Here is a 144,179-nt window from a genome sequence, read left to right as displayed (position 1 = left end):
AAACCACATTTATAAAAAACACTTTGCGTAATTACGCTCGATTCGTGAACCTTTGGCTCAATTGTTCGAAGGGCGAAAACGCGGGGCGTGGTACAACCTATTGAAGGGGAAAAATTCTCGATCTGTTAATGGTTTGATGGCTCGAAAGCATTGTGCGTATCGTTACGGAGTTGCGGGCACGCCCACGAGGGTTGCTATGGCCTCGAAAAACAAAATTGAAGCCTTGAGATTGAAGGAGCAATCCCGACTCACGGAGCTCGGCCAATGTGAACAACAATCACTTTGCCTACTCACAGCATAAACGTGAACATGATAACTATCGAAAAGTCGAAATTTGAAAGAGGCAAAAATTTAGCGATTGCAGAAAGATGGAGAGGGGCATGTCTCCAACTTTGTTGCGCCGGTGAGGAATTGCAACTACTCGCAACCGAGACCACGAGCCATCGGTGCTGGTCGGGAGAAACTACGAAGAAATGGACTTGTACTTTCTAGTCCTTTGGTTAGCAAGGAGTTCCTAAGTGATTGGGGCCCTTAGTGAACTGTTTTGTAAATGGCAAGTTTTAAATTAGGCTTGAATCATGCCCAAACTTTGTTTGCTTTGCTTCATCTTTTGGAAGCTTATGAATGCATTTACGATTTCTCTGTTTCTTTATTTATTATTTTACTTTATTTATCAAATACGCATTTGTACGATTGTGACATAAAACGAACAAATGAATCGAAGTACCTCGAGGCAACAAAGAAATTGAAGACAAGATTCCATTTGGAAGAAACGTCTTAATAGGTGATGGCTGCTTTGAAAATAGCTATCAGTCAAAAATCAAAAGACGACATAAGGTTAGACAACTGGTTGCAACCTTTTCCTTTAATAATCGTCATTCACAATGACACCGATTCATTGGTGGTGGAATCATGGCGGCCCGCAAGGTTCGGTTGCATTACATGAAAAGATCCAAAAATCCTTATTGCTGAAATAATTACGCATGGCCGATTCCCTCAAGGCGGGATTATGACTATCGATAAACCCAGTGGATGCGATTCAGGTAAGCCAGCAAACCTTTAACCATTTATACAACGAGAACTACGCCGAGCACAATGATTCCCTCGGTGGATACGTAGGCAATCGTAGAGGTTCGGTCCTTTTGTTAGAAAATTTCAAACCATTTGGGTACCTACGAACTACGTTAGAAGGCACAGTTCCTTTGAGGATGCGTAGGCAACCTATATAAGGTTCGGTCACGCCCTGGCTTATAAGTTTAGTACACCATACCGAGGACAAAGAGGGACATATTTTGAAAAGATTAGACAAGAACGAGTTGAACATCGGCAAGTTAAGGCTCTTGAACAAAAATTAGTATGAACGAATGACTTTTCAATTGTATTAAATACAGAAAAGTACAGCGAGAAATATTTTTACAACTTACGTACGTATATTTACATATATATCTTTCCTTACATACATCCGTTGCATATATATATTTTACAACTTATATATACATATAGTTACATTCCTTATACATATCTTACATACTTGCCTTTAGATAAATATGCTGATTGTTTCACTATGATATAAATACGAAACGAACGGAGATCACAAGATCCAAACAAAGCAAGACGAATGGAGTGCAGTAACGTCCCAGCTTCGAGTCGACACGAATCAACTTCCTCCCAAACTAAGAATTTTTTCTTTGAGTGCGAACCTAAAATCGCGATTAACGGAGTCAAGTCCATCAATCATGGTAAGAAGCCTGCGTGCCAAAAGCCAAACGGCTTTACTTCAACTTCGTCTCTACTTTCATTCTTTATTACAATGACTTCGCGTTTTATTAACGAGTATACTGTTTTTGTGGGTTCTTGAGATTGAAGAAATTGAATCGGGGATTAGCGCCATTTTGTTTGGCTTATCACGATACGTACGACATCATCGATGACGGCTATGTTATCACTTTCCTACTGTTTTACGGAATCTACTACATTCTTGTCATTAACTTTACCCTACTTTAACCACTTTACCCTAAACTTTCAAAGATAAACATCGGGGTCCTCGAAAGACAACGGGAGGAATCAACATGAAGTCTCGAAGACAGCAGGAGGGATCGTCGTTAGTAACAAAACAACGGGCGTCGTTCAGCTGCAGCCTCGCATGCGTAAACGACCGGCTACACTATAACTATCTACTGCTTTGTCATTCACTTTACCTACTTTAACCACACTTTACTGAATTTTGCGAGATAAACATTAAGTCTCAAAGAAAGGCAACCGGAGAGATCATCGTCGATCTCCAAGAAAACCGACGGGGGCATACGTTCGGCTACACGGCCTCGCAGATAACGATAAGTCTCCGAAGACAACGGAGGATCATCCGCCATCAAATGCCAGAGACAGCAGGGGCATCGTTTCGGCTACACGACCTCACATGCATAAGCAGGACGGTGCCATTGTGACCTTCTCTCTGCTTTATCATTCACTTTGCCAACTTTAACAACTTTCGCTTGAATTTTACGGGAATTATCATGAGGCTCAGAAACATTTGGAGATATCATCGAGTCTGGGAAGACGATGGGAAGCCTGTTATCATTGAAGTCTTCAAATACAAGCGGAGATATTCGGCATAAACATCGATGCGTTCGTTCGAGTCCACGAAGACAACCCGGAAGACGACATTTGGCCACACTGCCTCATTATAAGCCACACGGCTTCATCCTCATTCTCACACTCGTATTTACTATTATGTTACCTCTTTATAATTTTATACTTTCCACTTTATTACTAACTGACGTGAATTTCGCCTTGTGACGAGAAAGGGTGCAATTTACAGACATAAGCACAACGTGGAACTTTATCTACGCGATGAATCCGAGGCAAACTTGTCAAGAGGAATATCAAACTCACAAAACAGGGTGTTTCGGATCTGCTCTCGAACTCAACTCCGCCTATGTCCACAAACACGTCCGCACGGAGTTAATTTTTTTCTTTCATATCCCCACTAAAACTCTATCTCAATCAACTCTTTCCAAAATCTTACATTCCTTTCACACGTCGGCGTCTCCGTAACTCAACACTCGGGCATTTTTTTAGAGAATTTACATCGTGTATGATAGTCACCTTATGGGTGTGTTGTGCACCACATTTATAATTAGGAGGCTATAAACATATGTTCCATTCTCAAACATTCTTGTCATCCGTCTACAACTCCCGCACAGTTATAAATCCACAAAAACTCTCGAACTACACATGGCCTGATTCTCGTACAGCCCGAGATATGTAGGCGACTCAAAACTGAGGTTCGGTCATAATTTTCCAAAATTCCTTCTGTCCTCATAATATTTTTCACCAATTCTCCTAACCCATATTTTCTCGAGTTATTCCGAGTCCATACTTGTTGGTCGAACAAAATTTGTCACTGCGTCAACTTCTTCGCTCGAAGACTCTTACATCATCTCCGTCGAAGAGGGTATCCGTTGGACACCCAATTTTGTCCCTCCCTTTATTTAATTTTATTCACTCGTGCTTCTAAATTTTGATTTGTGTTAAATAGCTATTTTCACTATTTTTTTTATTGCTACTACTATTAATATCGCTACTTTTATTTTCAACATTTTTCGAGCATTATTTAAAATGGTTCGTCATCATTTTATTTTCGGGTTTAGACTCGTCAAATCAATTACAAGAAAACACTTTGCTAAATCCTTATTTTTCTACATATTAACTATTAATTATCTTGACAATATATATATTGTACTAGTTATTAAAATTAGAAGCCCAAGAATAATTAAATAGAGGAGAAAGGATCAACAATTTTCACCTCATAAACAATTGCTCGAGTATATCAATATTGGACTCATTTTGAAGCTCGTATTTTAAAACGACGTGTTATTATTTTTATTTCATCAAAATATTATTTTACGAGGGTAAATTATTAATAATAACTATCTACCCCCAAAAGAAAAAAAAGAAAAAAAAACTTTGCAGTATAACGTATTCCTCTTTCTTCATCTCACCACGCCACACATTTCTTTTTCCCTTTTTTAATGGGATCCACATATTTCTTCCTTTTTTGACTACATCTCCCAAAATTCACTCACGCTCCCTTCCACTTCTCCCTGTCCCCCACTATGTCCTCTCCACTCCCTCTCGCGCTCTGTCTCCCCCCAATTTTCGTGACGCAATTTTAACATTTCTACGACCAAATCTCTTCTCTCTCTCCTCATTACTTTTCCACCTCACCAACGTTCAAAACAAGATTTTTTTTCAACTTTGAAATCCCGCGTAAAATCACAAATTCTAGTTTTCTACTCTTATAAATACATCTTTAACTCTTCAGCCAAAGGGAGGCAAGAAACGATGGAAAACTCTCATTTAAGCTATTTTCTACTCTTTCTCAAAGAAAACTTTAGCATTTGATACCTCTCAACCTCTGTCCATTTCTATTTTGTCAAAGGAGAGTAGATCAAGAGACCTCAAGCCTCGGTTCAACTGCGCCCATAAGAGGTAAAATATGATCCTTTCTATTTCATCTCTTCTAAAAACAATGATGTGTTTAGAAGTCGCGTAGTAGATACTTCTTACTATATATGATATGTTCGAATCAGGTTTTTAGATAGGTGTAATTTCCTTATGTCAACAAATGACTATGTAGATTCTTGAGCTATATCTAAATACAATTATATTTCTTATATGTTGTGGCTATAGAACCTATTATGTTTTATGCAAGTTGAATGAATATCTTTGTAGTAGATGTGCTATGCTATTTGGGGTCGTGTAAAAAACTATGTTTAGTATCTAATCGCCTATAAATTTTGTTCTTAGATTTTTGATAATGTCCGATGAAATGCCCGTATGAAAACATTTTACTTTATCTCGTTTTGATAGACACGAAAAAATAAGTTATACTTTTGATGTCTTGTTGTGAATTAGTCCATATTTTATCATAATGTTAGATTAGATTCTATACCATAACCGGTCGGTTTCTTTTTTCAATTTTAATGATAGTACACTTTAGTAACATCGGAACCCAGTATGAATATATTAATTTTGAATGTTTGTTCGATTTCGTATTTGCTTTTGTGCATATACTTTTGTTGGAATGCATAATGTTCTAGTAAACCTTCATATGATTGTAAATGTAATTAATCTTACACTTTATTCTTTTGTTAGAAATGGGTGAATGATTTCGTTTTTCTTCCTTTGTGACCATCTCGCGCACGAGTCAGGGACTCGTCACCTTCCGTATTCGATATTGGGGTGAAGCCAACAAAATTCTCCTATTGGGTTACCTATACTGCAGAAAAAATACAAATGGATTAGAAGCCCAACAGCCATGCCACAACAGTTCAAAATGGGCTGAGCCCATTTAGTTTATTACTTCTTTTATTTTATTTTGTGCATTTAATTTGTATTGCATGACTAACTCTTATTTTGTTTCATTTTCTTAAGTTAGACAAACCTTAGATGAATCAGTAATTTTAATTTAGCAAATGGGTAGGAAGAACTAATAATTAATTTCATAAATTTCATCTTTCTTCTTTTTATATTAAAGTTATTTATTATAATACTCCTAATATTTATTTTTCTTAGAATAATTGATTTTTAAAATAACATGGCTACACATCTTGGGTTAAAGAATCATGATCCACTTTACTATCTTAGAAATTTAGAAAATGTCATTAATACGCAAATCTTTAAGTCTTTAATTAATAGTGAATAAGTTATTGTAGGTTGGAGTTAATTCAAATTCACAAAAATATTCATCTTACTAAGTGATTAGTTAGAGAAAGCCTATTTATAAAATTATTTTGCGTTAGCCACCTATCCATCCCACACACCTAGCTATATATATATATATATATAATATAACCATTAAAATCAATTAACACCTAGTTATTAAGTTGTTTTAAATATTTGTAAAACCTTGCGTCACTTCACACCTTTTTCAATTTATTTATAACTAAACTCTTTTATACAAATCATTATTTTTACAAGTCTTAATTTTATAACAATATTACATCATTACACTTTACTTTAAAATTTTGCAATATATTTATAAGTTATTTTCCCAAAACATTTAAAATGTCATATTTACACTTAGCCTAATTAATTATAAGTCTAGGTCGGATTAACCATTATTAATGGAACTTAGAGGATGCCTAATACCTTCCTACAGGTTAGATGAACCCTTACCTAGATCTTTTGGTTTCGCAGATTTTAAACATAAATCAACTTTAGATAATAACTTTAATTACCTTAGGTGCCCTAATTCACCATAAATAATTAGGTGGCGACTCTTAACTTTAATTAACCCCGGAATTACCCGGATGTTGTAAACTATTTTGACCCTGGTTAAAATAGGGTATGACACGTGGTCTTTGCCTTTCCACCCTTCGGGCGCCATTCTTCTCCAAGAGCGCCCTAGGTTACGAGAAGCCCTAAGAAGGGCAATCACCCACTCAAAGATAGCAGCTTCGAGCATGGGCTCAATTGGGTTCGGTGAAGGGTTTCACGCTTCAAGAAAATCGATAGGCGAAGGGCGATGCAGTTGAACCGTGCGTACCATCACAAACCGATTCAGCCACCCTCGATCATAATCGTCTTCAAAACACGAGGCTTGGCTTCCCTAGGAATCAGGCGAACAATTCCCCTCGGATCACCCGAGGTACATATAAATAAACAAGTGATTGAGGGTAAAAATCACTCCGGCGCGTTGGCCAACTTCTCAATACAAAACACGAGCCTCCAAATTTGCGGGCGATGCGCTCGATACATACCCGATATCGACGGCGAAGTCCTCGATTATTCTATGAGCGGGAGGACGAACCCTATGACAAAGGGATACGTGTACAACAATGAATAGCCGGGAACATGATGAGTTATTTTCCCTCCCCCGGGAGAAGGTCGACGTCCCTATGCCTAATGGCAATCTTCCCTAACCATGGTAATGGCGCTATCGTCGATAAGAGATTCGAAATCCTCCACCGGATCAAGATGGTGAAGAACTTTACGGTCATTCATGTAACTAAAGCGGCGGGACAATGCCTAGACAATAGATTCTAACTCACTATCGGGACCTTCGGTTCCGATGGCATGAATGAAGGCGGTCTTCGCACAGTGCAGCAACGGTACGTAAGCCATGATCGTGGAAGGTTCTCCTTAACAATACGTATCTTTACCTTTGGAATACGAAGATTGAAAATCGAGGAGTATTGTGGGATTGATGCGGGAATATCAGTAGGTTTAGTGGAGGAACAAAGTGAGATTTGGAGAAGTGAGGATGCATGGGAAAGAAAGAAGGCATGGGCTTTACATAGGAGGAGATTTAAGAGATCTTGTAGCATATCAAGAGTTCTGATTCAAGGAGGATTCCCCAAAAAGATTTGGCGGTAACCGGGTAATGTGCCCGTGCGTCGGGCGGTGAGATTTGACTTAAAGGTTCCATTCCCGCCGTCAACAATCGGCACCACGGGGAAATGGGGGGACTATTTGTATACGGGTAAAGCAGGGACACGAAAGCACGCTCGGTTTCCCGTTGTCGAGGTTATGCTCGGGTGCAACACGACCACCCTCGCGGGAACGAGGTCTCGAGCTCGGGCCGGCACGAGGCGATAAAGGAAGGATGATTGTTGCGCCATTAACGAAAACCGAAATATCGCCCTCGCCGGATATTTCGGGATCGATCCGTATTTACCATTGTCATCCAGTTACTTGCTTTATTTAGAATTGTACTAGGTTTGAAACTCCCCTACTATATAAGGGGAGGTCTTCATTCATGAAGGGGTTGACAATAAGAAGGAGAGAAGAATTCATATCAACAATCATAAGAATTTATTGAATCGGTTCCATACGTTCTTGAGTTTTATTTTATTTGTGTCTCTTGGTAGCTCATAACGAAAGGATATCGACCTCGGTTTCCTAGCCCGAGGTCATACGTATCCAACACTTGGTTAGATTTGATTCTTTGTCCATTTCATCATATATCACATTATTTAAATCCTTAATTGAATTTAGCCGCATATCTTTGGCACCTCATATAAATCTAACTGTTCTACGTTTTAAGGTTAAACAAAGTTAACTCTGTTGCGCACAACCTAGCTAAACATGTAAGGAAAATGTGCTTAAACTCATTAGCTAGGGAAGAAATTGTATTTCGGAATACTCCTCCCGTTTTTATTTCCTTTACTTTACGCAAAGACACCACTGGAATGGGTTCCTCGAGATCTATTCCAACATGTAATAATTTTTAATTTCCCGCTTTTATTTTAATGCAAAGTTATTTTAAAAAAAAAAAAAAATAGACCTTCATGCAAATCTATTTCCTTGTACCAGACACGATTTGCTAACGAAGCTTATATAGTTCAATAATAACATGAAGACACAGTACTTAGTTGAAAATTTTCCGTGCAAGTTGTGGTTGGAATCAACTCTATATATTCGAAATTTGAAATTGTTTTAAGGAATATATAACTTTGTGAATGGGTCAAAATAATTGCTTAGAGGGATAAAATTAATTAATACGACATCAGTTAGATTAAAATATTAATCTCTAATTATATAAGTCTGGTTCTTATCCTTTAATGTTTCCTGCTGTTCAAATCATAGTGGTACTCGTTTATCCTTACAGCATCACTATTTTTTGGTTTTTTACTTTGATTTTTAAGGGAACAATCTTTAAGAATATTGAATGTTAGTATCCCACATAGGTGGATGATGGTGACTTTGCATTATCTGGTCTTGGAATTTTTTCAGAGCTAACTTTTGAAATTGAGTTAGATTTAATATTCATTTTCTTATCATGATATCAATGTCAGATTCATCTTAATTGGAGTAATTTTTTGCTTACCCGATATTGGTATACCATACCCCTTTCGTCCCATATTACTTGTCCACTTTTTCTTTTACACGTCTTTTAAGAACTCATAAATAAAAATATAAGTTTACTAAATTACCCTTATCTCTCTCCAATTAGTTACACTCTAATCAATATTGGTTACTTTAAAAATAATTAATGTTTAAGGGCAAAGTAGGAGAAACTTAATTAAAAATATCTTGATTTTATAAATGGACAAATAATTTAGGACGGATATTTATAGTAATGTGGAACTAATATTGGAGGGAGGGAGTATTAATTATATTGTCCATGCTATAATTGTCAAACATAGCATACGGGGGTAAAGGGCGGGGGGTGGGTTAACCTACATCGCTGGTGTATCTGATGTGATAATATGTCTTATATGATCTTGGCAATCAAGCCTACATGAGCTAGTTTTATTAGAGTAGAGTTAGACACAAAATCCAAGATTGAATAACACTAACTTCCCCATGTCTTGGCTTGTAAAATTCGAGTCCTGGAGAGATATTTGTCCAGAAAATGGAAGTCATTATTTCAGTGAAAGAGACAAGCAAAAAGTGCTGAAAAGAAGAACCTTCCCTTGAAACAAGTAATCATCCAATGAAACTTCCCTTTGGTGTGTATATATACAATGAGTACTTTTTGTTTCAGTGTCCATCAATTAATGCTCCCAAAGACTGGAAATGTGGAATCAAAAAGGGCTTTTTAGTTTGTTTCTGATCGTTAATTCCACTTACATTTTCTGATATTTAGCGAAAATTAATGTACACATTTTGTGATGATTAGACCTTTTGAAAACTAACATCAAGACTTATAGTTCAGTAAAAGAATCTTTATATGAGAAGTGTGGATTTAATTTTCACAGTCCCCTTTCACCTCTTTTCGTCATTGATCTCAGATGCAATAGAAAATTTTTAAAAAATAGAAAATGAGACCCTTTGGGGACTAGGTCAGTCACTATCGCGTACTTTGGTGTGTTAAAAAATTCACTTTTGTTACTAAGCCATGCCAAAACCATATCCACTTGCTTTATATATATATATATATATATATATATATATATATTCACTTGCTTATAGTAAATAGTACATTAGTTATTAATTATGAGCACATAGCAAACTTAAAATATCCATACGTCTTTTAGTTTTTCTTCCTTGATCATCTTTTCCCCCACCAATAAGCCGAAACTAAGAGCTTCTGGAGTGCTATGTCGACTTTTCCTTTTCCATTTAGATCTAGTATAGTACTCTCATTATTCAGAATTTGGGACTTCCCCTAACAGATAATATTTTTTGTGCATTCTTAATGTATAACATTTCTAGTGCAGATCTAGAATCTTGAAACGGAGTAGCGCCATATGTTTACAAAAGGGCAATTTTGAAGTATAAAGGTTAAGGAACATAGATTTCAAATGCTGAATTTCTTGGGCTTTCGACTGGTCGGGTCCTATTTCTCTATTATTTTTTGGTCCTCCTCCTCTTCCTCATTCATCATCGTTCAACCTTGTAGAAAATTAAACCTAATAAAAGGATCAAAATACCATTCTACTCTATGACATTGTTCAGTTTTATCTATCGTTTGCAAATTGTCTCATTTTTATCATCCCTTGCTTCAACTGAAGTATAACGAAGATTGATTTTCAAATACAGTCAAAAGTAGATAAACTAATGTTATGACTTTTTTTTCTGACATATTTTGACACATGGAGTCCACTCACTCCATGCTAGAGCTCTGTTGATGACAAATATAAATACAGGAACATTTGCTAATAATATTAGTGTAAATGATCAAACCCATTGTGGATTAATAAAATTGAATAGTTTCAAAAATAGAGGGGCAAATTCCAACTTTTCTCATGATAGAATAAACCATTAATGATCGAGGTTGTGTGACTTTGAAGCAATGACAAGATAGCAACCTTCCGTTCATATAGGACATGAACAAAAATAAGATATTAATGATTAATTATTAATAAAAGGTCAAGAACCTGAGCACCGAAGTTAGCCACGACGATAGAAATAAAAGAAAAAAATTAGCCACGCGAAGCATCTCCTACTTGTGGCTTTACAATAGTAACAAATTTAAAAAAAAAAAGGATGAAAATAGGACAAGAATACTTTCTCCTCACAAATGGTGGAAAACGATCTCTTTGATATATTGAGAAAGATTAAATAAATTTTTTAATCTCTTTTATAAGCTATACAACTTAAATTTACCAGGAAATTTATTTTTTTGGATGCATTTTTTCAGCTTAGCAGGTCTTCTTCGGGTTTGTACCCTTCATTCGTAAAAAAATCAACACATTGATTTGCATCACTCTAAATATATCAAGTGTTAGCCTTGTTAGTTTTCAACATATCTGTATAATCTTCACCCTAGATGAGTAATATTTTATGCCTGATAAGCTTGACTACAGCAGAATGTTTTTACGTATATAGGTGAAAAATGACGTGAGGCGCATCTCGGGTTCAAACTTCAAAGGCTGGCCACATCGGCATATCCTAGTAAAAGATCAGATTTCTAATTAATTTAAGCGGTCCCCATATTAAAAACGTGTGGATTTCAGCCTTGAGAATTTTTCATTACATTCTTTAAGAAATTAAAAAATTATTCCGTGTGTAAGTAAACAAAAAGAAGAAGAGAAACTTTCATTATATTCCATGTCTAATTATACTTATCTTTAAGGAAGATATAATTAAGAAATTGATCGGATCTCAAATCATTTCCTACTACTCTTAAAGGCCCTGGAACTTATAATAGTACTACTTTTAAAATTAAAAAAATTACTACGTGTATAACATTACTATAAATCTGTTTTGATTTTCTGTCGCTTCAATTTTCTCGTATTGATTCTTGTCCTATTAAATGAGAACATGTGGTTGAATTAAATTAAAGGGAGAATTATGAAAGAAACATTGCACCAGAGAAAATGTAGAATTTATTGGACCGGCATATGATGGCAACTTGACCATGAGTCCATGACTTTTATCTCGTCAATCCAGGAGCCACGTGAATTATAATATTGGTGGTTTAAGTGCATTATTAATCTTAATTCGTGCTATGTTATTTTTTCAAATTATCGGCTGCACGTCGACTTAGTGTAACATGGCATGAATGTATCTTAATAAAATTTACATATGTCGATTTTACTTGGCACATTGACCTGTTGCGTGTTGGAATAAAATTTCACATGGGAAGTTGGTAAGGAAACAAAATGTTATCTATAAGACTAGTCCGGTGAAGCCCGTGCTGAGTCAGGGCCCAAAGTCAATGTAATGATCGATGCACTTCATATGGTTTTAATTGAAATATAATAATTTGTGTACGTTTCTTAGGAACAACTCTTCAAAAATGATCGCTTCTTAATCATGTATTATTCATTATTTAAGTTTTTGATCACATAATTAGATAATTTACTAAAAGAATTGTTATAAGAAAGCAAGTTTGCTAGGGACTAAACAGATATAAAAAAGAGACAGAGATAACTCGATGTTTAGTAACTTAATTTAAAGTATGCAAAAATGATTTCAAGCTGTCTATAATCATATATTGAAAAGGACATTTTAATATTTTATAAATTTGTGAGCTTATAATTTCTTGTTAGAGGTAGGAATAGCTTGTTTTGGTATTTATTCATTAAATACTCATAATCTCACGTGACAATGATTTATGCTAAAACAAATATGGTGATTAAAGTTTAGGTTTAGATGAAATTAAAAAAAAAATGAATTCATTGAAACAAAGTTTAAGAATTTTTTTTTTTTTTTGAACAACAAGAATTAATTTAGTTTGTCATTGACTCATTGATGCTTTACTCTTAAAAGAAAATTTTCATACTCAACCAATTAAGGATTATATGATTTCTGACAAATAAAACTGTTTGCAAAAAAAAAAAAAAAAAAAGGATGCGATCATCAATATTTAATAATTATGGGATTGAGGAACTAATCACTTGGTAAGCATCTTTTCCTCTTTACTATCCCAATTAATTAAGCAAATTGAATAAAATTTAAAGGTTTTCTTATTTATTATGTTTCAACATTTTAATCTATTAATTCTTTAAAATTTTTGTAATTTATTTTCTATGGTATATTTGTTTTAAATCATTAAATCTAACTTTATATTTTCAAAATATTTTTTTTAACTCCAAAATAAGATCAAGAGAAATTTAATGGTAATTTTAGAATTACTAAAGAAAATTTGATTGACAGAATACTCTTCCAGTACCAAATGAGTTCTTCGAAGTTTTTTTCATCACCATTTTAAATTATCTTTGTGCATAGTTATTTCTATTAGATGACATCATCACCATTCACAGCTTTTTAAGCATTTTTAGAAGACTCAAAATTGATTATATTTACCAAATTAAATGTGTCAACCTAAGTAAAAATGAAATAAAATAGGGGCAAAAATAAGACATACAAAAAAGATATGCTATCAAAAAGGGTTTGAAAGCATCTTGATTTGTTGGAAACATATTTTGCTACATGAAGTAATAAATAGAAAATACAAGGGCAATTTAAAAGAGCAAACCATTTTGGTTGGGCCAATCAAATAGTTACAATGTAATTAAGTACTACAAAACTCATTACATTGGCCCTTATATATAGTAGTAATGTATGTACATATACTCCTATTGATACGAGGTCTTTAACACAGGCTGAGATAGTATTGTGGTACTGGATTCATTTGAATTTTATAACTTTGATGCGATTATAAACTTATGTGTAAAATTTATTAAAATTATAATAAATAATAAATTCAAACCCATAAATTTAAAAATATGATGAATTCATTAATGCTAAGAATGTTGAAGTTTGAACCCATATAATTTAAATCCTGGATTTGTCTCAGATCAATGAAAAGATGTAGCCCAAAAAATACATTATCACACCATCTTAAAATGTTTTTGTATTAGCTTATCCAATAAACTAGTATTAAAATCAATGATTTGACAGGACTAATATAGAAATTGCGCCCAAGAATTAAGAAACAAAACTAAATCCATTGACATGGAATAAACCAGTAATTTGTTGCTTTTTCCCGTTTATGACCCAATTTATTGTCTTTTCCTGTAGTTTGAGAACACGTGCATAAGAAGCAGCTTATGAGCTCTAGAGGCCATATGTTCTGCCAGAGCTAGTGTGACTGACAATACTGTGGCACGCAAAAAGTGACCTCCAGAATAAGCTCATAAATCTTTGGTGACATGTAGTACTTAATTAATTCGAAGGGGAGAATATTGTATGGTATGTGAATAAACTTCCCTATTGAAAGTTGATGGGAAAAAAAGGAAAAAGATATATGCAAGGTATAGTGATCTTCTCATTGATGTGAGACTTTTGGCTAGAATAATACAAATTACATTTGGCTAAATTAAACAGATAACATCACACAAATTAAGAGTGTCTTGGGATGATTTAGCATAAACACAATCCTCGGTAGGAACCAGTGTTGTATGATGGTATAATGATTGATGATTAGATTATACATTTTTCCCTTGGTTTCTTGGTGTAAAGACATTAAATTCTAGCTCATTTAATCCAAATTATACTAAAGTTTTGGCATATATATTCTGGTTGTTGTTAATTGTCATGTTATTCCACCAAATTTTCTCTCTCTATTTTTCTCTTTCCAGTCCTCGTTTGTCAGAAGCTAACACGCCTTCTCATTAAATCCTTTGGCCATCATCCAAATATAAACAACATGAATTTAATTTAGACATCAAGTTGCAACATATTGAATATTGCAACTCTGCTTTCTAATACTATAAACTATGGCAGCTTTAACTTCACTTTTCACTTATTATAGTCAGCTCTACACTTTTTGCCTCTATATTCACTAACAACTCTCTTGAGTGACTTCTGTTGTTCATTGTTTCAAGAATATCAAGAGTTATCCAATTCAGTAGTGCAACGTAATTTTTTATTCAACAATTTCCTTATGGTTTTAATGTGTCAGTGCCAACGTCTCTAGATTATGAAAGGTTTGTCATTTGTGTACCAAATGTAATTCGTTTTTGCATATATTGAGAAAAAAATCACCTGAAACCCAAAGGTTGTCAGCCTGTCATAAGAAAACCTCATGAAATTAAATTTTGGAAGTAAGTGTATACACTTTCATTCTAATTTACGTGACACTATTTGATTGAGATTGATGTTTAAGGGATTTTTTTTTTTTTGAGAGCCTTAGACATCTACATGACTATTTATCATCCAATTAAGACTAAAATAAGACACTAGAGATAAATGATTTCTCAATATAAAAAAAATAATATTCATTTTGCATAGCCTAAAAAAAAAGTTTGCCATATAAATTGAGCAAGAGGGGAGCGAGCATTAAATAGTCATTTAGCAACAAAGGGTAAAACAAAATCTATACTGGTTCTGACGTGGCAAGGTACGCCAACATGGCTAACCCTTTTTAATTTACTAATAGAGAAAAGTGTCCAAATTGAATGGTTAATAGAGGATTAGGATGACACCTCATTCTCTTGGAGTAAATAGAAAGTGGCTATTGATTTAATTTTTGGCCTTTGAAAGTTTCTAAAGGCCGTTATTGCCAATTCTCGACCTTGCCTGTCATTGATGAGGTGGGTTATCCATATCTTTGTAAATCTCCACAAAAAAAGGGGACCCAGAAAATAAAACCACAAAAAGTTCAAGGCTAGAAATGGAAATTTAATTCAAAACTCAACCAATTCTTTCTCACGCTCTCTTAAGCATATAGTGATTGCTTTCTCCATCCCAAATTACTCGTCACATCACCTTTTTAGAGAGTCAGACTAAATAAACTTTAGCTAACGTTTTAAGATATATTTTTTACATTTTATTAATATCAAAAATTGCATCTTATAGTTTTTTATGTGTAGATTTCAGATAGCTAATTTTAATTTTAAAATATTAAATTAAGCTAATGCCATTTAACTTTGAAAATTAATCGAATTAACTATCAAATAACGAAACTTAACCAGTATTTTGGAACGGAGGAACATAAATTTTCACGGATTGATATTTTGTTTCGGTCAAAGAGAGTGGTGATCACGCATTAAGAAGAGAGCGTGAGATTAATTATGAATTGAGATCCTCCACGCTGTCCGCCCTTTAGCTTTTCTGTTGGTGTGATCACGTTGCCTATATATATGGAGACATGCAAACCATTATTCTACACCGAAAACTATAAGAAAACCACTGTAACATCTGAATTATTATACCCCTAGGAGACAGAAAGTTCATTGAATCGATATTATTAGTCTTCTAAAATCTGTCGTTATGTCGCCAAATAACTTTGCTGCCGATATTGATGGAGAAGCTGACATTCAAATCATCACCTCCGGTGGCCGCCGTATTCCGGCACATTCTACTGTTCTGGTACGGAAATTTCTAAGCATTCGAGTTTCACAAATTCAATAAGATTTATATGAAGGGGCCGGAGGAATTTGTAAATGCCGAATTATTGACACTATAGTAGGTTGAAACGAATAAGTAGCAGAACCACTAACGCTTTGCATTAAAGTCTGTGACGGATCTAGAATTTAATCTCTACAGGGGTTTAACCTTTTAAATTTTTTAGCATTGAACCATTATATTTAATAATGGGTTCGTATCCTACTATTTATTGTGATTTTAGTAAATTTTTACACATAAATTTATATCGCGCATAGAAAGTTTGGGTTATAGTGCTCCATCCGCCTCTGAATTGAGTCTGTCCATGTCATACCTCTCGAACCCTGCTAACCTGAGATCTTTTTGCGCACTCTTTTTAATAAGATTTATTCGCGATTTAACAAACTTCAATTTTACTTTCAAACCGGCGAATTGTGAACATTTGTAAATTTTCAGTTTCTAAATGTGAATAGAATTGAATTTCAATTCAATTGTTGGAAAATCTGTTTCAATTAAGAAAAAAGTACTGATTGTTTTCTTTCGTAAAACGTAATTGTAGGCTGCTGCTTCGTCAGTTCTGGAGAGCATACTAGTTCGGCCGCAAAAGAAGCGGAGCTCGGAGAAAACTATTCGGATTCTCGGTGTTCCTTGCGACGCCGTTTCCGTGTTTGTCAAGTTTCTTTCTTCGTTCAAGTGAGTTTTCTCATACACGCCAAGTCCATTTCACCCTTGTTTTAATATTTGTACGTTATTCTCATGAGTAGTAGTCTCATTCAACCTTTGATAAATCCTGATTGGTTTGAATATTGTTAGTCCTGGATTTACTGGTGCTGAAAGTGACCATTAGCAGTAGATTTTTTTTTTTTTCTCCACCAAATCTATTTCGCCCGTGATTTTACATGTGCACGTTATTTCATGAGTCTCATTCAACCTGAATATATTGAACTATGTTAGACCTATATTTACTGGAGCTGAAAGTGATCATTACGTGTAGATGACTCAAAATTTGATTAAAAGATTGGTAATTGGACCCTAAATTAAATCCCTGCCTCTCATTTCTTTATCATCTTACACATGGGTACATTATTTGCCGCTTAGATTAATTAATCATTATTTCTTTCCTTAATATTCTGACAAAGACTCAACTAATCAAGCGCCGGCGGTCATAAGTTTTCCACTATTATTGGAGGAGAAAATATTGTATTTTTTTAACAAAAAATCTTGGTGTCTGTAATGACTAAATTATCCTTGTGATCAGGTGTACTGAAGAGCAGATGAAGAAACATGGTATTCATCTTCTAGCACTTTCTCATGTGTACTTGGTACCACAGCTAAAGCAGAAATGCACAAAGGGGTTGGCTGAGCAATTGACTATTGAAAATGCTGTGGATATGCTTCAACTAGCCAGGCTATGTGATGCACCTGATCTTTATCTCAAGTGCTTGAAATTGATATCAACCAATTTCAAGAAAGTTGAGAAGACTGAGGGTTGGAAATTCCTCCAAGATCATGACCCTCAACTTGAACTTGAAATTCTGCAGTTCATGGATGAGGCTGATTCGGTACGTTTAAAATCAAAATTCTTACCATGAAAATGTTGTACAATGTTAAAGTTTGTCCCTTGATAGTGAAACAATTGGATATTTGTTTGCACCTCCTTTACCATTCAACGAATGTTTACTAAATTATATTTGGAATTTTGTTATTATAGAGGAAGAAGAGGACAAGAAGACACAGAAGGGAACAAAACTTGTATTTACAGCTAAGCGAAGCGATGGATTGTATAGAGCACATATGCACTGAAGGATGCACCAGCGTGGGGCCATGTAATGAGGAGCCCTGCACAAAGAAGCTGCCTTGTAGCAAATTCAAAACATGCCAAGGCGTCCAGCTCCTTATTCGACACTTCGCTACGTGTGAGAGAAGGGTGAATGGAGGTTGTTTGCGATGCAAAAGGATGTGGCAGCTCCTTAGATTACATTCGTCAATCTGTGACCAACCTGATGAATGCCGAGTTCCTCTGTGCAGGTATAAACAAAATCGAGTTGATAGTTTGATTGTTATTTTTATTTTTTCGCATATACTTAATAAGATTAACCTGTCAATTGGCTTAGAAGAAACTTTTACAAGATATTATGAAGGAAATAAACGCTAAGGATGCCAATTTTTAGTGGAACCATCTGGATAGTTCCTTAAGTTGGAGAATGAGTCAGTTCCAATATCAGCATATGCATTTATGTTCGACCTTGGAACGTGTTCAAGTAAATTTTCAGGACTAAGATGCTATTTAAGTGATATGTCTTTATAAAAAAAGCAAAGAACTAGGGGGCATGGACTTGTCTGTTTCCTCTTTAATTTTGATCCACTTACTGTTTCTAATTGGCTAATAATAGCGCCATTGGTAACGACCTTATCAAACATTTCATACCATAGCAGTCTATTTTGATCTTATAGTTGTGACATAGACAGTCGTAAAGAGTTTATCAACGTGGCTTTATGAAGTCCTTACACATGCGGTACTTAACTCTTAGAAACAGGACCAGATTTTTTGTGACGCTCCCTTTTTAGTTTCTACATAGTTGAAATGTCCCTATCTGATTTCATCCCTAAAAAAGAAGTGTCTTTATCAGATTTCCTGTAAATATCTTCTGCAAGATGCTTTAGTAACCTTACAACACTCTGGAATAAATAAGGTCGAACTGTGTTACATAAATATCTGCTTTAAATTACGTAGTTTTCCCTCTTTATCAGTAGGGCCAACTATTTTTCTTGTTCATGTTCTTGGTAATTATTGAGTCTCTAAATATGTCCAATTCTACATTACAGACAATTCAAAGTGAAGGTGCAACAAAAGGTAGAAGACGGGCTATGGAAATCACTAGTTGGAAAGGTGGTGTCAGCTAGAGCCTTATCCTCCTTATCTCTGCCCAAAAGAAAGAGAGAAGAGGAACCAAAAATGAATTTAGGCCAACATCAAGTGAGAAGCTTCTTGACAACTCAGTGTCACTAGTTCGGTAGTTAATAGTAGGACTACATAATCTGAGAAGGATTTGCAGGTAGAATGTTAATGGATGATCAATTGGTGTAGCAGCTTTTGTTATTATTATATATATGTTCTACTGTAGTGGTTTTTCGTCCTGTGCCAGTCTTGAGTTGGAGAAATCCTCTGTAGATGCGGGGGTTCAGCAGTAGAGTTGTCTAGGAATGAGTTTTGTACATGTAGTGGATGGCTGTCATTTGTATGTTCCTCCATTTTGCTCGATGATCAAGTAAACTTGTGAGGTTATTTGTTGTTATAATTGGCTTCAGTCTATTACAGTTTGGTTTCTTTTACACTTGGATCATATATTCAGAGTGCAAAAACAATCCCCAAACCCCAAAAGGAAAAAGTAAAAAGAAAGGAGTAGAAGTGGAGGAACCAATTAATACATAAACCAAACTTGTAAAGGAGAGGACCCACTCTTCCCAAAAGGAAAAAAAGAGATCAAAAGAAACGGAAAAGAAGACCCCAGTTTGACGATGGATTTTACAAGTTGTATTACTCTGAACAACCACTTAAAAACTGGCCCCAAAATGTGGTTTGCTTACCCCCGTTTGGTTTAAAATTTAACAAATTCCGTTACACTGTAGTAAATCATTTTAGGGTCGTTGGGTTATTTGCTTACTGTTACTTTGAAGCAGATTGGTTCCTAAAGACTTTGAGATGTCATTCATTATTTGAGAACCTTATCACAACTCTATTAAAATTTACTACTATCACTGTAATCTTTCATCGCTAAAGTAATCCTGATTAGAAAATTTATAGCTGGAAGAAATTAAGCAATTCGTTTGACAATGAGACACAGGTGTGAGATTTGAGCTAACAACTACCAGTTTGATGCCTATCTTAAGGAATCAGAGCAAAATCAGCTTCGTTCACGCAATTAATACTCAAGAATTTAACAAACTGTCTGCGCATTAGAGGAGATCTTGAGTTCTAACATGCACCAATTTTTACGTGTAGTATAAGTCTAGTGCTACTGTGCTAATATCTTTTTTTAATTTAATCATCTTACATTCTATCCGAGATCCACTAGCCTGATCAGGAAAGCACTCTCTATCAAGATTTCTTCGTACCGAATCTGAGACCTTTGCTTAAGGGGGAGAGGTCCTATCCATCTCCAACATATTTTTTGGTGGTTCCTGCTAAATGATATCGCCTCAACTACATGATAGAAGATGTCGCGAGCCTGATTATGGAAAAATCATGGCGAGGAGCGCTTTCTCCGATTGGTCCTACACGGCGTGAATTCGGATATAGTCGAACTCCAATGCGGATACCGATCACCGGGTGGGAAACAAAAAAAAAAAAAAAAAAAGGCCTAATTGCCTCAAAATGGCCATTGCATCTAGATGTACTCTAATCTCTTGGATTCTATTGCTGAAATCATTAAAGCGTTTTTGATGATTAAAGAAGTGAAACCTTTGCCTCCTCCCCATTTATTTAGAACCATTATTTTAAATCTATCTACCATACGGTCTAATTTTCTATTTGAACGACAGGTTTATGCAAATCTATTGCTCGTCCAGCCATTATTTGGTATCAATTTTTATATTTTAATAATAAAAAAAAAATTAGTTTTTCGTGCAAGTTAGTGGTTGGTATCAACGGGCTCAACACTATATTCCAAATTGCAATATGAAATTGCTCTAAGAAAGTATTTAGGTTGAAAAGGTCATATAATCTATATATACTCCTAGTAGCTATTTGGTTTTGCAACCTTGTAGTTATTTAATTCTGGTTCTTATCCGTAAATCTCTCCTTCTGATTAAATATACTTACAATCTCGTAACGTAAAGAAAATAAAGGAAATAAGATAGAAGTAAATGACTAACTCTCACAATTTTTTCGTTTCGTAAAAGTCAAGAGATATTTAATTTCACAATCCTTATCGCAATTAATTGAGAACGGGTCAGGAAGAAGTGGATGTCATGATTTAAAAGAACAGACAATCCAGAGAAAGCTCTTAAGAAAGAGGCCATTTTTGTTTCCTTTCCTCAAAACAAGGAATCTTGCAATTATATGACCCTACCCCTTAGACTGATGTGTGAATTCCACTAATATTGCTTCCAAATACACTGCCAATTTGGAACACGAAGGGCCTTAACATCATTATTATTGAAGTTTCGCGGAGACAAAAACGCTTCTTTTTTATATTGTCCAGTTGCATGCTTAATATCTTGGTAAAATGTGACGCCCTTGATGAGCGGGATGAAGATGACAGATCAAGCAGAATTGACAGGCTTACGAAGATGAGGTGCACATGATATTTTAGGTGAATCTCACACGGAATGAGAGAAAAGTAAAGAGCTTCATAAGACATAGTTCAAGTTCACATGGTATGCGCACTTTGGGAGCTCGATGTGAAATAACCTACAGGATAAATTCATAGGGACCTACGCTAAAACCGGACAATACGTGCAATGAACTTGGATCGTCACATTAATTCACAAACGGCCACTTCTTAGTTCATATTATTAAAACTTAATTATTGTCATGAGTTTTAAAGTTTACGGGTAAAACTCTAGAATATTTTTAAATTTCAAAACTTCGTAACAAGAATTATTTTTAAAAAAAATAGAGCTAAGAAGTAGCCAGTTAATGCTATTTTTGTTATTGCTAAAAGGTTCTAAAGAAAGCCAACTTATTTTCGTGATGCTTTAGGTCACTCTCGCACGCTTGGTGTGGTTGAAAGGTCTATTTTTGTTACTCAACCATGCTCAAGGCTTGACCATCATTACTTGGTCATAATTAAAAAGTCAAAAACTTGATATATGTATATTCAAAAGACTTTTAATTTTTCTTCTTTTACTTCTAAAAGTATATATAGGCTGGAATTAAGAAAGAGCTTCTAGGGTGCTATGTTGACTTCTCCTTTTCTCTTTAATCATATTTTAGACCTTCTACTCTGACCCTTAAGAGCTCCGTTCAATCATCGTAATGATTTGGTCAGTTGAGTTGAAAAATAAGGTCAAATAATATGTATCAGTTTTGTGATAGCAAGGGTAGTGATTGGCCTCAACTTTAAGCTGATAATAAAAGTAGACCATTTCACAAATCGACGCAGTTTAATTTGGACCTTTCCCTTATTACCGCTTTTGGCCATATTGCACATTATGGAAGTGGCGTTTTGTAATCTCAAATAGAAAACTAAATTCGAGAAGTATTCAACTGTATACAGCTTGTACTATAAAAGTAAATGTGTCGTGGTGATGAAAGCAGTTACCTCACACTTTAGTCACGTCCAACGTTAACTTTGATTTTTTTTTCTGAACATGAAATTCATTGGCTACTTTGAATACTTTTCCATCGCTGCCAACCATGTACTGTGTCACATTTATGTTTCTAGGAGGAAGTGACCTATAAAACGCTATATTCAATTGTATTGAGTTTTTTCTATTTGTTTTTCATCGAGACGACGAGGAACTACTCACTGCATTGTAGTTTACAGAGTGTTTACTACTATTTACAGTTTTCACATAGTTAAAAGAAAGTAAAATAGTGGAAAATTATAAATTTCATTCAAGGGAAACAAACATCTCCAAATAATTCATGTTAAACTGAAAACCTTGTCCTTCTCGGTGAGCCCAAAAGTTGTTTTTCAAGATGAACATGTGAAAGCCCAATAGTGAAAGGGAATGGGCTTAAACACCTTGGTTTAGTTGTAGTTATGGAACTCGACAGTTGCCTCGGCCCTCGGGCTTGCAAATGTTTTTCTTTGTTCTCTCTGACATTGCATTTAGGGCCTGTTTGAAAAACGATCATTTTTTTGCGCGGATTGTTCTTCATTTGGAGTGTTCTTTAATTTTGCCCTTCAAATTGGTGGTCTTTAAGTTTTGCCCTTCGACTAATTTTTTGAGATTGTGGGTTCGAACCCCAGTTCAGTAAAAAAAACAATCGCAAGGCAGAATTTGCAAAATTCTATACATGGGGCAAATTCTGCCTTACGAATCCAAGCTCTACCTTGCGATTTTTTTTAGAATTTTTGACTGAGCGGGGGTTCGAACCCGAAACCAAGGGATTTTTAGTGAAGAGCAAAAGTTAAAGACCACCAATTTGAGGGGGGAAAATTAAAGACCACCCCCAGCGAAGGGAAATCCTGCACATTGCCCAAAAACCATCTTATAATTGAAATTGTGTGTAATTAAGTTTGGCATATTTGTCTGACCGAGTGATTACTTGTTCAGTATGTAATTGAGTGTAGTAGAGAGAGAGTAATTATATGAGAGTTGCTGGTGTAATTACATGGTGTAATTATAAGGTTAATTTTTTTTTCCTTATTTGCTTTAATTTTAATTTCTGTTCTTTTTAATTTGTTTTTTCTTTCTATCCATTTTCTTTTTTTTCCTTTTCAATTTTTATTTATTTATATATTTTACCTTTTATATCTTTACTAAGCCTGCTAACCGATCCAGTTGGACCGATCAAAATCGGTAATCGGAACCGGTTTAACCGGAACCGGTGGACCGGTTTACCGATCGCCGGTCTACCGGGTTTCAATACCGGGCCGATTTTCAAAAAATGTGACTGATTCACCAGTCAAAACCGGTTAACCGGTCAAATTTTTTTATTTTTTATTTTTACTATTGCTGCTGTCCACCGTTGGCTAACGGTCCATTTTGCAAAAATGGCCATCGACAACGGCCACAAACGGCCATTTTGGCCTCCCTTTGTTCCCCAACCCCCCCAAACTTTTTTTTATACACTTTAACCCATTACCCAGCCCTATATAAATCCCTTTCCATTTCAGTTTCATCCACACCAATTCACTCTTCTCTTTCTCTCAATTTCTCTCAATTATAGCTACTTTGCAATAATTAGCCACTTTAAATTTCTCTCAATTAAATACTATAAAGTTTTATTCTAGTTTCAATTTTATATTTTGCAATTATAAAAAAAAATTGTTAATGGAGTTGGTGATTTTGCAACAAGCCGAAGTAGCTCCAAAGCTTTCTTTGGATTTGCAATTCTAGCAGCCTTCACTTTGGTGAAAATTAGTCCGGCAATTTGGTACCTTCGTTCCAACTCTATCTTTATTTTCAGTTATTTAATTTACGCAATTAAATTCTAGCAATTTAATTTGTTGCAATTTATTTGCGTGTGATTTAAATTATTGCTATTTAATAATGTCGAAGAGAGTGAGACATGGTGGCGGTAGTAGTGGTAGTGGTAGGGATGGGCTTATGGAGGAAACATTTGTGAACGAAACACCTAATTTAGGTATTAATATTGGTGAAAATAATCCACTTTTAGATCATGAGGTAATGCAACACTATACCGGCACTTTTAATGAAATTGATGATGATGATGAAACACAAGCCCCCGAAAATCCCATAAGAGATATACATCCTGCACAATCACATACACAAGACAAACCGCCAAAAACTCGTAAGCCAACCGCTAGACTTTGGAAATTTATGACTAAAGATAAGGAAAGACAATTAGCTATATATAAAAAAGAATTTGTTTTCAGGCAATAAACTAGTAAAGATGGTGGAACGGGTTCACTAACGGGTCATATGAGAGCTAGATATAAGGATGTTTGGGGAGAGAAAACGGGTTCAAATGCGGGGGGTATTCAACAAACAATAGACCCACGAATCGGTAAATATTTTAGCTATGACAAGAAAAAAGATCGTATAGAAATAGCTAAAATGGTTGCTTTTGATGCTCTACCATTTTCCTTTCCTTCGGGTTTGGGTTTTGTTACTTATATTCAACGTTGTTATAATCCGTTGTTTGAGGGTATTCCTAGAAGTACTTGTAGATCGGATATTATTGATTTATATAAAAAATATAGATTTTATTTGCGCCATGTATTTAATTCTTTAAATTGTAGTGTTTCTCTTACCGCCGATATTGGTCTTAGTCTTAACAAGTTAGATTTTTTTGCTATTACATGTCATTGGGTTGATGATAATTGGGTGATGCAAAAAAGAATTATAGCTTTTTTATATGATGAAGGGAAAGGTCGTCATGACGGAAATTTTTTAGCGGATTCAATGTCAACTATTATGAATTTTTTTAACATTTATAGAAAAATACTTTGTATTGCTTTAGATAATGCTTCTAATAATACAAAAGCGGTTGGTCTTTTAAAAAGGGAATTAAACCCTCCGCTAGAAAATATTTTTCATGTGAGATGTAGTTGTCACATTTTAAACTTGATTGTTAGAGATGGTCTTGACTATTTTGAAGATTCTATTCAAAGGGTTAGAAATGCGGTTGCTTTTCTTTTTTATAATGCTAATAAGCAAAAAATGAGAGATTTTAAGAATTCTTGTTTGCAAAATGACCTTAGACCTAGGAAAATTCAAGTAGAAGTTGACACTATGTGGAACTACACTTACATTATGTTACAACCAGTGGCGGAGCCACACTATGCCGAGGGTGTTCATCTGAATCCTGTTACATTCCGTATTTTGTACCCTCGGGTAAGTCAAGGCAAGCGACACAAGTCGCGTATGGAAAATTGTAAAGTTGGAATATTAAGAAAGGCCAGGGGTAAAAAGGTAAATTTGCAAAACGACTCATGGAAATACGGAGAAAGGCTAGGGGCAAATTTGGAACTAAGGGAAATATTTTTTCATGAAATAAGAAAAATTTGCTAGAATTTTCAAGAAAGGGGGCCACTTGGCCATGGACCCCACTTTCAAAACTTGGCCAAATTAAATCAAGCCAAGTTAAGGGGCAATATGGTTGCTTGCTATTGGAAGAGACTATATATATATATATATAGGTGGAAAGATGATTTATTCATCTTAATTCCCTAGACTTTTCAAGAAAGCAAGAAAGAGAGAAAGAGACTTGGCCATTCGGCCTTAGAGAAAAAAAAGAAAGAAAACCGAGAGAAAAAGAAGAAGAAAAAAAAAAAAAAGAGAATTCTCAACTTGTTCTCCATAGCCAAACAATCCCTTGAAGAGTTCTTGGTAAGGTGAAGTGGTTTGTGGAGCAAGAAGGACACATATTCATACAAGTTGTCAATTTGAGTCAAGTGAAGAGTTGAGGAAAAGGTAAGGTTCAATTCCTCTTTTGTATGTTATGAGTGTTTATGCATGTTGTGGAGTATGAAAATGGATGAAATTCATGTGGTGGAAGTGTGTGAGTGTGTGGCCGTGAGTGTGTGTGTATGTGTGTATGTGTTATGTTGTGTTGTGTTGTGTGTTGCATGAAAGATTGAGTTAATTTTATGTTGTAATGTATGGAAAATACGGAAATTCATGAAAAACATGCATATGGAGGTGTTGGCCGAATGATAGGAAGTGGAAAGGTGTGGTGAATTGATTTTATTTATGATGGCAATTGTTGTTATGGTAGGTTCTATGATGTTAGAATAAAGATTTAGTGGTTTGGAGGAATGAAGATTGGGTTGTTGTGATTGAATTTGAAAGAAGGAAAAAAATTGTTGTTATTGTTGCATAAATTGGAAGATATGGGTAAGTAGTATATTGATGGTATTGTTGGAATATTATGTGAATTAAATTGTATTGAATTATATTGAATTGTATGGAATCGTATTGGATTGCATTGAAAAGAATTGAATTGAGTAGAATTAAAAATAAGTGGTTTGTTGATGTTATTGGCAAGATTTTGACATTGTTGGTTGATGATTTGGCCGAGTTCCATTCTCGGGTTTGTTGAGTGATAAAATGGCCGAGTCATATTCTCGGGGATGTCATATGTATAGGGGAGGTGCTGCCCAAATTTTGTTTATAGGCAAGTATGGGCTGAGATTAACAATTGGTAATTGTGACCAAATTGTAGATTTTGGCGAACTTGGAGCTTGAGTTTGGAAACGTGAGCAAAGCGGAAAAGGTATGTGAAGTCCACCTCTCCTTCCCTTGGCATGTCCTGGTTAGTATAGGTCGAAATCCGACCCTGGGAAAAGTCCTACCCCTCGAAAACGACACCTAAATTTATTCATTTTTCATTCAATAGAATTGAATCCACAACTTGTGCTTTAAGGAAAAGAAATGTTCAAACGTCCGAAACCCTTGGAAATGAAATCGAAATGCCTTGAAATCTTCGTGGATGACCCAATGGGACATAATGACCATGTTTTTATGTTCGTCACTTGAGTCTCGATATACGTGCATATCGGTTTCCGTTACTTCGTTCATAGAAACTTTATAATCTTATTTTATGTTTTTCTCGTGGTGTTGCTATTCATTGATGGTCTCGCCTTATAATGGTTGTTCCTTCAAGGTGGGACGAAGCGACCGTGATTATTTCATAAGGTAATCGGAGGCTACCGACCTTACGTCACTCGATAGACACATGACTTTCTTTGGGTTCTTATGCATCTCGCTTATATGATATGTACATGACATGTATATGATATGTATATGAAAATGGGGAAATTTTGGGGAATGGATATATGTTGCGCTATAGACGCATTGCCACACAGTCGGTCATTTGGCGTAATTCCATCCTCGACGCGGGATGCCGGACGCGGACACATGTGGGCGAGCCGACGTATTTCGGCGATATGACTTGTTTTATTTTCACATGTATATGACAAGAAATGTTTTTGAAAAAAATATAATAAGCAAGCATGACATCCGCACGAGAGGCACTTACGGTGTACATTATCCTTTTATCTCGTTACATGATCTTTGGTCCCACAAGTTTTTATTGCTCACATGTTACATGCTTCATTGTATTATTTCTATGGCTTACATACTCGTTAGACACCGTTCTGTTAAATCGACCCCTTTTTCGGGGTCGTCTCGTGCCATGTAGACGGAGTTGACGGGTTCGACCCACAGAGCTTTTCGGTGTTTGTACATTGAGAGGCGCTCCAGTTGTTAGAGCTCTCGTTCGGGTACTACTTTTGTGTATATATTTGGATTGACAAAGTCACCACTTGTAATTACACGTATTTTGTTTAGAGGCTGATATGTACGTCGGATGTGACCTAGTTGTCTTTGTCGCCGTGTGATATGTCGAGACGAGTTGATTGCTACTACTCGTGTATATGTATGCTATTATCGGTGATGTTATGGAAAAAAAAATGCCGGTGTTCATACGGCCCACTTAGTAACAAGAACAAGACCTATGACAGGGGGTGCCCGGTACAAGTATCGGGTACTCGTCGCGGCCCCTAGTTGGGTCGTGACAAATCCCCTCGGCGAAAAAAATACTATTTTTACAAGGCTAAAATTATTTTTTATGTATATATAGTAGATGTTGAACCCCCTTAGGCTTCTTAGTATGTTTACTTTTTTATATTTTGAACCCTCTTGGTGGAAATCCTGGCTCCGCCACTGGTTACAACAAGCATATGATTATAGGATTCCCGTGCAACAAGTTCACAACCATTTTAATACGGAGAGTGATGAGTGGATAAATAATAACGATTAGGAAGATGTTAAGGAATGTATTGAACTTTTACAAAAAAATTATAATGCAACTCTTGCTTTTTCTAGACAATTCTATCCCACGGTAACCGGAATATTAGCGTACTTAATGGAAATAGCTAGAGTTTTAAATGAGTATAAAGATAAATCCGGTTATCAAGCGGCTATTTTTTCTATAACAACAAAATTTAAAAAGTATTTTTTTCCCATCCCAACTTTATTTATATTGGGTTTTCTTTTAAATCATAGTTTTAAAATGTCTTATACCAGAGGATTGGTTGGTCAAATTTATAAATATTTAGAAATTTCCGAGGGAGTTAAACCATCTTTACTTGACGCTGAACTCGCGGTTGATACCGAATTTAGAAAAGCTTTTACTCATTATTCTACTTTGGAAGAAATTGCTACACCCGTTGCTTCACGCCCTACTACTTCTCAAAGTAGCAAAAAGGGCTTGTCGGGTTTGTCGAATTTAAAAGTTTTACATTCACATCCAACTCCTTCTCATAATGCAAACTTTGATGAATATCACCTTTATTTGATGTAACCAAATGTGGATATCAACCAACTAGATGATTTGGAAGTCTTAGCATGGTGGAAAAAATACAAGGCGAGTCATCCGATACTTTCAAGAATGGCTCGAGATATCCTTACGGTTCAAATATCAACCGTGGCTTCGGAAAGTGCATTTAGCCAAGGAAGACAATAAATTGAAGACCATAGACACTCATTATCCGGATTTAGCTTGCAAGTACTAGTTTGCATTCGCGATTGGATTAGATCGGAGCGACGCAACCAAAACTTAGAAGCGGTGGAAGGTGACGAGGAAGAGATTGAAGATTTGATAGCAAGTGGAGTAGACCAAATGGAAGACTTTGAAGATATCTCAATGACCAAATATAATATTGCGGAGATTAGCGAAATGATTGACACTTTTTGATTTTATTCTTGTAATGCTTTTTTGCAACTCATGTATTATTTGCAAGTTAAAAAAAAACTACAACTTGCAAATAAATGTTATCCATTAATGAATAAAATATATGGCTCATTGAGCTTTCTTCTATTTACTTTTGTTCATATTCTTACTTATATTAAGGTAGGAATATACCTAAAATATACTAAGAATATACTTATAATATACATCTACTTAAATTAAAAAATAGAAAGTTATATACTTGGAAAAATAACTTAAGTTATAATACATATAACTTAAACATATATATATATACATATATATATATACATTATAAATAGCTAAGCATATAAGTTAAGTTTTTCTAAGTTTATAAATTTCTATTTTATAACTTAAGTATATTTATATTATAAGTATATTCTTCGTATATTTTAGGTATATCTAGTATAAATATACTTAAGTTATAGACTTAGAAAAAACTTAACTTATATGCTTAGATACTTATAATATACACATACTTGAGTTATAAAATAGAAATTTATAAACTTAGAAAAAAAACTTAAGTTATATAGTAACTTAACTTATAAACTTGGAAATAACTTAAACATAGTGTATATATATAAGTATATTTATATAATACACATATACTTGACCTTGAGTTATAAAATAGAAAGTTATAACCTTAGGAAAAAAACAATCTAGAATTTTATAATATTCATAAGTTTTTAGTTAGTAAATATATAAACTTAATTTATGATACATATAACTTAATATATATATATATATATATATATATATTGTTAGTTAGTAAATATATAAACTTTAGTTATAAACTTATATAACATATATAAATATACCTACAATATACTAAGAAATACTATAATATACATATACTTAAGGGGAAAAAAATGCTTTATTTTACGTTTTTAACCGGCCGATTCCGGTTTCCAAATTTCCACCTGGTTAACCGGAACCAGTTAACCGGTAACCGGTCCGGGCCGGATAGAACCGGTTAACAAGCTTAATCTTTACTTCTCATTTTCCAACCTTTACTTTATGTACTTCCATGTAGTGTTTCATATTTTGTTTCTTTCTTATTTATTTTTCTTCTCGCTTAGTCATGTTATTATTCTAATTTTTAAACTATACCTCATATCATAGAAAGAAGGGAAAAGGGAAAATATTATTGGATTTGTCTCAACCGTACCATCCTTCCACCCGTTGGCCTAAAAATGCCTTCATCATTATCTTTTGACTTAAAAATATCCCTAGAACTAACGGTTTACTAGGCGGGGCTCTATAAAAGGCCACGTAGCGGAATATCATCAATTCGAGCATTAGTAAATTAAATTACTCAATTCATATGTTTAGATTCGACCCACTCATATAATGAAAATCGAATTTCTTATGATGTCAATTACCTGCTTAATCATCTTTCACGACCCAAATCGATGGGCCGTAACAAGTGCCCGACCACTACTGGCCAAGCACTCCTATGCTTGCATTTACTTCTCACTGACTATCCCGGCCCATATGAAAAGATCGTCTCCCGAACAATCAATATAAAAGACATCAGACTGGGGGCTCACGACCAACACATACATATAAACATAAATATCGAGAAAAATGCAAGAAGCCGATTTGCTCGCTTCATATATCCCTTCAACAAAATAAGTCGAGGCCGCATAACAACACGACTACATATCACTGTTCACAGCACTTATGGAGTACAAATAACATCATGTATGTATGTAACCGAACAAAGCATATCGGCCTCCGTAGCTCCGAGCATCAAATGGGAGCGTACCGGCGTACCGAGGGAGGTCATCTCACGCTTGTGGATCGCCCTACTCGATCTCGCGGGCATGAACGCCATCCACATAAGGGACGTCGAGACGAGTAATGTACCGAGTATGTAAGGTATGAATCAACATAGTAAGGGATGTAAAGTATGAATAATAACAGAATGGAAATATAGAGCGTATCGTAAGATAAAAGAGTAACCTGTACATATGAGTGCCTCTTAGGGCGGATGCCATGCATGCTTAGCTTTCTTTTGAAAGACATTTCTTGTTCATGTATACATAAAATAGAACATATCATGTTGCCGAGGCGTCGGCTCTGGATCCATTTAACCACATATGTCCCGCGTCCGGGATGATATCATGTCATATTATACACCCGATCCATATGCGTCTATAGCGCTCGCCTTTTTTGCCATATTCCCATCATATACATATACATATATCATATACACATATATCAAAAGCAGAGCCCAAGGAAAAACTATGTATCTATTGGAATGACGTAAGGTCGGTAACCTCCGATTACATTATGGAATAATCATGATCGTCATGTCTCACCTTGAAGGAACAATTATTATAAGGTGAGACTATCAATGAAGAATAACATCAAGAGAAAACATAGAATAAGGTCATAAATCTCATAAGGCGTCAATTCATATACTTTGAAGTCTTTAGAAAATAGAGTCATTATCAAGGAATAAAATTGAGGATCAAGAAATAGCTCAATATTCTCATATTCATATTGAATCCACAACTTGAGACTTTCAAACATGAAACCATTTCATCATAATCATCATAGACATATTCTCATCTTTGATATCATCGTTGTCATTACAAAAACATGTCCGTCGTTGTAGTCATAAAAACTTACAAAATCATAAACCTTTGTTTTGAAAAAATACGGACATTTCGGAAAACATTTACGGGTTATCAGGAAGGGAATCATGCCTTGGAAACATAGACTTTTAACTTTTGATAACAAGGAAGATATGGAAACATTTATGAAGTCATAACATAGGAATCGTGCCTTTGAAGGAAAGGGACGAGCCTTAACATACCTGTTCGATCCCTCCAATTATCTACACTTATTCATCCGAGCCGCAAGTCTACATTTAAGAGGATTCACACAATCGTTAGACTCATCGTTATACGCTTGTCTTAGTCCTTCAAATAAATCCATTTATAATCTGCCGAAATTCGGGCAGCACCTCCTCTGTTTATATGCCTAGCCCGAAATTACAATACCAACAAAACAACAACTACAACAGCACCAACATCATCATCAATACTAAAATATTTCATAAAACATCCCACGCGATGTTTGTCTAATTTCTCAACCAACAACTTTATTATACAACCATTTCATCACTCTATCTTCGTAAATAAACCAAAAGTAACATTAATAAGGAGAGATTCATACCTTATTTTTGTTAAAACAACGATATCTTCAATATCCACCTTGAATCCACCGCAAAACCATACTAGAATCACATCTATGCGTTTATCCGAGCTTCGATTAATACTCCGTCACTTGAAAATTGCTTACTTTTTGTTTCCCTCTCTCTCTTCAATTTTTGGGCTAAAATCTGGTGATAAAAGAGGGTTATTACCCTTTTTATAAGGGTCAAATTCGGGTCGGATTCACTGTAGCATTTTTACTGTAGCATTACTGTAGCAAGCGTTTCTACTCTATCAGCTGAACTTGTAACGTCCATAAATCTCTACTCCGATGTCCTATCGATGAGCAGTTTGTTGCGTTAGAAACTAGACTAGACAAACTTCATTTTAGGCTTTTGTTTCACTTCAAAACACTTCATATGCTAAGAGATATTTATCCCTCAAGTTGGACCAAAAGTTTCACACGAAACTTTACCCATCCTTTCTCCAAAGTCGTACTACTCCATTTTTTTCACTCATTTCCTTATAAAACCTTCCGGTATACCTTGTATACACCCTTAACTCATTAAATGTACTTGATAATGCTTGCTTATATTTCAAAGTGGTTTTACTTAACCGTAACTTAGCGTGCTTATGTTTCAAATTTGATAAGTGCTTCTTCGAAGATACAGGGTGTAACATTCTTCCCACCTTAAAAACATTCGTCCTCGAATGTTGTAGTTTACAACCCACAACACCATCTTTGATCCGCTAGTACAATTATTTTTCCTTTAGGGTCCGATTACCATTTGCTTAAACTATAACTTGGGTCAATCTCTTCTCATTCTTTCTTAGCTCTTTTATTGCCTTTAGTCATCTTCTTTCAATTCTTTGTCCTCATGTACATGATCGGAAATTAACTAGCATCCCGCTCTTGTTCTTTCTCCATTATGGTAGTTTTGACTTGTCGTGTCATAACTATTCATCGTCCTGTAAGTACTCTTTCTTCTTCTTTTTTTTCCTCGCTCCTTGTTTCCTTGTTAGTGGGCAGCTACCTTTCTCTCTTTACGGCGCCCTCTTTGCGTTTACTCCTTCGGTGCCATCTCGGGCTATCCTTTTTGTACCCGTTGATCTTAGATATACACTGTATCGATTTTTTTTTTTTTTTTTTTTGTAGTCCATTAGTCAGGCTCTCTAATCCTTAAATCCTTGTCCCCATCTCTTTTACCCTCACATTCCAAATGTTTACCCAGCACAACTATGTGGTTAGTGAACCTAATGGTTATGTTCCTTTCTAAGACCAGTTATATCATTATCCGAAATACGTATACACATAATGTTTCTTCGCCATTTATTATCCTTCGCATTACAGTTACATTTAGGGCAAACTTATAATCCGAGTTCAACTAATTTCATAGCTCACAACATCTTTGAGCTCCTGCCACACTGTTCCTTTAACCTTCTCCCTTCAAATTTCGCAATACAACCCAGAAGCATAGGACTACGGCAATTCTTACTCCATTATAACTCTCTTGCAACATATATATATATAGCTTCGATTTCCTTGTACCGGCGGTCACTTCATTCGTCGTTATTCCTTATTGGCTTTCTGATGTGGCCTTTTTGCACTTATAGTTGGACATAGCTGCACATTGACGGTTCATATAATTCCATAGTATGTGCTCTCATGTTCAGTATAATTAGTGATCCATGAATTTTTTTTTTTTTTTTTTATCCGGTGAACTCTTTTATTTCCATTCATAGGAGCAGCGTTCTTTCTTTCCTTCAAAAATTTCCAAACTACCAATCGTTGTTCTTTTTATTACAATTGTCATTGTCATCCCAAGTGTCCTTTGGGTTCGTCATCCTCTCTAACACCCTTTGTAAATTTATCTTAGAGACCTTTCTTGCTCTTTTTATTACCCTTTAGGGCATGTCACTGCATACTTAAGTACGACACACTTTTTGCCCGATACGAGGGATTCAGATCACGGTCTAAAAATATCGTAGTTCATCTTGGCATAAAGTGCTCTCTTGAGTTATCTTCCATACTTCTCCCTATGTCTGCCTCATGGTACACTTATTGTCAATTCGTTTCTACTTCTTTCCATTACCTTCCCGATATGCCAATACGCCTCGAACTTTGGCCTTGAGCTAATAAATCTCCTTTTCTGGAGCTTGAAACGTCATAGTTCCTTTCAAATCTAGTATGTTCTTCCCCCTTATTAAGGAGGTCCTTATACGCCCATAGCCTTCGAGTAACCGTCGTCTTCGATAATTATCTGCCGCCCTTCATGATCTTCTTAGGGTCGGGGTTCCATCATCGTATGGTCTGACTTGTCTATCTTCTTGCTAGTTACAGTCTTGTATCCAATCGGAATACTTATAAGGGTTAAATCCAATTCCGATACCTTCTTTTCCGTCTTTTCACACCTCTATCTTTTATGACTAACGGTTTTCCGGACCCGCAAGTTAATGGGGACATCGAGATTCACCACGTCCTTTATGAAGTCTTCGATTATACCTTACTCCTCGTTTTTCTTCCCGGCTTTGCTTATAACATATCTAAAACTTCTTTCCCTGAGTTCTTCTTTAAGCGTCTGTTTGGAAAGCCACCTGGTTATTGGAATTGGTGTAATTACTACCCTAGTAATTACACAGCCTAGTAATTACACAGTATTGTAATTACAATGACCTATTTGTTTATCATAATGTAATTACAGTGTAATTACAAGCGTGTTGCTTGGTTGCGCAAGTATAATTACACAATTAGTTTAATTTAAAAATAAAACTTAACTATAAAAAATTTAAAATTAATATTTAAAAAATATGTGCCTTTATAAATGATATTAAATTAGCTATTTAATAACACATTGTTTCTTGAAAATATGTTAATTAGTAATCATATACTTGTAACTAATATTGTAAAAAATAGTTGATACGTAATTTCAAATTAATAATATTTTTATTTTAATTGATTATAAAACTTAAAAACATACTATTTTTGTGAGAACATCATGGGATTTGATGTTTGAAAAAAAAAAGAATATTTATAAATATAATGCCACAATATTATTCAAATGTTTAACAAAAATTCTATCAATTATAAGTGAAAAATAAACAATAAGCAATGTGAAATAACAAGTCAATAGTACTAAAGCAAATAAATTAAAGTCGAAAATATAACCTAAATTCAAAATCCAAAAGAAATTTTTTCAACATAATACTCTTATGTCAAATTCCAACATTACATAAGTAAGTTCCAACGAAACATAAGTAAATACTCCGATAATTTAAAAGAAAGGGAAAATATAAGTTTATAACCACATTCACAATGAAATTCTATTTTAATAACGTCACTCATTATATGTCAAGTTTGTTAATGACTCATTCTTTCTAATATTAAGGGATGTAGTTTTAAAAATTAGAATAATAATACGGTTATGCTAAATAAATAAAATAAAATAAAATAAAAATACAAGCAATTACATGGAACCACAAGAAGTAAAGGTTGGGAATGAGAAGCAAGGAAATGAAATATAAATAATATAAAAAGAAAAATATATTTAAAAAAAATAATAAATAAAAAGTAAAAATAAAAAATAAATAAATTAATAGAAATAAAAAATAAATTAGAAAATCAAAGAAAAATAAATTAGAAAAGCAAAGAAATTAAAATAAAATAAAAAAGAAATTAAATAATATAAATTAAAAAGAAAAGAAATAAAATAAAATAAAATAAAACTAAAAAATAACTCTGTAATTACGGTGGGTATAATTACATCCAATTCTCAAGCCTCTTCAAGGGGAAAAATTAGGTCAACTGTCGTTAAACAAAATTTGAAAAACAAGATGATATGTAATGGAAAAGTGGACGGCAGTAAATTTGTGGAAAAAAAAAATGTTTGAGTAAATTTTGCTTTATAGTTATTCTTTTGAAATTTAATTTGTATAATAGATAGTGTATTTTGTATACTATTTTTTATTTGATATCTGATACCCATATTAGGACCTCTACTCTATTAATTAGAATTCGCATCACATAAGGTTCATTTGAGGAAAAAACACTCTCTAACAAAAAGATTTTATATACTTAAGGCTCAAATTGTGGGATAATATCAATCTTACCGCAACTGTTGTTGATCATTGTTATACCCTATTTTAACCTAAGTCAAAATAGTTTACAACATCCGGGTAATTCCGGGGTTATTTAAAGTACAGGAGTCGCCACCTAATTATTTACGGTGAATTAGGGCACCTAAGGTTAATTGAAGTAATTATCTAAAGTTGATTTTAAAAGTCTGCGAAACTTAAGATTCTAGATAAGGGTTCTACTAATCTAGAGGGAAGGTATCAGGCGTGCTCTAAATCCCATTAACAATGGTTAATCCGACCGGACCTAGAGATAATTAGGCTAAGTGTAGATATAACATTCTAAATGTTTAGAAAATAACTTATAAATATTGCTAAAGTTTTAAAATAGAATGTAATAATGTCATTAAAATAAGATTTGCAAAAAAAAAGGGAATAATTTGTATAAAAGAGTTCAGTTATAAATAAACTGAAGAAAATCCAAAATGGTGCAATATTTTATAAATATTTTTAAAAAAAAATTACGCGGATTAACAAATTAAAACAGGGGTTTGTAAAGTTAATTTTGATAAATATCTAAAGGTTTTATAGAAAAGAATATTAGGTCGATATAAGTTGTACAAAAGTTGTTTTAACGACTACATATTTCAAATGTTGGAAAGGAGTTAAAATGGAATTGTTATCCGTGGAAAGTAGTTCGTTTTCCTTATTTCTCAAAATAGGTCGACTTAATGTAAAAATTTATGACGTTTCCAATTTCTAAGATAGTAAAGGTGAATCTTAATTCTTTTAACTCAAAATGTGTAATCGTCTTTGTTTTCGAAATTAATCACTCTAATAAAGAATATTTTAGATGCTATAAATAATTTATCATAAAAGGGGATGAAACCTATAGAAATAATTGTTAGTTTTCTTTTAAAATTAACTCTCATCATACTAAACTAACCCGCTAATTCCACTAAGGTTCATTCTAGCTAAGACAAACAAAAACAGCTAAAGTGTTAGTCATGTAATTGCAAATTAAATACATAAATAAAAATGAAATAGAAGAATAAAACAAAAAGTGATTTAAATGGGGGTTACCCATTTTAGGACCGCCATCGTTCATCTTTGTTGGGCTTCGGTCCAGTGAAGTTTAATAGACGCTGCGGACTGTCACTGTTGGGCTTTGGCCCAATAAAGCTACTTGTTGTGTATTACCGCGGACGGGCTGATGGGAATGGTGCGAGAGAGATTTCGTTGGGCTTCTAGCCCAACACCGAATGCGGAGGAAAACGAATCCCTTGGACTCGTATGCCATGATCATGCACAAAACAAAAGAAAAGGATTAATATACACCCAACGAACAAGGTAAAACATGAACTTAAAATGAATCAGTGATGATGTATATAAAACGTATATTTGTGTATATTTCACATATATTCAGGACTCAGCTACTGTATACTTGTGACACATGCAAACAAGGCAACACTCCAACATAGACAGCCTTAATAGTGTAATATTGTACTCGTATATGTTTCCATTGAGTATTTCTTAGTCTCATTTTAAGTGATACTTCATTTGGAAAGGATGGCAGGTTCAGATAGCAAGGGATAATCTGCCATTATCAATACAAAGAATGACACGAAAATAATTTCAAATAATCAACACCTAACCAAGATTTTAAGAACACTATATAACTCCATAACACGTATTACACAAGTCAATATCAGATGACGATCAGATTGAGAAAAGCCTCACATTAATCAAGCATGGAAACTAACGAAGACTAAAACACAAAACTACAGACATAAAGTTTATGCCAAAATAAGTAACTCATCTCATTAACCACTTCAAGCAAAAAAAGAGTTGGCACCCATTCGTTCAAAATCTTAGTCATTGCAAGAAAACAGAATAGGTAACAAACAGACATAGGCAGTCATATATCTCAGGTCTCAATCAGTACAAACAGTCTCAATGTATCGAAATAGCTACCAGTTTCTTTTTTTTTATAGCCTATGATAATACTTAGATCGATACTTCAGTTTAATCACTTGCAGAAGCAAAATAAAAGGAACTCGAAACATTTCGTATCATGAATATGGTGACAACAACATGCTTCCGCGCATGAACCAAATCAGGACAGTTTTTACAAACATGGTCCTTTCAGACAAAAACAGACATATCAAACTTTACTAGCACTATTGTCCATTATTAATCCTGCCAACTGCACATTTAACTAAGTCATTTCATTCCTATTCTTAGAGGGTTGAACAGAGAGAGAGAGAGCAACTTTGAAAGAAATCTCATTCCACAAACTCATGTTTAATATACACACTGTCCAGAACTACCGGAGATTTTAACTCCTATACAAGGTCTATGAGGTTCTTGTTACCAATTTCTAGTTTATTTTATTCGGTTGATCATTAAAGAAACTGCCCAAATCTTCATTTGTTGACTCTCGCTCCTCTTAAAACCTCATGCCTTAACGATAGGCTAACATATCTTTTAAGATTGGACATAGTTAAATTATCATGTATATACAGGTGTTCAAACAAGGCTAAGTAATATCATTCGAGAGTAGTCAAGCCATTATTATTAAGTTTCTATAACCAAGTGTCATTTGCTAAGATAAATACTAAACAACGGTCGGATATCAACAAGAGATGTTCAAATATTGCCACATTCATGCCAACGAATTATCCCTTTAAATCTGATATCCAAGTAGATATATATCAACACACAGTAAGGCTAAGCTAACCAACGAATTTATATGCTAAACATATATGAATCTATACAAGCCGAATCTAAGCAGAAACTGGCACAGTCATCTATTAACATTAACGAACATCAAATCAACCTAACAGCTAATTATCGAACAAATGAAACACGTCAACATATGAAACAAATAGGAAAGCACATAAGCTACTAATAAACAGATAACGAAGGGAGATCTACCGACCTTTTGTGGGTACAGTGAAGTGGGGCGTCGACGATCGCGAATCCACACCCAAATACGACAGATGATTCGAATCGAAAATCTCAGAATCAAAACCTAGAAATGTTTCTATCAGAAAATGCTAAAGTACAAAGTAGTATGGAAATTTTTAGAGTATGCTATCGACCCGAAAACTTCCCCCCCTTTTTGCAGAATGTTCATGGCCTTTTATAGCCTAAAGTTCTAGGGTTTTGTTTTTGGGCGGGATGTTGAAACTTAAAGTTCCGAAATCTGGTCAAAATTGTTTTGAGATTCGAACGTTGGATGGGTTTTGGACGAGTTTGTGACCCATCCATGTGACTTGATCAGATTTCCTCAAAAGGACCGATTTCCACTGATCTTGATGAAGCTGTTGTGTTTGAGGCAAAAAAGAGGAAACCCTTTTCTCTGTCAATGACAGAGCAAACGTAAGGGAATCAGATATAGGGAGCTTTGTATGAAAATGGCAAGGCAAGGCTGTGGGGGTGAAAGGCGTCTGGATTTTAGCTGAAAACGGAGGAGAGAGGGAGGAGAGAGGAGAGAGAAAGAGAAAGAAGGGAGGCGGCGTGAAGAAGATGACGAGGAGAGGAGATTAGGGCTTCTCTTTTGTCCCAAAGAAGAAGAAAAATGGGTCGGATCGGGTCAACTGACGGGTATTGGGCTGATCTGGTTGTTGGGCTGCGTTTTGGGCCGTTAGTTGGCTGAGATTTTGTAGTCTTTTCTCCTTCAACTTAATCACTTTTGGGCTTCTAATTTAATAATTAGTACAATATATGTATTATGTGAAGATAAATAATAATTAGTATGTAGAAGGTAAAGGATTTAATAAAGTAAAATTAATTTAACGAGTACAAATCTTAGAAATGAAGCAATGACGAACCATTTAAAATTTGTGATAAAGTAATACTATTAATGTTGATATTAGAATAGTGAAAATGAAAGTAAAAATATTAATAGCAGTAGAAATAGTAGCGAAAATAAAATAAAATATTTAGATTTAATTAATTTAAAAGCCCAAGGAAATAAACTGAAATAAAGGGAGGGACAAAATTGTGTGTCAACAATCATATAAAGATATTGTATAAATAAATGTAAATTTATGACCTGAAAAAAGTTGTGTAAAACTGTTTATATTAAAAAAAATGCTTTTAATATTTCCGTGCATATATATTAGAAATTAGATTCTTTTTTTTCTTTTGACTACTGATTATTTCATTTCATTTCATCATATAAAAATAAGGGAAAACATATCTACATTTGAAATGAGGATAATATATGGCGATAATTGCAACATTAATTTCTACATTCCACCTAGCAATTGAATTGTGTTTGAACAACTGTATTTCTTACATGGCAGTGATTATTTTTCTAATAACATTTCTATTTGATTTCTAAGATTTTTTTTTTTTTTTTTGCTAAACAAACAACTTATGTTGTCCAAACGTCCCTCCATCTGTGTGCGAAGCTTGCTAAAGTATTTGGATAAGAGGATGACGGTGGATTATTTGGAAAGAAAAAAATAAAAAAAGAGAGATACTTGGGGTTCTTTTTTTTTTTTTTTTCTGGCATGGGCTAGTTGGGAAGAGAAGTTAGTGGAATTTCCTTTTCTGGAGTAAATTGCAAGTCAGGAATTTGGAAAAGAAAATAAGAGCTGCAGTTGACCTTCCAATTCCAATTACCTGGGTGGCTTTGCAAACAGGCCCTAAAACAATTGTCAATATGATCGTTGAAAGTTCTATTAAAAGTTTTTTTTTTTTTTCTTTTCATTGATAAATGATGTACTATATATAAATTTACTCCACGAAAGAGCCATTTAGTATCCGGCTCTCCTCGTTCCTTTTTTAGTGGTAACCTCAGGATCAGGAGATATTATTAAACCCGTAGCAATTTACAGGAAAAGTTGCAATAAAATAATGTGCAATTTACACGATTGCTCTTATTGGGGGTGGTTATTAATTTTTGCACCTCAAATTGCTAGTCTTTAATTTTTGTCTTTCGTCTAAAAATTCATGGGTTCCAGGTTCAAATCGATGTTCAGTCAAAAATTTAAAAAAATTCGCGAGACAGAATTTGCCTGCACAACTCTACCTTAAGGTTGAGAAAACTCTCTCTTAAGGCAGAGTTTGTTGTCTTATAACGCAGAGTTTGCCTTAAGATAGCAAACTCTCCTTAAGGCAGACTTCTTGCGAATCCAAAACTCTGGCTTGTGAATTTTTTTTAAAAAAATTTACTGAGCGGGAGTTCGAATCCGGAATCCATGGATTTTTAGGCGAAGGGAAAAAATTAAAGACTAACAATGAGGGGCAGAAATTAAAGACCAGTAGTGCCTTTGAAAGGCAATCCTCTCAAAAAAATGTAAAATAATTTCTCAGTAGATTGAAGAAGAGTTTATTACATTATTTTGTGGTCTATTTGGCATAATAATAAACGTAAGTTTGATTATGTTGAAAATGAAATGTATTAATAGGATCTGGAGAAGAGTATTGTTTGATTTTTCCATACATGAATTGATTCAGTGTACATAACTTCCGTGTTTAATTGTATGGGAAGTGTCATCAGTGGCAATAACTTCGGGTAAAGAGAAAAAAATAATATCAGAACTGCTTTGTGAATTGATCATAAATATTTAAGCAACATATTTATGAATTTGAGTGAGGTTTCATAATTAGAAATTCCGGTTTAATTATATGGATTGATCGGATTTAAAATATTTCTTAAATATATTGTTAATATTAAAATGCTGAATTATAAATACTAATGGCAGTTGAAATAACTTATTGCTTAGGGGAAAAGAAAACTTATGTTGCCTATTGGTAATAGAAAATTGGGAAAATTACAGCTAAATAACATTCGACCATCTAATTTACAAAATATATACACAATGTATAGATAGTGAATAATGCATACTAGATACACATATACTATACATATCAATATATTATTTATATAGCTGAAGTGTATAGGCAATGTATATTTCGGCCATGTTTGATAAACTAGCTGGCCAAAATGTAGATAGAAACTCCACTGTATGGTTATCTCTTGTGACACCATCTGCTACGATTCCCTTTGCTAAATTTAAATGTATATGCTCTCAGTCAACACATATAAGATCAATTAGCAATATATGCCTGTGCAACATGTCTATTCACTTTAATTGGTCAGTCTTTAAGGTTCGTATTTTGAAAATAACTTTTAAAAACATTTTAATTGTTATTATATATACAAAATGTATTTTATGTACCATCACTTTAGTTGTAATTAAATGTCTTTGAGATGGAAAGAGTCGAACTTTTTTTTATCATTATCATGAGAATGAAAGTTGTTCATTGATGTAAAGAAAATTAGTAAGAATATGAGGGAAAATTAATATTTTGATTCTAAATTTTTTCTTTTAAATTCTTTAATATTTTATATGAATCTGACATGTTGATATCTATTTCAATTAAGTAACTATTCAGATCCAAACATAAAAACCATTTTGTTGTATATATTGGATTAAAATATTTTTATTAAATTAATTAAAAAATATATTATAATTTTTTATATTAATTGTTACAAAGAAATCAAAATTAGAAAGATATATGTTATATCATTAATCACCAAATTTTAGTTCTGAAATGAAAATATAAAGTAATACATTTTATAAATGTAAAGAAACAATAATCGGAGACTGTAAAGGAAAATAAGTAAAGTATTGACAATGAAGGAAAACGGGGATAAATGTCACTCCCTCCCTTTACTTTTACTTGTCGATGTTAACATATCAAGGAAAAAAAATTCTTCTTCTTATTTTACCCTTCACATTAATTATTCATTTTCAAATCATTTTCTGAGGCTATTGAGACTATATACCAATAAATATGGATATTATGATAAAATATGTACTTAATTTATTAATTTTCAAAGAACGCGAAAAGTCAAAAGTGAACAAGTTATGTGTAGGAGCATTAAAATAACTTTTGGTGCAAATTTGCATTGCTATTGTTCGTCCTCTCTTTACGTTTAAAGTATTGTCAAAGAAGGAAAACGGGGATAATAGAAATAGAAAAGAAGATAAATATAGAATAGAAAAATAGACATATATTTTTCGTAATGTGGCCAAGTAATATGGACGAAGGGAGTACTTCATTTTTATTAATTCTTAAAGAACATAAAAAGTCAAGTATAGTAATGTGACCAAGTAATATGAGACGGAAGGAGTACTTCATTTATTAATTCTTAAATAACGTGAAAAGTCAAAAAATGAACAAGTAAAAGTGCACGGAGAAAATAAATATGTGTCGGAGAGTTAAAATCGAAGTGCACACGTGTATACATGAGAAGAGAATAAATATTCAGTACTATGGCATATATCCACGTGAGATTTATTAATTATCAAAGAATGTGAAAAGTAAAAAATGAACAAATTAAAGTGCACGGAGGAAATAAATTTGTGTAGGAGAATTAAAATTGAATTGCATATGTCTATACATGAGAAGAGAATAAATATTTAGCTAGAACACGAAAATCAAAAGTGAACAAGTAAAAGTACACGGAGGAAATAAATGTGTCGGGGAATTAAATTTAAAGTGCATACGTCTATACATGAGAAGGGATTTAAATATTAAGTATTATAACACATGTCTACGTTAATATGGACGAAGGGAGTACTTCATTTTTATTAATTCTTAAAGAACGTGAAAAGTCAAGTATAGTAATGTGGCCAAGTAATATGGGACGGAAGGAGTACTTCATTTATTAATTCTTAAATAACGTGAAAAGTCAAAATGGACAAGTAAAAGTGCATGGAGGAAATAAATATGTGTCAGAGAATTAAAATAGAAGTGCACACATGTATATATGAGAAGAGAATAAATATTCAGTACTATGACATATATCCATGTGGGATTTATTAATTCTCAAAGAATGTGAAAAGTCAAAAGTGAACAAATTAAAGTGCATGAAGGAAATAAATTTGTGTAGGAGGATTAAAATTGAACTGCATATGTCTATACATGAGAAGAGAATAAATATTCAGCTAGAACACGAAAAGTCAAAAGTGAACAAGTAAAAGTGTAAGGAGGAAATAAATGTGTCGGAGAATTAAATTTAAAGTGCATACGTCTATACATGAGAAGGGAATAAATATTAAGTACTATGACACATGTCTACATGGGATATAAAAATAGTTGGATAAAGTGTACAAATTATATAGCTCATGATACAAGAATTTAATGCGGGTACAATTCGTGAAGGCATTTCGGTGGTACAAGGAGGGACTACTGTGTTCGTCCCTCCATGGCACTTATTATTTTTCAGTACTACGGCATATATCCACGTGAGATTTATTAATTATCAAAGAATGTGAATAGTCAAAAGTGAACAAATTAAAGTGCATGAAGGAAATAAATTTGTGTAGGAGAATTAAAATTGACCAAGTAATATATGTATCATGAGAAGAGAATAAATATTCAGCTAGAACACGAAAAGTCAAAAGTGAACAAATAAAAGTGCACGGAGAAAATAAATATGTCGGAGAATTAAATTTAAAGTGCATACGTCTATACATGAGAAGGGAATAAATATTAAGTACTATGACACATGTCTACATGAAATATAAAGATAGTTGGATAAAGTGTATAAATTATATAGCTCATGGTACAAGAATTTAATGAGGGTACAATTCGTGAAACTGTGGGTACAAGGAGGGACTGCTTTGTTCGTCCCTCCATGACACTTATTATATATAGAAAGAACACGAAAAGTCAAAAGTGAATAAATAAAAGTGCACGGAGAATTAAATTTAAAGTGCATACGTCTATACATGAGAAGGGAATAAATATTAAGTACTGTGACACATGTCTACATGGGATATAAAAATAGTTGGATAAAGTGTATAAATTATATAGCTCATGGTACAAGAATTTAATGCGGGTACAATTAAAGGAAACAAGTATGTGGTACGAGGAAATTTCTGTTATTTCCATGACACTTGTCAAAAGTGAATAAGTAAAAGTGCACGAAGGAGATAATTATGTGTCGGAGAATTAAAATAGAAGCGCACACGTGTATACATGAGAAGAAAATAAATATTTAGTACTATGGCATATATTCACATGGGATTTATTAATTCTCAAAGAATGTGAAAAGTCGAAAGTGAATAAATTAAAATGCACGGGGGAAATAATTTTGTGTAGGAGAATTAAAATTGAACCGCATATGTCTATATATGAGAAGAGAATAAATACTCAGTTAGAACCCGAAAAGTCAAAAGTGAACAAGTAAAATTGTACGGAGGAAATTAAATTTGAAGTGCATACGTCTATAAATGAGAAGAGAATAAATATTAAGTACTATGATACATGTCTACGTGGGATATAAAAATAGCTGGATAAAGTGTATAAGTTATATAGCTTATAGTACAAGAATTTAATGCGGGTACAATTCGTGCAGCTTTTGGTACAAGCGGAGGGGAGCCGTGTTCGTCCCCCACGGCGCTGCATACGTCTATAGATGAGAAGAAAATAAATATTAAGTACTATGATACATGTCTACGTGGAATATAAAAATAGCTGGATAAAGTGTATAAATTATATAGCTCATGGTACAAGAATTTAATGCGGGTACAATTCGTGAAGCAATGGGTACAAGCGGGGGGGAGCAGTGTTCGTCCCTCCTTGGCAAATATATAAAATACTAGCAATATATCGCACGGGCAGAACGTGTTTATTCACTTTAATTAACCAGTTTTTAAGGTTTGTATTTTGTAAATAATTTTTAAAAAATTGTCATTGTCATGACAAAGAAAGTTGTTCATTGATGTGAAAAAGAAAATTAGTAAGAAGTTGAGGGAAAATTAATATTCTGATCCTAGATTTTTTCTTTTAAATTCTTTAATATCTCATATATATACGGACAAGTTAATATCTATCTCAATTAATTAACTGTTCAGATCCAAACATAAGAACCATTGTGTTGTATATATTAGATTTTTTAAAAGCAAAATTAATAAAATATTTTTATTAAATTAATTAAAAAATATGTTAATAAGGGTAAATTAGTTACATTGTAATTTTTTATATTAACAATTATAGATAAAAAGAATTGTTATGAGAGAAATCAAAATTAGAAAGATATATTTTATATCGTAAATCACCAAATTAATTCTTAAATAACGTGAAAAGTCAAAAGTAAGTAATTGTCCACGTTAACATATCAAGAGAGAGAAATTTTTCTTCTTCTTATTTTATCCTTCACATTAATTACTGATTTTCAAATCATTTTCTAAGGCTACTGAGACTATAATACACTAATAAATATGAATATTATGATAAAATATATACTTCATTTATTAATTCTTAAAGAACGTGAAAAGTCAAAAGTGAACAAGTAAAAATGGACGGAGGAAATAAATATGTCGGAGAATTGTTTGTCCTGTCTTCACATTTAAAGTATTGAGAAAGAAGGAAAATGGGAATAAAAGTCGCTCCCTTTATTAGAGAGAAATAGGAGTACGATAGTAAAATACATCTATGATTTCTTAAGGGCCATGTAAAACGGAAAGTGGGCAAATAATATGGGACAGAGGGAGTATATATTTTACCATAATATTCATATTTATTGGTGTATAATGTCAATAGCCTTGGAAAATGATTTGAAAATGAGTAATTAATGTGAAGGGTAAAATTACTAATAATAAGAAGAAAAATCAACGTTGACAGTAAAAGTGCATGGACGGTGCATACATGTATACATGAGAAGACAATAAATATTCAGTACTATAACATATGTCCACATGAATTTAAAAAGTAGTTGGTTAAAGTGCACAATTTATTATCCACCTGGAATTAAAAGTAGTTGGTTGAAGTGTACAATTTATATAGCTCTTAATACAAGTACTCATTGCATGTACAATTTATAAAGCTTGTGGTACAAACATTTTATGCTATGTTCGTCCACTCACCACACTTATATATAATAGAAACTAGATGGTTTGTGCCCGTGTTAGTTACTACTGAGATGCAAATAAAGGAGAGATGATTAAACTAAATATTAACATAACATGGTTCATAATATATTAGATACATTTGTGGAACAAAGTTACAGGAGTAGTTTGCAGGAAAGACAAAAGTACAAAGATTGTAGGTGCTCCAACATTTGTAAGAGGTTGGGCTGAAATCTGAATTCTGGTAGTTGAACATAAGTATGCTCTTGAAAGATAAAACTCTTTCATGACCTGGGAACTTTCATGACCTGCGAAGAAATTGAAGGAATACACTTACATAATCTAGTAGATAGCATAGTAATACTGAACATAAAGTTTAAAGAAGAAAGTTAAAATCAGCTAAGAACTTGGCAGAAAAATTGGGATGTCCCTTTTTTCTTCACCCTTTGCTCTAAAAAATTGAGGATGGGGGTGTGGTGGTGGGTGTGTGCCATTGCCTTTCACATAAAGAACATCAAGGACTATTAACTTATATTTCTACCAATTCCTTTACAGTCTAGAACTTGATAATATGATCCAAGAATATAGAAATTCCGTACCTACCACAAAATATTGTGTGCATACTGGGCATTCATGTCTAGAATAGTTGTCTTTAAAATATCAGGATATGCTCCAACATCCTGCTTTGGTTAACAGCTTTGTTTCAGAGTAAATTCGCTCGCTTTGGTGCACTTGTTTTCGCATCCTTTCATATTCAATCATTCCAGTTCAAGAAGATTATTAAGAATCCATTCGCCTGACTTATGGTTGCTCACTCTTTTATTGGATTAATGGTTTGGATGTGATGCATTGGCAGTATTCTTTGCAAAGCAAAACTTGACATGAAATGCAAGCAGCCCTAGTTTGCTAGTCATTATTCGTTTTAGATGAAGAAATCTATGATACAAAAGAATAGGAAAGTACAAAGAAACATCAACCTAGAAGTCGCGGACATCGTTAAACATTCTATCTTCCACTAAAACTTCGAATTTTACAACACAGATTAAATACCACCACTTTAAGTCAAATGATCCAAGTTTAATAGCAAGACTCAAAGAAAAAACGCAAACGCGCAATCAAGACATTCACTTCAATATCTCAAACTGAACTCCAAGAATCCATACAACACACAAGCAGGAACAAAAGATAAACACAGAATGAAAAATCAAATAGTGCAGTGAACAAACTTTACCATTAGTACCCATATCACAGACCATGGAGTCCGAATCAGCACGAATAAGTGATTTTCGAGTCACTAACCGGTTTGACAATCGAGGACCACCAAAAATCAAGAATCCAGCTGACCCATTTGGGAAAACATGTTTCTTTCCAGTAGTAGAAGTTGCAGGACAACAAAAATAAGCTGAAGAAGTAGCCATGGAATTGAGCTTTACCTAAGAAAAAACACAGTAAACAAATTAGAAAACAACTTAAAAGATTAAGTGAACTGGCTAAAGGAAAAAATCTGTAACAGAGATAGACTTACTGCCTTCACTTCCTGGACATCCTACAATTCTTTTGTCATAGTAGTATTTAACAACGGTGCTTCCTACATTTAAAACATATTCGAATACTTGATCATGTTCCCACACATCTAATTGGAAAGATAACTTATATTTTTAGTAGCTATCAATGTAAACAATCTCTTCATACATAATCCTTTGTTTTTCGTGGATAAATGTGTCTGAAGACACATTAGCAGATTTCATCACTGACAGCAATACAATAATTACATTTCAGTGTGTTAAAATGTGAAAAAAAGGAAAAATCAAAGGAACGTTTTTAGTCACAACTGATTGGACATTGGAGTTTGACAAGTTTCTAGTGATTTTTGATAGGGTAAATGGTATTTCATTGATGGTATCAGTGTTAATTGTGTTATTCACACATTTACATGTGTTTTTTGTTGGTGCAAGAACTGCATTGCTTACAAGTTACCAAGTAGACCATAGTTTATTTGCATGTACAAGCTATGAATGAAATTAATCTTAATGGAGGTGTATCTATTCAAAAAATAAGGAATAAAAGAATAAATCATATAAAATGATAATATGCATTAAAAAAAAAAAAAAAAAGAACACTAACTAATGAAAAACACAAGAGAAGGAAGAAAGGAAACTGTTTCAGTTTTCTTTTCCAACACTGTTTCACAGTTCATAATTGAACTTACTAAACTGTAGTTCGGAGCAATTTCAATCAATTCACAAAAATATAAAAGATATTGTTTTGTCGGCTTTATTCCAAACAAAGTATAGTTAGAAAAAGGTTGATGATGAACTGATAATAATAAAAGAAATACTACAACTTTAACCTGAGGTCACATGGAATACACAAAGCATCTACAAAATGAGTACCCAACAGATACTTGAACAAATTGAAGCATGTATGTTAGGTTTTGCCCAACAGTATAAGTAATACTATTCATTATATGTCCCTACCATTGATCCGGTGATTTATTACAGGAAGTTCCCTTATGTATGTAACTCTTTAAATGTATCCTGAAATAGTAAGCAAAAGTGTGTGCGAACGAAAATAGCAGCGTGTCCTGGAATAGGCTTTTGGGTTCAGAGGAAGAACATGGCTGAACTGAATGGCTGGCAGTAAAATTTTCAGAGAGATGAGATATTCTCGCAGTATATTCTTCTCGACCTCGTCCTAGAGGTCTTTGCCTTTTTTTCCAGTTTGCTGTTTTGGGGTGTCATTTTGTTTATTTCTGTATGATTTCTTTGGTATTTATTTTATTCTTCCTGCCAAGATTTTTTACACTATTTTGGTACCAGGATATGTATGTTTCGTTGCCTTTTCTATTTGGGTTGTGTCTTATCATTCTTTTATTGTTCTGTCTTTCTTTATTGTTAGACATCTATTCTTCAAGCGTTTCATAAAGTTTCTTAATTAAAATTTAAACACGGGTAATCTTTACGTTTAATTTGTTCATATAGTACACACATCTATCAATATAACATGAAATATAAAGGACATCCATTTCTAGTGAAAGAAAAAGAGGGGGGGGGGGGGGGGAGAGAGAGGCATTGAGGCTTCCCAAATCCCAGATTAACCTCAGTCCATAACTGATAAGCATCAAAAATAAAATAAAAAGAGTTATGGACTTATAGGTGTAGATTGGGAATAATGAAGTGGTTTGAAGGCTATGGGATAGTATATGTTTTCAATTGCCAGAGGGCTTTGATTCAACATCAAAGGTAGTACAATAGAGTGGGTAATTTATATACTCCACAGTTAAATCAGCAGGGGAAAAAAAATGGTAGATCTGTAGCTAATACATTAATTTACAAACAAATATGATGTTAGAACCTGAAAATTGGGGAAGAAAGCAACATAGCAGAGACTGACCTTTATTCCATGACTATAGAAGTTACTGGAAATCTATGTACAAGCCAAAAATTGAGCAAGTTATAGTCAACACTTCATTTTCCTGCAAAACAACTGTTGATAAGTATTTAAAAAAAATTAGTGAGTAGTAGTTGTTGGGAAGAGGGGAAAATTAAGCAATCGGGTAAATATAAAGGATCACCAATATCAGTGTCTAGATGCTGAGCATAAATTAAGGGAAGTAAATGAAAAAGTAAATTTCCTAAAGATTACCAAACAAAGATCGCAAGTTTAAACCAAAATACTTGAGATGAAGTAGGTGAAACATCTAAGTGATAAATGATAAGAATTTTCGTTGTAATTACCTTTGTTCCATGAAAGCCAAAAGTGGTTGCAAAATTAGTTGGTTAACTTTTGTGTAAAAGGAAGATGATAGTTGTTAACGAAAATTTGTGATATATATCTATAGAAAGATTGAGAAGAAGAAATGTGTTGGTGACCTTCATTTCCTTTTCTTTGAGTTGTTGGCTCCGGTTCGTTTCATCTTGGTGATTCACCTTGTTCGGTTGGCGGGTTTGTTTTGTATCGTGGGAAGATACATGTTCTTTTTTCCTTTTCTTGCTTTCGATATTGATTGATGGTTGTGGCTGGTCTTTGGAGAGAGAATGAATAATGTTTTCCTTTTCAATGCCTGACTGGATATACATTTTTGAAGATGATGTGGATGAAGCACGACCAAATGGCTTCTTCACTTGAATTCTGAACAGCTTCTGGTCAAATTTGCTTTGGAAATCTTCCACAGGCAGGTTGTCATTCTAGGGGGAAAAAAAAAATTCGTTTAATTTTTTGAAAGTTTATTTAGGAGGTGATTATGTATAAATTGTTTTTTTACAAATTGTACCTCAGCTGAAACTCTTTCGTAAATCTCTGCTGCAGTAAGAGATAATAGTTTTTCTCCTTCTTTGTCCATAATCATCCCGATTCTACGGGAACGAGGCATCTTTGAGATTCACATCAAATCGACACCTATAGTATTATATGTATAAAAAAATTATTATTTGTTGTTGAGAGTAAAAAGATTTTTGCGGATGGTGTAAAAATGTCTACGAAAATAGATCCAAAAGTACACGGGAACCAACATACTCGCTTATTACAATTCATACGGTGAATTTTTCTCTTGGTTGTCTTGCGTACTTCTTGTCCACAGCTTGAACAATTCAAAACACAGAAAGACTTGAGGCTATTTGGCAAGGATATTTTTGCTTCAATGTAGAATGCATGTCCCTGTATTAGGAGATGAGACTAATGATTGTCAGAATAGACTCTAATATGAAACTATGAATAAAACAATGTACTAACGTCTTCCTGGGATTGAATGCTTGCAATTGGCACTACTTCTTCATTCATTGAAACGAGAGATGAGAGATCCGGATCCGGATGTACTCGCATAGTGAAAGAGGTAAGGGTTTCTTTGTTCGTGCGACCGTGCGAACAAAAGCTTAACTATTTAGAATATTAATTCTAATAGAAAAATAGGTAGAATATAGAGAGAAGTAATGTAATACCATGCTTGTAGTTGTTGACACTGTGGATAAGGTGGATCAATTTGTATTGTTGTGCTAAATTTTGTTGTCAATGATATACCTACATCAATTACATTACATGTCGATGAAGTTAATTCTATTTGCGATCAATTATATTGTTGTAGACATTATTAATTAAAATGTCAATATCTATTAAAACAAAACTTCAATACCATGAGAGTAAGCTCCAACATAGTGACAGATAGGGTTTAAATTCTTAAAGTTCATTTACGCTAACCTATTTCATACACACTGGCACATTGAGTTGGTTGTTCCTTGGCAGAAGAAGTAGAAAGTCCGTCTCTAATGAAGGTAGTAGTCGGCAATGGAATCAAGTTTGGAGGTTCAGGGGAAGAATCAATCTGCATGGAGTGGCTAGTAGAAGAATTTTCAGAAAGACGACGCCTTTTTGTAGAATAGGCTGCACGACGGCGTTCCAGTAGAGCTTCCTTTTGTTCAGCTGGCATTGCTCGATAAGCGATACGGCGTCTAAGGTTTCTTTCACTATTTTTGTCGGACATTTGACGTCAACCGTTTAATAGAGTTCTTTTGTTAAAACTGGAATTTTCGCAATCCTAATGTTTAATTTGATGTTAAAGCACATATGTCAATTTACCATAATATAGAATGAAAAGCGCAAGCATTGAGCATTATAACTAAACATATAGGACAGAAGAAATCGAGAATTTACCCCTGTCAGTCAGACTATTTTCTTGCTTTCTTCACTTGAGGAAATTTGACTTTGAAAATCCTGTGAAAGCTAAAGTGGTCGATAATTAATTTTCTAGAACAAACATTCTACTGAAACCAAACGATTAGAAACTCCGATAATTGTCACTACCACCGGAAAATAGAAGTGCAATAAAAGGAAAACAACGTCAAATGCTTAAAATCCACAACCAAACAGAGCAGCAAGAATAAAATAAATACCAAAGAAATCATACAGAAATAAACAAAATGACACCCCAAAACAGCAAAACCCAAAAAGAAAAAAATGAAAGGACAAATAGACCGACCTCTCGAGAAGGCAAATTGACTCTCTGTTTCAATTTCTTGGCAGAGATATGAGAAAGAATAGTAGAGAGTGAAGACGATGACAGAATCTGCATACTTAGAAAACCTTAAAAGAACGCCAAAAATTAATTTTGAAACAGGAGAATAAAAAGTAAATTAGCAAGTTCCAAATGCTGCAAGTTAAGTCCCACTGTTTATCTCAAGCCATAGCAAACACATGCAGCACAAAGAGCAACTTAATGGAAATCAAAGTAGATCAAACCCGTAAGTTTTGCTCTGAAACACATATATGATTAAAAAAAATAATTAAAAAGACGCAAAGAAATATCCATTCCCCCTCCCTTTTTGCAGCTAGGAAAACAAAAATCACCTGTGAAAACCACCAAAAACGTAGCAAAAAGGAAAGAGGAAAAAGAAATAAAACACAGGAGAGATAAACAAAGAAAGAAGAATAAGAATCTAAGCAAACAAAAGGAAGAAAAGATTATGAAAGAAGAAGGTCACCTTTTTCTTGTCTCAGAGAAGGAGCACTTTTCTGGAAAAGAACAGTCCAGAAGCAGTGTAAAAATGAAGGTGAAAGATAATTGTATGGTACAGTCCAGATGGGTCTACAATTGTACGTTGTGTCTTTGTACCATTGGTCCACCCCATTTTTTTTTTTTTTTTTTTTTTAAATATGGATCATTCCAGATTGTTGTAGAATACCGATGGATCATTCCAGATTGTTGTAGAATACCGAAAATACCCCTGAGGACCAAAGCCACATTTACTGAATTACCCTTGGTCGTCCAAGGGACTCATGCTTATTAGATAGTTATTATAAAAGTTAAATATAGAAATATGGTAATTGCAAGTTGTTTTCATTATTTTAAAAGAAAAATTCAAATGGCTAATATAATAATGCATTATATGACCAGGTTCAATGTCTCCTCTATATAAAGAGCAGACGTTTATAATGTCCTAAAAAGACGACGGACAATTGAGCAATGGCTGAGGGTAACAGCAGCAAGTCAACTAACCCAGCAATGGATCCGGATCTGGATAACCCGGATCAATCGGGTCTGGAGCTTGCCCAGTTTGCAGCGGGTTGTTTCTGGGGAGTGGAATTGGCTTTTCAAAGGGTTGAAGGAGTAATGAAGACTGAGGTTGGGTACTCTCAGGGAAATGTACACAACCCGAATTACAGGCTGATTTGCACCGGAACCACTGAACATGCGGAGGTGATTCGGATCCAGTTTGACCCGAATGTGTGCCCGTATTCCAATCTTCTTTCTCTCTTTTGGAGTCGCCATGACCCCACCACTCTAAATCGCCAGGTATATATCATACTCCTTCCGTTTCAATTTATGTGAAACTATTTGACTGAATACGGAGTTTAAGAAAGGAGAAAACACTTTTAAACTTATGGTGTTAAATGAGTCATATACATTTTGTGTAGTTATAAATGATTGCATAAAGTTATATTGTTTTTAAATATAAAAAGGGTCATTCTGTTTTTGCACGAACTAATAAGAAGATAGATTCACATAAATTGAAACAGAGGACTACATGACTACATCTTCATCTCAAGGTTTTATTTTAGTACTACTAATTGACTACTTTTTCATTTTAATTTTTTGTCCTTGGTGAATTTTCATTCTCTTTGTCCCATTTTATGTGACATTGGTATTATTTGGGTAGTTAAATAAGTAGTCTTTTTCAATTTACTACAATTTTATCAAAAAAATTTAAATTATTTTGAATCATTAGCTATGTTGATTTCTAGTACCTTTCGTGAAGTTTTAAAATATGTAAATATAAAATAAAAAAATTTGAAGAATCTATACTTGAATTTAGCTAAAATTAAGTCTTTTGATCCTCTTACTCGGAACTCCTTCGCATAAATTGGGACAGAGGGAGTATTTAGTTCCAATAGTTTACTCATAATCCTGTAGTATTGGAGTTTTGATTGTCACTTAATTTTCCTCCCCTGAGAACAAATATTAGTTTTTGAAAGCTCCCCTGCCTTAAACCCCACAAGTTATTTAACTATGCTTGACAACCATGAAGCCTCAGGTTCATAAATCACTTCCTATCTATCCAAGTTTTGGTGAACAGAGTTATTCGATATCTATGTTGGTGGGAGATAGCAGGTACCTCATAGGATTATCGAGGTGGCTTGGACACCACGGTTATTAAGAAAAACAAGCATAAAATATTTGTGTGTTCCCAATTTCCATTGATACAAATTGTCAAATTTTTTCCACTCGTCGATCATTACCTTAGATAAGAGGGTATGGAGGACTCAGATTAGGGTAGAAGGCTAGTAGATAGTAACGTTTATCCTTTCATATTAGTAGTCACATTATCGCGATATAAGTTCTTGTGCTTTGATTTTGCTACTATTTGTTATCCGTATTTTGATTATCTTATTTTATCGTGATAGCCACGCTCCTTTAAAAGCTTTGCTTCATCATGGCTTAGTTGCTTTAGTGGATTTGCATTTCCATATCGCTTTGAATCTCTTGGCCTTATCTGACCTCTTTTTATGCTTTTATGCTTTCTATTGAACCGAGGGTCTTTCGGAAACAACCGTCCTACCTTGGTAGGAGTCAGGTCTGCATACACTCTACCCTCCCCAGACCTCACGTTGTGGGATTTCACTGGGTTGCTGTTGTTGTTGTTGTTGTTGATCATTAGGTTTACAATGCCTTTTTGTCAAGCGTGAGTACCTTGATAACAATAGCAGTGCTCCAACTAGAGCCTGCAATGATGATAGTGTTGGTATTACTTATAGATTATACAATTTGGTCAACTTTTCATGATCCTTCCTTAGTTGTGATTTATAATTGCAGCTCTGAATCTAATTTCACTATGTGCCTAGTCTTTAAGTTCGACATAGTGCATTCATATTGCTAACAGAAGATAAGAAGTCAATGCATCAATGTCATTCTGTTTGTAGATCAAAAGAAGTGAAAATCATTATATTTAATTTAATTTTCATTTGGAATGGCCTATTAAGGAGGAAAGGGAGGTTTTTACTGGGAAATTAGCAGAAACAAGTAGTCATCACATGGAACTGAAAAATCTATTAGTTTCTTCTTTCTTCTTGCCCTATTTTTTATTTCCTTTTGGGATCAGCAATCGAAAGGAGTTCCTCATGGGGCAGACTTATTGAACTAGCATGATCATCTTAGAATATATCACATGGGTGTTATTGCAGGTTGTGTTGTTGTACCCTTCACCCTCCGTTTCTTTTTAATTGCCTACTCAATATATTTTTTGTATTCGTTGAGTGTGAGTTTTTGCCACTATATACCAAGAGCTTAACTTTCACAAAGAGCAATATATAGATCTCATGATGATGGTTATTGCTAGGGTAACGATGTGGGAAGGCAATACCGCTCAGGAATATACTACTATAATGATGCTCAGGCTCAACTGGCAAGGGAATCGTTGGAAGCTAAGCAGAGGGAATTTACGGATAAGAAGATTGTCACGGAAATTCTTCCTGCTAAGAGATTTTATAGAGCTGAAGAGTATCACCAGCAATATTTAAAGAAGGGTGGGGGCGGAGGTGCCTGTCAGTCGGCTGCAAAAGGCTGCAATGACCCAATAAGGTGCTATGGTTGACATAGCAAATCTTTGTATGTCACAGCAACTATAAAAGAACTTGCTGGGCATTTGTCGTGCTTATTTTTTTCTTAAATAATATGTTAATGGATCTTGATATTTCTTATGAGTACTTGCTCTCTTGAATCAAATAACTAGTAGTCGTAAATTATTGACCTCTGCCTTTATATCTCCTTATTATCCAGTACCTTCACTTTGTTGCTTTAGTCACAGGAAGATGGAAGTGAAGTATATCTTAATTAGTTGAAATCTTAAGTGAGGTAATTTGTGCTTGGAAGCAATAGCAAGCATAGTAATACCAGTGAATTTTTATCCTTTGGTCCTCCTGTAGTATTAAACAAGTATATGCTCAATTGTCTACACGACAAACATCTTATTTAGAGGAACATGTTTAACAGGAAAGGTAATATTCGTCAAATCAAATTCCAATGCAGTCTAAAGAACATTACAGCTTGACACTGTGAAAATAAGTGCATATTATGTAAATTGACATGTTTCTGAATAGATGCCTAATACTTGCATAGAGACAGTGTACGAGGCTGACTGATGTAACTTAGAGTTCATCCTTAGGTGCGGTTGCAGGAGATCCTGTGGGGTTGGTTGATGAAGTCTTGATGGGGTAGGATGGTTGCATTGCTATACCACACAACCCCTCTTTAGCATCAACCTCGCGCTGCATCCTAATGTACCCCTTTTCTCCCCATTCAGGTCCCCACGAATTCTTCACGATCCAGTATTTGGTTCCATCGAGGGTTGTACCATAGCCCACAATTGCCACTCCATGGTCCAGCTCAGTACCACATTCTCCAGTGAATACGCCCTGTCGTATTTACAGCTCATAAATATTCATAACTAACAATAACTTTTGAACTTGATAGACAATGGTGTATCATTTTTACCTCTGAGTAGAACTGGAAGTCAGAACCTGAAGCTTGTATAGCTACAGAAACAGGCTGGTTGGCTACTGCTTTAAGCAGTGCTCCCTCATCATTTTGAGGAACATCCTCGTGTCCGTCAATTGATACCACCGGAGAATTCCTCTGGTAGTAGAAACAAGACTGGTAAGAATCCTACTGATTTAACCTTTGTTGCTTAGACTCTTCAAAATTGTTGATGGGTGCGTGTCAGATCCTCTAAAAGTAGGCATTTTTGTAGTATCTGACACGGGGGAGGCAGCATTTTTGGATAGTTTAAGGAACATAGGATTTAACCATTTCTCAGTTAATAGTTTGATGCAACAGAGTCTTACCTTTTGAATGTCACACTTGCCATCTTCAGCCATGTAAGGATAGTTCTTCTCTGTATTGATGCCTCCCTTCTTCTTGATGAACTCAAATGCCATGTCCATCAACCCTCCATTGCATCCTTGGTTTTGTGTAGTGTCACAGTCAACAAGTTCTTGCTCTGATAAAGATACTAACTCCTTTGTTTTTATTTGGTTTATCCCCTCTACTGCCACCACAGTTGAAAATGCCCAGCAACTTCCTATAACACACAAAAAATCTTCCATCAGCTAGCTATCATATTTTATTTGTTTATACCTTTTATATGTTATTATAACAGATAATGCAAAATAGCGAGAATGACATGTTATACACTTAGGGTGTGGCCTAGCGGTCAATAAAGTGAGTAAAACTAGTAGATACAAAAATTCCTTCCTATCTGTCCGAGCCTTGGTGGGCATGCAAAGTTACCCCTTTTCTTTGTTGGTGGAGATAGCGGATATTAAGTGGAATAGTCGAGATGCACGTAAACTGGTCTGAACACTATCATTATAAAAGAAAAAGATAAATTACGTGTAATTTCTTACCACAGTGGCCTTGGTCTTTGACAGGAGTAACAGCACCTTTCTTCCTCCAGTCAACAGAGGGAGGGACATTATCCTCGTTGGCGTACATGAAAGTTCCATTTGCTCTCGAAGCTCCAAAAAGAGTACGATGATGCTTAATCTTGGAACCAGCATAATGGTGTCTGAATTCATGGTTAGTCATGTCTGCAAACTTGTTCAGTTTCAGCTTATAAGGCTTATCCTTCTTGTTGAATTTATGAACATAGTGTACATTGGCCTTAAACACATTGAACCTCTTGTGTTTCTCGTCAAGACTCCTCGACACAGTGTGATGGCTTCTCCATCTCTCATACAACTCCCAGAATTTCTCCTCAGTCTCCAATTCCTTCTCGTGGAAATCGAAACTCTCCCCGAGCCTCAGTAACAAAGCTAAAGAGAAAAGGACTAGAAATAACTTCTTCATTTTTAATGATTTGAATCAAGATGGGAATTTAGGGACTATGAAGAGGCCTTTTATAGATGAAGTTGGAAGAATGATACAACTTATAATAAATAAAACAAGTGAAGGATTACTTATGGGAATGAACAACACTCAACAATAATAGAAGAAGAAATGAAAATGGGTTAACAGAATTATGGAGATGAAGCAGTGAGTCTATACGCTTTGCCTACACAAGCAACGTATTTATAAGTGTGGTTTTGGATTTTACAGACTCAAAACATTTTTTAACTGATAAAGGAGGAGAGAAATGTGACTTTCCTAGTTATGAAATGGTTTATGCAGTATATATGCAATGAAAGGTGAAAAAGAGTTTGCAAGTTGAACACGTTAACGTGTTGGTATTAAAAGAGAATGGCAAGCGTTAGTTATATTGTTAGACTTTGTGATATTATAGCATGAGTTGTATGCAGCAAGTTTGGAGAATAACTGCTTTCTGTGATAACTGAAATTGCGATTTCTATTGGAAAAATGTTTTTTTGTTGAGGAAATATAAAAAGGTCGGCCAAAAAAGATAAAAAGTTTCTTGCGGCAAGAAATGTCTTTAATTAGCCCATGTGCGAGGTTCATGCAGTTTCTCAAATGATTTCCTATATCTACTTACAATTTTATAAACGAAATTAATTATATAGATCTCTCTTATGTCATTTTTTTGTCATATCATGTGAAAAGATCATATAACCAAATAAGACTAGACCTTCCATAGGCGTTTAGGGAATTACTGATTGACAACCTCAGGCATAGGTCGGTAAATATTTATCTACACTCAATGTTTATACTAAATCAAGTAATTCAACTTTGGTAATTAAAAATTAATTGATTAGTACCTATTATTTCATTACGGTTAATGCATGCATAAAACACATATCTTAAATTATTTCATGTAAACATCTAGTGCGAGATTTGACTTGGCCCAGTTTTTTTTTTTGTGTTCAATGATTCGGTTTCGATCATGTAGTTGAATTCAACTATCCTTAACTCACTTTGATCCAAATTATTTATCTTTTAATGTTCTTGCATACGCCAAAGGAAGACATTTAATATATTAATCATAAGATTATTCGTCAAATTACCTTTTATCTTTCTTAAATGTCTTACTCTCTAATATTTTACTAATTGATAGAAAGAGTAGATCTGAAAAAGTAATAAATGATTTTTTGTTTTTCCTAAGTGTTACATATTAAAAAAATAAATTGATTTATCAAAATGAAAATTGGCTAGACTTTTTTTTGGATTGTATTGAATGGTCTTTAATTTTTTTTGAAATTATCCTTTACTCATTTTTGATCCAGAATTGGCCCAACTTATGCAATAAGTTAGAATTGCAGGGCAAAAGTTGGGATTCGCAAGGCAAACTTTTTAAAATTTTTGATATTTTTAAGGCCTAACTTTTGCCCAAAGTTAGGCCTTCAGTCAGAGGTTTGCAAAATTCCAGTAATTTTTTTCCCCCTTAAGATAGAGTTTGAAACCCAACTTATGCCTTGCGGATCCAAACTTATGTCTTGGGAATTTTTTTTAAATTTTTGACTAAGCAGGGATTCGAACCCAAAACCAAGGAGCTTTTAGCGAAAGACAAAAATTAAAGACCACCCCAACGAAGGACAATCCTGCAAATTGCCCGGATCGGAGTATATATTAACTAGAACAAGTGAATTTCTGTTAGTGTACATGATGTAATATAGAGTATTTGAGCCTCTTTATTTTAGGCTTTAACTTTTCACATATTGAAAAGGAGAAAAAAAGTGGAAAAGTTAGCACAAAAAGTGGCCAATGAGGTCACATGATATAGTTCGTCCAAACAGAGGAAAACTTTGCTTGCATACCTACTGTTGCGTGTAAACGCGGCTTCTGATGCTTAATTAGCTGCCTTAATATGCCTTAGCTTTTAATTAGTTGCCTTAATATGCCTTAGCTTGAATATCTGTTTTAGGCAGATTTATGAAGCAACGGCACCCTGAAAACCTGTTATAGCTTTGTGGTGCGTACGTAATATTTAGGTAAGTAGCATTGATTTATAATACTCCCTCTATCCAATTTAGCTCCTTTCGAATTTTAAGTTTATTTTAATTTATTTTTATTTCTATTATTTTTAATTTCTTTTGATTTTTTTTTTTTCTCTTTCATACACTTTTTAAATATTAAATTATTAATTATTTTGATTTATAATTTTTTACGTCATTTCAAAATATGTAAATTTCATTTTAAAAAATAAAGATTTCATGTCAGAAGTCAAGATTAAATTAAAAATTTTGATTTTCGAAATCCAAAATATGCCATACAAATTGGGTGGAAGGAGTAATAATTTACTTACACGTCAACATGGTCCGAAACTGTATCGATTATAAGGCTTAATTCTGGTCTCACATCGGTATTTATTTTGTAGTATTATTTTAAAATGGTTTCCATCTATTGTAATATATCTCCATCATTTTCTTAAGAAACTAAGTATTACTTACATAGGAAACATTTTTGGAAAAAAATATATAATGTCATAATACTCATCTATTAGTGTTGCTTTCTAAAAAAAATAACACCTAGACTACTATTAGTGTCTGCTTATAGTTTATTTATTTTTGTCGTCAGCTAAGTTGCCTCTGTTCTAAGTTTTCAAGAGTAATCAGTCCGCGATGATTCTAAGCCTATGCAATCACAACATGACAACACCAAGCATTTACGTAATTGATTAGCTATCATCTTTCTTCCTTACTAGTTTGAAGAAGCTTCTACTTTGATAGTACTAAAAGATTCTTTGTGGAATTTGATTCTTGTTCCTTGTTAGAGAGGATAACTCTACTTTTACGTTTTGCCATATCATCTTGCATTTTTTATTTTGTAATGTTATGACGCTCTTTATTACGTAAGTAATAAAATATTTCAAATTTACGTTTTAAGTAATATTAGAACTTTTTAATGCCTACATCACAGTTTTTGAGGATATATGTGGATAATGTTTTCTGCCCTTTAACCGAAAAAAAAAAATCTGCTCGATTACTCCTCAATTAATGTTATCTTAGATTGGTGCCATTTGTGCACGTTTATCTTCAATTTTTGAAGTTTTTTTTTTTTAAAAGTTTTATACCAATTAATGACAAAGTAATTAAAAGAATTAACTAAATATAACGGTCAGATTTTTGTATTTTTCTTTTAATGTATGGTTATTGATTGTTTGATTTAATCAAATAAGGAGTATTTATTGATTAATTGTGGTACATCTTTAGATATTACATGAATATCAACTTTTTTGTCAGTCAGCCATTTAGACGAGGATATGGAAATTATAACGATACTGAAGGATATTGAAAGTTATTTTAGAGAAAATGAATATATTTAATTACTAATAAAATTGATAAAAGCATATTAGAACAAAACGACAATAACAAAACCTGCCAAATCGTTTTTTTAACTTCTTTATCATTATGAGACTTAAGTAAAGAACAAATCTCAGCCATCGAAAATACCCATGAGTTGCGATAGCATTGAGAGGGGGGCGGGGGTCGATCGGAATGGAGCAGTACAACTCAGATTGCGACAGTTCGACTGGCAAGCAACATTTTTAGCTCAACATTAAGAGCATTTATGCCGTTTTGAATTGCTTATACTTATGTCGAGGATCTATCGGAAACAGCCTTTCTCCGGCGTAGATGTAAAAGATCATATGCAGTACTGACATACAAGAATCCACTTTGTGGGATTCAACTGGGCATGTCGTCGTTGTACTCAAAATTTCTGAGCATGAGCATACACATGAAAATTCTCACCAAGAGATAAAGAGAAGACCACTTTATATATAATCCCTTTCTCATTTCGCCTTGCCCTAACCCCCAATGTAATTAAAAAAAAAAAAAAAAAAAGGGCCACCTTTTTTTTCCACGAATAATGAACAGTGCATAACGCATATCCACAATCCAATCAATCTCAACTAAAGATCTCTATTTTTTCAGCTTAAAAGATAATGTACGTAGTATTTACAATGTCAGCCCTTTTTGTCATGATCTTTGGATGCAGGACGCCCATTTATGGCTTGACAATCAATATGATGATTAATTTTGTGCTTTAAACAACTAAAATCAACAATGACACTCAAGATCCTGACTGCAAGCTGAATATCTGAGCAATCTATAACAAGTCGATCAATCATGTCACTACTCAACACACTGGAGCATATGGAACTTGAAGTGATATCATGACCAAATACATATGATTCCACTCTTATCTGAGGTAGCCAGAGGTTTACCAAGACCGCTCCATGAACAACAAAGTACAGACGATGTGTGTTCTTTCAATGTGCTTACCATTCTAGCATTTGATACTGACCAAATATGAACAGATCCATCAGCAGAACCAGCTGTAACATAACTATCATCTGCACTGATACAGGACCTGCTCCAATTTGATGCAACTCGGTTTGCATTTGCTCTGAAAGTGCCACAAATTTCAAGGGTACGAATATCAAATAGATTGTGCAAGTTGTCTCTCCCACTGGTTAATATCATGTTTCCATTTCGAGAGAGCGAAACTGATGTAACAGCTTGTGAATGTGCAGCAACTTCACTCAGAAGCTTGCCTGTTTGAATATCCCATAATCTAAGATTACCATCGACATGACCGGAACAGACAGTCAGTCCATCCATACTAAACGACAGGCTGTTACAGTTACTGTGAAAGATAATAGTGTTGGTGCAGTAACCCTTCTGCAGATCCCAAACTTTTATAGTGCGATCATATGCAGCACTCACCACATGGCGGCTTGAAAATTTGCTAACATCTACTGCACAAACTTTGTCTATGTGCCCAGTAAGAGTATGACGTATCCTGCCTGAATTTGCATCCCACACATACAAGTTATTTGAACTACTTGCTGCTATGATGAATTTGTTATCATGTGTAATGGAAAGATCAAGGACTGAACCCAGACAACCATAAAGACTGTTGGTTAATGATCCACTTGTAGTATCCCACATTTTAATTGCCCGGTCCTGCCCACCGCTTATCAATTTACTTGAGTTATACTCAAAAAGAATCGAGGCACATCCACCATCATGGGCGGGGATCCTCTGCTTGCATGTACTAGGAATGGAAGACTCTACATAAAATTCTGCACCATCTTCACTTTGGCGGACCACACCATCCACTTGTTGACGAGCAAGTTTCTCTATACTGGCAGCCTTGACCTTGTCAAGCATATCTTCATAGAGAGCATTAGCCTAGCACGAGAAAAAATAACAAATAAGAAAATGCAAGAGAACCCATCCATGGGTAAATCATTGTAAAGCATATAAAATAATACTGACCGAAAATACAGTTCTCTAACCATACTATTCTATTAGGAGATATGGGAAGATGATCATTGGTAGTTCTAATGGATTAGCACAAATTGTCAAAGATTCGAATCCTGTTCAGATTACAGGATATATTCGCAGTAGAATAACTTGCTAACCACTAGCAGTTCATCCAGATTTCAGAAACTTTGCATTACTCCGACATGAAATAATTATTATGAAACGAAAATATTGGAGATGCCCCTTTCATGAAATCCTACATCAATCACCACCAGCCACTCCAGCATGATGAAAAGTAAAATGTTGAGCATCTGGAGTTACAGTATGGACGCTTTCTTTCCCAATATTCAGAAAACCACAAGTTGATACAATTTGAGCAACCATAAAATATGATACTCCTTTATCTTAGGGTGGCTTTATGTCATTCATCTGTCCACATCCCAAAGGCAGTAGATTAGACTAAAATATATAAGCTTCTAAAGTAAGCGGTAGTTCTTAATAATTTTTTTCTTTCATTTTTTTTCCATTTTTGGTAGTAGTTCTTCATCTTTGAAGTAAGTGAAAACCACATGGAAGACCAAGGTTCAAATCCCAACAGTGACAAAAATACGCTAGGTTATTTCTCCCATCTGCCTAAGCTTTGATGGGCAGAGTTACTCGGTACCTATGTTATTGGGAGGTACCAGGTACCGTTGGAATAGTCGAGGTGTACACAAGCTGACCCAGACACCACCATTATAAAAGAAAGAATGTGCCACATGGATGGGAAACAAGGGCAGTAGTTGAAGGCTATAAGAACAAGGTTGAGGGTTATATTAAGTGTAGAGAAATCTCCATGACGACAAGTTTACAGCAACAAAAGCATGTATCTTAGCTCTCTTAACAGTATTGAGGCGTGATGAAAACTCAATTTGTACGAACAATCAGAGGTTCAAAATATTTTTTTCCGAAAATCAATCAGAGGTTCAAAAGAACCACAAATAGGAAAGCACACAAAGGATAAGCAGAGAGAATTACTCAATACCTCGTTAAGGCGTTCAGCATCCTGCATCTTCTGCAGCATCCATCGGTCAACCAACGTTTTATTTTCTGCCTCAGCATTGTTTGATCTCAGAGTCATTGCTTCAAGTTGTGCTTTAAGGTCCTGGTGCTCACCCATAAGCAATTCCAAAGCTTTAGTCTTTTCCTCAAGAAGTTCAGTTAAACGTGAGCATTCATCTCTGCAAGCACACTCATCAAAGAAAGTGATAGAGCAGTTAAATTACATCCTGGCATCCAAACTAAACTAGTTGAGCTCACCTTAGGACATCAGAAGCTTGAAACAGAACCAATACTTCTTAAAAGGTCATAATATTACTAAAGTTTTTGTCCAGCTAATTCTAATCAATCCCTAGTCTGTTCCTTTATTTCTGTCATTTTATTAATTTTAGTGTTCTTTTTGTAGCAAAGGGAAGAGTTTAATTTAGGATGACAATTGTCTTAGGAGGATGAGAATAATACCTTGCTTGATTTAGCTCGTTTTGAAGGTCAGTAATGACAGTTTCCTTCTCTTGAACTAAAGATTTTGACACCCTGGATTCAGCTACTTCCACCACAAGCTGCTCCGACAGTCGTGATTGAGCTTTGTAACATTGCTGAAGTTCCGTCTCAAGATTTTCAGCTTTCTCTTTCCACTCTGAACCCTAAAATCATAGGAACTACATAAGCGCGGAAATAACTTTTTCAGCAACATATAGCTTGAAGATGTTAGAAAAATGAGATGAGATTTTTCTGGATAGTCTTTAATTTAATATTTCCTATTTTGATATTTGCTTAGTTTGTAAAGGAATGGTGGTCCTTGTTTTATGGAATATGTCTTGTAAGAAAGTACAATAGTGGTTGGATAGGTAAGGTGTTCTACTAACTTTTGAAATGTATTATGTAGATATATGTGTGTATGTCTTTTGGATATGAAGGAAAAGAAAAAACACTTCTGTTGAAACTTATTCTCTTCCTCTGAAGTTTCAAATACTAACAGTGGCATCAGAGCCCTTCTTCTTGAGGGATCTGTGAAGGAAAAAAGGAAAAAGGTTTTTCTTCAGTTCTAAGGTGAGGAGAGCTAAGCAGCAGTAACATGGCTTCCAACAACTTCTTGGCTGTAGGTCCTCCTATGTTTACAGGGGATAATTATCAGACATGGGTGATAAAGATGAAGGCTTATCTCAAAGCTTTTAGTTTATGGGAAACAATTGAAAGTGAAGCTGATCCTCCTCCACTTGGACCAAATCCAACTGTTGCACAGATGAAGATTTATGAAGATCTGAAGTCAAGGAGACCAAAGGCTCTGACATGTCTTCATTCAGCACTCAGAAGTGATTTTCACAAGAATAATGGCTTGTGAGACACCTATAGAAGCATGGGAGAAGCTAAAAGAGGAGTTCGACGGACGTGACAGAGTGAAGACTGTCAAACTCCTAACTCTCAAAAGAGAATTTGAGATGTTAAGGATGAAGGAGATACTGAGAAAGACTACTCTGCCAAACTTTTGGAGATTGTAAACAAAATAAGATTGTCTGGTGAAGTCTTTCCAGATTCAAAGGTGGTGGAGAAGGTGGTGGAGAAGATGATGATAAGCTTACCAGCAAGGTTCGAGCCCAAGATTTCAGCAATAGAGGAATCTTGTGATTTGAAGACTTTATCAGTAGCAGAACTGACCAGCAAGTTGCAAGCCCAAGAACAAAGATCAAGTATAAGAGATGAAGAAGTAGCAGAAGTGGCATTTCAAGCAAAGCATAAAGGCAAGCAGCCTGCGAAGAACAATAAAAGGATGGAAGGAGATAAAGTAGCAAAGGGAAAACATGGAAGGAATCTTCAAAGAAAGGGAAGTTTCCACCTTGCAACCATTGTAAAAGAACAGTCATCAAGAAAAGTACTGCTGGTTCAAAGGAAAGCCACCCATTCAATGCAGATTCTGTAGAAAAATGGGTCATATGAGAAGAATTGTAGGGTCAAGCAGAATCAACCACAACAAAACCACGTGCAGCAGGCAAATTTTATTGAAGAGTCAGAAAAGAAAGAAGAAAGCTTGTTTATGGCTTCTCATGAAGAAAACACAACCAACAAATCCACATGGTTCATAGATAGTGGATGTACGAGTCATATGTCACACAATGAGCTTCTGTTTCACACACTTGACAAGTCAATTAGAACTAAAGTGAGGATGGGAAATGGTGAAACGGTAGAAGCACATGGGAAGGGTTCAGTTGCCTTTGAGACTAAACAAGGTACAAAATTTATACATGATGTGCTGTATGTTCCATTGTTCCTTGTTTAGCATGTAATCTGTTATAAGTGTTGCTCAAATGATGTCGAAAGGTTATTCCTTATTTTTAAGGGCAAGCATTGTTTGGTTTTTGACTCTAAAGATAGTTTGGTTGTTAAAGTAGAAATGGTGAATAAAATCTTTCCTTTAGACGAGAATCTTGATAGTGCCAATTTTGCAAGTTTGGACGAGTCATGGTTGTGGCACAAAAGATATGGCCATTTTAACTACGCTAGTTTAAAGTCTATGTATGAAAAGAGCTTGACTAAGATTTACCTGAGATCTCATGTCAAAAGAGGTTTGTGGTTCATGTCAAATGGGTAAGGTACACAGGAAAGCATTTCCTAAAGTGCTACCTGGAGGGCAACTGAAAAACTTGACCTACTTCATACTGATGTGTGTGGACCTATGCAAACACCATCTTTGAGCCAAAATAAAATATTTCGTGCTCTTTATTGATGACTTAGCAAGGATGACTTGGGTGTATTTTCTGAGTAACAAGTCTCAAGTATACTCAGTTTCAAGAAATTCAAAGCTTTTTTGGAAAGTCAAAAAGTGGTTGTAAGCCAAAGGCTTTGAGGTCGGACAATGGTGGAGAATACACTTCAAATGAGTTCAATAAGTATTGCGAAGATGTGGGGATTGATCACAAGCTGACAGTAAGCTATGCACCCGAACAGAATGGAGTCTCAGAGAGGAAGAACAGGACTGTAGTTGAAATGGCTAGATGTTTGTTGCTGGAAAAGAAACTACTGCAAAGCTTTTGGACAGAAGCTGTTCATACTTCGGTGTATTTGTTAAATAGGCTGCTGACGAAAGCTGTGTATGGAAAGACTCCTCTTGAGGCATGGAGTGGAATAAAGCCATCTGCCAAGCATTTAAAAATCTTTGGTTCAATATGCTATTCTCATGTCCTTCAGTCAAAAGATGCAAACTTGAACCGAAAGGTGACTTGGGGATTTTTATTGGATATTCATCGCAAGCCAAGGGTTATAGAGTTTTCAACTATCAGACAAGAAATATTTTCATCAGAAGAGATGTAGTCGTGGATGAGCATGCTTATTGGAACTGGGATAAGCAGCAAATTGAGCAAGAAAATGCGGTTTCTCAGAACTTGCTTCCGCTGCCTGCGACACAATCAGTTGGCTCTGAAAATCTGCAAGAAGATGAAGAATCACACGGGGAATCCTCACTTGATTCACCAATTTTGAAGACAAGGTCCCTTTCTGATATATACGAAAGGTGCAATGTTGCAATCTTGGAACCAACTAGCTATCAAGAAGCATCAAGACATGAAGTTTGGATTGAAGCAATGAAGGAGGAGGTTGATATGATCGAGAAGAATCACACTTGGAAGCTGGTTGATAAACCCAGAGACAGAAATGTTATAGGGGTGAAATGGGTTTATAGAACCAAGCTTAATCCAGATAATTCAGTTTATAAGTACAAAGCAAGGCTTGTTGTGAAAGGTTATGCGCAAGTTGCTGGTCTGGATTATGGAGAAACATTTGCATCTGTTACGAGACATGATACAATAAGGCTTCTATTTGCTTTGGCAGCTCAATCAAATTGGAAGTTGTATCATCTAGATGTGAAATCGGCGTTCTTAAATGGCTTGTTGCAGGAAGAGATTTATGTTGACCAGCCAGAAGGCTTTCAAGTTGCAGGAATGGAGGATAAAGTCTACAGACTACATAAGGCATTGTACGGATTAAAGCAGGCTTTCGAGCCTGGTACAGTAAGATTGATGCTCATCTCATTCATTGTGGCTTCAAGAGAAGTGAAAATGAAGCCACTTTATATGATGTGCTTGTGGTGTCGCTCTATGTTGATGATCTTCTGTTAACAGGAAGTAATGAAGCTATGGTGAATCAGTTCAAGCAAGAAATGGAGACCAAGTTTGAAATGTCGGATTTGGGTGAAATGACTTACTTTCTAGGAATGGAGATTCATCAAGCTACTGATGGAATCTTCATTTCTCAGAGAAAATATGCATGGGATATTCTTAAAAGGTTCAAGATGGAAAGGTGCAAGCCTGTATCGACCCCACTGGTTCACAATGAAAAGATTTCGAAGTTTGAAGGAGGTGATAGGGCTAATCCAACAGTTTATAGAAGTCTAATTGGTAGTTTGCTGTATTTGACAGCAACAAGACCTGATCTTATGTTCGTGGCAAGTCTTTTGTCAAGGTTCATGCATGCTCCAAGTTTAGTTCATCTTGGTGTCGCTAAACGAATGTTGAGGTATCTCAAGGGAACCGCTGATTATGGTATTTGGTTTAAAAAGGAAAAGCAGGGGCAATGATCGGTTATTCAGGTAGTGATTGGCAGTGGCGGAGCCAGAATTTTCATCCAGGGGGTTCAAAAATTCCAAAAGGTAAATATACGAAGAAGTCAGGGGGTTCAACATCTACTATATATACATAATAAAATAATTTTAATTTTGAAAATATACTGTAATTTTTCGCCGAGGGGGTTCGGATGAACCCCCTGGACATAAGCTGGCTCCGCCCCTGGTGATTGGGCAGGAAGTGTTGGTGATATGAAAAGCACTTCTGGTCCTGGATATGCTTTTACACTTGGTTCAGGCATGTTCTCATGGAATTCAAAGAAGCAAGAGATGGTAGCTCAATCTTCTGCAAAAGCAGAATACGTCGCCGCCGCTGATGCACCTAATCAGGCTCTATGATTAAGAAAGATTTTATGTGATCGGGAGCAAAATAACATTGAAGCAACTGTCATTAAGGTTGACAACAAGTCAGCAATATCTATGGCCAAAAATCCAGTGCAACATGGTCGTAGCAAGCATATAAATGTGAAGTTTCACGCTATCAGACAAGCGGAGAAGGATGGCGAGGTTAAACTTGTTCATTGCAGCTCAGATCAGCAGATCGCAGACATAATGACCAAAGCTCTTCCTAAGGGGAAATTTGAAGTTCTAAGGGCTAAGCTGAGAGTATCCAAGAAAAATCTCAAGGAGGAGCGTTAGAAAAATGAGATATATTTCCTATTTTGATATTTTGCTTAGTTTGTAAAGGAATGGTGGTCCTTGTTTTATGGAATACTTCTTGTAAGAAAGTACAATAGTGGTTGGATAGGTAAAGGTGTTCTACTAACTTTTGAAATGTAGTATGTAGATATATGTGTGTATGCCTTTTGGATATGATGGAAAAGAAAAAACACTTCTGCTGAAACTTATTTTCTTTCACTGAAGTTTCAAATACTAACAGAAGAGTAGTGACTGAGTGAAAAATATTCCACATTCACCGATTGTAGTTAAAATTTCTTTGTAGGAAGCTGCAGTTGGTAAGTTTAACTTGCATCTCATTCCTTAATAACCATATTAAGGGTGATAAGTAAATACTACACCATGCATGCCAAGTGACTCACCACCTGGCGAAAACTAAAAAATAATATTAAATATATTACACAACATTCTTAGTCTTTAATTTAATATTTCCTATTTTGATATTTGCTTAGTTTGATATTTGTTGTTCGCGGATCACATAGTCTTGATAGACGAGACTCGCAGCGGAGTCAACTCTAAGCTAGAGGATTGGAGACAAACGTTAGAGTCTAAAGGATTCAAGTTGAGTAGGACCAAAACAGAGTACTTGGAGTGCAGGTTCAGTGGTGTGCCTCAGGAGGCTGACATGGGAGTGAAGCTTGGTACCCAGGTCATTCAAAAGAAAGGAAGTTTCAAGTATCTTGGGTCTATTTTACAAGAAAATGGGGATATTGACGATGATGTCACACATCGTATTGGTCAGATGGTTGAAATGGAGGCTCGCTGAAGTGCCTTTGTGTGACAAGAAAGTGCCACTAAAACTTAAGGGCAAGTTCTACAAAATGGTGGTTAGACCGACTGACGGGCAGAGTGTTGGCCGATCAAGAACTCTCGCGACGGAAAATGAAAGTCGCGAAAATGAGAATGTCTGCGGTGGATGTGGGCACACTCAGAGAGATAGGATCGGGAATGAGGACATCGGGGACAAGGTGGGAGTGGCATCGGTGGAGGACAAGATGCGGAAGTCGAGGTTGAGATGGTTTGGGCATGTGAAGAGGAGAGGCATAGATGCCCCCGGTGCGGAGGTGTGAGAGGTTGGCTTTGGACGGTTTTAGGAGAGGCAGAGGAAGGCCAAAGAAATATTGGGGAGAGGTGATTAGGCGGGACTTGGCTGCCCATGTTTCGGATTACCGAGGACATGACCTTAGATAGAGGTTGTGGAGGGCTCGGATTAGGGCAAGGCTGGTAGGTAGTCTCGCTTTTACGCATCGCACTAGTAGGGGCGTAGCTTTTCTACCTTTATTGCCCTATGTTTCTGCTTTTATGTGTTCGTCTTGTCTCTCCGTGTCGTTTTATCATGACTTCTTGCCCTTGTTTTTTCTCATTTTCGCATTGCTTTGATTTGCCTCTCGGTGATCCGACTTTCTCTCCTTGTTTTCTTGTTTTCTTTTTGGTAGGAGGCTTTCGGAAAGCCTCCTACAAGGTGGGGGTAAGGTGCTGCGTATTTAACCTCCCCGGACCACACCGTGGGATTGTTGGGTATGTTGTTGTTGTTGCTTAGTTTGTAAAGAAATGGTGGTCCTTGTTTTATGGAATATGTCTTGTAAGAAAGTACAATAGTGGTTGGATAGGTAAGGTGTTCTACTAACTTTTGAAATGTATTATGTAGATATATGTGTGTATGCCTTTTGGATATGAAGGAAAAGAAAAAACACTTCTGCTGGAACTAATTTTCTTTCTCTGAAGTTTCAAATACTAACAGTGGCATCAGAGCCCTTCTTCTTGAGGGATCTGTGAAGGAAAAAGGAAAAAGGTTTTTCTTCAGTTCTAAGGTGAGGAGAGCTAAGCAGCAGTAACATGGCTTCCAACAACTTCTTGGCTGTAGGTCCTCCTATGTTTACAGGGGATAATTATCAGACATGGGAAGATAAAGATGAAGGCTTATCTCAAAGCTTTTAGTTTATGGGAAACAATTGAAAGTGAAGCTGATCCTCCTCCACTTGGACCAAATCCAACTGTTGCACAGATGAAGATTTATGAAGATCTGAAGTCAAGGAGACCAAAGGCTCTGACATGTCTTCATTCAGCACTCTCAGAAGTGATTTTCACAAGAATAATGGCTTGTGAGACACCTAAAGAAGCATGGGAGAAGCTAAAAGAGGAGTTCTACGGACGTGACAGAGTGAAGACTGTCAAACTCCTAACTCTCAAAAGAGAATTTGAGATGTTAAGGATGAAGGAGATACTGAGAAAGACTACTCTGCCAAACTTTTGGAGATTGTAAACAAAATAAGATTGTCTGGTGAAGTCTTTCCAGATTCAAAGGTGGTGGAGAAGATGATGATAAGCTTACCAGCAAGGTTCGAGCCCAAGATTTCAGCAATAGAGGAATCTTGTGATTTGAAGACTTTATCAGTAGCAGAACTGACCAGCAAGTTGCAAGCCCAAGAACAAAGATCAAGTATAAGAGATGAAGAAGTAGCAGAAGTGGCATTTCAAGCAAAGCATAAAGGCAAGCAGCCTGCGAAGAACAATAAAAGGATGGAAGGAGATAAAGTAGCAAAGGGGAAAACATGGAAGGAATCTTCAAAGAAAGGGAAGTTTCCACCTTGCAACCATTGTAAAAGAACAGTCATCAAGAAAAGGACTGCTGGTTCAAAGGAAAGCCACCCATTCAATGCAGATTCTGTAGAAAAATGGGTCATATGAGAAGAATTGTAGGGTCAAGCAGAATCAACCACAACAAAACCATGTGCAGCAGGCAAATTTTACTGAAGAGTCAGAAAAGGAAGAAGAAAGCTTGTTTATGGCTTCTCATGAAGAAAACACAACCAACAAATCCACATGGTTCATAGATAGTGGATGTACGAGTCATATGTTACACAATGAGCTTCTATTTCACACACTTGACAAGTCAATTAGAACTAAAGTGAGGATGGGAAATGGTGAAATGGTAGAACCACATGGGAAGGGTTCAGTTGCCTTTGAGACTAAACAAGGTACAAAATTTATACATGATGTGCTGTATGTTCCATTGTTCCTTGTTTAGCATGTAATCTGTTATAAGTGTTGCTCAAATGATGTCGAAAGGTTATTCCTTATTTTTTAAGGGCAAGCATTGTTTGGTTTTTGACTCTAAAGATAGTTTGGTTGTTAAAGTAGAAATGGTGAATAAAATCTTTCCATTAGACGAGAATCTTGATAGTGCCAATTTTGCAAGTTTGGACGAGTCATGGTTGTGGCACAAAAGATATGGCCATTTTAACTATGCTAGTTTAAAGTCGATGTATGAAAAGAGCTTGACTAAGGATTTACCTGAGATCTCATGTCAAAAGAAGTTTGTGGTTCATGTCAAATGGGTAAGGTACACAGGAAAGCATTTCCTAAAAGTGCTACCTGGAGGGCAACTGAAAAACTTGAGCTACTTCATACTGATGTGTGTGGACCTATGCAAACACCATCTTTGGGCCAAAATAAAATATTTTGTGCTCTTATTGATGACTTAACAAGGATGACTTGGGTGTATTTTCTGAGTAACAAGTCTCAAGTATACTCAGTTTTCAAGAAATTCAAAGCTTTTGCGGAAAGTCAAGAGTGATTGTAAGCCAAAGGCTTTGAGGTCGGACAATGGTGGAGAATACACTTCAAATGAGTTCAATAAGTATTGCGAAGATGTAGGGATTGATCACAAGCTGACAGTAAGCTATGCACCCGAACAGAATGGAGTCTAAGAGAGGAAGAACAGGACTGTAGTTAAAATGGCTAGATGTTTGGGCAGAAGCTGTTCATACTTCGGTGTATTTGTTAAATAGGCTGCTGACGAAAGCTGTGTATGGAAAGACTCCTCTTGAGGCATGGAGTGGAATAAAGCCATCTGCCAAGCATTTAAAAATCTTTGGTTCAATATGCTATTCTCATGTCCTTCAGTCAAAAGAAGCAAACTTGAACCGAAAGGTGACTTGGGGATTTTTATTGGATATTCATCGCAAGCCAAGGGTTATAGAGTTTTCAACTATCAGACAAGAAATATTTCCATCAGAAGAGATGTAGTCGTGGATGAGCATGCTTATTGGAACTGGGATAAGGAGCAAATTGAGCAAGAAAATGCGGTTTCTCAGAACTTGCTTCCGCTGCCTGCGACACAATCAGTTGGCTCTGAAAATCTGGAAGAAGATGAAGAATCAGACAGGGAATCCTCACTTGATTCACCAATTTTGAAGACAAGGTCCCTTTCTGATATATACGAAAGGTGCAATGTTGCAATCTCGGAACCAACTAGCTATCAAGAAGCATCAAGACATGAAGTTTGGATTGAAGCTATGAAGGAGGAGGTTGATATGATCGAGAAGAATCACACTTGGAAGCTGGTTGATAAACCCAGAGACAGAAATGTTATAGGGGAGAAATGGCTTTATAGAACCAAGCTTAATCCAGATAATTCAGTTTATAAGTACAAAGCAAGGCTTGTTGTGAAAGGTTATGCGCAAGTTGCTGGTCTGGATTATGGAGAAACATTTGCATCTGTTGCGAGACATGATACAATAAGGCTTCTATTTGCTTTGGCAGCTCAATCAAATTGGAAGTTGTATCATCTAGATGTGAAATCGGCGTTCTTAAATGGCCTGTTGCAGGAAGAGATTTATGTTGACCAGCCAAAAGGCTTTCAAGTTGCAGGAATGAAGGATAAAGTCTACAGACTACATAAGGCATTGTACGGATTAAAGCAGGCTTTCGAGCCTGGTACAGTAAGATTGATGCTCATCTCATTCATTGTGGCTTCAAGAGAAGTGAAAATGAAGCCACTTTATATGATGTGCTTGTGGTGTCGCTCTATGTTGATGATCTTCTATTAACAGGAAGTGATGAAGCTATGGTGAATCAGTTCAAGCAAGAAATGGAGACCAAGTTTGAAATGTCGGATTTGGGTGAAATGACTTACTTTCTAGGAATGGAGATTCATCAAGCTACTGATGGAATCTTCATTTCTCAGAGAAAATATGCATGGGATATTCTTAAAAGGTTCAAGATGGAAAGGTGCAAGCCTGTATCGACCCCACTAGTTCACAATGAAAAGATTTCGAAGTTTGAAGGAGGTGATAGGGCTAATCCAACAGTTTATAGAAGTCTAATTGGTAGTTTGCTGTATTTGACAGCAACAAGACCTGATCTTATGTTCGTGGCAAGTCTTTTGTCGAGGTTCATGCATGCTCCAAGTTTAGTTCATCTTGGTGTCGCTAAATGAATGTTGAGGTATCTCAAGGGAACCGCTGATTATGGTATTTGGTTTAAAAAGGAAAAACAGGGGCAATGATGGGTTATTCAGATAGTGATTGGGCAGGAAGTGTTGATGATATGAAAAAGCACTTCTGGTCCTGGATATGCTTTTACACTTGGTTCAGGCATGTTCTCATGGAATTCAAAGAAGCAAGAGGTGGTAGCTCAATCTTCTGCAAAAGCAGAATACGCCGCCGCCGCTGATGCACCTAATCAGGCTCTATGATTAAGAAAGATTTTATGTGATCTGGAGCAAACTAACATTGAAGCAACTGTCATTAAGGTTGACAACAAGTCAGCAATATCTATGGCCAAAAATCCAGTGCAACATGGTCGTAGCAAGCATATAAATGTGAAGTTTCACGCTATCAGGCAAGCGGAGAAGGATGGCGAAGTTAAACTTGTTCATTGCAGCTCAGATCAGCAGATCGCAGACATCATGACCAAAGCTCTTCCTAAGGGGAAATTTGAAGTTCTAAGGGCTAAGCTGAGAGTATCCAAGAAAAATCTCAAGGAGGAGTGTTAGAAAAATGAGATATATTTCCTATTTTGATATTTTGCTTGGTTTGTAAAGGGATGGTGGTCCTTGTTTTATGGAATACTTCTTGTAAGAAAGTACAATAGTGGTTGGATAGGTAAAGGTGTTCTACTAACTTTTGAAATGTATTATGTAGATATATGTGTGTATGCCTTTTGGATAATGATGGAAAAGAAAAAACACTTCTGCTGAAACTTATTTTCTTTCACTGAAGTTTCAAATACTAACAGAAGAGTAGTGACTGAGTGAAATATATTCCACATTCACCGATTGTAGTTAAAATTTCTTTGTAGGAAGCTGCAGTTGGTAAGTTTTAACTTGCATATCATTCCTTAATAACCATATTAAGGGTGATAAGTAAATATTACACCATGCATGCCAAGTGACTCACCACCTGGCGAAAACTAAAAAATATGAACTTTTACAAGCCAAGAGAAATATTAAATATATTACACAACATTCTTAACATTTGCTTTTTTCTTGAAAGTCAAGAGAGTCGACAAGAATACTCTGTAAAACATTTTATGTTTATCATGTCATAACAAATAGGAATACAAAGAATTAGAAAACTTTCCTTATTTGATTAGCTCAAAGCTCTTTTATGTTGTTAACACTCTATTTAACAAGAGATTTTCTCTTTTCTTTTCTTGTTTCATATGGTATCAAGTTCTGTATCCCGGAACTTAGTGCCCCTGAAGTCCTCCGCTCATGGTGTTGAGGTTGTTGAGTTAGCAGTCCATGCTAGTTGACATGTCAAATTAACGGCTCATATTCTCCCAATCAACATCATATTATCATCTCTATCATTTTGTTAGCATTATGAATTGAACAATGATCTGGTCATGCTGATAGCATAGATAGTCTTTGTCATCAAGCTGGTAGCATGCGTCACCTCAGATTCAGTCATTTTTGATGGATGCATAATCGTGCCATGGCCAAGTCAGTCTCATGGTAGTGCAAAGTCAGTTTGTCTCATGACTGGATTAGATTCTTTGAGGGAACATATTAAAAGTCACGGTAATCATTAACAACATTACATATAGATTTTTTGTTAATGTAATTAAGAATCAGAAGAACTACGGAAGTTTCCTTATTTTATTAGCTCAAACTCATGCACAAAGAGCTCTCTTGAATGTTGTTAATCACTCAATTCAACAAGATTTTTTCTCTCTTTGCATAAACATTAATGTCACTATACGTTCATTTTTCTATTCTTTTAACTTCTCTTTTTTTTTTCCTGTTTTATTGCCTACAAGGAGCTGGACGTAGGTGGTGGCCCGTAACTCATTAGGAAACAAGGTCCATCCACCTGTAACTTGGTCTTAAGACACTACCAAAATCAAGTTGTTTTGCAACACCAGTGTTAGCAGAATACTTGAATGTTTAAAGCTCAAACTTACAAAATATTGTATAAATGAATCACGTTCGTTTCAAACAGTAAACAATACAAGACTACGTAAAAGACTAGACGAAAGATCCATCTAAGTTGAAAATTTTGGAAGTCTGCCATGATCCCTATCAGACATAAAACCAGGGAAATCAACTAATGTACAAACCTATTTACGAACGACTGTAAACAAAATTTTAATGAAATTCTCTCTACATGGTATACACTTGTAATTTTCCTGTCAAACAAACAAAATACAGATGAAAATGCCAAATTGGAATACGTCCATTAAAATTAGATTAACTTCTTGCAAATCCTTTCCCCACAACTTATTCACTGCCTTTTTTTGTTTTTTAAGCAATCATTCTCTGCCTACTAATGTTGAAAACATCCATACATTCTGTTTGTGCAAATAAAAACAAAAAGCTTCACCGAAAATCATTAGTGTTGACAAAATTCGGAAACTTGCGTGCAGTACATATCATCATCATTACTCAATAAAGTCATAAACCATGTTAAACAAAAAAAAAAAACTAAATCAACCAAATTACGGAATCGGAAAAAATATTGGGAAAAATAAAGAATAGAGGGCACCTGCAAAACAAGAGGCCTATTGAGGGCAGCCAGGGCAGGGGCATGAGCTCCTTCTTCTACTAAATGCCGCTTTCTTAACGCCTTTATAGCATGCTTTATTGCTTCTATTCCAACTTCTTCATATGACCTAACACACACACACACACAAAAAAGAAAAAGAAAACTTCAAATTCAACTGAACTGGGTATTAGAAAAGCCTCAATATTAAAATGATTACAACTTACATATTTGATCAATTGTTGAATCACAGAGAGTATCTACAAATTGTGAGTTTAATCTTTTTTGTTTCTGTGGGTTCGCTTTGAATTTTGAGAAGAGAACATCGTTAGGGTCACAAGCTGACGTTGATCATTTTGCTTACAAATCATGCCACGTTGTCACGTCAGTACCACGCTGAGTCGGGTCGGTTGCCCCGTTTTGTGGTCAATTTTCCATTTCGATCCAATCGCAAGGGATACATGAAAAACTGAATGAAGGAACAAAATGGAAAAGAATTATCCTTTTCTTTTGGTTGAAAATTTTATTTGATACTCCCACTCAATTTGTTTAGTGGAGTAGTTGATTATGTTTAATTTTGTTATTTGCTGAGAAATAAGTGAGATGATATTTGACTTTTATAAAGTTTATGTATAAAGTAGTAAAGGATTTATACTATTTAAAATGTACTAGAACTTTCTATAGGAAAATTGTTTGATATCCAAAAAATGAGGATAACCATGGGTGGAGGTGGGGCTAGTATCTTATCATAAGAAAATCTTATACGAGATTGGGTTATAGTCAATCACGTCGAAGAGCGGACATAAAGTAAATTAGCCATGACTAACAGATAAAAAATATATTCACATTTTTTTGTATATTTTCATTGACGTCAAATCAATGATTATAGTATGTGCCATTCACATTTATTTATATCACTTAATCATAGTTAATTACTTCATTTTTTTCATTCTATATCTTAATTTAACTGAGCTCGAAATTTAAGAATATTAGAAATACTTGTATAACAACCAAATTAGCTTTCAAGTGGAGCAAATAACAAAAAAGGTAAAATGGAAAGCATCACCGTTTATGCTTCGCATGAAAATACAAGAAAAGTTAGTTGGTCATTGCCTTAAAGGTCTTCTTCTAAGAAGGCTTGCAGTAAATAAATAGTGGTCCTACTTGCATACTAATGTAGCAATAAGCCCATCCCGAGGTGTAATTTGTTCACAAAATCAGAAGGTCTTCTATGTAATCCCAGTTCCTTTTAGACTTGCCTAATTGTTATACATTTTAATATAAAGAAAACTGCACGTTTGAGCAGATTATGGTGCTGAATCTCAGCAGAAGAACATTGTATTGCAAACATTTTTGTGCAATTTTGGCAGCTGAGGCCCCTCAGTCTTCATAATTTCTAACATCTGAGCCGAAGCCAAACGAGCATAACGAATCGGAGCCACTGCAAAGACCAAAAGATGACAACTTAGTTGGCCAATTACTTCCTATTATGGGGATATATAATAAGAGAATAAGCAACCTATTTTAATCAGGCCACTGTATTGAGAACTAGTCCATACCTTCATATATAGAACTGGTGCATCTCTGAGACCTAAAATGTTAGCCAAAATAAAAACAATTAGAGGAGTTAAAAAAAAAGAGGGTAAAATCCAGGCATAACCACGGGGAACTTACACATAGCATAAACAATGGACTAGTTCCTGCACATTATCGGACGAGAAGCCAATCTCATCCAACAGAACAAAGTAGTGAATTGGCCTGCTAGTCCCCTGCATTATGTTTGGCACATTATATAGTGAATTCGGGAAGAAGATAAACAAAAGATTTCCTGAGAGGACTATGCATGTCAGTGCTAACACAAAGTTATGTTGAATTTTACTGAAAATTTCATATAACAGATAATTTTGTTGCTTCAGATTTTTTGTCAAAAATGGCTAATATAATACTCACAACTCTTGCTGCATGTGCACACATGTAGAAGTTATTATACAGAGGGTGACAAATTTTAGTATCGACGACTGTGCCTGCCAATAGAAAGTAGAGTTTAACAACGTATATATTTAATGCTATACTGGTGTTTTTACTAGTAGTTGTAGGCATTTGAAAGCTCACCAGGAGGAATATTGTCACTGGAATTAGCTTGGAACAACTTATTGTGGTGTCTTCTTTGTGCAACAATCAGAGTGAATTTAGGAGACCAAGTCTCATCCAGGAACTTACAGGCCTATACTTGTCATAAAGAGGAATAAGAATCTCGAGCAACAGAATCTATATATGCCTTGATCAAAAGACTTAACAGAACAAACCTTAATAATTTCCTCCATTTCGCTGATAATTTGCTTGAATTGAGATTCATTTAAACCATGTCTGAAAAGAAAATTTTACATTAGCAAATCCTTTTCCAAGTCTATGAGGTTCAGATATGTAGAGTAACATCAATTAAAGATTTTGCACCTGAATATAATGATCTGTTCAGGCCTCCTGTTCCCGGAGCTAGCATAAAAATCCATCAGCAGCTCCCTAATACAAACAAAAAAATATGTAGCCTGAGAAGCTTTGGACGACCTAAACCAAACTCCCGATATGAATCCCAACTATCATCCTCCATGTACTTTATGCTTTTTAGTCCAGGCAAACCAGACAGGACATTAAATGAAGGGTTCGAGAAGGTGCAGGAAAGAACCGACACCTGATTATGCCTGTGTCCTCGCTATCTGAAACTGGTCTAAAGAGTGAGTGTATAGTCTCAGTCTTTGGTGGTTGGGTGCAAATAGATGCTCTATAGCAAGAAATCATCGGCCACTGTCTAGAACCGACCACCTAATGCACAAATATAGGGAGATTACTATCAAATTACAGTAAACTTGAGTGTGCAAATTATCTTGTAAAACTAGATTATTACAAGAATAGGACTTACTGCAGCAACGGAGGGTAAATCTGACCGTGAAGACGGGGCATGTGTAACACCCATTGCTAAGATCATTGTAGGAACTTTAGAAACCAAGGGAATAGTCTGTGAAAGTTCAGCTGATAACATAGAATTCAGACCACCAACCTGCATGAAAAACAAAGATTAGAATTTTTACAAGCTATCAACATATGTAAATTAGCGGATTGCGTCCCTTACTTTTGCATTAATTTTTAAGATAACACTAGCAAGATAAGTTTCATCAGCTCTGTTCTTTGCAATGCACTGGTTACGAATTCCGAAGTTCATTAGGCACCTTTTCTTCCATGGACCTAAGATATCAAAATCATATTTGAGTCATAAAAATACCAATAAAGTGAGAATAGTATATCTGACTGGATATATTTCTACAACCATATAAGTTAGAGAACTTCTTAGGAAGAAAGCAGAAAAGGAATCGAGGAGGATCCTTGGGAAATTTCGACAGTATTTGTTCAAACATCTTCTTCACTCGAACAGAACCCAGTTTCTTCTTATGCTTAGCATTCTCTTCGAACACAAATTCCGGGGGACGAATGTTCTGCAACATAGACAAATTTTTATGTTATTCGGTGAATAACTAAGAAAGTTTTGCATGTATCAAATGTCTGTGAGAAGTCATTCATATCACCATTCCCTTTGTTGCACCCAATTTCGTCATTCCAATGCAGAAAGCACGTACATCATAACCAGTAGAGAAGTTCACCACAGCCCAAAATTCAATGCCTTTTGGCTCTACAAATATCTGCACGAGAGGTTAATGATGTCCTCTTCAATCAGAACATTAACATTTAGATAAAATTCTGTGCATCACCTTGTCATTAAAGCTCCAGCGCGAAAATCTTGGAGCGAGATCTTGCTTGTTTCCCACTCTCAACTGAAAATTGAGTCAATTATGAACTATCTGATGTCAAGCTATAAATAAATAATAATTTTGAAAAAGGAGATTAGATGTCACAATAAGATACTACCTGTGGAGGAGATAGAATTCTTCCTCCTACTTCAGTAAAACATTTATTAATTGAGATTCCAAAAGTGCCCAGCATGGGGTCTGTGTCATAGTTGTTGGCTTTAAGTTCCTATCAGGTCAGGAAAAATGTTTCAGCATTGTGTAACCTAATTCTGAAAATATGGTCAGTCAAAAAAAGTTGGTGAAGCTACCTCATTTAAATGTTTCATGAGTTCCATCGGCTTTTGGCTGGACTTGTTCACTAATAAGGATCTTTGGTGTACCGATAATTCTTTTTTGTATCGTTGTAACGAAACCAATGAACAGAGCTAATGAAATATTCAAGATATTACATGATTTTTCCCTCTCCAAAAATTGGAATAACAAGAAAAACGGAAGCAAATAAAAGCTACCACCTCAACAGGAATGAACTGGGGATGGAGCTGACTCCCCACATTGATGCATGGCAAGTTTGATGAATAACTGAGTCCTATTCCGAGTCTCCTCACAAAATAATCATAAACAGTCACCTCAACAGTCTGGACATTATGATTATCGGATCCCCTCAGTTGCAGAAGAAACCTGTTCAATAAACAGCATAATGGCAAGAGAAACAAATTATAGGATATTGAAGATAAACAAATAAAGCAACAAATTAGAAGCTGAGAGCTTACTTCTCCTCTTTACATCGCCTGTTGCTAAGTCCAGTGATTTTGTGTTCTCTATTGGAGTGTGATAGCTTAATTCTGAGATTTTTCAATATATTTGCCTGCAGTGGTAGAAACTAGAAAATTACACAAACAGTTTCAGCAAATCCAAGAGAGATGTTGAAAGCTGAGGCGACCTTAGTCCAGTCAATTTTGAAGGGGTTATCCACATTTTGGTTGGCCATTAGAAAGTTAACTAGTGGACCTGGCTGTACAATTGCTGTAGTAGATACATCTGTCCAGGTAAGGCTAAAAGCATCACTAAAATCGCTACAAATGGTTAGAAATGAACTTCAAGGACCCAAAGAGAAGTGCATTAGCTTACCAAGATTAAAAAATAATCCACCTTGAACAGATTGGAAACTTGAATGGAAACCTCGGCATCCAAGGATACCACCAGTCAAGTCCATGAAGTTTTTCATCTCATTTGGGAAGTACGATTGGCAGAGCAGAAGGCAATTCCTGTCAAGGACAAAAAGGGGAAAAGAAAGTCAAGATTGATTTGAGATGGCCAGAAATAGCATTTTGATGGATTAGTATGCACCTTTTTGCATTAGAGTGTTGCAAAATGGTGTCTAATGCAAACAGAACTTCATTATTTCCCGATTTTACTCCACGCGGCCCATCAAGCATGGACTGAAAGGGGATGTCGGATACAAACTTTATCTGGACTTTGAACGTTTTGTATCGGGATATGATCTTCTGCCTCTTTTGATCACCTTCATTTGATTCTCCATTGCTGAGGTTACCATCTGTCTTGCTCCTAAAATGCAAAAAGAAAATAAAGAGCCTTAGAGAAAGAAATGATTCTACATGAAATATTACACATTTTACGATCGAATGAGATGCTTAAAGCCTTTATGTACCTTTTTGATGTTGCAGAATCAAGAACGACTGTGAAATCTTGCTTGTTCTGCGGCAGAGGACTAGTTGTGAATAAGCGTTGTTGCCCATCAGAAGCAAATGCTTGTCCTCCTAACTCAGGGCTGTATATCTCCCAGAGTTTATGAATCACTTTTCTAATTAAGTTGCTCCTAGTGACGGGGTCCCCATTTTCATAGTAGACGTTAACCTTTCATGAATTAAAGAAGTCATATTTAGCTCTGCAAATTTCCATGTACTAATCAAACCAAGAGAAAATGAACTTACACTGTATGAATAGAGTTGGCTTATGCCGCCTTGAAAGCATACTCTAAAATAATTTGTCAGCAGAGGTATCTTCTTTCCCTTAACCCCTGGACGAGGTCCGTTCATCTGGTTAAAATTTGGCCTCAATCTCTCCCTAACTGATCCACATCCTTTCCGCAGTTCAACTTTCATGGGAACCACACCTGGGGGAATTTCTTGGGGAGGTGGTGGCAAGTTTGGCAATAACTCCATGGACGCCATTGACTGCTTCCTAAATTGTATAGAATACAGCTATATCATCTTATGAAAGCATAAAAGAAATGAACAAACTAAATGACGAACTAGACCGTGTCGATGCATAATCCAATTACAAGTTTCAGACTATCTAGATTGCCAAACTTCCTGTTTCATCAGATCAATTAAATGGAAATAATTGAAAGAAGAATACAAGAACCAAACAAGCCTGTTATATTCATTTGGTTCTCATATTAGCTATGACAACCACAGTATGCTCTTCTATCATAGTGAAAAAAGAACATTACCTTGAGAAGATCACAAGCTTTTTATGTAACATGAGAACAATAAGGAAATGATGTTTCAAAAACTTAATGATTTGGTGAATGTGTTCTTCATATATAGGAGAACATACACTTAATGAGATTAACACACATGGCAAAAAAGGAAGAGCTTCTAGTACAAAAGGGTAGAAGGTACAGAGATTCACCCTTATCTGAATTGTCCATGAGTATTGATGTTCTAGCCCCTTTTCCAGCAAAGACGTACTGTAGAAATTCTGGGCAGTTTCACATGTTTGATACACTTCCAAAAGGTAACATATCATTTGAACATTATTTCATGTGCAGAGTCCTAGTTTCATGTGCAGAGTCCGAGTCCTTATTTCTGCACATCAGTCGTGCAATATTCCAAAAAGCAGTAAGGCAAACTTTTTACCGTACTTGAAGCTTTCCCAGTCTTTCCAGCAAGGTGTTGGGATGCATGGTGTCTCCAAGGCTGCAATACCCTCCTCTCCAATACACACCTCAATTCCCAACTTCTCTCTCCTTCTCTTTTCTTTTTTTGACAACGGTGGTGTCCATATAAGCTTGAGCATACCTAGACTATTTCATCAAGGTACCTGATCCTTTCCAATAACACAAATACCGGATAACTCGTACTATAATTATGTTTTTCCTTTGGGTAAATGATCTTTGACCAACACAACGTAATTAGCTCCATAAGTTACTTCTCTAAGTTGCCCAACTAGGTAGTTGTAACTTGTAAGTTAAAACGCAATATTATGCAAAGGCTTACAATTGAGAATTTCTTGTTACTATGTAGGGACAAAAACTTAAAACACCAGCAAACATGAAGATATACTGCTAATATATTCATCAAAATAAGAGAAGAATCTATTTCTTTTTTTTTTTTTTTGGGGGGGGGGGGGGGTAGGGGTGGAGGGTGTGAGTGAGCTCTTTGAAATATCCACACAAAAGAACCAAATGGATGCCGCTTAATCAACTCAGAACTATAATGAGATGTCAAACTATATATCTCATTTGTTCTTTTCACAATAGAAAGAAGCACAAAGGAAAAAACAGATATGCTCTGCTGAACATTAACTAAAACACACTTGATAACCATAAATTAATTGTTAACTTGTTGAACTAATATACTCCCCCACAATTGACTTGAAACGTGATCATGAAATTTACAATATCATTGACAAGATCAACCAGCTCTTATTCTATCTAGCCAGTCCACGCTTTTTCGCGCTTTTTCCATATTCTGGTCAATGCTTCTTCGAGGCTTCTCAAAAAATTCCACGCTCCTCCTAGACCTCTCTGATTGATCAAAAGACATCCTTAACTTCGAAATCTTATCATCATTGGCAAACTTGTACTCGTAGTTTTTCAGTTTTTCCGGCTTGTCAGTGCTTTTTCTTGGTTTCTCTCTTCGGTCAGTGCTTTTCCTTGGACCTTCAAAACAGTCTGTGCTCTTTCGTGATTGTTCAGGCCTGTCTATACTTTTTCTTGATAAGTTTCTCTGAGAAAGTGGTTTCTCAACTGTAGATACAAATTTCTTCAGATGTCTAATGTATTCGGGGTATAACTCTAAGTCACAATGTGTTCCCCCTTTGAGCCATAATGGTTCATATTTTTCCTGGCATAGCTCCCATAGTTGTTTGCCATGGGAGCAGTCAACAACTTCATCAGAAGTGCCCTGCACAACATGAAAAGACTCATGTAAAGACTGTAAAAGTTAATTACATTAGATGACCATAGAAATAAAGCTATTTAATAACACCATGCAAAGAAGGGAAAAAATAGGACAATCGAATGACATGAGCTTGAATAGAGTAGAATGGATAAAGAGGATTCATAAAGCTAATCCCAAATAGTTGGGGACTGCGGCCTAGTTAATTAATTGATTGCACTGCTCAACTTTAAACACATTTCACTTCTTAAGAAATATAGCCTGTTAACTATCTATTCTTCCCTCCTGGTGGACGGTTTTGGTGGAGTTGAAGAATAGAAACCATTTCACGTAACTCCATTAATGTACTGACCTGACTGTCCATTTATTGTTTCCTGTTAAATCCTTCTTGTTTCCTTCTTGAATGTGTTAATCATGGTCGCTCAGGCACAGTTGCTCTGAGAGCTAAACAAGATATTCCTATTAAACTACCATAATGTCCCACAGCACAGAGCCTCGCCATGCATGTTTTGCATTATCTATCAATAATTTGCCAGTTAATTAATTCAAGAAACTCATTTATTGCTACCACGGAAGGACACACAATTGACTAACTATACAAAACTGGTGAGTACATGATGAGATTTATACTTACATGAATGATCAGGACAGGACACTTAACCAATGGGATCTTGTCAATATTCTGCACAGCAAGAAAAATAAAACCAAGTTCAATGATGGATTTTCAACACATACTACTTTTATAACAAATAACAAACACAAAAGAATTAACCAGGCACACGAAGGTGAATCTTATAGTTTTAATATGAAAGAGTTGACTAGATCAATTGACAGCTATTTTACCTTATAGATGTCAAACCAATACGATCGTTTGACAGGATACATGACCCTTAAGCCTGACAGGATTGGACTATGCAAAATAACTGCTCTAAGTCGAGGCAAACGAGCAGCAAGGTCCGCGGTGGGACCACTTCCAACAGATTGGCCATAAAGGATAATTTCTTCCTGCTTTGCACCATAGCTCTCTTCAAGACACTTGTATGCAGCTTCAATATCTGCGTATGTGTTCTGCTCACTTGGCTGCATAAAGCATTCAGAAATCAAATTCGATTCATGCTCTTGAGCACTTAATGCAGAGACTACCTTTGGTATTCCAGAAAAATTCTATTGCCAATTACCTTGCCAGATGACTGTCCATAGCCAGAGTAGTCATACCTGCGTCATTGAAAACACAAAACAAAGAATTCATAAGATGATATATATCTAAGTTATCTTCCAATTAATCATTAGATCAAAGAAGAGAACGATTAGTCTTATTGACTTGTGCTAGATCCTAAGGAACTCAGACGGAATACATGCCAGATCCTTGAACTGGCAAATGTACCAGTAAAAGAAGGAGCTATATTGAGTTCATAATCATGAACTAGCCAGATGGATCGAGCATCTCGGCTATCTCTAAGTTGTACTTACTAAAATTGGTAGAAACTAGAACTAACATTAGCTGACCACTATCAATAAAGGCTATTTCTTTTTAAAAGATGACACAAGATTAACTAAGTTAACTTTACAGAACCCAAAATAATGCGAAAATGTTAGGAAATTATACCCAATGGGGCATGCTTGTAGGGGGCACATACTGAGATTCCACCAAATATTTTGTGGTGGTCACGAGAGGGGCCTTTTTTCAAAAGAAATGTAGGTCAACATACCCCATTCTGTCAAATGAAATCTCCTGGGACAGAAATTGAATTTTCAAGAGTTCTGTAAAGCTATAATGAGCAGAACAAAAAGAGGGAAGTTTGCTAGTTCCAATACAAGCTTGTTTTCATACATTATCAAACTTTCTTGATGACCTTTAGTAGGGATTACAAGGCCAAGCAATCAATCTATACTGTCCCCCTCATCTCTCAATTGAAGTACTCAAACCAAGCAATACAGAATCCATTTTACTGCAGCAATACCAAGGCTGAAAAGGAAAGCTTATCATCAAACTTAATCAGTCCTTGCTTCTCTCCCAGTCACATATCCCTATTTACGCACATGTTGAATCATAAACTCCTCTTCTAAGCTATGAAAATAAAATTAAAAAAATTGAAACGGACAAATATATATTTTCATAGCTTAGAAAATAAGATTGACTATAGAAAATCTGGAGAGGTTCTCAACTTCTGCAGACTCACAACTAGCAAACAAAAACCACCAAGGAATCCCATTGTTTCTGAACTTATGTTTCTTCTGTTAAAATTAATCAACAACATGTCCAGCTGAGTTCCTAGTCAAACAAATCCTGCTGTTGTCAAAAAAAGAAATCAATTCGAGTAAGGACAACGTTAAAGTGGATAAGTCAAGACATTACTCTGAGGAAGAAAAGGACATTTATCTGCCCAACTTAGTACTATAGGAAAGTTCTTTTCCTTTTAAGTTCATGAAGATTCAGCATATATGTCTGAATATTAAAAATTAATTCACTACGCAGGATCCCTGACAACTATACAACAACAACAACATACCCAGTGTAATCCCAGAAGTGGGGTCAGCGGAGGGTAGAGTGTATGCAGGCCTTATCCCTACCTCGAGAGGTAGAGAGGCTGTTTCCATCAAATTAATATGATATCATTCTTTACCTTTAAGCATTATCTTTATCCCACGTCAAAGAAATCTTGGCTGTATCGTCATACACTTTAATTAAAGGCTTTACAAACTACAACTGCCACCCATATCCAACTCCTGAATTGTTCAGAAAACAGAATGGAACTCCAGATATATATATATTTCAACCTTTAATGTAGTTGAAGGCCATGTAGCTTCTTAGTTCTAAAGATAGTGATTTCACCACGTCTAGCTGCTTATTCACATACATTATACTGGTATATTGGAATGACTTCATAAATGACCTTAAATCCAGTACATGAGATATCAGCCATCAGATTCAGCCGCCATTTTCTTAACGCCTTCTTTGCATTTAAGGAAGATGGTATTTCTCGCATTTTTCCTTTTCTTAGATCCTTTAAATGAAGGAATTTGATGTCAATTTCTATCTTTAACTTTATTTCACTAGGTTATTCAATTAGCAGTTTAGCTCCAACACTTTGCTCTTTCAAAGTCGTTTAAGTGTCCCCTTAGCAAAAGCCAGCTTGGTTACCATCCTGGACTGGAAGTTCTTAGATCTGATACCATCACAAGCACAAAATCCAGAAGAGTCAAACAAATCACCTTTAAGATAATAGATTTTACATAGATGACTGGGAAAACGGGAAAAGAAAAGGCATTTGCTACATGACAGTAAATAATAGGGACTATATATAGAAAACTCAAAGAACCATTTAGGGTCAAATTTATTAATTTATTTTTATAAGGATTTAGGGTCAATCTTAATATGTATCATATTTTTAAAGCATGAGATCACACAGACAAAAGATTCAATTAAAAAATCAAGTCTTCAAAGTTTGACCAATCCCCAACAGCCTATAATTCACATCACTCGAGCTGATAAGACTAAAGTCCTCAAAACAGATGATAAGAAGGGGTATGGTAAACACTGGTTTGATTGCAGAATTAAATCTGAAAACTGCCCTTACCATTACAACAGACAAAAGGTGCAATCTTGATGTTGCCCAGAGGGCCAATTATAAGACAAAAGACCAACTTTTAATGAGAATTGCTCATTTTACTGTAGCATTCTCTCTTCAGAGAATAAAGAGCCACGAAACTGTACAACTTCAGAGTTAACAACTATCAAAAAAACACAAAAAGGGGGAAATTTAGCTTAATTTTCTTGCAACTTTAGGCAACTGAAACTACCCAAAATCCAAATTTCAAGAAGAGAAAGAGAGACATAAGAGAATAATAGTACCCCATAAGATTGACTTTAAGGTGGATGCTAAGCTGGATAAAAAGCTCATACATCTGTCCAATATCAGCAGCATTTCCATGAGAATAAAGCAAAGTAGAAGTAGCCATAGGATACCGAATATAAAGAGCAACAATCTCAGTTCCCCTTCTAGTAGGCAGTTTCAAAACATCAACGTTTTCACGGTGAGGAAAAGTATCAAGCAGTAACAAACCAGTAATTTGGTCAGTAACAACCCTGTATGACGGTGGATTTGGTGGAAAAAAAGCTAACTTCGCCGCCATTGACGACGTTACCCCACCCATTATGTGGTTATATTTGCAAATGAAAATGGTGTAGAAGTGAGTATGTGTTAAATGGAGTTAAAGAGAAAAAGAAAAGAAAGCAGCTTTGCTGTAGAAGATGGTAATGTGTTTGGGGGAGTGGGGGGGTCCTTTTTTGCAGAGAGATAAAATTATGAGAAAAGTGAAGGGGGGATGACCCAGCTGTGATGTTTACTATTCATGACACTATGACCACATGTGCATGCTTTACTTTTTAAGACTAGTACTCACTAATTTTGAACTATACTAATGCTTAGTTTTCTGCTTATACTGTGTTTGATTATAATAATGGGTGATTATCACTGGAAAGAATGTGTGCCAACTTGGAGTTGAAAGTGTTTTCTTCTTTATGTTTGTATATTACTCCTCTTTTGGATTTTTGCTGGGGGTAAACAGAAAATGTAACGGCTAATCCTTCTTGTCGACTTACTTACACCGAGAAATTAAATCTAAGGTTACTAGTATCTCTTTTTTTTTTTTTTTTTTTTTTTTTTATTTCCATCCAATATACGGTACCCGCATTGGAGCCCAACTAATCCGGACTCATGCCAGGTAGTTCCACTTTAGGGGTAATGCACTCCCTAACAATGGTGATTTCGTGCCCAAAGGGGCTCGAACTCGAAACTTTAGTTAAGGATAGAGTAGTATCAGCCAATACACTACAATCATTGTTGGTGTTACTAGTATCTCATTAAATAAATTTTTCCTACTAATTTTTTTGTGGGTTTAGGCTATATAACGTTAAAATATTTTTTACAACACCAAGTTATTTTTATCTATTATAAAAGGTAATCTATCTTATTTTTAAAATTACAAATTTTATATTTTTAAAACATAAATTATAAATACGATGACTTACAACAATATACTCAGTGTAATTTCATAAATATGATGACTTGATACTATAGTGTGAAAATTGTTTACATTACAATAGTATACTATACCTCAAAATTCTTCTTTTTTCTTTTGTATATCCATTCCATCTTGCCTACAAACAACTAAAGGAAACAGGAGAAAAAGAAATGCATATCCTTCTCTCAAGTTTTTTATCAAAAACATATTATGTATTTTTCTCCAAAATATATAGAATGGATAAAATGATAAATTAAGAGATTAAGGCTCAAAAATTTGCACTAATTTGAAGTTTCCAAAGTTGGTTATTATAAAGAACAACGATCACACTTACTCCAGTTTTTGAATTCTGGAAGAATAAATGGCGGTTTATATTTCTCAATTTTGGCTCAAAAGTTCCAATGGCGTTTTGTGTGACTTTTTAAAGTCAATAAAAAGAAAAGATTAAAGCAAAAAGTTATGAAGAAACTGACTTTTCTTGCTGAATGAAGATTCTCATTTTATTTATTTTTAATTAATAGGAGAACGGCATTACTCCTACTGTGTTATTATGCAATTATATTTATTAAAAGAAAACATTTTCTCAGTGAATAGTTTAGTTGATTACCTGGAATGACCGACATGAATAATTAGTTGTCAATAAAACTTGATGTAGTACTCCTAAATGCTATAAATAAAAAAGGGATAAGGCACCGTTACCCCCCTGAACTATACCCGAATTTGCTACGACACACCTTACCTTTCCCAGGGTCCTATTACCCCCTAAACTTATTTAAACGAATAATTACCCCCTAAACGCCGACGCCACTCTCATATGGGAGAGTGACATACACTCTCCTGCACATGTGTATTTATTTGTTTTCTTCTTTTTTTTTTAATTTTTTAAAGTTTTTACGTGTCAATTTTTTTTAAAAATAAAAATAAAAAAGCTGAATTTTCATTAAAAAAAAATGAGTTTTAAAACCCGTCTTTTTTTTTAATTTGAAAATTTGATTTTTTTTAAACCCATTTTAAAAAAAAAAAAACAACTAAAAACATGGATTAAAAAACTGAATTTTCTTTTAAAAAAAGGATTTTTAAAACCCTTTAAAAAAAAATTGAAATTTTGTTTTTTTTTTTTAAAACCCGTTTTTGAAAAAAAAAAAAAAACTGAAAAATGATTTTTTTTTTAAATATGGAAAAATGGATTTGTTAAAAATATGGAAAACTTGATTATTTTTTTAAAATGTCTTAAAAAATCTTGATTTTCATGATTTCATTTTCTTAGGACACTTTTATTTTTCAAATAAAATCCGGAAAAGTGTTTTTCTTGCTAAAATGTGAAAAAAACTGAATTTTTATAAAATTTTGAAAAAATTAATTATTTTCTTAACATGTGGAAAACCCGTTTTTTAAAACTAAATGTGGAAGACTAGATTTATTTTCAAAAATTTAAGAAAATGCAGATTTTTAAGAAAAAAAATTAAGTTTTCCCTTTTTTTATGTTTCTCACTCTCTCAAAGAGAGTGAAACACACTCTCTTTGCCACATCAGCATTTAGGGGGGTAATTATTCCGTTTTAAATAAGTTTAGGGGGGTAATAGGGCCATGGGAAAGGTAAGGTGTGTCGAAAGAAATTTCGGGTATAGTTCAGGGGGTAATGGTGCCTTATCCCATTAAAAAAAGAATATTAATAGTAATATTGGTCAAAACAGAAAAGGGTGAGACTATTTGACGGAAACTTTATGATAATTTCTTTCATTGGATTCTTATAGTGGATTAGTAATGATGCTTAAACACATGTCTTCACTTTCAACCTTCCTCTTTTTCTTGACTTGATTACTTATGGTGGCTAATCGTCAAAATTTGTGTTACAGAAAGAAAAAAAAAAGTAAAATTGATGGGAATTACACTTTTGGTCCCGCACTTATCTAGTAAATATTTATTTTGCTATTAAATATTTGATTTAATATATTTAACCTTCGATGAATTAAAATATGGATTTGAAACCCTTTATATAAAAATAAAAATAAAAATCTATTTGACTATTTTTAAACTATACAAACTAATAAAAAAAATTTAATATATAATAACATCATTCACCCCCAATGTATGTGATATTTTTCGCTTCTCGATATTCAAACGTGTAAACTTTTACTGATATTCTAAAATATTTTTTTTAATCATATTGACATGAGATGGATCGCAACTTATAGTACTTTTGTTATGGTATGAATATCTACATTTTAATTTTAAATATTGAGTGGATATAGTCTAATTTAATTTCGAAAACTAGTCACATTGACTCCTTAAAATACGAAAAGTGTCACATAAAATAGGAACGGTGACTACATAGGTAACAGTTGGTATATAGATTTATAATTTATTAAATTTGTGAGGAATTATGAGCATGATCAAAAGTGCAAAATTTTATAAATAAAAATTGAAATATGATTAACTAAATATTGTATCAATTATTCAAAATTAAAATTTGTAAATATTAGAGGGATTATAAGTGCAAATCTTTTGCACAAATTGATTGATGAAGACGGAACAGCGGACGTGGGGGGTCTTGCTGGACACGGCTACACGCGTCCGCATATGTTCCAGTCGCTCCTCTTTCGGCTGTTTATGCATTACTCTTGCTGCAATTTGCACATCTGCGTTTTTTCTTTTCTTTTTTGCATTTTGTCCTTTTCATTCTTGTTGGAGCAAGAAATTCGTTACTATGACGGGCATGGTATGGTATTTAAAATCGATACGGCAATTTTAATTTTTGATTTCTAAAAATATTATATCATTCTTTGTACCAAATTAATTCGGTATGGTTCGGTATTTTAAAGTTTGATTTCAGTATTTTAAAGTTCGGTTTCGGTATTTTACAGTACGGTAAATCGGTACCATAGTTTGTCCGACTTCGACTTACATATACTCATATCGTGGAGAATTATGACTTCTGCTACTTAAGAAACGTCTCAATTATTATGTACTAAACACCTTACACATGTAAAAATATTTAAAAGCAAGTACTAGCAATCCCCTTCGTAAATCAATTACACAAAAAGACATTTATATCAAGATAGACTAATCAAAGTTTCAACGTTTAAACAATTAGTTTTCTGATAATACTAGTTATATATTTGTTAGTATTATAATACTAAGATGTATGAATTGTATATGTAATTATATACTTCGGTATGAGATTCGGTATTTCGATATTTTCTTTATGAATACCGAATACCGTACCGAATACCAAACTTTTTAAAATGCATACCAAATACCATAATACTGAAACCGCGGTATAAAAAATTTCGATATGGTAATCGGTATCTACCATACCCTGCTCACCCCCATACTACTGCTGCAATATTTGTTCTAACTTATACTCCACTTTGCTTGATAGCTGATTTGGAGGTGAATAATGCATGCATTAAGTCTTGCATCAGTAATATTAAATTTGGTAACTAGTTAGGAGGTATGTTATTTATGTATAAAATTAATATAGTATTTGGTTTGGAATTTAGAGATGAGCATAACTAATGCATGTTAAGTTATGAGGAGCCTGTGTATTATTTTATACAGGATAGAAGGTGGAATAACTGATACATGAATAATTAAACTCTGCATAACTAATCACTGCATAAAGTACTATATAAATTCTCTCATAACTTATACATATATTACTAATACCTGCATAACTCTAACTAACTACCAAACGACTCCTACTTGTTCGAACTTATATGAAATTTTCTAAAATTGAGGACGCTTTAACATATTTGATACAATTTTATCTTTATATTTCTTCCTTTGTATAACTCTAAAAGGCCTACTAGGTGATAGAAATACTTCAAGTCAGGGAGGATTCACTCATTCACCTGTTTGAACCTAAGGACAGGCTTGATCGATCGAGTGTTAAACCGAATGAATGCTCAACTGTGTCATCACGACAGAGATGGATATCCAACCTTTTAAACACTACAAGAAAGTATAGAAATTGTAATAGCTCTTTTGGCAACAAAAATAATATAGTTGGCAAAAGTCAATATTTGGCAACAACTTAGTTTAATTATTATTGGCATATATGATGAATCTTTTAAAAATGAACTTTTTTTTGTTGCCATATAATCTTGACTATTGTTGTAAAAAGTACTTTTAGCAACTAAAAAAAAAATTGTTGCTCGTCGTTACAATAACAGCCGTTGGAAAAAGTTTATGCAACAAGAAAAAAAATATTGTTGTCAAAAATACTTTTTGCAACAATAACATATCTATGGCAACAAAAAAAAAATTTATTGCCAAATGACTTCTTTCTTGTAGTGAAATCTCTTCTTTCTCAATAAAGCGTGTAAGAATTATAACAAATTAAATTTATTAAACGATCTATAGTACTTTTAAGTCTTTAGCTATAATGATGTTGGATCTCCTTTCAACTGCAATTTGAATTTCTACTATATTATCACTAATTTATGTGATATTTTTTTTATTAATCTGTTTCAAGAAAAATGATATAATTTTGATTTTGAAAACAATTTCAATTTGAGTTTCACATTTATAGACACTTACAGTGATGGAAGCTTAATTCAATTCTTCCATGCATCTCTCTTTCCAAAGGAAAAAATAAAATAAGTATAAATCATTAGGTTGTTTCACGAGCAGAATGGGTTCTCGAATGTTAATCATATCCTTTCCTTCAGTCCTCAGTTCCACTTCGTTTCAAACTTATCCACAAATATTATTTTTGTCTTCTTCGATTCTCCTCTTTTTAAAGAAGAATTTTTCTTATTTGATCGTTGACGATTATATTAATTCAAATCCCATTTTACAATATGACTACGGTTTCCTTTAATTCTGCAATGTTTTGAGATGGATGTATTCTCCACCCAATATATTTAGATCAATTCAAATATTTGTACGTACATGCATTTTGAAACTCTTCCTATGATGCAATAATATTCTCTCTTTTATCATAATAGTCAATAATATTCATAATAATTGAACTTATATAGATAGCTTTCATTTTGCTTATATAACAAAAGTAGTTGTAAGAGTTTTCTATCTAATGTGGGTTTGAAAATGTCAATCCCAGAGATCTCCACTAGAAGAATATTGGCGAAAACCTGCTAGGCATTTTGTCGGGAGAATCACTACCGAAAGTTATGGTGGGATGATAAGTATTTTTTTTAATTCTTAATCAATTAATGCTCGTGTTCAAGTTCTGAGAATAGAATCATTTTTATATGAAGCATTTCACTCCTAAAATGAGGCTTTTTTATGTGAATTCAGATTAATCGGATCCTAAAGTGAATATCAAATAGGGTGAAATTTTTTTAAAAAAAAAAACAATGTTGGGACTTGGGAACACCTTATTCTTAAAGCAAGTGGACTTTTCATAACCAATTTGAATTAGTCAAGCTCCAAAGCGAACGTTGTATACTAGATAAAAATATACAGTTGGGAGAATCAACAGTTAGGTGGTTTTTCCAGGTATCCAGCTAGGAAGTGGGGATCGGATCGGCATAAAAAGTTGGGGCCTTGGGGGCAGAGAGACTTCATTCTATGCATTTGTTCATTGTGACTTTACCAAGTTTACATGTTAGAGATCCTAAATTCTTGATGAGTCTCTCTCTCTCTCCTATTGTCCAAATCAAATCGCATCTATTCTTTGCTTGGTCCCCACACTCCCCTCAAAGGCCTAAAACTAAATTAGGACACAAATCTCAACCCTACCCACATGAGACCACATATACCATCTTATAAGAATGTAGGAGAGGAGTATGTTGGCCAAATTTTGGACACTTTTGTCGATGTTGATGAACTATTACTACTTCCCAGTCCTCACATGCCAACCCATATTGTGAATAGTCTCTTTCAATTTTTGCGTGGTTTACTCATGAACTTTTTTGGTCATTTAATTGTCAGATATGAAGTCCGATGAAGGACATAAGAAACTACTCATTTAACTTTTTTAGTTTTTGAATAGAATACACACAACGGCTCAAATCGAAACTTAATACATTTAACCAATTAGCTTACATTATGAATCCATCAAGTGTCCAAACTCATAGTTGCCGAATTCGTTGGTTCATTCCTACTGAATACACGCCAATGAAACCTATTCAATTCCATTGGACAGACGAAGCCAAGAGTGTTTTTAATTATTAACGGGGCTATAGTTCTAAAAAAACATCCTCTCTTCATCCTTCTAATTAGTCTTTATTCGAGGCTCGAATATTGATATATTCCACCAAGAAAGGAAGCGGAATGGTCAAGAGGCCAACCGCCACCAATACCAGTGGCAGATCCAGGATTTTCACTCAGGGCATTCGAAAAAAACAACAAAAGCTAAATATAAAAAATAATGTTATTGATGAGAATCGAACATAGGATGTCAGAGACAATTTTGAACATCCTAGACCGCTTGAGCTAACCTTCTGCACATGTTCAAAATGTTTAAAAATTAATATATTTACATAAACACAGAAAATTTACCTTATATATACACTATAATTTTTTGCCGAGGGTGTTTGGGTCACCTCCACTTAACGCCGCCCCGACCAACGCATAGGAGGGAAAGGAGAGTGAACAAAAGAAAATCCGCTTTTGGAGCATCGATGGCTTAACTGAAGTGTCCTCTGAATCGTGCCAAACGATTCCATTGAGATTCTCTACCTCAATATGAGAGGTCCAAAAAAGAGATGTCTGTTTTTGTTCATGCTCAAAGCTAGTCCTTAACAATATTATAAGAACGTAGCGTAACTCTCCAACATGATAACAGTAAAATTGTGTATATGTAATATTGTTCTTGTTCATGCATTTGTCTATATATTAAAATAACTATGGAATTAGCCTCTTGTGATAACGCTCCGTGTTAAATGTATGATTAATGAATTAACATATAATAATTGATTAAAACACATTATATATCAAAATAAATTAAGGAGTAGGTATCTTAATTAATAATTTAATAAGACTAAGAGACAATAGTCAAAAGGTTACCTGTGAAGTTCAAAATAAAGCAATTTGAAATAATTTAAATAAATCAGGCGTAAAGAGGAATTAGGTGTGACTTGTGAGATATGATATGGGGAAGATGCACCGAACCAACTCTGTCACATGAGATAAGTACTGTTCTCTGCCCCTAATCCACAAACCAAACTATAATTTTCTAAAATATAAGATTTATAATCTTAAAATAAGACAAATGACCTATTACAACAGATAAAAATAATTTGATAATGTGAGAATTCATTGTTCTGACAATGTATATAAATTAAACTCAGGTATAAATAACCTGATCGTCCTTCTCAATACTCACATCCCAATTACGTAGTACCCAGTGACCTGCAACTACTTTTTAATTTTTAAAATTTTAATATTCAGTTTGAGTCTCTAATGATAAAACGTGGAGGCATATTAGCGGACAATGGAATTAATCTTAACTACTGTCCTACACCTCGTATACTGCAATTCATTCGTACAATTTACCCCTTTCCTCAGTCCTGTCGATGAACAAAATGACACGAAAAATGATTACGTTCCCAACCTGTGGGCTAAGACATTCATGTGTCACATTCCATTGGACCGCCTTCTGACTCCTGATGGATAAAGCCAAACGGAATTTGGGTCATTAGCCATTTTTTTGTACGGATTGTCCTTCAAAAGCCCTGGTCTTTAATTTTTGGCCCTCAAATGAGTGATGTTTAATTTTTAGCCTTCGCCTAATATCTCAAAGTTTTGAGTTCAAACTTCAGCCCAGTAAAAAATAAAAAAAGAAATTTCGCAAAGTAAAAGTTTGAATTCGCAAGGGAGTTTTGCATTCAAAATTCTGCCTGGGGCTTAACTTTAGCCCGAATAGGCCTAACTTTGCTATAAAACTCTGCCTTACAATTTTTTTTTAATTGAGCCGAGGTTCGAACCTCAAACCTTATGGTATTAGGCGAAGGGTAAAAATTAAAGACCACCAATTTGAGGGACAAAAATTAAAGACAACCCCAATATAAGGACATTCCTGCAAATTGCCCGTCATTAACACGAATGCCCTTATTTTGGACGGGTCTTCAATTTTTGTCCCTCCTATCTCATTGTTTTTGTTTTTATCCTTCACACTTTAAGTTAATAATTAGTGGACGAAATTACCTCTCTCATCCCACATAGCTTAGGTTTCTTCTCCAACTCATCTTCTTTCCCAACTTCATCCTTCTATCCTCCAGATTTCAAACCCAGAAGCTTCAAGTATCAACAATAGTGGATTTAAAATTTCGCTATCAACTTCTCTATAATGGTTTGAAGCTTCCGTTGACATTATCCAAACAATTTTTTTTTAGTAACATTACAATAAGAAAATGGAGAAAATCTAAAAAATGATATCATTAAAGCTATAGAAATAATAGATCCAATTCGAACATTTGTACAAATGACCCAATTTGGTGATGAAACAGTAGGTGTAAACTTATGGCGGACAAGTATAATGTTGAAGCTGCAGAAATTCTTGCAAACGAGGTCATAGGTTTACACCTACTGTTTCTTCCTATAAGAATCCAACCTTTGATAAAATTGAAAAGTAACCCTTCTTGTATTATATAAGAATCTGCAAATAAGAAAAAATTACATATATAAACAACACCGCTCATTATTGAAGAAATTAAACTATAACTGGAATATAATTTTAGAAGCTTTAGGTTGTGCTTCTCTTTCTCTGTTTATACGATGACAGCCATGGATTATATACAAGTCATTAGTATCCTCACCATCCTATGTCTCCTATCTTATCTCTGTCTCTAAGATAGTTTACATACATCAAATACATATAAGAGGAGTCTCCTAACTAGGACACCAGTAGCAGTAGCAAACACGGACAAGTTAGGAGTCTTTGTGTGGTTGTCTAACATCCCCCCGCAAGCTGGTGTCGGGGTTTGGCACGACGCCTAGCTTGGTCCGTAATGTATGAAACTGGAGCTTGGGCAAAGGCTTTGTGAAAATGTCAGCAACTTGACACAGTGATGGAATGAACTTTGTCACCATATAGCTCCCTGGACGACTTTCTCACGCACAAAATGGTAATCAAGTTCAACATGTTTTGTGCGAGCATGCAACACCGGATTAGTCGTGAGGTGCAGAGCGCTAATATTATCCGTGAAGAGAATAGGAGGACGTGATAAAGGCAGTCCAATATCCTTCAGAACATAAGTAATCCATGTGAGCTCCATAGCAAGTGAAACTAACGACCTGTACTCTACCTCTGCACTAGATTTGGCCACTGTATTTTGTTTCTTTGAAGACCAGGATATGCAATTTGAGCCAAGAAAGACACAAAGACCTGTAGTGGACCGTCTAGTCAGGGGGCAACCGACCCAGTCGGCATCCGAAAAACCCGCAAAATTAAGAGAAGATTGTGCTGAGATGCGAAGTCCAAGCTGCTTAGTGCCAGCAATATAGCGCAACACTCGTTTAACTCCAGACCAATGAGTGTCAGTTGGTTGGTGCATAAACTGACACAGACGATTCACTGCGTGAGATATTTCAGGGCGTGTAAGTGTCAAATATTGCAATGCACCAACGACACTTCGATATGTCGAGGCATCACCAGTGGCACCAGTAGATTCATGAAGAGTGTGTTTTTGAGAAAGTGGAGTATGGAGAGCCCGAGCACCCATCATTTGAGTACGTTCGAGTATATCCGTGGCATACTTATTTTGGCTGAGAAAGAGTCCACCACTGCTGCGGCGAACTTCAATACCAAGAAAATAATGAAGATCACCCATGTCTTTCATTGCAAATCTACTCTTCAGTGTGACGATAAGCTCAGAGAGGAGGATAGAACTGTTGCCCGTTAATATGATATCATCGACGTACAAGAGAAGCAATAAAATACCCTTGGATGAGTGCAATACAAAGAGAGATGAATCGGCCTTACTGCAAAAAAACCCAAGGTGAAGAAGATATGAACTGAACTTATGAAACCAAGCTTTTGGGGCTTGTTTCAGGCCGTAAAGAGCTTTCTTGAGCAAGCAAACGTGGTTCGGGAAAATCGGATCTTTAAAACCAGGCGGTTGTTCCATGAAAACTGTCTCATTTAGATCCCCATGTAAGAATGCGTTCCTGACATCTAATTGTTTGATGTCCCAATGTAAGGTCGTGGCAATAGATAGAACAATGCGTATTGTGGTAGCTTTCACGATCGGACTAAAGGTATCTTCAAAGTCGACCCTTCAATTTGATTATAGCCCTTAGCAACGAGTCGCGCCTTAAATCTTTCTACAGACCCGTCAGCATGAAGTTTAGTCTTGAATACCCATTTTGAACCGACAACATTCATGTGAGGTTCCCGAGGTATCAAACACCAAGTTTCATTGGATTGTAGTGCTTGCATTTCATCCCTCATTGCAGCCAACCAGTGCGGTTTTGATAGAGCTTGTTTGATGTTTGTGGGTTCTTTGGTGTCTGGTATGGTAGAAACGGTAAGGGACTGGAAAGATGTATTATGTGAAGCGGTGGTCTTTGTTCGTGTGAGCATGGGATGTGTGTTGTTTGGATCGGGTGATCTAGCATAGCTTTTTGGTGGAGTATGCTGCATAGAATTATTTGGAGAATGATTTGGAGAGTTTCCATGGGTAAGGATGGTGCTAGGCAGTAGCGGGAGGTCCACTGGTTTAGTTGACGAAGCACTGGTTGTGCAAGGTGAAGAAGGACTAGGAGTGTTGAGACTCGGGGAACCTGGAATGTGCAGTTCGTTGGGCTGAACTGAAGGAGCTAAGGGGCTTGTCGTAGTGCATGTAATGTCATGGTCAATTGGTTGAAAAAATGTGTTTTCATGGGCAGTAGGGATGTCTAGTGTTTGTTCGCTTTGAATTGCATTGTCATCACGTGATACTGGAGCAGATTGCTCCAAAACGTGTTCAAGTGGAAGTGCATCTTCCTCATGTGATGGAGCCTACTCATGTGATGGAGCAGATTTCGTCAAAAATTCCTGATAGGTAGCGAGGTGCAATGCACTTGAATCTGCAGACAAAGTATCACTAGGAGACACAAATGGTAAGTAGGATTCATCAAAAATAACATGTCGTGAGATGAAAACCTTTTTTGTTTAAGGATGATAACATCTGTATCCCTTGTGAAGTAGATTGTAACCTATGAATACACAAGGGAATGTCTTTGGTTGAAACTTATCTTTATTTTGACCTTTGAGATAGGGGAAACATCTACACCCAGAAACTTTTAAGGTGTTGTAGTCAGGGTCTTCTTCATATAACTTAGAGAATGGAGTTTGCATGCTCAAGTAGAAGTAGGCATTCTGTTGATTAGGAAAACTGCAGTCATAAAAGCTTCAACCCAAAGGAACAATGGTAAATTTGCATTAAAAAGCAGAGTTAGCCCGGTTTCAACAATGTGTCGGTGTTTTCTTTCTGCTACTTCATTTTGTTCAGGAGTATGAGGACACGAAATTTGTCTTTTGATACCATTTTGAGCCAAGTAATTGATGAAGTTTAGACTATTGAATTCTCCTCCACCATCACACTGAAATACCTTTAGTTTCCTTGAAAATTGATTTTCTACCAGTTTTTGGAAGACTAAAATGTTGATAGAAAATCAGATTTTTTCTTTAAAGGATAAAGCCAAGTAAATCTTGTGCAATCATCAACAAATATGACATAATACTTTATTCCTTGAGAAGATGCAACAGGAGCAGGTCCCCATAAATCACTATGCACTTTTGCTAACGGTTCAATTTCTCTTTTATTTGACACTTGAAAGGGTAACTTACAACTTTTACCCATTTGACAACTAGTACAAATAGAGAAATCCTTATTCCATCTTTTGACATCAATCAATTTATTGCTATGTAGAAAACTAAGAATTCTAGAATGTGGGTGCCCTAATCTTTGATGCCATATTGTGTCTGAGTTCTTTTCTGCTTTTGTAGTTGTCAATGCCTCATGCAAATTTCCTTCCAAGGTGTATAAGTTAAGACTTCTATTCCCTATTGCCAGAATTGTTCCCATTCTCTTGTCCTTAACAATAAAACCTTTGTCAAGAATTTGATAGAGCAGAGATTATCTGTAACAAGCTTACTAACAGAAATAAGGTTTTTCTTGAGTCTAGGCACTACAAAGACATCTTTTAAACGTAAGTTTTCACCATTATTTTTATCGCCTATGTGTGTGATAGGTAATTTATCACCATTACCTACCATAACAAGATCGGTTCCCTTAAACGGAGATGAATGTGTAAGACTACCTGAAGATTGCACCATGTGATTGGTAGCACCTGAGTCCATGTAAAGGTGATTGTCATGTTGATCACTCATTGACATAGCTGCTAATGCTTGTGGTACGGCCTGATAAGAATAATCCCACCTATAGAAATAAGAGAGTGCTGTATGGTTATTCTTTCCACAAATCTAGCAAGGGTTATTTTTTGAGTTCTCCTTTGACTGATTTGCTCCTGTGGGGTGTGTAGTAACCTGTCTTTGATTAAAACCTCCCCTATTACCTCTTCCTCTTTGGTTTCCCTTTCCTCTAAACGAAATTCCACGGCCACACCCTTGAGTTTTCTGTGCCATGAAGGCTCCGACTGGATTAATGTTAGTTTGAGTCTCGTCTTCTTCTCCATCTTCTCTCATTTCAAAACCCCTAAGGGCATTCACAAACTGATTAAAGGTAGGGTATGGTGGCTTACCCAACATCACAGTGCGAAGGGTCTTGTATTTACTTCCAAGACCTCTAGCAAAATTAATTACTTTGCTATCTTCATCCAATGGTTTATGTATAGCCATGAGACTATCACAAATCCCTTTGAATTCCTTTATGTATTCATCAATGGATTTGGATCCCAGTTTCACAGTTTGGAGTTGTTGCTTCAACTGAAATTCCTTATTTTTGCTTGCTTGTAAGTAGTTATCCTCAAGACAAGTCCACATCTGTTTTGCAGTTGAACACCCTATAATGAGGAACATTAAATCTTCTGTCATTGTTCCGGAAAGCCAACTCCTAACAAGAACATCATGTTCTTCCCACTCAGTGAATTTTGGGTTCGCATTGATTATTCCTTTGTCATCCTGCATAGTGTCGGATGAAGGGTCCTCCTTAATAACCTTGTCAATTTTCAACGTTTGCATAAGTTGAAGGATTTGTGTCCTCTAAGCAAGATAGTTTGATGGTTTTAGCTTAATGGGACAAATTGCAATAAGCTGATGAAGTGAAGAGGGTGAAAGAGCTAGGGTTGTGCTTGTAGATGCGGCCATGGCTGTTTTGAGAGAAAGGAAAGGGCTTCAGGATCGTTGATTTAATTTAGCCTGTGCTCGGATACCATGAAGAAAACTATAACTGGAATATAATTTTAGAAGCTTTAGGTTGTGCTTCTCTTTCTCTGTTTATACGATGACAACCATGGATTATATACAAGTCATTAGTATCCTTACCATCCTATGTCTCCTATCTTATCTCTATCTCTAAGATAGTTTACATACATCAAATACATATAAGAGGAGTCTCCTAACTAGGACATCAGTAGCAGTAGCAAACACGAACAAGTTAGGAGTCTTTGTATGGTTGTCTAACAATTATGACATTACAATCATTGGTAAAATTGATAATTACCCTGCTTGTGTAAGCCAAGAATCTGCAAATAAAACAAGTGTGTTTTAAGTGAATGAAATGGAATTTTTCACTTGACTTGACTAACTTTGAAATCTAAAGTTATGCCTTAAAGCCTAACTTGATTAACTTTGGAATCTAAAATTATACTTTAAGGCCTAAATTGACTAACTTGGAATATAAACTTATGCCTTAAAGCCTAACTTGATTAACTTTGGAATCTAAAATTATGCCTTAAAGCCTAACTTGACTAACTTTGGAATATAAAGTTAGGCCTAACTTGTGACTAACTTTGGAACCTAAAGTTATGCCTTAAGGCCTGACTTGACTAACTTTGGAATTTAAAGTTATGCCTTAAGGCCTCCAACATTTCGAATATAAAGTTAGGCCTTAAGGCCTGATTCGACTAACTTTGGAATCTAAAGTTATGCCTTAAGACCTGACTTGACTAACTCTGGAATATAAAGTTATGCCTTAAGGACTGACTTTACTAACTTTGGAATATAAAATTAGGTCTTAAGGCCTGACTTGACTAACTTTGGAAACTAAAGTTATGCCACAAGGCCTTACTTGACTAACTTTGGAAACTAAAGTTATGCCTTAAGGCCTCACTTGACTAACTTTGGAATCTAAAGTTATGCCTTAAGGCCTAACTTGACTAACTTTGGAATATAAAGTTGGGCCTTAAGGTCTGACTTGACTAACTTTGGAATATAAAGTTGGGCCTTAAGGCCTGACTTGACTAACTTTGGAATACAAAATTGGGCCTTAAGGCCTGACTTGACTAAATTTGGAATCTAAAGTTAGGCCTTAAGGCCTCACTTGAATAAATTTGGAATATAAAGTTAGGCCTGACTTGAATAACTTTGGAATCTAAAGTTATGCCTTAAGACCTGACTTGACTAACTTTGGAATAATAACTTATGCCTTAAGGACTGACTTTACTAACTTTGGAATATAAAGTTAGGTCTTAAGGCCTGACTTGACTAACTTTAGAAACTAAAGTTATGCCATAAAGCCTCACTTGACTAACTTTGAAAACTAAAGTTATGCCTTAAGGCCTCACTTGACTAACTTTGGAATCTAAAGTTACGCCTTAAGGCCTAACTTGACTAACTTTGGAATATAAAGTTAGGCCTTAAGACATGCATAACTAACTAACTTTGAAATCTAAAGTTATTGCTTAAGGCCTAACTTGACTAACTTTGTAATATAAAGTTGGGCCTTAAGGCTGACTTGACTAACTTTGAAATCAGTTGGGCCTTAAAGCCTAACTTGACTAAATTTGGAATCTAAAGTTATGTCTTAAGGCATAACTTGACTAGCTTTGGAATATAAAGTTAGGCCTTAAGGCAAAACTTCCTATTATATACACTTACGAGTTTTGCCTAATAAGGCAAACTTAGTTTGATGATTGTTCAATTTATTTTTTATAGGGATAAGGCACTGTTACCCCTCTTGAACTTTGACCAAAGTTGCTACGACACACCTTACCTTTTCAGGGGTCTTATTACCCCCTTAAACTTTTATAAAACGGAATAATTACCACCATAAGCGCTGACGGCAAGGAGAGTGTATTTCTCTCCCTTGGGAGAGTGACAAGCACAAAATCTGACACATGTCATTTTTTAATTGGGCACTTCACATTTGATTACATCTAATTAATTATCATTAAGGTTTAAAGTTTTTTTCTAAACTGATTTTTTTTTTTAAATGTGGAAAACTTAATTTTTTTATTAAAAATTTGTATTTTCTTAAAATATGAAAAACTGAATTGTTGTTAAAAAATATGAAAAATTCATTTTTTTAGAAAATAATTTTGGAAAACTGATTTTTTAAGAAAAATGTGGAAAACTGATTATTTTTTTCTATATATGAAAAAAATCTAGTTTTCCAGATTTAATTTAAAAAAGGGGCTTTCCACCTCTTAAAAAAATAATTAGTTTTTCCAAATTTTTATAAAATTCAGTTTTTTCACATTTTGATAAGAAAAAATACTTTTTCCAGATTTTTAAAAAATAATCCAGATTTTATTTGAAAAATAAAAATGTCCTAAAAAATGAAATCATAAAAATCTATATTTTTAAGACATTTTTTTTAAAAAAAAAATCCAATTTTTCATATTTTAAAAAAAATCCATTTTTCCATATTTTAAAAAAATTCGTGTTTTGCATTTTTTTTTAAATATCCATTTTTCATTATTTTAAATAAAATTCAGTTTTTCATTTTTTTTAAATTGCCACGTAAGCGAAAAGTACTAAAAAAAATAGAAAATAAATAAATATACATGTGGCAAGGAAAGTGTATGTGGTGCTCCCATAAGAGAGTAGATATCAGCGCTTAGGGTGGTAGTTATTCTGTTTTAAAAAAGTTCAAAGGGGTAATTGGACCCCGGAAAAGGTAAGGTGTGTCGTAGCAACTTCGACCAAAGTTCAGGGGAGTAATAGTGTCTTATCCCTTTTTTATATAAAAAATCAATTAGGTTTGGCTCGAGGTTAAACTTCCAATTATATATGCTTACAAGTTCTGCCTAATAAGGCAAACCTAGCTTGATGATTATTCAATTTTATTTTTGTATCAAAATTCAACTAGTTTTGTCTCGAGGTAAAACTTCCTATTTTATACACTTACAAGTTTTGTCAGATAAGGCAAACTTGGTTTGATGATTATTCAATTTATTTTTTTTATATAAAAATTCAACTAGTTTTGCCTCGAGGCAAAACTTCCTATTATATACACTTACATTTTTTGCCCAAATAAGGCAAAAATTAAAAACTTGTGCATTTGAAGGATAATCCGAGCAAAAAAATGAAGATTATTTAATTTATGTTTTATATTCAATTTTAGTAAGTTTTGCCTATACACTTAGAAGTTTTTCCCAAGAAGGCAAACTTAGCTTGAAAATTATTTAATTTATTTTTTAGATAAAAATTCAACTAATTTTGCCTTAAGGCAAGACTTCCAATTATATACACTTACAAGTTTTGCCTAAAAAGCAAACAACTGACGTGACTAGGAGTAACTAAATATAACCTATGTTCATTTTTGTATTCAAAAAATCATGATGTCCAGTAAACCCGTCAACCGGTTCGGGTTAACCGGTTCAAAACCAAAGAACCGGAGGTAAAATAGGAACCGGAACTGTTGAGCCAGGCTAACCGTTTATTACATACCGGTCCGGTTTTGATTTTTTTGGAACCGGAATCGGACCGGTAAAACCGGTGGAATTAATTTTTTTTTTTTTTTTTAAATAGAGCCGTTGGGCTACTCTGTTGGACCGTTGGCCAACGGTCCATTTGCAAAAATGGCCGTTGCCAAACGGTCCCAAACCCATTTTTTGCCCCCCCCCCCCCCCCCCCCCCCCCAAACCCCCCAAACTTTTTTTTTTAACACTTTAACCCATCCCCCACCCCTATATAAATCCCTCTCCATTTTCATTTTAATCCACACCAATTCACTCTTCTCTTTCTCTCAAATCTCAATCTCTCAATTATAGTTACTTTGCAACAATTAGCCACTTTAAATTTCTCTCAAATAAATATTATAAAATCTTATTATAGTTTCAATTATTAATTTTGCAATTATAATATTGTTGGTTGAGTTGGTGATTTTGCAACAATCCGAAGTAGCTTTGGTGGATTTGCAATTCTAGCCGCCTTCACTTTGTTGGAAATTAGTCCGGCAATTTGGTACCTTCGTTCCTACTCTATCTTTATTTTTTTTAATTTAATTTACGCAATTTAATTCTAGCAATTTAATTTGTTGCAATTTATTTTCTTGTGATTTATTTGAGTGTGATTTGAATTAATTCTATTTAATAATGGCGAAGAGATTTAGAAGTGGTGCCGGTAGTAGTGGTATTGTTAGGGGTGGGCTTAATGAGGAAACAATTGTGGAAGAAACACCTAATTTAGGTATTGATGTTGGTGGAAATAATCCACTTTTAGGTCATGAGGCAATGCAACAACATTATACCGACACTTTTAATGAAATTGATGATGATGATGATGAAACACAAGCCCTCGAAAATCCCATAGGAGATACATGTCCTGCATAATCACATACACAAGACAAACCGCCTAGAACTCGTAAGCCAACCGCTAAAATTTGAAAATTTATGATTAAGGATAGGGAAAGCCAAACAGCTAAATGTACCCTATGCATGTGGACAAGCATTTGCTTTTAGGCAAGAAACTAGTAAGGATGGTGGAACGGGTACACTGAATGGTCATATGAGAAAGAAACATATGAATGTTTGGGGAGAGCAAACGGGTTCAAATGTGAGGGGTATTCAAATGACGATAGACCCACGAACCGGTAAAATTTTAAGTATGACAAGAAAAAAGAGCGTGTAGAAATAGCTAAAATGGTAGCTTATGATTGTTTACCATTTTTCTTTCCTTCGGGTTTGGGGTTTGTTACTTACATTCAACGTTGTTATAATCCGTTATTTGAAGGTATTCTTAGAAGTACTTGTAGAGCGGATGTTATAGATTTGTATAAAAAATATAGATTTTATTTGCGCCATGTATTTAATTCTTTAAATTGTAATGTTTCTCTTACCGCTGATTTGAGTCTTAGTCTTAACAAGTTAGATTTTTTTGCTATTACATGTCATTGGGTTGATGACAATTGGGTTATGCAAAAAAGAATTATATCTTTTTATATGATGAAGGAAAAGGTTGTCACGATGGAAAATTTTTAGCGGATTCAATGTCTACTATTATGAGATTTTTTAACATTTATAGAAAAACACTTTGTGTTGCTTTAGATAATGCTTCTAATAATACAAAGGCGATTGGTATTTTAAAAAGAGAATTAAACCCTCCGCTAAAAAATATTTTTCATGTGAGATGTAGTTGTCACATTTTAAACTTAATTGTTAAAGATGGTCTTGTGTGTTTTGACGATTCTATTCAAAAAGTTAGAGATGCGGTTGCGTTTCTTTTTTTGTAATGCTAATAGGGAAGACTTAGAGATTTTAAGAATGCTTGTGTGGAAAATAACCTTAGACCTAGGAAAATTCAAGTAGAAATTGAGACTAGGTGGAACTACACTTACATTATGCTACAACAAGCATATGAGTATAGGATTCCCATACAACAAGTTCACAACAAATGTAATATTAATAATGATGATTGGTTAAATTTTACGCATTGGGAAGATGTTAAGGAATGTGTTGAACTCTTAGAAATTTTTTAGAATGCAACTCTTGCTTTTTCTAAGCAATTCTATCCCACGGTAACCGGAATTTTAGCCTACTTAGGGGAAATAGCTAGAGTTTTACAAGAGTATAAATATAAACCCGGTTATCAAGCGGCTATTTTTGATATGATAATCAAATTTAAGAAGTATTTTTTTCCATCCCAACTTTATTTATATTGGGTTCTCTTTTAAATCCTTATTTAAAAGTGTCTTATACTGAAGCATTGGTTGGTCAAATTTATACATTTTTAGAAATTGAAGAGGAGTTCAACCATCTTTACTGTTTGAACTCGAACTATTATTGATGACGAGTTTAGAAAAGTTTTTACTCATTATTCTAATTTGGAAGAACATGCTACACCCATTGCTCCATGACCTACTACTTCTCAAAGTAGCAAAAAGGGCTTGTCGCATTTAAAAGTTTTACATTCACAGCCAACTCCTTCTTGTAATGCAAACTTTAATGAATATAACTTTTATTTGATGCAGCCAAATGTGGATATCAAGGAACTAGATGAGTTGGACGTCTTAGCATGGTGGAGGAAATACAACGCAAGTCATCCGATACTCTCAAGAATGGCTCGAGATATCCTTACGGTTCAAGTATCAACTGTGGCTTCGGAGAGTGCATTTAGCCAAGGAAGACAACAAAATGGAGACCATAGACACTCATTATCCGGCTTTAGCGTGCAAGTAGCGATTGGATTAGATCGGAGCGACGCAACCAAAACTTAGAAGCGGAGGAAGGCGAAGAGGAAGAGATTGAAGATTTGATAGCAAGTGGACCGGACCAAATGGAAGACTATGAAGATATCTCCATGGCCGAATATGATATGGGGGAAATTAACCAAATGATTGAGAATTGGTGATTTTATTATTCTACTATTTCTTTGCAACTCATGTATTATTTGCAAGTTAAAAAAACTACAACTTGCAAATAAATGTTATCCAAGAATGAATAAAATATATGGATCATTGAGCTTTCTTCTATTTACTTGTGTTCATATTTTTACTTATATTAAGTTAGGAATATACCTAAAATATACTTATAATATATAGTATACATATAACTTAAACATATATATATATATATAAAGTTATATAACCTAAGTATATTGATATATATAAGTATGTTCTTACTATATTTTAGGTCTATGTAGTATAACTTAAGCATATATAACTATATATATATATATATATATATATATATACACGTAAATGTCGTATTGCTGACTTCGTTACCGTTAGTCGATAAATATATAAACTTTACTTATAAACTTATATAACATATGTAAATATACCTACAATATACTAATAAATACTATAATATATATATATATATATATATATATATACTATACAAAAAAAAAAAAAAAAAAAGGTTTTGGACGTGTTTGAACCGGACCGGTTCCGGTTTCGGGTTTTTAACCGGTAAACCGGAACCGGTGGCCGATTCCTGTTTTTTAACCGGTTACCGGTCCGGTCCGGTTCAAAACGGTTAACAGGTTTAATGTCCAGAAAAGTCAAGTCACAACCCCTACCATCAGACCTTTTCTTGGTGGCCATTACTGGTCCACGAGACCTCCTCTTCACGAAGGGACAAGAATCATCATTGGAGTAGGTAGAGTAGCGGGTCACGCTCATAAGAGATAAAACTCTAGCAGAAGAGCTACTCCTTAAATTTAACAAACTAACTGAAGTTGTTTCCCTGAGGGATGAGCAACTCTTTAATGACCAAAGCTGAGCAAATAAAAGATTTTACATCAGCCACAGAAAGTGCAGATGAAGATGCCACAGGCCCACAACATTCAATGATATCAACTACTATCAAAGTCGGTGCAAGCAAAGAATATATAGCTGCTCAACTTAGAAGTATAAAAGAGTAGCAATTCATTAGTTTCAAAGAGTAGCATTTCATCAAGCATGCCAACAATAATCATAGGAAAAATGAGTGAAGCAACAACACTGTGCACTTTCACTTTGCATCTTGCTCTTCACTTGCACCTAAGCTAAGAATTACAACAAATATTATTTAGGAACAGAATCAGAGGCTTCAATATTCCTACAATTCTCTCGAGATTAAAGATAAATCAACGTCTTGCAATATATTGGACAAAGACCACAGGCCTGTAGATTTTCCTTTGACCAAATACGCAAGGACCCAAGAAAAGGGTTCGATTATTCGCTTGAATTAGTCTCGATTCAGTTACACCAGATTTTCTTATTCTCCAGTTGATTCTTTCAATAACCAACAAGGGTGAAGAAAAAATGGAGTCGTGCTTCTAGGTTGGAGGGCATTTTGGTCCGAAAAAATTCATTAAATGAAAGGAAGACCAAAAATTAAAGACCACCCATTTTGAAGGACAAAATTGAAGACCGCCCATTTTGAAGGACAAAATTGAAGACCACCCATTTTGAAGCACAAACCGTGCAATTTTTTGAACTAACGAGATCAGTTTAGCCCAAAACACATTGTGGAAGGCTCAATTACACCAAAGAATGTCGTGCATCTCTCTGCATATCAATGCACAATCGACGTTTTATTTTTGGACAAATACATTGACTCTTCAAACTTGATATTCCGTCCATTTCAATTTATGTAGTTTACATTTTCTACGTCTATTATAAAAGAAAGTTTACTTTTTATATTTAATAGTTTCTTTATTTTAATATCCATATGGAATTTTGAGATTATAAAATTTATAGAGCATTTTGGTACATTATACCCATCTTAATTAATTTAAAACACAAGCTATAAATGTCTCATTTACTTTCGCAAACTCATACCAAACTAAATAAAGACTCATAAAATGTACTCCCTCCCATTCACTTTTACTTGTCCACTATACTAAAAAAATATTTTCACTTTTACTTATTGCTTTTATCATATCAAAAGAAAACATATTTTTATTCATGTTTTACTCATATCATTAATTACTATTCCTCAAATTATTTCTCAGGACCTAAGACTAAACATCGATTAATATGGGTATTGTGGTAAAATAGTCATATTAATAATTTTTTTTAAAGAATTTGCAAAGTCTAAATTGGACAAGTAAAATTGAACGGAGGGAATATAAGGGAAGGAGTATCAATGTTTAGTTAGACAATGTGTAGGTGTGACCTAATGCATATTAGCATTTTGATTCTCCCTTGTTATTCACTTATTTGATCTCTTTTCATATGTTTGAGATGTAAATTTGCAACCAAGACCAGATTAAACAAAATCTTTATGGTTTCTCTCAAAAAAAGAGAAAAAAGATTCACTCTATAAGACTTTTCACTAAAAAAGGTTTACATTATAAGAATTTTCTAATATTTCTCTTACGTACTACTCAATAAACCCTTTGTTTAAGTCAAAGTGGTACCGGTTTCAACTCTTAACAAATGATTATGTTTGTAGAACCGAAAGTTCTTAATGGTCTTTTTTTGTTAGTCAAATGATATTACGACTCATGTCCTTCTTCCATTAGGCTTCAAAGTTCAAAATCTGGTTGACAATTGACATGGAACAGTAGCGGAGCCAGGAATTTAGTGAAGGATATGCAAATTTTCTTCTCACTTGTGTTAAAGGTGTGCAAAATTAAATATATACATTTAACCTATGTACATCGTGTAATTTTTCGGCGAAAGGTGCGCACCTAACAGTTTCCTTTTCCTGGGCTCTGGGGTTCTCATATGGGATATGTGACCAGATGCTTCCTCTAGATCTAACGTCTCTATCAACGAAATTCTCTTTTCTTCACCGGATCGATACTAACTTACCTACTCCCCGCTCCTCTGGGATCCAAGAGGGCCGATGCCGATTCCCCGACCCATTACTCATTCCTTCCCGACTCGATAGGGATTGCAATCTCGAGAGAGGAGCAACAATTGACCTCCGACAATAGGTAGATGGGGTGGGCTACGATGGATACAGTGAAATCAATCCTTATTCCGCACTCTCTCTCACCGGCCTGAAACATATATAAATCATGAATTCTTCAGAGCGGGCCGGCAGGCCGGGCGTACGGGGACCGCCCTTCACCTAAGGTGGCTCCGGCCATGACATGGAGTCACCTTACGGGCAAGAAGGTACCAAAGCAACCTTAATTAATTTGCCAATCCATAAACTAGTAAACTTTGTGGGCACAATAAAAGAAAAATTAATCTGTGATTTGACTTTAGCATAGCTACAGTCTAGCGTTTACAGAAAAATACCTGCCGATTCACATGCTACAGACGAAGGACGTGCATCTTTTTGAACAAATCTCGTCAAATTCTTACTTCTTAATACTATGTTTTAGAATCAGAAATAAGGTTAATGACACTAATTGGTGAGCATTATCAGACTAATTCCATTATTTCCACAAAACACAGCACGTACGCTACAAAAGCTGTTCCTTAATTAAGTCTTTAATTATTTATTTCTCTAGTAGATCAGTGCCGGATGCCTCTTTAAGACGATCTTTGTTCCTTTTTCATACATTAATAGCTTATATTAACAGGCATTTCATGCTTTATTTTTTTAAGTGTCTATGAAGTTTCCCTACCTTGACTCTCACTCAAGGATCCCTTCCTAGCTCTTTCACTCTTTTTATATTTTTATTTTTTCCCATTACTTTTCGTTACACTGGGTATATTCATTGTTGAGAAGAAAAAAAAAAGATGGTCTATAATTTCTTCCTTCCCTCCTCCCTCCTCCCTCCTCCCTCCTCCCTCCCCCTTTTTTATTTTTATTTTAATCCATCATCCCCTTGTCATGATGGGGGGTTTGGCCGGATTGGTAATGTAAAAAGTAAAAATCAGTTTCAATTATATATATTGGTAATGTAAATAAATTTTGTCAAAGCAATATATTTTAACATGTTAGAACAAATTATTTATCTTATAACCGTAATAATTATCTTAGTTGCATGTCAATTTTATTAGATTTTGTAATATTGGAGTTAAAAAATTATATTTCTGAGAGGTACATATCATGATTGAGATAAATTTATTTAAAGAATTATTCTTCAGTGAAAACGTATCATGAGCGAGAATAAATTAATTATAATAAGGTATACAAATCAAATCTCACCGTTATCTTCTAAAGTGACCGCATTTGTTCTGATAAAAGTTCTGTAAATTTTCATAATGAGTGTAATCTTAAATCTATTTATTTATTTATTTATTTATTTCATATCAGTCAATGTTTTAAGTTCAACGAATAAATTGGACCCCGGAAGAGCATTGTTTGGTATTTCCATAGACAAAGACGATCACTCTTTTAAGACAGTAATCGTATCACGACTCAAGCCTTCTTTTATTCTTTACTCTCTTTTTTATATCTCTCTTCGCTTTTCCTTCTTTCTGTATCAAAATTTTCTAACAACCTCAAAATGATATTAAAAAAAAAAAAAACTACTGCTCTACGTACTATATACTATTAAGTAAAATTTTCATAAACAGCTACTTTTTAGCTCATTCTAACAACCTATAACTAAATGTTATATATTTACAATTCGTAGCTAGATGTCTCTATATTTAGGTACAATATTTGGTATACTAAAATATAGTGCAAATATAGCGGAAATATAGATTTTGGGCTAACCGAAATTGCTATATTTATGGAAACAAAAATCGTTCCAATTTAAATTAAAATCGAGCTTTATTGTTCCCGATTCACGCAAATATCATCCCATTCCATATACGATCCCATATCTCATTCAAACAGCCTACACAAATTCAAAAAAATTTGAATTCAAAAAAGTACATTCATATTTTTAACCAAAAAATAAAAGATTCAATGATTAGTTAAGGAATTACAAATTTTATGCGGGACCGGCATACTCATGCCTTATGGGCGGACTTGGCATAAGTATCGGGTCAAGCATAACTTTGATAATTCCTTCACAAAGTTATGCCGGTGGGGGCATACTTTTAATGGGCAAACTTTTATCTTTGGACCGCATAACTTTGTGAAGGAATTATCAAAGTTATCGGACAAGAGATACTTATGCCAATTCTCGCCCATAAGGCATAAGTATGCGGGTGCGACGCATAACTTTGGTAATTCCTTTACAAATTTATGCGGTGGGGGCATACTTTTAATGGACAAACTATTATGCGGACCGGCATAAACTTGTGAAGGAATTATCAAAGTTATGCGGACCGCATACTTATGCCAAGTCCATAAGGCATAAGTATGCGGGTCCCAAAGCATAACTTTGGTAATTCCTTCACAAGTGTATGCGGGTTGGGGGCATAGCGAAATTTAAACTCTGCCTTGTGAATTTTTTTTAATATTTGTTTTTCATATATATTTGGGCTATATTTTAGTTGCATTTTATCGATCGGTATATAAATCTTATTCGTTTCTTGTTAACTATATTTCATATATTTTTTACATATATTTGAAGTGTATTTAGATGAAATTTTAACTTTTGTAACACCTTTGTACATTAAAAAATGGACTTATGAAATATATCTCGTATATATTTTATGTATATTCCGTATTTGCTCAAGTTAGATATCTTGCTTTGTTAAATGAATACATTTCACGAGAAAATGAAAAATGGAATGTATACATTGAAAAAATAACATACTTGAAAGAAACAACAATATAAAAATCATAAGGTGGTGTTCAACATTAATCATCCTAAAAAACATTACGCACATGAAACGATATGTCCAAAATTAAAAAACGCAACAAAAGTCGCAACCAACTACGCTATTGTTCAACATGAAAATCAAAAACACAAAAGACTTGGTGGCCTAATCAAGATCTTTTATCAAGCGCATCGTAATCAAGCTATTTGGTCTAATTGGTCTTGGAGGTTGCTCGTTATCACTTGATGCATTGTTGTTTGACTTATCCCATGCATAGTCGCATAAAAGGGCACCGTATCTCATACGGTGCCAATTTGCATCAATTCGGTTGGGATGACTTCACTTGAGCTCAAGTATTCGGCAAAGCTGCCACATACACACCACAATCACTGAAAAAAATGATCAAAAATTTTACTTACAGATACGTAATAACTGTCAACAAAATACACACGAATATACTTAAAAATCTTAAAAATTACGTTATGGTGAAGAACAATAAACACGACTTAAGCGAAGAAACATGTGAAAAAAAAAATAACGAGAAAAATATACTTAAAATGCACATAAAAAATAGATCTGGTTAATTAACAGATCTGTAATAACTGTACGAAAAAAAAATGAACTAAATATACTGAAAATATAAGATAAATATACCTCTGCATCACTGATAATTAATTATTTAGAGTTGCATTACTGATTCAAACGAAAAAAAAAAAATACTCCGAAAATATAGGTTAAATACACGGTGAAAATTAAAAAATCAGTATAGAATCTTACCTTTTTTGGGAATTAGATTTGAATCATGAGTGAAATTAATGAGTAGTTAATTAGAGATAACAAAGGGAAGTTGTAGAATTGTAAAACTGATTTGAAATTGGAGAAAATTTAGGGATATTGTGAATAATGGCGTGAAGTTAGTGGGATAGGAGAGAGAGACGTTTTTGTTGGCTTAAATTTAGGGGTGTGGAAAGTTATCAGATGAGTGGTAAAAAACTGGTAGCTATGTGGAGTAAATATGTTATACTTTAGCTACTAAATATAATTATTGAAAAGTTTAGTTATGTTCCATAAATAGGTAATAATGGAAGCTATGCCAAGTAAATTTTACTACTATTAATGCACAGACTAACAGAAGTTAATAATCCGAAAATAATCGAATTGACTATTAAGCTGCATTAAATAGCGTCTAGTTGGTTGAGGGATTACATAATTAGTAGAACTTATAGACCGGCGACCAAATATCAGTAAATGAAAAGAACCGCATTAGCTACAAATTAGTAGGAGTGCTAGGTTTTTCTTAGTGAGAATTATATGAAAATTCCCATCGGACAACACTTGGACCAACCAACTGACTTTAACATGACTCATATTGCTCCACCATAAAGTCACGATTTGATTTCTGACATAACATTATTTTTATAGACAAAATTAAAGGCCAGGCGTCAAATTCCCTTCGCCCTTTTGCATGCATTTTTTATTCGACCCTATTGTTGGCCTCAGCCTTCAAATACCCCCCTCAAACCAAACACTTCTCCATTATTCATTTGTTGCCTTCAACAAATTAACGACAAAGAAAAAATGGAGGTGCCAAAATGGTTTTGCAATAATGGTCAATATTCATCATCAGCTTATTTTGAAGATTCAAATTCGGATGAAAAACAAAGCACTACTTCAACAACATATGAAGAAAATAGCTCTTGCAGTATTGACACCTTTGTGATTTCTCCTAATTCTCATAATTCTTGCATAGCCTCTTTCAAAACCATAACCCCTCAAATTTCCCATCTAGCCATTCACAACAACATTTTATATGCTGCATCTCTCAATGAAATCACTGCCTTCGATTTAAATACCTATGAACTTATCGACACATTAACTTCATCTTTTGGCTTAGTAAAATCAATTGTTTTTACCAAATCAAAAATCTTCACAGCCCACCAAGATTGCAAAATTAGGATTTGGAAACTCAAAGCCAAAACAGAAAAGCACCATCTCCTCTCGACTCTACCAACTTTGAAAGATCGAGTCCGACGTGGCATTCTTCCAAAAAATTACGTCCAAATTAGACGTCACAAGCAAAAATTATGGATCGAACATGCAGATACTGTTTCAGGATTAGCTGTTAATGATGGATTAATGTATTCAGTTTCATGGGATAGAACCCTCAAAATTTGGAAAAAGTCAGATTTTTCTTGTTTAGAATCCGTTTTAGGCCACGTTGATGCTATTAACGCTATTGTTGTATCTCACGATGGCGTCGTTTACACGGCTTCGGCTGACGGGGAAATAAAAGTTTGGCAAAGAGAAAAAAATAAGCATAGCTTGGTCACAACATTGAAAAAACACAAGTCATCAGTGAATGCATTAGCTTTAAATAAGGACGGGACAATTTTATTTTCAGGAGGATGTGACGAAAACATTTTAGTATGGGAAAGAGAGGAATGTGTTGATTATATGTTGGCGACGTGGTCGTTGAAAGGACATAAGGGTGCAATTTTGTGCTTGATTTATTTTGATGGTGTTTTAATAAGTGGATCGACTGACAGAAGTGTGAGGATTTGGGAAAAGAGTAGTAGTAGTACTACTACTAGTAGTAAAGAATGTGGATATTTTTGTTCGGTAGTTCTTGAAGGGCATTGTAAACCAGTGAAGTCTGTTGCAGCAGCTTGGGATGATGATGATGTTGAAGAAAATGGAAATAATAATAATAATGGGGTTCTTTCTGTTTTTAGTGGAAGCTTGGATGGAGAAATTAGAGTTTGGCAGGTTATTGTTTCAACTTCACGTCAGAGTTAACCAATATTATTATTCATCAGTTAATTAATTATAATATTAAATTAAACTACTTTTTCATGTTCATTGAATCGTGGATATGATTTATATATTCTCACCACATTGTTGTTTATGATCAATTAAACTACTATGTTTTATTTTACCGCCTTGTATATAACTGTTCTGCGAAGGGCAGTTCCCTCAAACAATGAGGAGAAGGGCCACTTTCTATAATGGCTAGTTACTGGAGTATAAATTATGTCTTCTTCAGCCAAAAAAAAAAAAATGTTACCATTGTGGAAATGCTTGAGAAATTCTCGAATAATGAGAAGATATGCATTTCCTCGTTCTAATTCACGGGGCCCTATTTCTTTTTTAGCATGTTTGAAAAAGAAAGTTTCTTTTTAAATTTGAAAATAATTTAATTTAAATTCTGTTATCCTTAATAACAAGCTCCACACAAATGTTACGGCATGTTAATTTAAACTAAATTTCAAAAGTTTAATAGCCACGCAAATATTATGACATGTTTAAAATCATAAGTTTCAAAGATATTTTTATTTCTTTTTTAAATTTCATGTCATTGAAACAACGGAAGTACTTGTATTACTTAACGGTATGTTAATTTAAACTAAATTTCAAAAGTTTGATAGCCACACAAATATTATGACATGTTTAAAATCATAAGTTTCAAAGATATTTTTATTTCTTTCTTAAATTTCATGTCATTGAAACAACGTAAGTACTTGTATTACTTTTTAAACTAAGCTGGCTAGCCTTTTGATTCTTAAAGTCCTATGATTTATATCATGAAAGCTTACGTATGTTTTATTCTGAAAATCCAGAGCACATCTTTCTGATCTGTTGATATACATTCAATTTGGAGATGCTCCTTTTAATTTCTTAAGTACTCTTTTGGAACTATACTGTGATTTGGTAGCAAGAAAAGCAAACGAAACAAAAGGAAAAGAAACTGTTACAATATGTTCAAAAGGCGATCACCATTCCCCAACCAAAAAGTATTCATATGATAATATGTAGTTTGTGCACCATGTGCCTTTCATAATATGAATTCAACTGAATTTGAAAATATATGTGTGCTTGCACCTACTACTAGTGCTGTGCTTTCCACTGCTATGCTTTTATACCTTCATTCTTCTTGATGGACGTTAAGAAAAGGAAAAATAGTTATAAGTTATAACTAATGATTTTTCAAGTAAGCATATTTTATTGTTAATGGAATAATAGTGATCAATAATAGTAATGTAAAATGCAATAAAAGAAAAGGGGAGAGTTGTTTAATATATAGATGCAGCGTGAAACATGCAAAATTGGACATTTTCTGCAATAATGATAGTTCTAGGGAAAAGTTCATTAGTGGGGAAGGGAGACATGAAAGCTACCACTTGACGAACGGCTAATACAAGGTTGACACTTTGACATGACAATTAATAATTAATTCTCTCCCCTATGTACTAGTAGTACTAAGCAAGTGTATATAAGCTATACGCTTTGCCATGTTTGGCGCAGAAAGTGCATAACAAATAGGCTTTGCTTCCAACATAATTTAAAATAGTGTGTTTGAACAAGTATGGCTACCTACACGAAAACCTGTAAAGTATAAGGTCCGGAATATCAATTTCTGTGTAAATAAAAAATTTTATTTGACTATTCTGCCATTAATATATGTTGTGTCGAACCCACGCAATGAATACCTGTTCTTTCCATTTCTTTTCTTTTCCTATAATTCATATTAGATGGAGATATTTGGCTCTTTTAATGACAAAATTACACTAGTGTAAGCTAGCTATTTGCCTAGTTTTATATACATATTATTATATATATACCTAGGATAGTAGGAGTTGCTAATTTAAATAAATTAGCTAGTGCAATTAATGTCACAGCTAGTTGTTTTGCATCATTAAGGAAAACTGATCACATGATGGTCATTGAAAAAAGAAAGGAGAAGGATTGAAGGAGAAAAAGTCGATGTTGATATTTAGCAAGGCTAATTAATTAGTAGTACTAAAGTCTCTCTAGTTAACCATGATGATAACGATGTTAGAGGAGCTAATTAACCGACAAACCCTAAAGCTATCCGTGAAGGTGAAGGTGCTGTTGGAGTTTCCTACGTAGAACTTATTTGTGCTTTTAAAAGAAAAATAAAAAACAGAAATGCTGTTGAGAAAGCTAAGCACATGTCAGCCACCCAGTCGGCTTTTTGTCAACACAAATTCCTATTAAGTGGGAACCCCTTAGTAGCTAATGATATTTAATATGGAGTAACATGGAATAATACCAAACCTTAAGCTTAATTAATTCCATAAAAATAGTGGTTTTGTTATAAAAATAGTGGTTTTGTTAGTGTTAATCATCAGCTTTATTTGTGTCTATATTTGGAATAATAATCATACTTATTAATTTGCGTAAGGGCTTACGTATGGTCTCTCCGGGGAGGGAAGATTACACGATTTATTACGATTAAGTGGCCCTCACAGCAATATATTAAGCTTTATATAAACTATATCCATTTTTTGATACAGTGTTACTAATTACTTTTAGCATTAAATAACCCATGGTTAGCATCTCTAAGCTGAATGTCAGAAATAAGGACTGAGATTGATTATATATGTTTGTCCAAATTACTTGTTTGGTATATGTATATCATTTTTAATTTCTTAATTGTGTAAAAGAATTTGCTTACTTCTTATAGTGCTTCATGAAGGTAATAACAGCATCGATTCAACAAAATAATTTCCTACGATGAGTTACAATTTGAATAGGAAAAAAAAACATCTGTAATGAATTACAAAGACAATTCCCATTAGTTCTAACATTTTGTTGCCTGCTTTTTGAATAACTGTTTAGTATATTTTCGAGGGATATACAACTCCATATACTCGTTTTTCATATCCGGATTATAAAATACAAAAGGATATTTAATTAAGAAGGGGAAAGACAGCTGGTCTCCCAGAATTATTGTATTAGTATATCAAATTTCTTTTAAAGAAAGTGGACACCATTTTGGAAATAATAATTAAAAAAGAAAAGGAAGAATAATTTTGGGACAAAGAGAATTTTCCTTTATATTCCCTGATTTAGTTCTAATTGCTTAAGATTGGCATGGATCTTTCATGGATCTCTCTACAAACCCAAGAGTAATGCAATCCATATAGGTGTCAAATGGATAATTTAAGAAAAATTGATTGAACCGGTAGAATTGAGCGGTATCCAGTCAATTATTATTTGTTATTGTTCAAACTATACCCAATATTTAGGGTAAGTTTAATTTGATAACATTAAATCAAACAGTACCCAATAAATTTATGGGTAAAATATTTTTTATAGGGTGAAAATCATTTACCCTTCCTTTCCAACTTTGCTTTAAAATCAAACTCCCCACAACTTTGAACAATAGACATTCTCTCCCCTTTATCCTAAATGATTTTTTAAAATGCCTATTCTACCCTTATTATCAACCTTTGTTTTTTTATTCTACTTTTTTAAAATCATAATATTTTTATCTTTTAATCTATGTAACAAATTTTCTATGACAAAAAATAAATACTTTTCAGACGAAAAAATAAAAGTGAGAAATACTAATCGAGTATATGAGAATGACGTTCTATAATGAAATAAATGAGTAGAATAAAAAAATTAATTTTTTAATAATAATCAAAACTCTAATATCTATTTACACAAGTGTAAATAACAGTTAATAATAACTTTATAAATATATTTTCAACAGGTAACAAAATAATTAATAAAAATAAGGGTATATTTTATAACAAATTCCCAAACATTATCTATTTTTATTATTGTGAATGGATTTTAAATTATAATTTAGAAAATATTTCATTATTAACAACTAAAACTCATTTACCTATATATACAATAGTGGCCAATAGAGAATTGAAACATGTATCTATATACATATAACATACTTATAACATCTATATACATATAACATACGTATAACATACTTAACACATGTAATATTAAAATAAAATTCATAAAAAAATAGTCTTATTAGATTGTGACAAATTCATAAACGGATTACTCTACTTATCATGTTAATGAACTTAAATAAAAATATATAAATACCTAGGTTAAAAAAAATTATATAAAATAATACGATATTACATAGATGGAGAATTGAAAATATCAAGGGTAAAATAACATTGCATAGGATGGGGGGAGAGGGCGGGGGGGGGGGGGGGGAATGTCTATAGTTCATAGTTGAGGGGGGGAATTTAATTTTTAAAGCAAAGTTGAGGAGGACAAAAGATTTTCACCCGTTTTTTATATATTAAGTTAAAAAGGCATTAAATTTTTTGCTTTGAACCTGGGATGATGCAAACAACGATTAGACCAATATGTAGTTAACATCGATAGTCCCCAACTCCCAAAAATATTCTGCTACTCCTGTTAAAACTAGATTAGTTTTGAGATTTTGAGTAGCATGCCACAGTGTATTCAATTGATCTTGAGTAGCAAGTCATAAGATATTGGATATATATCTTTCATTTTGTTTGTATTAGATTTTCTTCATTGGATATTTAGTCTTAGTAAACTTAATTCTTGAGTCCCATTCAGATTAAAATCTTTCCACTCGTATGATTTGGATTTATCGTCTTTGCTTAATTTGTTTCACACTAATGTATAGTGAGACGAATCTCTATTTAGCCGTTTCTCATGTTCATTAACACATCACCTTTTGCCAATATTCTATGCAAGCATGCCCTGTATTGTATTATAACTAGCGTCTCCCATGACGTCTTAGGAAAAGTATCAAAAATTAATTGAAGTGTACCAATCAAGAAGTTTGGTTTTGGCTAAACAAAATAGATAGAAAAATCGATGAATTCAATAAAATAATCGTGAACCGTCAACACTCTCAGCAATCTGAAAAAAACAAAAAATATGCAGAGAAGTGTAAGTTGCCCTCACGCAGGATCGAACTACGGACCTTCAGTTTACAAGACTGACGCTCTACCACTGAGCTATAAGGGCTTCTTGTTGCTGTCCTTTTATTTTAATGGAATTTAGTGTGAACATTCTTGTTTGCCCCTTTCTGTCCTTTTCAGCGTTGTTGCGGATTCGCTATTCATTTGAGGGAGGGAGCATCCGATGGAGAAGGAGAACACCTTCGATCCGGTAATCATACCTTCTTCTTTTTTTCTCAATTTTCCACTTTCAATACGAACATTAATTTGTTCCCTGACGAAATTATTTAATCTGAGAAAAATAAAACTGTTTTGTTTGTATTGAAACAGGATTTGGTCCACGAAATTTTCAAGCTAGTTTGGAAAAGGAAAGCTGCAGGTTCTATTTCACGTTTTCTTCTGCAATTGAACTTTATTGCTTTTATTTTCTCGTTACGTAATTGATAATTGTTGCAGAGCGTGGGAAAAATGAATTATCTGAGAATATGGACAACGAGGTATATATAATTCGTCAATCCTTTCATTTTTCACATTATTTCCTTGTTTTTTCCCGAATTTTTTGAATTTTAATTTTTATCCGGTGAAATTAGAGTAAAACATTTTACTTTAAGTTTGATCAGTCTGCGAATTTTGTTTGGAATTATTGTGTATGGTTCAAGTGTGTGCTGTTAAACTTGAAAAGCATTTTGTAAATGTGTTTGTAGGTTGGAGCTGGATCATCAAAGAGAAGTCGCCCTACCTTTGGTAATAACTTGCCCAATAAATATCTAATTCACGCTATTACATTTGTTAAATTGATTCAATTGGTTAAATATACGCTGGAAATTTTAGACTTTAAAGTGAAATTACTTTTAAGTTCATTTTATGGCGATATGTGTATATGCATGTTAATTAATGAACTCGCTACTCATACGTACTTTGAGATGGTTTTTTTGTTTTTTGGAATTTTTGAATGTGGATTAAGGCATGATCTATCTAAATATTTTGGAGATAAACCAATCAGTTAGTTTAATTGGGAAGGAATTATAGATGCCAATTACATATCTGCTAGAAAGGGGTATGACATGAGAAATAGGCTAGGTGCTTAATGGGAGAAAGAGAGCATGGAATGAACTTATAACAAACATAATCCGATTCTACAATCCAGGTCGTTGTTCAAGATAGTTTTGCAGACCAGATGTGCTCTCTCAGTTCTTTTGCCCTAACAAAAGGGAAAAGAAAAAGACAGAAAGATTGCGTTATTTTTTCCGTGAAGGTTGTTTGGTTTATTTTATGTATCACAGAGACGTTCTGAGTCTAAAATTCAATTTCTCTTACTTGTACCTGGTGTAGATGAATGTAAACATAAGTGAATTAATTACATTGTTCTAGGATCTAGTTAGGATATTCCCCAAATTTGTACTAGAGGAAGGTTCGCAAGGTTTATATGTCACGCATGTCAAGTTACAAGGATTTTCAAGCAAGATATTTCCTTGTGCTTTGAAAAGTAAAATAATATACTTCTCTCTGTTTTTTCTATATTATTTAACAAAGGTTAGTCTCTTCATGGCATGCAAGGTAGCATAAGTCGAAGGAAAGAAGAAGTTTAATATTCTTACATTTCTCATTTCTTGTAACGGCTTTAGATGTACTAGAAATGTGGTTTGTGGCGACTGGTGAGCAAGCTTTTCTGTGTATTACCTTCTTGATAATAATGGCATATCTAACCTTTAACAAGAACTGCATTTTATTCCAACTTCAGTAACTGTTTCTTATGCAGGTATTTACATTTTCTTACATGTGTTGGACTCCGCTTTGTTATATATTTGCTTAAATGGAATACATTCCTTGGACAATGAGTTTTCCTTCTCATGTGTGTGTTTCTGTGTTGATGTTAAAAGCTAATGCAAATGCACTGAAGCTGAGCTCTGAATTCCTCCGAGTCTTTGTAGCAGGTTTGAGCATCAATGAAGAAAAATTATGTTATTTACTTGGCTAAACTTACCCATGCATTCTTTTTATCTTGAGATTTGTTTCCTTGATGTAGAAGCTATACAACGTGCTGCTACTATTGCTGAAGCGGAGGGCAGTATCAAAATAGAAGCAACACATTTAGAGAGGATACTTCCTCAGTTACTTCTAGATTTTTAAGGTACTTGAAGGAGATATGGAATCATAAAGCTTTGTCTGTACAAGAGTCCAGAAATGGGGTTTATCTTCTTAAAAGTTGGAATGCCTCTTTTCTCCTCTAAACGTTCTAGATGTTGGATGATTTCTTTGTAGCTGTTGGACTAACTAGCAAACTTTGATAAGAGATGTGCTTTTAGGATGTACGATACTCCACATGTTCTCGAAAAATTAAATTTTTGTTTTCTATGCAGCTGTTTATTTCCTTGTCATTTTTTCTCAAGATAATCACAATTTTTTATATTAGTTTTCAAATCAATCTTATGGATTGAAGAAGTTTTAGTGCTAGAAACCATTGTCATGTACTGTGATTGAATTTCGCTCGACTTTCCTTCAGAAAGTGCAATTAGGTCAGGACGACCGCGAAATCGCCCAACTTTTTCAGATTACAGGCCAGTAGGTATATCTTATACCATGTATTGTATCAATGTCTTAAAGACGAAACTAAGTGGCATATTATCCTGTCTAGAAAGGTTTCATATTTGCCATTGCATGTATAATCTGCTCTAAGATTAACGAATGCAGATTTTTATTTCACACCGAGGAATAGGGAGATACACTTATGTAATTTAGTGCTGACATAAAACCGAAAGGTATAAAACAAAATGAGGTCTTAGTCCATATGATGTTATTGATAAGTTAGGACACAACACTGTAGGATACAGAACCTTCAAATAAAAACGGAAACACACACTAGTTTTTGCAAATTCCAGTTCTAATATGCCTTTCTTGTTTCCATAATTTGCTAAGACCATTAGATGAAGTAAAACATATAGGAGGGAAACACCATCCTCATGACCTTTAGACAGAATTTGAATTCATGATTTGTACTTTCTGCCTTTTAGCTTTGAGCTCACAGCATGGAGGATCCTGGTTCTACACCTTTTGTTGTTAAAAAGCGATTACCCGGACAAACAATCATGTTATTGGTGCCTGCTGCATTCAAGATGCTCAGGTTTTCGCCAGACATTCTAAATAAGTTCATCGGGTGTTACTGTGTTAGTGGTTAGAATACTATTTCCTCTTCGAATGATTCTAAATGCCGGCTGTATTATACTAATGAACCAAATAATGATGTGCTTTCTGTTTCATGTTTAAAATCTTACATGATCTAGGGTACTTGAAGTGTTATAGATCAATTCACCAGCTGCTCTCTTGCCTGTGGATACAAGTGTTTCTATATTGATCATATTAGTTCTATTGGAGAATTAGTAGTTTCTGCACTGAGTCGAAAGAATTCCATTCACATCTCCAACTTCAGACAATAGTGTCTGGAGAATTAGTAGTTTCTGCCTCAAGTGAAAGGACTCCATTCAATTTCATACCATGCTTTGAGGTATCATAATATAGCAGAGGACACTTATGCAAAGAACTCTCATACAGCTAAATATAAACTTCTTATATTGGAATTGTAACAAAATACACAAGGACAGTCTCTCATATTGGAGATGTAACAGAATACACAAGGACAGTCTCTCATAGTGGAGATGTAACAGAATACACAAGGACAGTCTCTCATAGTGGAGATATAACAGAATACACAAGGACAGTCTTATACAAGGATACTCTCTTAGTTTAATGGCCAACTTTGCTTAATCTGCATCAACATGCACCTAACATCCTTACTGTTAGGCCTTTCCTTTGGATTCTCCAGGGTACAAAAGCAGGCAATTTTGAGAACCAAAAGCATTTGCTCATCGTTTCCGTTACCCATCAGCTTTGGATCGATTGCTCTATTTGGATCCTCAGAAGTCATGACATTTCTCATCCATTTCACTAAACTCATCTCAGGAGTGGTCTGGAAGAACTCATCTGATGGAAGCTTTCCCATAACTAGCACGCCAAGCAACACCCCGAAGCTGTATATATCACACTTATCTGTGAACTTTAGTGTCTGATGATATTCTGGCGCAATGTATCCTATAGTTCCTGCCACATTTGAAGTTGTAATATGTGTATGAGCATCTGGGACAGCCTTAGCAAGGCCAAAATCCGCAATTCGAGCTTCCATGTCATCATCAAGGAGGACATTTCCTGGCTTTAGATCTCTGTGAATTATACGCTGAGTGTGATTTATATGGAGATACTCGAGTCCAGCAGCTATTCCGACTGCAATTCGGTGACGTGCTGACCAATCTAGTTCCCGTGTCCCCTCTCTGACTTGCTGGAGGGTATCCTGTAAGCTCCCATTTTTCATGTACTCATAGACCAAGTAATGACAGTCTGGTCTTGGCATATGTGCCAGTAGGGGAAGCAAATTCCGGTGTCTGATTTGACCTACAATTTTGATTTCTGATTTTATCTGGCGCATTTTCTTATTCATAGCTTTGCTATCTTCTTCAGTGAGTTCTGCAGCATCCCTTGGGGGTTGTATGATCTTCTTTACAGCAATAATCTTTCCATTACTTCCCGGTAACTCAGCTTTATAAACTTCTCCACAACCACCTTTCCCAATGAGTTCTAGTGATGCCATTCCGTCTTCTTTCTCCAAAAAAGCCAAGTCCTCGGCTTTCTTAATCAATGGACTGAAAATTGTTAAACTTGAATCATTTGTGCTCCCTCGGATGATAAACATAAGCACCTTGAAGAGCATGCAAAAGACCAGCGCAGATAAGCCCCCAGCGAAAGCTCCAGCGAAGAATCCAAGAATCCAGGCGCTTACCTTTCTTCTGGTCTTGTTATGTTTGTGCCCTGGTACCACAACTCTACTAGGTGCTGGAGCTTGGACATTTCCTGAACTGGGCTGCGGTGCCATTGCAGGCATGTGTCTTGACCTTCTTGAGTTCTCAGCAAGTATGTAACGCTTGGGAACATAATCTTTTCGGTTTAAGTCTGCTGATAGGTGTTCAACTTGACTCACGACAGGCACCGGCCCTTCAAGGAAACTATTCCCTGAAATATTGAGGAGCCGGAGATTTCTGAAAGATTTCAAGGATTGAGGTATTTTGCCAGTGAACATGTTATCAGCAAGGGAGAGTTTTTCAAGGTTGGGAAAGTATTTCAAGAAGTTCAGGTTCCCAGATAACTCATTAGAGCCAAGGTCAAGGATTCTAAGGCGGACTAGAGATGATAATTCAGACGGGACTTTGCCAGAAAATTGGTTGTCTTGAAGGTTCAAGATTTCCAATTTCCGGCAGCTGACAATTTGAGTTGGAATTATGTCAAAGAGTTCATTGTTTTGGAGGGACAGTTCTTTGAGCTCAGAAAGCCTGCCAATGGAAGGAGACAGAGTGCCCTTTAGCCCATAGGATTTGAGGACGACCCTTGTGACTCTTAGCACGTATGAATTGTTTGTGAGTCGTCGTTCGCATGATATTGTAACAGAGTTGCATGGGTTCTCAAGAGCATTGCGTTGAGCAGGTATGCCTAAGCCTTTTTGGACAAGCAAAAGAGCACTGTGGTCAGGTGAGTAAAGGTTGAGTCTTGCATGAACAAGCAGGATCAGAGTGAAAAAAGACAAAAAAGAAAGGTGGGTTTGGGAGGCAGTGAAGGCCATTGGGATGACGATTTGTGGCAGTTCTGGGTGGAATTGGGAGGTGGATAAGGCACCACACTAGTGGTGCTTGAGGAGTAGGATGTATATCTTTTAGTTGTTTGGTGGTTCTATGAAAGGAAGGCTGGTATATAAGGTAATCAGAAGTGGAGCATGACTACATAAGTCAAGCAGGGACCGTGTGGAAAACTTAAGCCTTCCAGGGTCCCAATGTGTTTAATTTCTTCTCCTCATGAGTTGACCTGTGAAATTCCTAATTTGCCATTTTCATAACCCAAAATTTGGGGACAAAGTGTGTTTTACGTGCTTGGATGGTTGTTTTGCATGTATTGTATTTGTATCGTATCTATTGTTACTTTAAATACAATGTTTGTTTTAATTGTTGCTTAATATTTATTTTATCGTATTGTTAAATCAATCATCATGTAACGACAAAAAGTTCAATTTTATGTAACGACTGAGTTGGTGTGATCGCATCGTTATTTTATTTTTTTCTCACTTTGTCTTTGCTTAATTATTTAATAATTATATTTTATCCTACACAATCTTTCTATAATAATTCTTCCCCATATCCTACTTTTCTTTATAATAGTATAAGGTTATTCTTCAGATTGTTGATGTGCGGCATTATGTAGCTACGAGAAATGATATAGTCTATCCAAACGTTATATTCATCAAAACAATATAATACATCAATACTATACAATTCGATACGTTATGAAACGACTATCAGTGTTTTACTTCAGTTGGTTCGTAGAACTTTGGCTGAATAGTGTGGAATTTGACGTCCATCGCTATCATACAGATGAATATTAAGCTGATTGAAGAGTTCATTGGATTCAAAAGAGAATGTAGAATGCCAGCCGCCAGACAATGAGAAGGTGAAGTAAATTATGGGCTTGACTTCTTGGGGCATTTATGCTGCCCAAGTAGTGGTCCAGTATCATTTGGGAAAATTATTTATGCTACATTATAGTTGTAGTATTTCACTTGGTACCTGTAGTATTTCCTAGTGCAGGCCTTTATGTACGTCATAACTCATAAGTAACCAAAAATTGTTAACATACATGCATGCATGCACCTTTTAACGTAAAAGAATCCCGAAACCCAATTGTTCAAACAGATCTGTTAGAAGAGTCGCGGATAGGAAAGAAGTGAATTCTTCTCTGTTTTCTTTTTCTTGAGATCTTTACACAAATATAGCTGGCCGGATGGCCGGATTCACCATTACTTATCCTAACCTGTATACATAGATTATACAATATTATACACGGTTATACACATTATACATGGATATACATATATTGTATATTCAGGAGATATTTTTTAGTTTAAGCAGTTGGGTGTACATCTACTTAGATTTTTCTCCCGATTGAGTCAACATCATTTATTTTTGGAAGGACATTGCTGCAATTTTCCTGATTTTTGTGGAATCTTTTTTTTTTTTTTTTTTTTTTTTGTGGGTAGGGGGGACCATTTTGTTTACTTTGAGATACTTGAGTGTTGTTAGGGTTATCTATGTAGGGGTGTAGTGAAACTGATACACATAAAAGACCATGTTGGTCCAAACCTCTACGTCGATTAGATGTATAGACTTAAAGACTTATGTGCGACCAATACAAACTTTTAACCGGAAAGAAGTGTGTATTTGTAATTCTTCTGGTATCTTCATATAAATCTTACAAATGTAATAGTTGTGATCATCAGTTCCGATTTGATTTTGGTCGGAAGAACGTAACTGTATGATCAGAATGATAATAGAGATGAATAATTGTAAATTATTACTAGTAATAGACCACGTACTTGAATTGCATGTTTTTTATGATAAGGGAAGCAGCACTTCATGAATATTTAAAGAAGAAAATATTGATGGTATAACAAACAATAGGGGGAAAGCTGAATCTGGTCGATAACTTTGTTTTTATTGGGTGGCCTGGCTGGCTTGCCCTGTTATAACAAAGAAGCTTCTTAATTAAGAAAAGCAGTGTGGACAAATCATCGTACGTGTATCGAAAACAAAGGTTTAACAATCTTCATTCATGTAACACATGTGATGTGAGGTAATCCTTTCAGAAACTAATCACAAATAACTTTTTATCCTAAACACGTGTGCTTAACATGGAAGAGGGATATATAAGTGATTAAAGACATTAGTAATTTAAAAACTTTATTCTATTAGTGTTAATAAATTAAAATTAACCTTAACAAAAAAAATGAAAATAAAATAAAAGAAATTAACAAGTACTTAACTTTAAGCGGAAAATAGGTAGACATTGTTCTGAAACTATTATACTCTACTTTAGGATCAACGAAGTAAAACATAAAATTATACTCCATTAAGCATGCATGTTATTTTATCCATTAATTAAAGTATGTTCAACCTTGGGGTATGGCAATGCTTATTCAATATGTTTATTTGACTGAAAGCGAAATTCTTTTGTTCTTTTCTTTCTTTTTGCTTCTTCATCTTTCCAGCCATACCCCGTGACACACGAAATTGGTTTTGTGAGAAAGAAAGAAACTAAAGAAGAAAAGGAAGGAGGCAGGAAAAGAAGCAAAAATAAATAAAATGAATGGAACTGGTGGGAGTCAACATAATAAGTATAAATTCAATTCTCGTTGTCCCCTCCCCTTCGCTGCTTCCATATAACAGAAAATATCAAGGAAAAAATTGAAATAGAAAAGAAATGAAAAAGATACATATAAGTTAAATCGCACTAGCTAGGGTTAATGAGAGTAATAAAATGTTCCAAACGTTTGCCACGGGCTTGACCAAAAGATTAACGCTGAATGAATAAAGAAACGAATAACACCTCTTTTGCTAAGGATGGACGGAAAAGGAAAGACATTAGGGAAAAGGCAAAAGAAGTAACTCTCTCTTTTGATTGGTTTGAGAGACAACAGACAGAAGTGTATGCTTTCCACTTTAGCAATCATAAATTGGAGAGGAAAATATTAGAATTAGAACTTCCCAAGCACCATATTTATTATTAAGTGTTGAAATTTTATGTACAAACATATATCATGTATCAATTGCTTTAGTGTAAATATCGGAGTGTTGTTAAGTTTTTACCCATTACTAAATGAGAAATACAAAAGGTAAAAAAAAGTTCTCTCTACTGCTCACTTTATATAAAAAATATCAATTTTGTAAAATTTGTTGACATGACTCAACAAACAATAATATTTTATACTATTCTAAGACTCAGATTTTGCAATTTTTTCTTATTTCATCGACAATTGGGGAATCAATCAATTGAAAAAAAAAAAATGTATACGCAGAGCTCTTACTAGTTGATAAATTTTAGGAAGAAATTTGTTCAACTTGAACTTCATTGGAAAGATGAAGAATTACTAATTACCTAAAGCATCAATTGAGTGTTGCAGTTTTGTGCTTATATGAAGCCACATATGTCATGTTGTGTAGGCTTGGGAAAATGGTAACATGGCAACCTGGATCCAACTACATCTTAATTTGGACGAGATACAATCCTTTATTTTAATTTTCTTCTTGTTCAATCGTCTAAAAGGAATGGAAACACACATTTATCATATTGAGGATTTATACATTCGAGGCATAGTTGTACTTGTCATTATCAATCGTTCAGCATTTAAAAATTCTTTTCGTTTTACGGTTTTTTGTTTTACTGAGCGAAAATAACATTTCTTTAACTGTTGATATCTAATCCCTCCGGTACATTTTACTTGTTATTTTTTTCTGCACGTCCATTAAGAAAAGATTAACTAAAAGAGTAATTTGACAAAATTATCTTTATTTATTCTTTGATCTCAATCTAATACTACTCTCTTTTTCACCACATAATAATCTCTTACCACATTTATTGAGTTAGGGTAAATGGTGAAAAGTAGTAGTTAATTATATCTTGGTTTTTTAAAACGACAACTATTTTGGAGTATCTATTTTTAGTAAGGACGACAAATAAAGTGGACCGAAAGGAGTAGTAAATGATAGGCTCTACGACAAATTATCTTCTCAAACTGGAGGGCGCGAATCATTTACTCCCTTCGTCACATAATAAGTGTCACCTTAATTAAAAATTTGTGCCCCATAATAAGTGTCATCTTAGGAAACCAAGACATAAATTGACTAGTTTTTTCCAACTCTATCCTTAGGCAAAACTTGACAAGTTAAAGTAACATCTAAATGGTGATTGGAAAAGCCACATATAGTAACTTGGTATTGTTGGATTCCCAATGTCAAAAGGATTACTACTTAATGATCTAATCAAGAGGAAAAAGTAATTTATTATTATCATATAGGGTAATTTAGTAAACTTCACATTGCATAATTGGTTTCTTAATATGCGTGTCTTTTTTGCTAAGGTGACGCTTATTACGGGATGAAAGGAGTGTAAGTTTATAAAGAATGGAAAGTCTAAAGTTATACTCTTCGACTCAATTGTTTATCATAAGTCTAATATATTGAATCCTAAACTCTAATGTATTGAATCCTACACATACTCATCTAATCACATGATTTAAAAAAAAAAAAATAGAGCGATTTCTCCTTGGGCTTGTATTTGTATGAAAGTCATGTACATCCAATCTTTTATCATCAAATCGATGAAGGCTCTTCAGTGGAAGTTAGAAAAAAGACCAAAATTTAACTTAAAAATGACGTGCCTCGATTTCATTACCTCTAAATTATTACACACTCATAGCAGGCCAGAGCTGATCAAAGACATCCTTTGAGAGCCAGAAATTACATAACAACATATGACTTACATAAAAAAGAAAGGGTGCTGCTATTTGGCACAGCTCAAAATGACACAACTTGACACAATCCACTTAAAAAGTCCTAATTACCCTTAATGAATATTTGGCTCTAAACAATTTTTTATTTTTTCCTTCCAAGACTAAGTCATAATTACACTTAGGCATGCTCAACTTTTCCACTTTTCAAACACCTCGAGAAGATGAGCAATCTCGTTTTTATACATTTATACGTTATACATTTACATTATACATTTATACGTTATACTTTGCCTTTTTTTTTTTTTAATAATTTTATACCATTTAAACAATAGAAAAATCCCTAATTACATACAACAGGTGCCTCTTTTTTATTTTATTTTATCTTCCATGCCTCTTACTCTTTTCTCTTCTTCCTTTGCCGAAATCACAAACATAAAATGGACCCAAACATTTTCAACGTTGATAATAACAACAATGAAAACGTTGATTACAACAGTGAAACTGATGATTACAACGGTGAAAATGTCGTTAACAACATTGAAGACGGTGATATAAGGGCAACCTTGAATAATATTTTAGGGATTGAAGGTAATGACAGTTTGCTCTCTAATGTTGATGAAGATGAAGATTCAGAGGATTTCAATGGTGGTGGTCTAGACCCATACTTGGACAGCGAGGATGAAGGGCTCAACTTGGTGCGTGTAGAGGAAGAGGTAAATACTCCTGATCACTTTGAGGAATACGAAGAGGATCCTTTGACGGATGAATATGAACATGAGCATGATGTGACAGATGAAGATGAAGCTAGAGGAGGAATGAATGAGGAGAGATTTACACATGAACAATTTTTACAAGGTCCTATTGAAGGGATGACATTTGGAAGTAAAGATTCAATGTTTTCATTTTACAGAGAGCACGCCACATTGAAAGGGTTTGGTGTGGTGAAAAAAACAGCGTTAAAAAAACTTAGTGATTTTGTTAATTATGTTGTCTATGCTTGTGATAGGTCAAGGAAAGGAAAACAAAAGAAATCGAGCAAAAGAATTGAATGTAAAGCTCGTGTTAATGCTGTTATGATGGTTGATGGATCATCATGGCGTGTCACTAGGGTTGAAAGTGAGCATAATCATGTGTTGGATGCCAGACTATCACGATTTATGCCCTCACACAGGGAAATGAGCAGGAGTTTGAAGAGGCAGCTTGTTGCTCACGACATTGCAGGTTTGAGACCTTCAAAGAGCATAAGACTCTTGGAAGTTGAAGCTGGTGGTCCTGAGAATTTGGGATGTACCCCCAAGGACTGCAGAAATTACATTTTGCGGGAGAGGAGGTTGAGAACCTTGTCCACCGATGCAGAAGCCATAAACAGGTTTTTTCTTGACATGCAGATTAAGGATAGGGAGTTTTTCTATGCAGTAGACCACGATAATTCTGGCAGGCTACGTAACTGTGTATGGGTTCATACACATTCTAAGTATGCATATCTTGAATTTTGTGATGTGATATGTTTTGACACTACCTACCTTGTGAATCAATGGCGCATGCCGTTTGCTTCATTCATTGGTGTGAATCAGCACCGACAGTCCATACTTCTTGGATGTGCTTTGATTACAAGCGAGGATGCTAACACTTACAAATATGTCTTCTTTACTTGGCTTAGAGCCATGAATGGTGTAGCTCCAACCGCTATTATGATGCATCAATGCAAGAGTATTAAGGCAGCTATCGAGTAGTGATGCCGCACGCAATCCACAAGTATTGTATTTGGCACATTTTCACAAAGTTGCCTTTCAGGCTAAACCGAGTTCATAATGCTAAAATTGCCAAGAGCGAATTTAAAGCAGCAATCTTTGATAGCATTACTATTGATGAATTTGTTGGAAAATGGGAGGCATTTATTCAAAAATATGAGTTACAAAACAGAAGATGGTTCTCTAATTTGTTTTTGGAAAGGGAGAAGTGGGTTCCTGTATACCTAAAGCACTTTTTTTTGGGCTGGTATGCCGTCCACACAAAGGTGTGAGGGTATGCATGCTTTCTTTGATGGCTATATCAGTGGTTCTAGCACACTAAAGCAGTTTGTTGAGCAATACGAGATAGCCTTGAGAGCAAAGTTTGATAAAGAGTTAACTTCTGAATTTAATTCTAGGTATACAGAAGCAAAAGTTTTCTCTGGATTCATGTGGGAGGAACAAATACAAACTCATTACACTCGTACAATATATGATCTTTTCATGGACCAGGTAGCAAAAAAGTATCACTGTGAAATGAGCAATCATGAAGATCTTTGAAGTGGTGGAAGGTGTGGAGAAGTTCGACGTTGCAGATTATTCAATTAAGAATGATTTTCATGGCAATGTATTTGTGTTCTTGGTGGAATACAAAACAAACGGTGAATATTTGGAATGCAATTGCAAACACTTTGAATCTACTTATATTTTGTGTTGCCATATACTAGAAGTTATGTCAAGAAAGAGGATTGACATAATCCCTGATAGGTATATAATTAGAAGGTGGAGAAGAGATGTCGTTTGTCCACACTTGAGGAAATTCTTTCCTGGTGGCTACCCAACCATGACTGATGAGTTCAAAAGATATTATATGTTGAAGAAATGGTTTGACAGGGTCTGCGATGTTGTATTGGATAGTGAAGTGAAAATTAGAGACTTTAAAAATGTAATGAAAGCCAGACTGGCTGCCTATTTAGATTGGGATGATGATATGCTGGTGCCAGACGTTGGGGGAGATGATTCAGACGATGATAATTTCACATACATAAGAAACCCAAGAGAGACTCGTCCACGTGGAAGGCCACCAATTAACAGACGTAGAGGAGGACGTGAAAACGTCTTTAGGCGAGGGGGTGGACCAGGGTATAGGGCTAGATGTGCACCTAATGCCAATGAAAATAATGAGAATGGAGGTGATCATGCTAATGCAGTTGATAATAATGGTGGTACAAGTACAAGAAGACGTGCACGAGGGAGTGCGAGAACTGGACCTAATGTCAATGGTGACAATGCCGGTGGAGGTGATAATAATGGTGGTACAAGTTCAACAAGACCTGCACGTGGGAGTGCAAGAACAAGAGGTGGAGGTGTAGGGGGTGGTAGAAGTGGCGGTAGTTATAATAGAAGTAGTGGTGGTGATGTTCAAACAGACCAACCAGTCGTTTAATTGAATTGGAAGTTTTATTTTGTGTTTCAAATAGTGATGCATTATTTGTTTGTTAGTATTGCAAGTTTTTGTATGTATTGATTGAATTGGAAGTTTTATTTTGTGTTTCAAAATAGTGTAAATGTTAATGTACTGGATGATGCATTATTTGCTTGTTAGTATTGCAATTTTTTGTATGTATTGCGTAACAAAGAGAAGTTTGCTATTTTTGTTGACTTCAAACATGTGATTTGATCACAAAATTGAGAATGTTCTGCCTAACTTTTGACAAAATTTTCTTAAAAAAAAATAGTTTCATAAATTCTCCCATATTACTTGTTCAATAGATATAATTACCCATCTGAGAAAACATAGTCAAATATCATTTTAAAATTCGAAAAATTCAATTATTCTTTCTTAATGGAGGGAATCCAAAAATTTTGGGATTGAAAAAAGTTTAGGAGGGAAAGGTGAAAAGGTGCCTTCTCACTTCAATTTACGACTCCTATTTAAGACGTTCAACCCCTTATTATTTACCCTAAACATTTTCAATACAAAGTAGTTTTGCAAACCAAAAAATTTTGTTGATAAATGGTCGATTTCACTCAAGTCCATCCCAGTCACCGTCCCCACCCCCGTTTCAGAATAAGGCTGAGTAGATCTTATGCAACGTTGGATGATGTGGTACTCACATTTTCCATTATTTCCATTATTTTTTTTTTGTTAAATTACAATGTATTTATAATTCTTATTTTTTACAGTGGTTGCCAACGGTTGTATCTCAATACATTCCACCTTGAGTCACTGCCACTAGGATTGTTCATCACAATGTCTTATGGACAGCCAAAATTGTACCCTGTGGTCAAAGAAGGAGAATCCAGGATGGATGGAAAGAATTCGTTGACGAGGTAGGTTTTGAAAAAGGAGATGTGCTTGATTTTGTGATGTTTAGGAGCTCAGATGAGTTTGTGAAATTTGTGGTTGTTAACGACGACCCATTTTTCATAGCTTTTGCTAATGCATTACCTGACGTTTTGGTTTGAAACGTCTTTGAACTTTTTATGCTCTTAATTATGAATATCTAATTATATCAATATTTTATGAATTTGGGTTTATAGAATCTTTGTTTTAAGTTCTTAAAAAGTGTTTTGTCCACACATGTGAAAAAACTTAAATTTGTAACAACTTTAAAAATAATGCCACTTAAATTTAAAAACAATGTCACTTAAATTCGTGATTATTTTAAATTTAATAAAAATAAAATAATTAACCTGGACTATTTAAATACCAATCATATTTTTCAAGATTGTTGTTCTAATATATTGTGTGACTCAATATGGATGATTTTGCAAGTAATGTTAGACTTTCTTTAAGTATTTTTTTGTGTACAAAAACCCAAAAAAAAAAAAAAAAAGCCTTCAACAAGTACGCAAAGACAATAACAACATAAAAGATCCAAAATCTTACATTGCGCATGCTTTTTACTACATTAACCAACTTAACATGTTTCAAAACAAAAACTAAGACATAGAACAGAAGTAGACCGTCTTAACATCAAAACAACTTCTTTCAAAACATAAATTAAATGACTGGACCACCAACATGTTAGAATAGAAAAACTATATCATCCATACTAAAGATCAATATTGTTGACTTCTTCAATGTCGGCCCAAAACCTGTGCCTCAACTCCCAAAGTTCATTCCTAAGATTCCTCAAAGTCTGCCTAAGTTCTTTCACTTTAGCCTTCAAAGCCGCAATCTCCCATACTGAATCTGGCACTGATCATCCGAAGAACCTTGAGTAGTTGAACTTATGTTTTTGGAAGACATCTTTTTTCGGAAATTTTTAGGAAAGTGAAAGTAGATTTTGCTTTTTAGGGTTTGGTATTTAATGGTGTAGAAGCATTTAATATGTTGGTTGATCTTCTCACCTGCCAAATTTTTCTTTTTATTTGCCCGATACCAAAATTGATTACCGTGTGATTTTGGATTTTAAATTTCAAATACTATTCTCTTAAGAAACTTACCATGTACTCCTTTGTTAATCCTTTGTTAATCATAATCTAGTGTTTTTTAATAGTTTTTATAATATAATGCAATTTAATAGTAATGTAAAATAATGACATGTTAATAGTAAGAATACAAAATATAATAATAACAACTAAAAAAAGTAGTTAACATACAATGCAAAATAATAATAACCATAACGACTAAAAAAAGTAGTAACATATTTCTAATAATTAACTTGTGTAATATAAAAGGACTAGGAATGTAAAAACAACATGCCCTAACATAAATGTACTGTAGTACTTCCATAACAAAAATTAACTTAATAATAAGCACCTAATACCCACAAAAATGGAGGGGGAGTGAAGAGGGGAGTAACAACATCATCTGCATTCAACTTAGCAAAATGGAATAGGGCGCTGAGCATCCTCTCCAATCTCCATCCGATTGCTATAAGGTGTTCCATGAATGTTGAGTGACAGTACCTAACCTCGTTCAACTGAGATTTGAAGGCATTTCAACGGTGGATGAACATCTCATTGGTAAGAGTGACCCAGTTTTCCAATGCATCTGAACGTCGGTTAATTAAAAAATCTATGTCATCCAACTTACGCATGATTCTCTTAGTGCGACGTAGTAGGTGTTCCATTTCTACAAATAATAAGACAAAAAATTAATCTTTTACCTAAGGTTGAATGTTTGAAATCCTAGTTTGACTACTTTGTTGAAAATGAATGTACTATACATGGAGCTGCCAGAGACTGGTTAGAGTATTGAATTGTATGTCAACAAAGAGAATAAGGAATGTGGTATAGTGTTTCTCTTCTTTAAATAGGCCAAACATGCCATTTCAACCGGATCAGTCGGCTGAACTGCATTTAATGACTGACACTTATTGCAATACACCCAATTCCCATTATATATTATTATTTTATATTATAATTTTAATTTTATTTAATTCTTGTAAAATTGAACGCAAATTCATCATTAAATTGAAATCTTAAAATTCAAATAACAATTATACAATTCATCATAAAATTGAAATTGTTCAAGATATTAAAATTCAAATAACAATTATACAAAGTTGTTCTTCTTTGTTGTGCTCATAGAAAATACATTTAAAAGGGGAAATCTAATACAATTTATCGGGGAGGGACGAGCTTTGAGGCTCATTGTTAGGCTTGTTGATAGAAGGCAACATAGTTCTCTCCAGCCTAGTCGCAATAGCTTCCATGCGCATCATCATTATCTCCTGCTTGTGGCACAACCCATCCACACGTCGACTTAACATAGCAACTTCCACTCTCAATTCATGAATCTGACAAACTAGCGACTGAAACGGATTGTTCATTGGATACACATGGACTTGGGGGCGAGTAGTGTTAGGGACATTCACTGTGTTACTCATCATTTTCACCTGTAAATAATATTAAAAAAAATTTAAATATTAGGTGGATGTAAATGAAGAGTAGTAATGATACCTTTCAATATTTTGATTTGATTTGATGTCTTATAGAGATTTGGTTTCTGGATTGCTTGTGGTAAGATTTTGTGTGTAGTAGGGTTTAAATAGCAAATGATACAAGTGAACGGTAAAAAAAAATTAAGAACAAAGCACGCCTAGCCAATAGCAATTCGTTACTTTCCTTGGTAAATGAAGAAGGGTCATAGGAAATCTGTTTTTTTCCCATACCAATGTGCGCTGATATACGTATAGTCATAATTATCACCATTCACCGCTCTTTTTTTCATTTTCCATCAATAACACTTTTTGTTTGGTAATTTCATCATTAGATTTCCCTCTCAAAAGTTGTTTTCGTATCAAATTTTTTAGATTTCCCCCCATGTTTTGGATCAAAAGGAAAAAACATAGAGGGAAAATTTTGCGACTAAATGGAATAAAAATAAAATTCAAAAAGAAAATTTATTATTACTCCACTTAATGTAATACTTAGATAATTTCTTCATCTACTTGCATTTGGAAAGTGTTTAATATGGAATTGCCACATGTTGATTTTTAATGTTACCAATTATCTATGTGATCATTTATACTATATGTTGATTGTTCTATTTTATTTACTTGATTTTGAGATAAAATGTAGAAAATAAAAAATAAATTTGATGAGGCCAAACTTGATCCAATTGAACCACCAATGCTTGGTGGAATGAAGGTGTGACTCTAAATTTGGTTCAATTATATCAAGATTTGATCTTCAATTTGATCCAAATAATCAAGTCAACACAAAAGTCAACAAAATTGAATTGAACTAGAACCAACATTGATCCCACTTCAACATTGAGATCCAAATTGACCCAATCGAACCACCAATGCTTGGTGGAATGAAGGTGTGACTCTAAATTTGGTTCAATTATATCAAGATCAAGTGTTGTTGATCTTCAATTTGATCCAACATAAGCAAGTCAACACAAAAGTCAACAAAATTGAATTGAGACTAGAACCACTTCAACATTGAGATCCAACTTGATCCAATTGGACCACCAATGCTTGGTGGAATGAAGGTGTGACTCTAAATTTGGTTCAATTATATCAAGATCAAGTGTTGTTGATCTTCAATTTGATCCAACATAAGCAAGTCAACACAAAAGTCAACAAAAATTGAATTGAGACTAGAACCACTTCAACATTGAGATCCAACTTGATCCATTTGGACCACCAATGCTTGGTGGAATGAAGGTGTGACTCTAAATTTGGTTCAATTATATCAAGATCAAGTGTTGTTGATCTTCAATTTGATCCAACATAAGCAAGTCAACACAAAAGTCAACAAAAATTGAATTGAGACTAGAACCACTTCAACATTGAGATCCAACTTGATCCAATTGGACCACCAATGCTTGGTGGAATGAAGGTGTGACTCTAAATTTGGTTCAATTATATCAAGATCAAGTGTTGTTGATCTTCAATTTGATCCAACTTAAGCAAGTCAACACAAAAGTCAACAAAAATTGAATTGAGATACAACTTGATCCAATTGAACCACTAATCCATACTTGAATGAATTGGACCACTATAACACAAATGTGTGTGACTCTAAATTTGGTTCAATTATATCAAGATAAAAATAATTTTATTCAATTAATTCAAAAATAATATGTTTAAGTAAAATAATTAATTTAGTAATATGTTACAATTTGTTAGTACATGATGTCATGACTCCAAATTAATCATTCATGATTTGGTCATAACAAACTTAATAAAGGTTGTAATTTATGAGTATATTAAACTGTTGAGATTTCATATTAACCAACTTCAAAAAAAAATTAAAAAAATTTAGACTATAACAAAAACCAGGGATAAAAATGAGCGGTTTTTTTTTTATTATTTTATTTAACCAAACCGCCTTCTCTAATTCACACCAACTATATAAAGACATTCTTCCAACAAGACCACTCATTTCTAACTTTTCGAGTAAAGTGCCTTTTAGAAGATACATACCAAGGTATTCTAACAGTTCATCTTCCATTTTTTTTTGTCGATTAATAAACTTTATAAATTGCTTTCTTCTGTTAGTTAATCTTTTCTACTTGTTGTTTTTGCAGAAAAATGTCTGACGAAGCACAGTGGCCTACATCAAGCATTTACGAAAACATCCTCAGGCCACCCAAATCTATTCATGAGCGTCTTATAGACGTTCATTTTCTGTTGGT

General features: G+C 34.6%; 11 protein-coding genes, 2 long non-coding RNA genes and 1 other non-coding gene across 16 annotated transcripts; 5 read left to right on the top strand and 9 right to left on the bottom strand.

Annotated features, from left to right (window-relative positions):
- Nucleotides 1–16,005: 16,005 nt before the first annotated feature.
- On the top strand, nucleotides 16,006–19,560 carry LOC132056031 (BTB/POZ and TAZ domain-containing protein 1-like). 2 transcript variants are annotated; one of them, XR_009414708.1, is made up of 6 exons: nucleotides 16,006–16,212; nucleotides 16,787–16,920; nucleotides 17,486–17,789; nucleotides 17,939–18,255; nucleotides 19,054–19,366; nucleotides 19,417–19,560. XR_009414708.1 is itself a non-coding variant. In XM_059448070.1 (5 exons), the coding sequence occupies exons 1-5, from the start codon at nucleotides 16,114–16,116 to the stop codon at nucleotides 19,235–19,237; spliced, it is 1,038 nt and encodes a 345-aa protein (XP_059304053.1). In that variant the 5' UTR covers nucleotides 16,006–16,113; the 3' UTR covers nucleotides 19,238–19,560. The 2 variants fall into 2 exon arrangements, 1 of the variants encoding a protein (XP_059304053.1); XM_059448070.1 differs by having other exon boundaries at nucleotides 19,054–19,560.
- Nucleotides 19,561–47,768: 28,208 nt separating this feature from the next.
- On the bottom strand, nucleotides 47,769–48,330 carry LOC132058211 (uncharacterized). Its single transcript, XR_009415220.1, has 2 exons — nucleotides 48,297–48,330; nucleotides 47,769–48,001 (listed from the first exon to the last, which is right to left on the bottom strand). It is a non-coding gene; the product is annotated as an uncharacterized LOC132058211 (long non-coding RNA).
- Nucleotides 48,331–51,720: 3,390 nt separating this feature from the next.
- On the bottom strand, nucleotides 51,721–52,476 carry LOC132058210 (uncharacterized). Its single transcript, XR_009415219.1, has 4 exons — nucleotides 52,425–52,476; nucleotides 52,193–52,349; nucleotides 51,967–52,091; nucleotides 51,721–51,880 (listed from the first exon to the last, which is right to left on the bottom strand). It is a non-coding gene; the product is annotated as an uncharacterized LOC132058210 (long non-coding RNA).
- A 2,123-nt stretch (nucleotides 52,477–54,599) lies between these two features.
- LOC132056030 (peptide methionine sulfoxide reductase) lies at nucleotides 54,600–57,441 on the top strand. Its single transcript, XM_059448069.1, has 2 exons — nucleotides 54,600–54,978; nucleotides 57,020–57,441. Exons 1-2 carry the CDS (start codon nucleotides 54,649–54,651, stop codon nucleotides 57,272–57,274), a joined length of 585 nt encoding a protein of 194 aa, XP_059304052.1. The 5' UTR covers nucleotides 54,600–54,648; the 3' UTR covers nucleotides 57,275–57,441.
- Nucleotides 57,442–57,647: 206 nt separating this feature from the next.
- Nucleotides 57,648–59,689, bottom strand: LOC132056028 (vignain). The gene is made up of 4 exons (XM_059448068.1): nucleotides 59,085–59,689; nucleotides 58,524–58,759; nucleotides 58,174–58,314; nucleotides 57,648–58,094 (listed from the first exon to the last, which is right to left on the bottom strand). Exons 1-4 carry the CDS (start codon nucleotides 59,524–59,526, stop codon nucleotides 57,828–57,830), a joined length of 1,086 nt encoding a protein of 361 aa, XP_059304051.1. The 5' UTR covers nucleotides 59,527–59,689; the 3' UTR covers nucleotides 57,648–57,827.
- A 3,782-nt stretch (nucleotides 59,690–63,471) lies between these two features.
- Nucleotides 63,472–79,446, bottom strand: LOC132056027 (autophagy-related protein 16). Its single transcript, XM_059448067.1, has 5 exons — nucleotides 79,166–79,446; nucleotides 78,942–79,068; nucleotides 66,342–66,523; nucleotides 65,866–66,061; nucleotides 63,472–64,766 (listed from the first exon to the last, which is right to left on the bottom strand). Coding segments are annotated over exons 1-5 (1,530 nt in total). The 5' UTR covers nucleotides 79,168–79,446; the 3' UTR covers nucleotides 63,472–63,743.
- Nucleotides 79,447–79,693: 247 nt separating this feature from the next.
- On the bottom strand, nucleotides 79,694–84,935 carry LOC132056026 (protein argonaute 4B-like). The gene is made up of 22 exons (XM_059448066.1): nucleotides 84,691–84,935; nucleotides 84,408–84,613; nucleotides 84,086–84,304; nucleotides 83,867–84,003; nucleotides 83,679–83,776; nucleotides 83,509–83,603; nucleotides 83,251–83,416; nucleotides 83,047–83,163; nucleotides 82,857–82,964; nucleotides 82,700–82,762; nucleotides 82,517–82,630; nucleotides 82,261–82,426; nucleotides 82,066–82,178; nucleotides 81,856–81,993; nucleotides 81,628–81,758; nucleotides 81,393–81,458; nucleotides 81,245–81,305; nucleotides 81,051–81,162; nucleotides 80,889–80,962; nucleotides 80,613–80,707; nucleotides 80,498–80,529; nucleotides 79,694–80,379 (listed from the first exon to the last, which is right to left on the bottom strand). Exons 1-22 carry the CDS (start codon nucleotides 84,928–84,930, stop codon nucleotides 80,261–80,263), a joined length of 2,670 nt encoding a protein of 889 aa, XP_059304049.1. The 5' UTR covers nucleotides 84,931–84,935; the 3' UTR covers nucleotides 79,694–80,260.
- Nucleotides 84,936–86,150: 1,215 nt separating this feature from the next.
- Nucleotides 86,151–91,224, bottom strand: LOC132056025 (uncharacterized). Its single transcript, XM_059448065.1, has 5 exons — nucleotides 90,737–91,224; nucleotides 88,062–88,098; nucleotides 87,727–87,963; nucleotides 87,518–87,565; nucleotides 86,151–86,889 (listed from the first exon to the last, which is right to left on the bottom strand). Exons 1-5 carry the CDS (start codon nucleotides 91,036–91,038, stop codon nucleotides 86,398–86,400), a joined length of 1,116 nt encoding a protein of 371 aa, XP_059304048.1. The 5' UTR covers nucleotides 91,039–91,224; the 3' UTR covers nucleotides 86,151–86,397.
- An 8,997-nt stretch (nucleotides 91,225–100,221) lies between these two features.
- LOC132056024 (uncharacterized mitochondrial protein AtMg00810-like) lies at nucleotides 100,222–105,349 on the bottom strand. Its single transcript, XM_059448064.1, has 2 exons — nucleotides 104,122–105,349; nucleotides 100,222–103,895 (listed from the first exon to the last, which is right to left on the bottom strand). Exon 2 carries the CDS (start codon nucleotides 101,943–101,945, stop codon nucleotides 100,902–100,904), a length of 1,044 nt encoding a protein of 347 aa, XP_059304047.1. The 5' UTR covers nucleotides 101,946–103,895; nucleotides 104,122–105,349; the 3' UTR covers nucleotides 100,222–100,901.
- A 13,462-nt stretch (nucleotides 105,350–118,811) lies between these two features.
- On the top strand, nucleotides 118,812–120,164 carry LOC132058208 (protein JINGUBANG-like). Its single transcript, XM_059450756.1, has one exon. The coding sequence runs from the start codon at nucleotides 118,833–118,835 to the stop codon at nucleotides 120,048–120,050; it is 1,218 nt and encodes a 405-aa protein (XP_059306739.1). The 5' UTR covers nucleotides 118,812–118,832; the 3' UTR covers nucleotides 120,051–120,164.
- A 4,803-nt stretch (nucleotides 120,165–124,967) lies between these two features.
- TRNAT-UGU (transfer RNA threonine (anticodon UGU)) lies at nucleotides 124,968–125,039 on the bottom strand. Its single transcript has one exon. It is a non-coding gene; the product is annotated as a tRNA-Thr (tRNA).
- A 39-nt stretch (nucleotides 125,040–125,078) lies between these two features.
- Nucleotides 125,079–127,327, top strand: LOC132056023 (protein MHF2 homolog). 2 transcript variants are annotated; one of them, XM_059448063.1, is made up of 6 exons: nucleotides 125,079–125,183; nucleotides 125,303–125,351; nucleotides 125,429–125,469; nucleotides 125,677–125,716; nucleotides 126,853–126,906; nucleotides 127,002–127,327. In XM_059448063.1, exons 1-6 carry the CDS (start codon nucleotides 125,157–125,159, stop codon nucleotides 127,100–127,102), a joined length of 312 nt encoding a protein of 103 aa, XP_059304046.1. In that variant the 5' UTR covers nucleotides 125,079–125,156; the 3' UTR covers nucleotides 127,103–127,327. The 2 variants fall into 2 exon arrangements, with proteins under 2 accessions (XP_059304046.1, XP_059304045.1); XM_059448062.1 differs by having other exon boundaries at nucleotides 125,084–125,183; nucleotides 126,999–127,327.
- A 1,189-nt stretch (nucleotides 127,328–128,516) lies between these two features.
- On the bottom strand, nucleotides 128,517–130,823 carry LOC132056022 (leucine-rich repeat receptor-like serine/threonine/tyrosine-protein kinase SOBIR1). The gene has a single exon (XM_059448061.1). It carries the CDS (start codon nucleotides 130,632–130,634, stop codon nucleotides 128,709–128,711), a length of 1,926 nt encoding a protein of 641 aa, XP_059304044.1. The 5' UTR covers nucleotides 130,635–130,823; the 3' UTR covers nucleotides 128,517–128,708.
- Nucleotides 130,824–135,784: 4,961 nt separating this feature from the next.
- On the top strand, nucleotides 135,785–137,080 carry LOC132057560 (protein FAR-RED IMPAIRED RESPONSE 1-like). The gene has a single exon (XM_059450194.1). The coding sequence runs from the start codon at nucleotides 135,785–135,787 to the stop codon at nucleotides 137,078–137,080; it is 1,296 nt and encodes a 431-aa protein (XP_059306177.1).
- Nucleotides 137,081–144,179: the final 7,099 nt, after the last annotated feature.

The sequence above is a fragment of the Lycium ferocissimum genome, chromosome 5 (genome assembly GCF_029784015.1).
Source record: "Lycium ferocissimum isolate CSIRO_LF1 chromosome 5, AGI_CSIRO_Lferr_CH_V1, whole genome shotgun sequence".
NCBI lineage: Eukaryota > Viridiplantae > Streptophyta > Magnoliopsida > Solanales > Solanaceae > Lycium > Lycium ferocissimum.
The sequence above is the reverse complement of the archived record's forward strand: the minus strand, read 5'-3'. Positions and strand labels throughout refer to the sequence as shown.

Excerpts from the sequence above, each read along its gene's own strand:
- LOC132057560 (XM_059450194.1), top strand. The coding sequence starts at position 135,785 with ATGGACCCAAACATTTTCAACGTTGATAATAACAACAATGAAAACGTT.
- LOC132056026 (XM_059448066.1), bottom strand. The coding sequence starts at position 84,930 with ATGGCGTCCATGGAGTTATTGCCAAACTTGCCACCACCTCCCCAAGAA. Across the intron at positions 82,179-82,260 it reads GAAGTTCTCTAACTTATATG|GTCCATGGAAGAAAAGGTGC; the intron begins GTTGTAGAAATA and ends TTGATATCTTAG. Across the intron at positions 81,759-81,855 it reads ATTTACCCTCCGTTGCTGCA|GTGGTCGGTTCTAGACAGTG; the intron begins GTAAGTCCTATT and ends TTTGTGCATTAG.
- LOC132058208 (XM_059450756.1), top strand. The coding sequence starts at position 118,833 with ATGGAGGTGCCAAAATGGTTTTGCAATAATGGTCAATATTCATCATCA.
- LOC132056024 (XM_059448064.1), bottom strand. The coding sequence starts at position 101,945 with ATGGAACAACCGCCTGGTTTTAAAGATCCGATTTTCCCGAACCACGTT.
- LOC132056022 (XM_059448061.1), bottom strand. The coding sequence starts at position 130,634 with ATGGCCTTCACTGCCTCCCAAACCCACCTTTCTTTTTTGTCTTTTTTC.
- LOC132056031 (XM_059448070.1), top strand. The coding sequence starts at position 16,114 with ATGTCGCCAAATAACTTTGCTGCCGATATTGATGGAGAAGCTGACATT. Across the intron at positions 16,213-16,786 it reads CGGCACATTCTACTGTTCTG|GCTGCTGCTTCGTCAGTTCT; the intron begins GTACGGAAATTT and ends ACGTAATTGTAG. Across the intron at positions 17,790-17,938 it reads TCATGGATGAGGCTGATTCG|AGGAAGAAGAGGACAAGAAG; the intron begins GTACGTTTAAAA and ends TTGTTATTATAG.
- LOC132056023 (XM_059448062.1), top strand. The coding sequence starts at position 125,157 with ATGGAGAAGGAGAACACCTTCGATCCG. Across the intron at positions 125,470-125,676 it reads CTGAGAATATGGACAACGAG|GTTGGAGCTGGATCATCAAA; the intron begins GTATATATAATT and ends ATGTGTTTGTAG. Across the intron at positions 125,717-126,852 it reads GAGAAGTCGCCCTACCTTTG|CTAATGCAAATGCACTGAAG; the intron begins GTAATAACTTGC and ends TGATGTTAAAAG.
- LOC132056030 (XM_059448069.1), top strand. The coding sequence starts at position 54,649 with ATGGCTGAGGGTAACAGCAGCAAGTCAACTAACCCAGCAATGGATCCG. Across the intron at positions 54,979-57,019 it reads CCACCACTCTAAATCGCCAG|GGTAACGATGTGGGAAGGCA; the intron begins GTATATATCATA and ends GGTTATTGCTAG.
- LOC132056027 (XM_059448067.1), bottom strand. Across the intron at positions 66,524-78,941 it reads ATAGGCCTCTTGTTTTGCAG|GGTTCAGAGTGGAAAGAGAA; the intron begins GTGCCCTCTATT and ends CTATGATTTTAG. Across the intron at positions 64,767-65,865 it reads ATGCTGAACGCCTTAACGAG|GCTAATGCTCTCTATGAAGA; the intron begins GTATTGAGTAAT and ends TTCTCGTGCTAG.
- LOC132056028 (XM_059448068.1), bottom strand. The coding sequence starts at position 59,526 with ATGAAGAAGTTATTTCTAGTCCTTTTCTCTTTAGCTTTGTTACTGAGG. Across the intron at positions 58,760-59,084 it reads CAAAGACCAAGGCCACTGTG|GAAGTTGCTGGGCATTTTCA; the intron begins GTAAGAAATTAC and ends TGTGTGTTATAG. Across the intron at positions 58,315-58,523 it reads GCAAGTGTGACATTCAAAAG|AGGAATTCTCCGGTGGTATC; the intron begins GTAAGACTCTGT and ends TTCTACTACCAG.
- LOC132056025 (XM_059448065.1), bottom strand. The coding sequence starts at position 91,038 with ATGGGTGGGGTAACGTCGTCAATGGCGGCGAAGTTAGCTTTTTTTCCA. Across the intron at positions 87,964-88,061 it reads ATGGACAGTCATCTGGCAAG|CCAAGTGAGCAGAACACATA; the intron begins GTAATTGGCAAT and ends TGCTTTATGCAG. Across the intron at positions 87,566-87,726 it reads ATTGGTTTGACATCTATAAG|AATATTGACAAGATCCCATT; the intron begins GTAAAATAGCTG and ends CTTGCTGTGCAG.